Here is a 134,187-nt window from a genome sequence, read left to right as displayed (position 1 = left end):
TGGATTAAGTTCGCGGCCCGTTCCGGCGTGATCCCGCGGATCGGGATCGGAATTGAATATGCCCCTATGAGTCATGTGAAAAGTGATATCACTACTCACCAAATTATAAGCAATTGTGTTACAAGTTACTTTACATATATAACGTCTATAAATACTGTTCATTACTTTGAGTTTTTACATATCTTCTTATACCATGGAATCAAAAGGGATTTATTTGGGAATTCGAAATCTGGATCCCACCAGGGTGCACCAATAGGTGAATATAAAGGTATCCCCTGGATTAGTGGTCCGGGTGAAGAGAAGTAAAGTCTTTCGAAGTCCTAGCTTCCAAGAAATATAAAAAGGGAGTAGGCTTTCAGGTCCATAACACTGTAGCATGGTCCAACCACACCATAGGGAGTATCCTTACTTTCAAAGTGTTCTGGAAAACCCACTTATCTTAGAGAAAAGAATGAAAGAACAGAGGGAGCCGACTATGTGGAACATTGGCTGTGAAACTTGTGGGAAAATGATTATCTCTCAGGGTGGCCGTGGATCTCCTGGAGGGTGATGATGTCAACCTTGAGTTTGTAGAATAAAGCCAGGGCTAGCCCATATTTATTCTAGGAATTTAAACCCCAAACATTAAGGGAGAGAAACTTAACCATTTATTGGGGGGGGGGGGTGGGGAGGCACACCAATAGTGTAGACATAATAGGCAGAAGAAAACCATGGAAATAGCAGAAAACAAGCAGTATAGGGAGTGAAATTGAGTACTTATTGTGTTCCAGAAGGGTGGGACAAAAAAAAAAAAAAAAAAATGGAGGCAAGAATTTTTCTGGTGAAATAACCTCAAGTTCCAGGGGATTCCACCTTGGTAACATATGCCATGGATGGAACTACAGGGTGATTTCAAAAGTCGCAGTACACCCTTTTATTTCAAAAACTCTACAGAAATTGGGCCGATTGGCCGATTTCAAGATGGCGCCCATGTTTGGTACATACCATAAAAGATAGACCACGTCACCCATACCTTACTGGAGTATTCAGGTTTCCCAATTTCCTGTAGAGTTTTTGAAATAAAAGGGTGTACTGCGACTTTTGAATCACCCAGTACATCAAACAACTGTTATAGGTCAAATGCAACCACCAGCACATCTCCAAAATAAAGATATTTATCTTATTTTGATTATTTTTATTGTTTGGGGGAAATTCAATAGTGAAGAGAGTCCGACCTGAAATATCTGCTTATTTGTTTGCTTGCACAAAAAATAATTGACGATTTCAGTACCGTATTATTCACAAGTACACATAGGAGCATATCACACAATGCTCCCACTACAGTTCATGGTTAATTGAATTCCCCAACCCCACTGACTTTTATTAAAATATTTGTACTGCCATTAGCAAAATACTTATCAGTCAATTAAGGCTAATTTACTGACATTGCATTTCAGTGCAGTCTTCAATGAACCACAACAGCAACTAGCTTTTATATGTCTAATACAAGTATTACACATCTTATTGCAAGGATAATAAATGAGCCCTTATGTAATTTTCAGGACAAATTGTAGAACTGCAAATTTGCAATGGTGCAGTGTCCTTTAATAGATTGTAGGTTGGGCTACGTGTTTATCTAAGGGAAGCACTGGCTGACTGCAAAGCCTTTCCACAAGCAGCAACAAGCAAAGTAAGCACACACTCTACACGAGTGACGGTTTGTTGTAGCTATTACACTCATTTAAAAGGGCTGCTGATATGTTATTATAGATATCCGTCTCATTGACTAAATGTATTGTTTTAACTTATTACTGAGGTTAAGGATAATGTGTGGCCCTTTTGAAGGTTAGAGGGCCGCCACATGTGCACCCGAAGTGTATCAGGTTGTTCATCACTGGTCTAGACCAAACTAAAGCTTACAAGCTGAATTTATGACAATCAATACAGCAGACTACAAAATATTTTATCTTACTGGAAAGCAAAGGGGGGAATATGGTTCTATAAATGGAGTAAGTATGTTTTGGGCATGGCGAGTACAATAATTACATTGTTTTAATCATGTATAACCAGATGATAGATTAGAAATCACTAGCTGCTCTCGCGACCTGGAAAAGAAACCAATACTTTAAAACCAATTGTGGGTGTGTACTTTGCTATTCTTTGCAATTTAACTGTGACGGAAACAATCCAAATGTTCCATTATACATGACTGGTTGTTTAAGTATATTTAAAAAAAAAAAAAAAAAAAAGAAGACATGTTCTAGCAACCTAAACTGGTCATTTCATGGTATAGGTTGCCAAGGTTGTTACATCTCTTGCTGCTGTACTTTAAAGCAACACATAACCCAAAAAAAAACCTTGATGTCTGAAAAAAGAAAATGGTATTAATGCAATTTTGGTGTGGAGTTTGCAGTTTTGCTTCTCTAACCAACCTCTCTTCACATGAGCTACTTCTGAAAATACAAGTACTGTAAAATCTGCCAATTACATGCTATACTGTATACAAGGAATGATATACACAATTGTATTATTTAATTAGATGAATATTAAGTGAATAAACTAAAGCCTAACAGTGGGTTTTACTTTATCTTAAACCAAAGTTGCTTTGTGATGTAATGGTGCCTTTAAATAGGGATTTTAAAATAGATTTAACTTAAGAATTTCAATAATAATTAACTTGTTCAGTGCTAAGGATGACTGGGACTCATCCTCAGCATAGATTTTAAAGGTTCCAAAAAAAATTTTTTAATCATCATTCCACAGATTATTTCTTGGTAGCATTTAGAAAACTATAGACACGTTCCTTTATTTCAATTTTAAGAAAAAAAATGTTTGTTTTTTTTCTAACCATTTTGAGTTGATTTTCTTTGTGGGGACAGGTCTGTAATAAGCAAATTAATGGTATTTTCTGAAAATTCAAAGTCTTGTGGGAAAAAACGTATAATTTATGTTGGTACTGCATAAACAAATTACTGGTATAGATGATGGAATGTGACCAAACAGGAGTGATGAAAACAGCGAAGAGGTTAAACAAGTACCAACTACCCAGTTTCTTTTTTCCTTATTGCAATCAATTCTTTTCTAAGGCAAAGGCAGACTGAAACAAGCAGAACGCAGGGATATGTTCTTCTGAATATGGACATCACACCACTGATATCACAAAATTTTAGATAGTTGAGAAATTAATATCTTTTCGTGCAATGTTTTAGACTTTACAGCTAATTTCTAATACATGAATCTAGATGGTTCCAGAAGGTCCTCCTTTAAAAAAAAAAAAAAAAAATATTTACACTTGTTCTCTACCTTGTAGGAGCAGCCAATGTTCATGATAATGCATGTCCCATTCACCAGGAGCCAGTGACATCACTTAAGTGACTCCACCGGTTGTTGGGGAATTTTATCTACTGCATTGTCAAATTTTGCTGAAAAGAAAAACACAAATCTTTACAACAGGTACACATTGGCGAGTTTACTCCGCAGTTAATTCTTCCAAGAAGAATTTCACCCAGAAATAACATTTTACTGTCACACTACCCAGCCACTAACTAGTAGAATGGAAGCCAGTGTCTGAGACCCATGCCATTTGTGATATCCTTACCCCATGTGTCTGATCAATGGTGACTTGGAGTGGAGGCACGAGCATTTAGAAATTATAGCACCGATGTCACCTGTGTGATTTCTTGTGTTCACAGAATGGTGTGGATAGCAACAACAGTCCAATCGGAGAATGAGACAAGAAGTGTTGCATTACTGAAATATTAAAATTATCCAACCACTTCCACAAAATTTAACTGACCAGGTGCTGGCTGGCGAGTATATCATAACAGGACATGACCAGACCCTTTTCTAGTATGCAGAGAGATGCTATAGTATAATTTTAGCTCTGAGAACAGTTCTTCAGCATTCAATACTGTATGGGATTCTCACACATATTTTAGCAACCTGCACTATGGTTTTCTTTGTGAATTCAAGCACTGTCCTTCAATCCCCAGATGTAAAAATAAATAAATACTACAATTAAATAAATAATGGACAGGACTCATTTATTTAAATATCTTTATCAAGATTATTTTTGTTTTTGTCGTCTTCAGAATTCTGAAAACAATGTCTCAGTTTTTGTTAGAAAAACAAACATACCAAAACTGAATCTTGTTTAAATTAATCTGAATAATCAAAACACTGATCAATAAAGGTTTCTTTAAGAGCGTGTTAAACACCAAGGGTTGCCCCTTGTGGTGGCTGAAAGGTTAGTGTAACACAGACTTAGAAAGCATTTGGCTGTCTAGCGGTTACTGACCTACAACTCTCAGTAATATAGGGGCATGCTGGAATTTGTAGTCCATCATAACATAAGAGAGCTGGTAGGCACTGGTTGGTTTTTACAAAAAAAAAAAAAAAAAGAAAAAATAATAATTTGCAGAATAAAAACAAAGTGAATTTACTTATTTGTGATTCTAGCTAAAGAAAACATTAAAGATGTGTCAACACCCTGACAATTACATGGACTGGAATAGAAGGTGTTAACACAATGAAAATAATTTAGTGAATAAACAGATTTCCCAAATCTTCAGTGCATCCACCCTATTTACTTGTGGGGTGTCCTCCATAACCCACTACAGCCAAAGAATGAGAGAAGTGCAATACAAACTCATCTGATTTGTAAACTGGATCTCCACAATCCATTAACGTCATTTCATTTGGGAGACGTTTACCCTGCATGCCCAGCATGGGGTCAACTCAGAGTCCCCCAAATAAACAGGAAGCCCTGTCAGTCAGTTGAATAAAAAATAGTCTACTTGATTAGTGGCTCACTCTAGCCACTTGCAGCTTCCTCCACTATAAGGGTCATCTAGGACTGTACAGTGACCAATGTAGCAGGAAAAGTGCGCTAAAGATGAGCAATTTACAACTTTCTATAGCGAAAGGTATCAGAAACACTAGTATGACTTTTCAGTAGATACGGAGAATATTGAATGTGTTGTGTGGGATGGTCCTTCCTCCTGTTCAACAAAGAACTAGTGAGCAGAAAGCAGCTCCTGATCAGTGCTTTAGCCAGCGGCTGGGTGGCAGCGCAGTTTAGGACTCCAAACTGGAAAAGACTATGATGATCCACTGTAAACTTCACTGACTCTCTTGCGCAAGTGACTGCAGAACTCAAACATGGTGGCAGCCAGACTCTGGTGGATGAGGTAGCGAGGAAGCCGGCCCTGCACAGGGAGGGAAAAACAGAGAGCCTGTTAGAGCCCATTATTGTGGGGACATTATACAATAAAGAGGTAAACTACTACTATAAATAAGAGCAGCTTGCAGAAGAAATGAGGCGTAATCAAGTCGATTACAGGGAGTAAATTTGATATACCATATGCCTGATAATCTACATCTATGCCTATACAGCTGTGCTATGCCGACCATACCTCAACGTTTTCTTGCAGAACAGGACTCATTCATGGCAACAATAAAACACAGATAGTGAAGCTAATATGATGGTTAAGAAGCAGACAGGGATATCACAGAGATGTTCTCAATGTGTAAGGTTCCCAAGTCAGGCATGGGTGTAAGAAAACGTAACACTTATTTTATTTAGCCTTCAGATGGTTTAAAAAAGGCAGACAGGATAACCGTTTCTGAATGTAGTAAGAGCGCATGTATAGTCCTTTTACATCCTAACATCTTTCAGATCTATACTGCTTATTATTCAGCCTCTAAGATCTTTAAGACAAATCAGAACTGCATCCTATGCGATAAATACATCGTACAACTCACACAGGCATAATATGGCAGCCTTATGTAGGCCGCACCTACTGCAATATCAGATGTAGACCAACAGGCTCATTATGAGGCACATGCTATTTGACCAGTAATTTAGATCCCTGCTCCAAATTCACAAAATACACCAATGAAAGAGAAAATTCAAAGACCTTCAGCCCAAACATCATCTCCATAATTGAAGGGAATCTATTCGCCCTTACGGGCAAACTAGCTGCACAATAGACACAACAGTACTTGGTCCACAAAAACTAAAGAATATAAAACTCCACTTGGTAACAATAGTTATCTTGCTTAAAATGTAATCTAATGCTGACCCATACCATAATGCTAAACTATTTGTTCCTGCTAATAAAGCTTTATTTGAACAGTGTGGTATTGTAAGATACATCCACAAAGCTACAGAAGGGCGAGGCAAACATTCCTAAAACTGTATAATTAAATTAAATCCATTGACGTGCAATTATAGAAACAACTGCCACAAACGTAGTGGAATAAATAACAAAAACAACAGCGGTTTAACGCTAACACCATAATCACGGCAGCTCAAAGCTTCATTTCCATAATTCCTGTTATTTAATAAAGAGAGACAGTTTAGAATCTGGTATTTTGACCTTCTCATTTTTTGCATGGAGCCTTGGGGCCCAAGAGCACTAGGTGGAGGATTACTTATCCATATGATCTAAACTACTGTGTATGCTCTCTTAGCAACAAGGACACCATAGCACAGGTGCTGCTATTTATCCAAGCTGTGATGTTTAGGAACTTCAAGAAAGTGTAATTCCAGCCTAATTAGTCAGAGCGAAAGTCGCTCAGTCACATGGCTGAGGTAATAAGTCTATTAATTATAAAAGTCATTTATTTTTTTAATGGTCACTGTTGCCAAGCTCTCCAGCAAGCCGGCATGCTACTCAGAGGAAAACTTATTTGGGGTCTATGAAAACAAAGGTATAGTTTTATTTGTGGTATTGGGACAACCTGAGCACAAAATATTTACTAACTGGCGTCGTTCAGGGCAAGGCAAGTGAATGAATCCAGATTGTGTAGCAGGACACATACCTTTAAATCAGTGTTGAGGATCCATATAAATGTACAAACAGAAGGGTTCCGAGAGCTTTTTAACACAACAAAACCTCCTGGTCCATTCTCCCCCCTGACAAGAGAAACAGAGACACATTAACTCACACAACTTTTCAGCATCCGTGCACACTACGGGCCCGATTCATTAAGGAAAGTAAAGCAAAAAAAATGAGTAACTTTGAACCTTGGCAAAACCATGTTGTTTTGTAGGGGGGGGGGGTGGATTTAAAATGTGAGGACCGATTTATAATTGGGTTAGGGCATTTCCTAGATCAACTTTTAATGCCAGTGTAAAAAAAAGCTATTAAGTATGTGTGTGCTACATGAAAAAAGAGCCAGTATTTTCAAAGTCAATTTTCACCCCTTGCATTATAAGATTGTTTGTCCAGGTGCAAAGTTGCTCATTTTTGTTCCTTAATGGCCCTACAACTTCACAATATACTCTGTATGTAAACCCTCTAACAAATCCCCTTCTTGCATGTAACATTTCACAAATTTGCATTGAGACTGCATTTCTAATCAAGCATTGTAATTTGTCATAATAAATACTTTGTGTTTGAAAACTGAATTAACTGGAAAGTTGCCTCCCTACTGCACAAGGCCAGACAGAGATCATACTGGCCACAAGCCCCATTAAGCAACTTTATAATGGAAGTTCCCACATTTTATGTTTACTACTTGTACATGTAACACAGGGTGAATCACAGTATAGAGAGACAATCAATGCTATATGGCAATACATATTGTACACATTCAGTCTTTTTGCATGTTTGAGCACTGCACCACCTAGTGGCACATGAAAATATCTGAAACTCTGACAAGTCCTGCTCTTAGATGTAATACGTAAATGTTTACACGTCTTGTACTGCATGGAAAGTGCTGTTTATTCACAAAGCATATTAGCTTGCAATGGTCCTAACAATACAGTCTTCTCACCGGACGTATTTTGTAAGCGGAGGTCTGGCATGGTGTGTGCCGGCAATACCCGCTGATAAGTACCGGTCCTTTCTTCTCTCTATCCGTCGTATATTCACAAAGTCCCTGGTGTGCAAGATGGGTATTAGAGGTGGCGAGCCATAACTTATGACAAGTAATTAATACAAGGAAAACGACACTAACCTAGGAGACACCACACCACCTGCTGCTCCTGCCGACACGTCATAGGATACAAGAGTGTTATCATCCACACGCTGCAGGATCTGAGTAACAAATGACAGGGATTAGATTGTTTCTGCATCAGATCTCAACAGAAGGGAGAATGAAGCGTAGCGTGATGTGGAAGCACTCCTTTACTCACAAACATATCTCTGATCGCTCTCCTTAGCCATGGAGGGAAAAATTAAAGAGTTGGCCCTCTTTTAGGCAAACCTGCTATTTAACCAGGTCACTCCAGCAACTGCACTTGAGATTTTAAGTTCCACCTCTGTGGGCATGTACTGTATGCGGTAACTGATTGGACAGCAGCTCTACCCAAACCAATCAGCTACTGCATACCAAATATGCACTAGCATTAACTGTTTGAAAGCCACATGCAGGTAACCATGGTATTGCAGTGGAAAAATCCCCTACAAAAGGGTGTGACCTGTCTTAATAGCAGAAATTGCACAAAAGTTGACCCATTAAAAACTGTTGAAGGTACAAGGCCCTCATTGACTTTTAAAAATGTTTCTGTGCAGAATGAGACAAATGCTGACCTGACATACAGCTACTGTCCTGTTCCACAAGACCATTTTCTCAGGTTGCAAGATTACCTCTTGGTATACAGTCTCTGCAGGACACTGAATAAGAGCCTGAGAAGAGTGGACAGAGAATGATCAGGAAGTATATGTATATATAATAAATAAATTATAAATCAGAATCTAACTTTACCCTGTGATTTAACCTCTCAAATCCTCTTTTACCTTTAATATGAAAGTCTTTCCATGGAAGGGGATGTCTAGTGTGTACACAATGTCTCCAATTTCCTAAAATACAAGGAAAGAAATGAATTAAAATCAAATTCTAAACTGGTATTCCCTGTAGCCGCATAAGACAATGTGCAATTAGTTTGGGTGTCCAGTTAAAAAATGTTTTTAATTTTTTTTTACCAAAATAAAATAATCATACTGTTGTGGACAGCCTCACATATAACACATGGATATCATGTCTTCGCATTCCTTTCTCTGTCAAATGACAAAACAGTGACTGTACTTCTTGAAGTAGATAACTACCGAAAAAGATAAGTGGAAGGCAAGTGTCCTGGAGAATACAGGTCTTGAGAAGATATGGGATACTCACGTTATTCTTTTCAAACTTCCAGTTGACTTCCTGTCCCAATATCTGCTCTATAATTTCCATAGCCTCTTTTCCCTTCCTCACATAATCCCGTTCTTGAGAAGTGACAGCATTCCTCCCCAATGCTTCATCATCGTCATCAAACTCATTATCTGACCCTGTGTGGCAGAGGAGAGGAGTATTATTTATTCATCTTTCAATTAACCTTGGCGTATCCATGAGCCAAGAAATTGATGAAAGGAACAAAGTGGTGGGAGAAAATCAGTGACAAGTAGTAAATGTATTTACAGACATTTCAGACAGGGGCGAACGGCACTAACCTGCAAAAGACTCTGGTGGGGAGTAAAACTGTCCTTCAGAGGGAGCACCTGGGTACAGGAGAGGAGGACGAAGAGCAGCAGCCTGAGCAGCCAGATACCCTAGTGATACAGACAACATGGCAAACCGCTCAGCTGAGCACATGATTGTGAGCAAAACACCTGCTGCTCTCTGTCCCGTCATCTACAGCCCATACTGTAGCCTGAGTGTGTACTCACATCGATCTTCCTCTGCTTCTTGTGTCAAGACCTTGAAGTCCAGGAACCATGTCTCCAGCCACGCCAACACAAAAGACATAATGGGCAACAAGTACCCAAATGCCCCCTTAGACAGGAGCTGAGGGGAAAAAAATATCAGAGGCACAAGAATTAAGTCACATGGTGTGAAAGAAAGAAGAGAGGATTTATGTACTTATGTTAAATCCGTTTCTCTGATTCCGTCTGGGGGACACTGCTTACCATGTGTTGTGGAGGGGAGCTCGGGAGTTGGCACCTAGCTAGTTAACTTTAGCACTGTTGACAGACCCCTCCCCTCTACAATCCCCCTGCCTCTTCCTGTCAGTTAATTAAAAAGCCCCAAGGAGAAAGGTCAATCAACCAAGAGCAAACAGAGGAAAAGTAGAAAGGAGGGATCGCAGCGTCTCCCAGACGGAATCAGAGAAACGGATTTAACGTACATACATAAATCCTCTTTTCTCTTTCATCCAGTCTGTGGGACACTGCTTACCATGGGGACGTTCTAAAGCAGCCCCCTAAGGGTGGGACCGCTCTGAAAACCCCGCTCGTAGGGCACTACGAGCGAAATTTGCATCCGCGGATGCGAATACATTAAATTGATAGAATTTGGTAAATGTGTGGACAGAAGACCAGGTGGCTGCCCTGCAAAGCTGGTTGGCAGAAACCCCATTTCTCGCTGCCCATGACGCCCCTACCGATCTGGTGGAATGGGCCGTAAGTCTCTCTGGGACAGGACGGTTAACCCTTAAGTAAGCCTGCTTAATGTTTGCCGTAATCCATCTCGCAATGGACTGTTTTGAGGCTGGCCTGCCTCTTTTGTTAGAATCATAAAGAACAAACAGAGAATCGGTACGTCTAATCTGAGAAGTTCTTTTGACATAAATACGGAGAGCCCTAACCACATCTAACTTTTCCATAGAATGTTGATCAGAATAGGAAGTAGATGAAAAAACCGGAACTACAATTTCCTGGTTCAAATGGAAAGCCGACACTACTTTTGGAACAAAGGAAGGGAGTGTTCTCAATACAGCTCTGTCCTCGTGAAAAAACAGATATGGTTCCCGGCAAGACAGAGTTCCCAATTCCGACACCCTACGTGCCGATGCAATTGCCAAAAGAAAGACGACCTTCCAGGTCAAACACCTAAAATCTGCCACAAGTAAAGGCTCAAAGGGAGGCCCTTTAAGCATATCCAGTACCAGGTTAAGATCCCATGGTGCTGTAGGCTGAACATAGAGAGGCTGAATATGTAAGACTCCCTGAAGAAAAGTCCTGATATCTGGCAAATCCGCTAACTTCAGGTGAAAGAAAACTGAGAGTGCTGATACCTGAACTCTTAAGGAACCTAAACGGAGCCCTGCTTCCAGCCCATCCTGAAGAAAGACCAACAAGCGAGGGAGGCGAAAAGACGAAGTGTGACAGGACTTATTTTCGCACCATCTGATATAGGCTCGCCAAATACGATGATAGATGCGAGCCAAAACCGGCTTTCGAGCTCGCAGCATAGTGTTCACTACACTGGGGGAGAAACCCCTAGCCCCCCAGAGGCTGGCTTTAACAGCCATGCCGTTAAACTGAGCCGAGGTAAATTCTGGTGACGAAAGGGACCTTGAAGAACAAGGTCGTCTCGTGACGGAAGATGATATCCTTGTCCTTCCGCCATGGAGATTATGTCCGCGTACCACACTCAACGCGGCCATGAGGGAGCTATTAGAATTACCGGCAGACTGCCTTGCCTCACTCGCCTGAGCACGCGAGGAAGCATGGGAATCGGGGGAAACAGGTATCCCAACCTGAATTCCCATGACATGGTCATCATGTCCACCGCTACCGCTAAGGGGTCTCTTGCCCTTGTGCAAAACCTGTGAACTTTTTTGTTGCGTCTTGAGGCTATGGATCTATATCCGGAAGACCCCACCTCTGAACTAGAGACTGAAATACTTCCGAATGGAGGCACCACTCCCCCGGCATCATTGGATTTCGACTTAGGTAATCGGCCTCCCAATTCTTTATTCCCGGAATAAACACTGCCGAGATTGCTGGATCATACTGTTCCGCCCAAGCAAAAATCTGAGCTGCAATTCGCATTGCAGCTGCACTCCTGGTTCCTCCCTGCCTGTTGACATATGTCACAGCCGTGGCATTGTCGAACTGAACTCTGACTGGGTGGCCCTGAAGGAGGGTCTGGGCCCCCTGAAGAGCTAAAAGAATTGCCTTCAACTCCAACGTGTTGATTGATAAGGCTGATTCCTGAACAGACCAAAGTCCCTGGAGCCGGAGGTGCAGGATTACCGCCCTCCAACCTCTCAGGCTGGCGTCTGTTGTGGCTATGATCCATGACCATGGAGCGAAAGACCTGCCCACCGACATGTGATCCTGATTCAGCCACCACTGGAGTGATTCCCTCGCCCCCGGAGACAGCGAGATCTTCTGGAGATCCAAACATAGGTGGGATCCTGACCATTTTGTTTACAGATCCCACCGAAGGGGATCGTTTCGAAGGAGGCCACCATCTTCCCAAGCAGCTGCATGCACAAATGAATTGAGGGATTGGGAGAGGACAAGACCTGAGATGTTATAGTTCGGATTGAACTGATCTTCTCCATAGGCAGGAACACCTTCTGCTGACTGGTATCCATGATGAGTCCTAGGAAGACCATGCGTTGGCACGGAACCACCTGGGATTTCTTTAAGTTTATCAGCCACCCATGGCTCTCGAGAACGGCTATGGTGAGTGCTGACGTAAGCAAATCTCTGAGGAGGATTTGATGAGTAGATCGCCTAAATAAGGAACGACCTGAACTCCCTTTAGGTGAAGACACGCTGCCATCACCGACATGATCTTCGTGAAGACCCTTGGAGCTGTGGAGAGGCCGAAGGGAAGAGCCCGAAACAGATAGTGGGAGTTCTCCACTGTGAATCTCAGGAAAGACTGATGATTTCTCCAAATGGGAACGTGGATGTATGCGCCCTTTATGTCTATGGACGCCATAAACTGATACTTCTCTAGGCAGTTTATCACCGACCTCAGGGACTCCATACGAAATTTGTCCACTCGTAAGTGCACATTGAGGCACTTTAGGTTTAAAATGGGTCGAAAGGACCCGTCCGGCTTCCTGACCAGAAAAAGATTCTAATAAAATCCCTTCCTTTTCTGGTTGTCTGGGACCCTACAAATGACTCTTTGCGAAAGAAGAGAGGCGACATAGGCCTGCATTGCCTGTCTTCTTTGTGGATCTCGGGATAGCGGGGTTACAAAGAAGCGCTGTGGTATCGGCCCCATCAGATCTATCATGTACCCTCTTGAAATAATGCCCTTAATCCAAGGGTCTTGGGATGACGCTGCCCACTGTTCCTGAAAAAGAGACAGACGTCCCCCCACCGGCGCCATCCCTTGGAGAATAGAGTGGCAGTCAGGACACAGGCTTCTCCTGAGTCTTGGAGGCCTGGCGCCTAGCTGCAAACGAGGACCTGCCTCTGACAGACGAGCCTCGAGAATTCGGTTGTCTACCTTTTAACGACTGTCCCCGGGCAAGGAGGTTCCCCGAAAGGACTGACGAAAGAAGCTAAACCGTAGGGCTCGGCCTCTACCGGAGAGGACCGGCAAAGAGGTGCTTTTGCCCCCCGTTGCCTGGGAAATCATATTATCTAATTCCGGGCCGAACAGACCTGCTGCTGTAAAAGGAATGGATTCCATGGATTTCTTTGATTCTGAATCCCCTTCCCAGGATTTCAGCCATAACGTTCTTCTAGCTGAAACTGACGCAGCCTGAATAGAGGACACAGATGCTGTGCTCTGAGCCGCCTCATAAATGTACCCTGATGCCTCTTTTAAATGTAAAGCTAGGGTGATCAATTCTGAATCCTGTAAGGACTCAGCCAGTTGCTGTGACCATGCTTCCATGGCTTTAGCAACCCAAGCTGAAACAAAAGTGGGTCTAAAGGAAGAACCCGTTGCTACAAATATAGATTTTAATTGAGATTCCACTCTGCGGTCAGTGGTATCTTGCAGAGTTGCTGAGCCCGGGGCTGGAAGGAGAGTGTGTCGGGCCAAACGGGCTACTGGAGTATCTACTTTCGGAATTTCCTCCCAGCGAGCCACGTCCTCCTCCTGTAATGGATACAGGGAAGAGAACCTCTTTGGAACAGAGAACTTTTTATCAGGCTGTTTCCAGGCTCCTACAAAAGTGGAAGCTGCTCAAATCAATTTATAGGCCATAACAGGTGCTTGAAAGGGTGGGGTTATCCTGCAAGGAACAAACACACAACATTTTTTCCCCCAGCACACTGCTATAGCCAGCAACAGATCTGCCATTTCTACTGTAGATGTTTCCAGGCTCCCTCTGCAATATCTCCGAGTTCTACAGAAGAGGGAAATTGAATAACCTTCCTTTTGGCCTTCTTAAAGAGAATTCTGTCTCTAGGACTAGGATCCTCCATTTCTGGGAGGTCCAACGCCTGCCTCACCGCTAAAACCAAATCATCAATAAACTAATATAGTTCCCCCTCTGCAGCTTTCTGTCTCTCCTCTTTTTTTTTTTTTTAAAAAGGAACTTATCCTTATTTCTGGCAGAGTTATGGAGACCTCTTGAAGAGGTCTCCTGCAGCGTTGAATACCCCGATGCCCCCTCCTATTTTCCTGAGGGGGGATCTTGGTATGGCCCCCGACTCTCCTTCTGTGCACCTCCGCGGACCGATGACATCATCATGGCCGCCGGCGAGGTAATGCGATAAGCAGCGCTCTATGCCTATAATGGCAGCGCCGGTTATTGTTGGAGCCTCCATAAGTGACAGCGGTCCGGGAGACCGCTTGTCACTCTGTACTGTGACTGCTAATGCTCTGTCAGAGGGAGCAGACTGCTTTCAATGGCAGAGTCTGGTCACCGCTGCCCAGTTTCTGTGAGTGTGTTCTCTATATAGAGAACACACTCCCAGCTCTGCCCTAATCTAACTCTATGTCTAAAAATAAGAGAAAAATTAAAGTTATTAAAAATAAATTAAAATAAATCACTAGCTGTTTCTAAACAAGCCCAACTCCTTTGGGCACCTATAAAAAAACTGTCAGGAAGAGGAAGAGGCAGGGGGATTGTAGAGGGGAGGGGTCTGTCAACAGTGCTAAAGTTAACTAGCTAGGTGCCAACTCCCGAGCTCCCCTTCACAACCCATGGTAAGCAGTGTCTCCCAGACTGGACGAAAGAGAAATAAATGTTTTTGTGAGGTACTGAAGACATGTAAAAAGTTGTGAACGGCTGAATGACCAGCTCACAAGTGCTTCACCACACACCCCAGTTCTTCTGTTGTTCCCGAGAGCTGATCGGTCACACTTTTATCAAAGGACCATTAAGCTAACCAAACACACCGTAATACTGACAGCGATAATCAGGTAATTGACCTGATGTCACAGCATGTGCGGCCTCAAAATGAGCCCAACACACCAACTTATAATGACTGAAATCATCTGTATAATCATTGGACAACGTGTGGTCATCCTCTGACAGCAGTGAAGCTGGACGAGAGCAGCCTATGCATGAACAACTGGACCTGTCTTCAGATACCTATGTGTGATTTTATTCCACACCGATTCTGTTACAGAGCGGTAGGATTTCCCTGTGTGTGGCCAACAAGAAATACAAGTTTTAAAAAAGGTGCTACAAATAACATTCCAATGTTTGGCATTGTATTTACATTTGCTGTGTAGCAGAGTGTAAGCCATTTTTCTGTTGGCTTGTCATTTCAAACAATATGAGGCTAGCTGGAGTGTCCTTCAAAAGAATTACTGACAGTCTGCTGTGAACAGGAAAAACTCTTTCGAATATCTTCAGTCCTGATAAGCTCCGGATATCTTTACACAGATTTGTCAAAGTTATTAGCAGTCATTTTATATAAGCTAATCTGAATTTTAGTTTTGATGACCCATTTCAGCTTTGATGGGCAAAATGTGGATGTGTGCCCTGAAGCTTTACACAGAGGGAAGTACTCACCTGTGACATAATGACTTTGGCAATGAGAAATGCGCTGGTAACCAGGGTTGTGATCTGGGAGAAAGCAGGGTGAGCTGTTAGAATTCACTTAAAACCAGTGGTAAATGAGGAACTTGCAAAGCAAAGCTAATTACTATTTTGCTGTAAAGGGTTTCTGGAGAGGATGTGTGATTAAAGGGGTAATATGGAAGCCTCTACTTGTTTATAAAAGCATGCACATAATGTAGAACTGGTGCTCAGGTATTTGTGCAAAAGAGGTGCTGTAACCCATAACAACCCGATGACTACTTTCATTTTCTAAACTGTTAAAGAAAAGGACAGTTGGAATCTGGTTGCTATGAGTTACACAATCTTTTTTGCTGTAGTCAGTGCACCAAGATTCATTGATCACCCCAGTTATTCAACAGAATATTGTACCCCTTAATAAAACATTTCACTTTGGAAGGGAAAGATTTCAGTACCTAATAGACTCTCGGTTATAATAAGTACATGCTGAAAATGATTGTTTTTAAATCTGATTTTGTGATTTTCTTGCATTCACTTTGCAAGCCTGCATACGAAATATATTATTTGGCAATTGTTATGCAAAAAATTTGTTGCCAAATATACTCAAGAACAAGATAAAATAAGCTTTTACAGATAAGGTACATTAACATTTATATATAAAGGACAGCATACTAATGCAGCACTACATATTGGGAACACATTACTATATACAGCATGTATATTCTGCTCTAGTCTCTCATGTGGAAATATTAAAACAACTGGCATGAGAGCACTGGGCAACAACAGTCTATTACTTTTAATAATAATTGGCAACTCTTTAGGAAGCTTTTGAAATGGACGTACAATAATAGAACAGAACTGAGTAATTTTAATTTACAAAAGTAGTTTGGAAACAAGAGTTTTGACTTTATCGGTCTGTAACATCATTGTTATTGTAGGAGTGTCTGGATTAGAACAGAGCAGTGGCAGTTTGGCATTTGCAAACATGAAACATTCTAGAGATATAAGGATAGTCAAAGGTGTATGCAGTGAGTGTTCCGGACTCCTGGAAGAGCAGGCTTTCTCTTGAAACCAGTCTGAAGCAGGGCTTAATGCCGGGATCTCGTCATCCTGGCCTACCCTGTGCTATGTAACGTTGAGATTCACCGACGGGATGCGGAGGTACCTGCTCTCCCAGGAGTCGGGCAAGATTTTCCCTAGAATTCAGGAGCCTATAGGACATTTCAGGACAGTAGGCAAGCATAGGAATCCCTTCTCACTCTCCGACTGCACATTGTGGAAGAAACAAATGTGGACTGTCCAACTGCTTCTACAGACTAATGCCCTGGCCAGTGATCAGTTACCAAGTCTGTTTAATATACTTACCATGTACTTCATAAAAACCTATAGGAAAAAAACAAATCCCAGAATACTTACTGCTATAGCCCACCAGTGTCGTAGACGGAGGATTGCATAACCGATAAGGAGAACAGAAAACCTGAATACTGCCAAAAGCTGGAGAAAGAAAACAAATAAACTAATGTGATTAACAGGCTTAGTTTCCTATAAATAGCACACAATAGAAAATAAACAAATGAGAAATGCTGACTAGGTTTGAGCTGTCATAATATACAACAGTATCTGATTTTAAAAACCTTCTAAACCTTTATAGATTAGCAGAAAATGAAAAGATTAATTAAGCTAGAAATTAAATCCTAAAGCCCCTCTCCTCCCATGGTAAACAACGTACTCTAGCCCCTGCTTCACTGAAACACAGTAACTCTGCCCCAGGTAATGGTAAAGCATGTTGGGGTTAGGCCACTGCAGAACAAATCAGAAGAGTCCTTCAGCACTGCAGTTTAGCTTTGGTCAGTATAGAAGTTAGAAGGAATGTTCGGCAAACGTTCAACTGTACGACTGTTCAACTGAACAAGTCTGCAGAGTGTGGGGTAACAGTGTTTCTCAAGCAGGGCTACAATGGGCACATTATTTAACACAGTGTTTGTGTTTAATGGAAGTTTTTTCATATATTTGTATTTAATTATTTTAATAACGACAAATTAAGTATGGAATTATAAATAAACCATAATAATAATAATGTGTTGGTATTTGACAATTGTTTCATTAAAAAAAGGTTCATGATAACCCACACTAAAAAGGCATTGCAATCCATAGATTACCCCTGATCTGGACAAATCATTATTAAAGACCCACTAAATGCCACAATTTAAAGTAATCAGATATGAAGTGTTAATGTAAAAATATACATTGTTCACTATTAGCCTTACATTCCGCTGCAGCTTTGTTAAAAAGTATTACCTCCCCATCCCACTGCAGACAACTGCAACACATCACACATCTTTAGGACAGTGCAACTGGATTCAAGCCAAACAAAAACAGAATGAGTTGCTGTGACTATAATTGACCCTGCCCCGTGTATGAATTAACTAATCCACACTGTGCATTTCTGCCAAACAAGACTGAAAAGCTGTCATTTATTGTTTGCTCGGTTAGCACTATTAACATGGAAACCTGCTGTAGAATTGTGAAAGAGTAAAGGATGAGCACTAGTTATTACATGTATATTATTCAGCTCAGAAATAATATATAAATATACTGTATCAAATAGTGACTTTATTGCTTCTTAAAGCTTTAAAGACACCAGTATAGAAATGCATTTTAGTGAAAAATATTACTGAGTTTTAGGGAGGAATATGATGCATGAATATAATGATTTTAAGAAACAATTGAGTGCAACAGTAGGTGTATGCTATCTATAAGAATTGCCAGGACCTTCTATCCCGACCCCTCTCCACATTTTAAGCCCTCTATCTGCGCCAATTTTCAACCAAAGGGCTAATTTCAACACTACTACGAACTTGCTCCTTCCTCTTCAACCTCTAGGGCCTCTCACGAACTGGCTTGGGAGCGGGACCTTGGTGAGGAGCTCTTGGAGGAGGAATGGTCTGACATTTACGAAAATGCCGCTTCTAGTTCCATCTGCGTTAGAATCAAGGAGAACGCCTACAAAGTGCTATACCGATGGTACTATGTGCCTTCGCGTCTATGCAGAATCCTCCACGACTCATCTGATCGGTGCTGGCGAGGCTGCTCCCAAGAAGGCACATTTCTCCACATATGGTGGTCGTGCCCAAAATTATCAGGCTTCTGGGTTGAGATTAGAGGCCTGGTTAGTGCAATCCTCCAGGTGGACATTCCCCTGGAACACAAATTCTTTTTACTTCCTCTGGGGGCTCCCTCGGCATCCCGACATCAGAACAAACTGATTAGGCACATTGTTTCGGCAGCTACTTGCCAAATAGCGGCAGACTGGCGTTTGCAATCCCCTCCCTCCATGCAGTCTATAATCAATAGAGTCTGGCAGACTCAACAGATGGAGTATATGACCAGCATTATTTGGAACACTTCGAGAGCTTTCACCAAGGTTTGGGATCCATGGCTAGACTTCTTTCAGGCGTGCCCACCCTTTACATAACCCAGTCCTAATACCTCACTTTTTTCTTGGACTTCTCTCTTACAGTGGATCTAGTCACCTCTCACCTTTCTTCCTTTTCTCTCGCTCCTTTCTTTCTCTATACCCTTTCTTTCTCTCTCATTAAAAACTTTGGGTCACTGGCTACCACTACATTTAAAGGTTCGTTTGACTAAGTGTTTCGCTTGTTTTATGCTGATCATTGATTTGATTACTTTTTGACTACTTCTGTTATCAGTATTCTTTTTGTCAATCGTCTCTTATTGTTGTATTGACCTTGCAAAATAAAACTTTAAAAAAAAAAAAAAAAAAAAAAAAAAGAAGAATTGCCAGGACAGGGTTTATAAATACAGGAACACGCAGTCTACTCTGAACAATAGCACTGGATGGGAGAAGAGTAACACTTACAAATATGTCAAAGAATGAGGTACTAAATTTGTAATCGACAATCTCCTGTTTCAAGTTCTTCTCAATTCCATTATTAGTCTAAGAGAAAGAAACAAACCAGACAGGAGTCATTTGCTTGTATATAAAACACTCCAGGCATGCACATGACAGGTCTTAATCAGCAATATCACATCTTTTTTTTCCACTGTATTTTGTTATTGATATCACTATGTTTCACATTATGTAATCAATGTGGAAATGAACAGATCTGGTCTAATTAAAAGCAAGACTATAAATGTCAACAAGATAGCAAGTGGAACAATTATTCTACAGAGAGTGACATTTAAGAAAATGGATTAAAGAAAAAAAGAAAAACGGAATGAATTAGTTCTGTCCTACGTTTCCTGTAAAAAGGCTGATTCTATGTTCGATAACCCTGTGTGGGTGGAATTGTGTGTTGTATATTAATGTTTTGTGAATCTAAAAATATATTTTTTTTTTAATTAAATAAATACAAAATGGCTAATTATATCTAACATCCAATCATCAGTGGACTAAAACTGCTAAACTGAATGTGTTATTTTTGAACCCTGTCTGTGGGTTACAGGACATTTGGGTAGAAGTCCAAACATGGCAGACTGTAACAGGCACCCATCACTACCTGCAGTTTGAGAAAGAAAATAATAAAAACAGAAGAGGTGATGGGAGGATTTCATTATAAGAACAGCAAAACTATACTAAAAGTAACAAAATGGCAATGACCCCCAATGAGTGTATACTTCTGTCCTTTAAGTCATATCTTATAAATATTTATCATTTTCTCTCTGCACAGACTCCTATTTTTCCCCAAATAAAGGCTTATTTGTTGAAAGATTGAAAGTTGAAACCCATTACAAAAAGTTGTTAGCTTTTAAGAGTCTGACAACACTAGACTTCTTAGAGCTGAAATCTGATTGGTAGCTATGAGTTATAGCACAGGATTCCTTTTTTTTTTTTCCAATTAGTCAATAAGCGACTTCAATTTTATAGGTCTCTGTAAAGCTGCTGCCAGCTTACCACAGTCTATACAAACACATCCATATCTAATTCACCTTACTGGAATGTTCCTTTAGATATCACTTATATTTGGACTTTGGGAGAATTCTGTACTTTCCATTTGGAATGGAATAACCAAGACAATGGTTTGCAATAGACTGCAGTCAAGGCCTAGGTCACCCATGCAACAGTGTAAAACTGCTCAAAGACCTGGGGGTAAATGCATCATCCTCCGATTTTTTTCAACTCGCCGGAAATCGGCGACTTTGCAGGTAAAATTTTAAGCGGCAATGGCTTGTAAAGGCAAGTTAGCCTTTACAAGCCATTGCCGCTTTAAATTTTACCTGCAAAGTCGCCGATTTCCGGCGAGTTGAAAAAAAATCGGAGGACGATGCATTTACCCCCAGATCTGTAGACAATCTGTCCACAGACCTGGTCTGAAAAACTGGATTTTGAGAGGCGGAAAGATTCCTTCTGGCTGCATTAATCACTGGCGACAGGGTTTTCCTGCTCTGGCAGATTACAATTTCTTCAAACCCAGTAACCGTTTCATCAGATGGCCATACTGCTATTTCAGGCCAGAAATAAAACCAAATCAGCCAACAAAATAGTCCTAAGTCTGGTCAGCTTTACACTAATGTGCCATTCACGTGTCCATTACAACATTAAATGCACAGGTATCTTAAACTTCTCTGTCCATTTGTTCAAGTTTTCACTTTGCAGCCTCCTTCACAATCCTGTCTGCTGACAATGTGTCCGCAATCATTCATTTGCCTGCCTTGTCACCTGCTTCAAAATCTTTATGACTGATAGATACTTCCTCAACTTGCACTGGTATATCCTCAAACACTTACTGAGCCGAGCCCACACAGACATCACTTCTTTAAAGTACTGTAGCTGGATGTGCAATCAATACTTATACTGTTATCATTCCGAGTGATGAATGTGCCGTCTGCCAGCTGCCCACTTAATCCTAATTTTGTTGGTTTTTTTTGCTTCACACTGATAAATGACCTTATCTGAGAAAAGCCAGAAGCAGAAAGGAACAACTCATCTAAAACAATAACCTGTACAGGTTACATATATTGCAAGCTCCCAAGGGCAGAATCTAATCATCTTTTTACTAATCGATGCCAGCGGACCTTATTAAATTATACAAACAAAACACTGTAGGGTGCATTAAGAATACATCAACCATTGCATCATCATCATTTATTTATATAGCGCCACTAATTCTGCAGCGCTGTACAGAGAACTCATTCACATCAGTCCCTGCTCCATTGGAGCTTACAGTCTAAGTTCCCTAATATAGACACACATTCACACAAAGACAGACAGAGAGGGAGAGACTAGGGTCAATTTTGATAGCAGCCAATTAACCTACAAGTATGTTTTTGGAGTGTGGGAGGAAACCGGAGAACCCGGAGGAAACCCACGCAAACACGGGGAGAACATACATACTCCTCACAGATAAGGCCATGGTCGGGAATTGAACTCATGACCCCAGTGCTGTAAGGCAGAAGTGCTAACCACTACGCCACCGTGCTGTCCATTGCATGTCTCCAACATGAGCAACACATCATGTTTTTTCCTATAGAATTCAAGACATAAATCTCCATAAAACTTGATGCTTCCATGCAAATGCAGGTGTGTAACAAATGAGCCAAAGGTCATCGTAATTGGTCAACCTATTATTTCAACATATGATATGCTGCAGCTTTTTGCAACCAGTGATTTGCCACTAGAGATTGCAGAGCCACAAGGAAATATATTTTACTAAAGGTAGTCCAGAAACCTGTCATACAGGTATGAGGGGGAAAGAAAAGAAAAGAAAAAAAAAGAGTAAATAAATGTTGCTGTTTTCTAATGATGTCACAAACATAGACATATGTAGGCCCTGAGCATTTTCTCCTAAAGTTACTGAGGAGCATTGTTAAACAATTTAATGAAGAGGGGAATGCATCTGGCAACATTGGAAAAGAAAAATGACATTTGTGCCTTAATAAATTTTATACATGGTGCTCTAAATTAAAAGAAATGCCTGCCAGATATTATGTCTATATAAACCTTAAAAATTTAATTTTCACATAAGAATAACAAAGATAAAATACACTGGTCAATGTTAAGATAACTTTGCACTGTTTGCTAAAAAGCAAAGCATTACCTCAAGACTATACTAGATAACTGAAGTTCCAACCACAGTTCTCTCTATGAGGGAATTCGATTGGCCACGTTACTTTTTTTTGTGTGCACTATTTCCGCTATTACGGTAATCGTGCACTTAAATACCATTAAGGTAATTTCAACGCCGGCTTTTTGCTCGTTGCTCCCTGAGCCACGAGCAGAAAGCCTGGTTGAATTATTACCGTAATAATAATAATAATAATAATAATAATAGAGTTATCTTGGTGCTAATCTGGGGGGGAATTGAATTCCCCCCTATAAGACCAACAAAAAAATAAAAACGTGCAATATCATTGGCCCATGAGTATGAATCCACCAATACGCACAGGTGCAGAGTTGGACACGTGTTATAAAAAAAAAGTGCAAGTAACATTTGTGACACATGCTTGAGGTCAAAAGATCAGCAAATTGTCTTCGCTATATGAATCGGGAGAGTGGTATTCTACAAAATTTCAAAAGGTTGGAATACTGTAGATTGTGGGAAAATGCATGAATAAAACATTACAGGTATATTTACATTTAGTACTACAGTTTCAAGTACACTGGAATTATTTACAGGAGTTTATTACAGGTCTACAGCAGTACAAAGCAGGCTAACCACAACGTCATGCACTATCACATTGAAGGATACTATTAATGGTTAGTTTGTAAAACTGCATAAGGTTTACTCAATACTCACATTGAGCTCAATGATCCACAAAAGGGATATGAACAGCAGATCAAATGTGACAAAAAGGCAGAATGTTCGGCGTACATCAGAGATCACCCTGCGCTGTTCTGGGTGCAGGTAGTACTGTGGGGACAGGCTCTGGCTCAATGATGAATTGATAGAGGCGATAGCAGGAAGACTCCTCTCTAGATCAGACTGGAAATCTCCTGGGACTTTATTCATCTTGGCAAGTGAAGGGAACATTTAGGGTCAGGAAAAAGTGTCACCAGTCCATCTGTCAAGTGCAAAGTAGGGTAAAAGTCAATGTATAGACACAACATGTACTGACCACAACACTGCCATAAACCTCAACTAAACAAAGTGACAAAAAGTTGGCAAAACCAGCCCTTACACCAGTGGTTCCCAAACTGTGTGCCTAGACTCCCTGGGGTGCCTTGGAGATCTCACAAGGGTGGCTCGGCCAGGGCCAGTGGTAAGCAAGGCGGAGGACTACTTGGTAATTATTTTGGCTTAGGGGTGCCTTGAAAAAATTCTGGAGACCCTAAAGGTACCTTGAACTGAAAAAGTTTGGAATCCACTGCCTTACACAATTCTTTTCCTGATTATTCACACCTTTACATTCTCATTACCAAGAATTGCCTTTAATTCCCTATGTCCTTAAATCATACTATAACACTTCAAACTATTAAAGCAAACCTTCATTACAGTCCATACTATCTGAACACTCCTCCTGCCTCAGTCTATCTTATGCTGTTTATCGCCACAGATCTCCACACTGAAACAACTTAACCCCAGTTCAAAGCACCCCAAGTCACCATCAACTGAAATAATGAAACTCTTAATTGAACACCAATCATCATACTTTAACATTACTTTATCTCAGACCATATTTCCTTTTAAGCTCTCCCTGTACTGCTTAACCCTCTAATATCCATTTAAATATTACCTTCATCACTTAATGGTTTCCCCAGCTCTCCAAACATTTCCTGCAATATTTAACCCTGTAATCAGCCCAGGAACACACCACATAGCACAAAACTGACAACAGCCTGAACCATGAACACCTTTCCCACTTCACACTCTCCCAAACCCATATATACTCATTTTGCCCCATATGCCCATCACATCACCCCACAACACCACATGTGCCCCTCACATTGCCCCACAATCGCAGTCGAGCCCCTCACATGACCCCACTACACAACCTGTGCCCCTCACGTGACACCACAACCTGTGCCCCTCATGTCACCCCACAACGCAACTTGTGCTCCTCACAGCACAATCATTCACATCACCCTACAACACAACCTGTGCCCCTAACCCCATGCCACCATGCATCCCCCACACATCAAACTACAAAACAATCTGTGCCCCTCACGTCACCCCACGCCATCACCTGTGCCCCTCACCTCTCCCCACGCCATCACCTGTGCCCCTCACCTCTCCCCACGCCATCACCTGTGCCCCTCACCTCTCCCCACGCCATCACCTGTGCCCCTCACCTCTCCCCACGCCATCACCTGTGCCCCTCACCTCTCCCCACGCCATCACCTGTGCCCCTCACGTCACCCCACGCCATCACCTGTGCCCCTCACGTCACCCCACGCAATCACCTGTGCCAGAGCCGTAACTTAGAATTCTAGTGCCCTGGGCGAGAAAGACAAATGACGCCCCCCTAGCCCTCAATTTTAACCAAATTAACCTAAAATATTCCTAAATTGCGCCCCCCTTCAGCGTTGCGCCCTGGGCGGTCACCCCTGTCGAACAGCCCTAGTTAGGGCCTTGACCTGTGCCCCTCACGTCACCCCACAACACAACCTGTGCCCCTCACGTCACCCCACAACACAACCTGTGCCCCTCACGTCACCCCACAACACAACCTGTGCCCCTCACGTCACCCCACAACCTGTGCGCCTCACGTCACCCCACTCCATCACCTGTGCCCCTCACGTCACCCCACAACACAACCTGTGCCCCTCACGTCACCCCACGCCATCACCTGTGCCTCTCACGCACCGCCACAACACCCAATGCTTCTCCCCATTTTATCAGTTACATTATCCTGTTATCAGTGGATCTACCGTCTCTCCGGTAGGTGGGTGGGTGTCTCTCCCGGTACCACCTCCACCTCCCGCCGGTCAAACACAACAACCCGGATGTAGCGAGAAGCGGAAACTCCGGAGATATCACATGATCGGAGAGCAGCTGCGGGTGGGCGTGGTCTGTGCAGTGCGGGACAGGGTGGAGGCAGGGATTCCGGTACCGGAATGTGTCTGCAGCACAGTGACGTGTTATATGCTGGATGCAGTATGTAGTCCCTGCTGTCATTCAGTCTATTTGCTGTTTCTTCATGTATGGTGATATGTCACTGCTATTGGTAACTTGTTTCAGATTTTATCATATCAATGTAGCTTTAATAATAATATTAATAGTAGTAATAATAGAATATAGTCACTTGGATTGTGGTGTCTTCATGTTTCTGGGGAGTTATCTGCACGTCCTCCTAAATGGGGGATTATTTGAGTGGAAAGCTCCTAGGGCTATGTAGAAGCTGAAGTGAGAATCGTATTCACTTCTTATTCACGCTACAGGTTCTTATTGAGAAAACTTTATTTTTAAAGGATTAATTCAGGTTGGATCACTGATTTAACATTAGATTAGCTCTAAAGTGTGCCCATTACACATATTGCAATTGTATTTCACCTGGTCTAATATGAAATAGGGCATGAAATCAGGTGGCAAAGTGGGCACAATCACTATATTTTATCATTATGAGTAAGTAGCTGTAGTTTTGCAAGGGTTAAATACCATTGAGACACATATTTGATAGTGGGAATCTTGGTGGTCAGTTCAGTGGCGCACGCAGGGGGGGTTTCTGGGTCTCCAGAACCCCTGCTCCGCTAACTAAGTGCCTGCCATAGTGGCACTGTCCTATACAGCAGGCTGCTGTATAGGACAGCGCTGCCGAAACAGAGCTGCTACGCGGCCGCATGCGCAGCGGCTCTCGCGTTTTTTTGGGGGGGGGGGTCAGGGGGTTGACTTTTGCCTGGCCCAACAAGGTTACCCCATTCCATCACCTGTGCAAAGTGGGTACTATATTGATCAGTTTGAATAATAAGCTGTAGTTTTGCAAGGGATTTAAACCCTTGCAAAACTACAGCTAAATACAGGCTAAATACGATTGCAATTTGTGTATGGGACCCCCTTTAGTGTTATTCTAATGTTAAATCAGTGATCCAACTTGATTTAATCCTTTAAAAATAAAAAAATTCTGAATAAGAAGCTGGAACATGAATAAGAAGTGAATAGAAAGCTGCCTGAATATGAAGCTTACTTCAGCCTCGTTGGCTCTGTAAGGTGCATATATTGAGTCAAATAATATTGTTCTGCACCAGTTTGAAACATTTTCCAGAGCTAATTCTCTGCTGGGACCATGTGCTACAATTTCTATCATGACTGTACACAGTCATACCATTACCAACCCCGTTGCCCAATACCCATTGGTTATTATTAATCACTGCTTTATTCAGATATCATTATATGTGACAAGACATCCTGGAGTGTTAGATTGTGTGGCTTTCCCTTATCAACCACATGGCACATGGTTACAGTCAGATTTGGTATAATCCCTCCTCTGCTGATCACAAGAAATTAATGGTATCATGTTAAGATGTGACTGTTCAGTCTGGTTATAGAACAACTGGATCTTAGTGCAATTTGGCTGCACACAAGGGTGCCCAATTTAAACAGAAGTGATAATTTAGCAGTCAGGCTAAATGACCAGATCCTATACGGTCCTATTAATGTGGTATCTCGGTGACCTCAGCCACAAAGTGATCAATGTCATTGGCCAACTGCATTTTCAGAAAGGAATTAACAACATTTGTATGGATTTATATAATTTACGGACAGTACTGGTAATTGATGAATGTTTACACACACTGCAGCTTTGGACCAATTTGGTCTATATCAACCAAATTGGTAAGTAATATTGCTGTATGTGACCAACTTTTAGTCTCATCATGAAATGTGTTTTTAGGTCACGACACGAACATTCCTAAATAGGACTGATTATTGTCTGGAAAATGGTCATCTATGTAAAAACATTTTATCAGTGTATAAATATTTATTTAGTAGGTCACTATTGTGGGATGAATTAATTATCTAATGTTAGAAAGCACACCTTCTAGCCTGCTACAATAGGAAGATTATCAGGACATTTAAATAGACAACTATGTAACAAGTATGTAAAAACATCTTATTGCCTCTTTAGTGTGCGTGCACACAGGTGTTAATACTGCGTTTTCAACACACATTCTTGCTTCCCTTTGTTTTACATCAATTTCAATTTTGCCTACAGAAATAAAGCTTTGTACAAATATAATGTTCCACTGTATGCTACAGAGAAGCTTTGATAATGTGCTTCGAATGCTCTGTTAAAAGCAAGGAAAAAGTCTTATCATTGCTTTTAACAGGCGATGTTTTACAATGCCTGCGGGTACAGGACCTTAGGGTGCTAAGTGCAGAAAAGCCGTCATAGAGGTCTAGGCCACATATTGCAGTAGTCTAGATGCATCAGGATTTCTAGTAAAATAAACATTACAAATTAAAATCTGGGACTGTCATGGGTCACAGCACACAAAACATATGCCTCGTCTTTGTTTATTTTCTTCAAAATGCTTTTTATTGAACTGTCCAGTTAGAAAATAAAACATTATCAAACATGGGGTGAAAGGAGAGAAATAGGATTATCAGCAGGGAAACAATAAGGGGAAGTTGAAAGAACCATAAAGCAAACATTTAAATCATATCTGTGGCCACAGTTTGTTGTATGAATTATCTGAGATAGGACTGTTTGCAAATCTGAGATTGCAAGACTAATTACAGATCCTGGCTGGTTATTTATAGCCAGGGTTTGTACATTGTTTAGGAGCTAAAATATCCTCTGGTTCGGTGGGATAGAGGAGAATGGGATATAAGGAATATTAACAGAAAGGAGGAGTGGGGAAATGGAGTGGCGAGTCACTTACGAGTTTGTGCCTGGTTCATTAAGGCACACATACTGAACGTAATGTGCGGTTTCTTTGTTTTTCTTTAAAAAAAAGGCACGTAAATCGGGTATATGGAAGTCCAAATTCAAGAAGGAGCGGTTCTGAAGATACGTGTGGTGATGAATACTAGTATAGGTCTGCTCTGTTCTTCTAGACAGGACAATACAGGATAAGTCCAATGCCTATATGGAATATCACAGAAAAAAAAACTGTTGTACAATTAATATCACCTGTTAATGATAGAAGCATTAAAAATTAAAAAGTGGGTTGTTTTTTTTTTCATTAAATATATTTATTAGGATGTTATGAATGTCTACTGTACATAGAATCAATTTTTACAGTTGCTTCTGATCACAAACACATGTCCTAGCATACATGCTCAGCCGTCATCAATAGTGTTTGGTACTTAGACTAGACCTGTAGCTGGAGCAAGAGGTACAGCTGAAAAACAGGTACCTCAGAGATGACCAGAGCCTGAATGCTGCCTGCTCTTGCCAGGGCCGGATTTCCCGCTAGGCACCCTAGGCGACTGCCTAGGGCCCAGCGGTACCTAGAGGGCCCTGTCAGAGCCAACGGTGAGCGGGGCAGGCAAGGCAGAGGGGCGCTCCCCTCCGCCTGCCATCCCCCTCTGTCTGCCGGCATAATGCCGAAAAGAAAGGAGTGAAAAAAAAAAAAGAAGTCAGCTGACCGCTCGTCGGGAGTCTCCTCTCCTCTCTTACTGAAAATGACGTCGGGCGTGATGACGTCACTCCCGACGTGATTTTCAGTAAGAAGTGGCGAGGAGCACTGACTGAGCAGAGAGGAGGAGCAGCGGCAGCGCGCCATCGAACGGAGAAGTAAACAAGCAGAATAGAAGGTAAGTTAACTAAAGGAGGGGCAATGTCAGAGGTATTAAGGGAGTATATGAGGGGCATGATGGCAATAATATGTATATGGGGGCATGATGGCAATAATATGTATATGGGGGGCATGATGGCAATAATATGTATATGGTGGCATGATGGCAATGATATGTATATGAGGGGCATGATGTCAATAATCTGTATATGGGGGCATGATGGCAATAATATGTATATGGGGGCATGATGGCAATAATATGTATATGGGGGGCATGATGGCAATAATAATAAGTAGCAGAGGGGCATGATGGCAATAATTATAAGTAGCAGGTGGGCATGATGGCAATAATAATAAGTAGCAGAGGGGCATGATGGCAATAATAATAAGTATCAGAGGCGCATGAGGGGGCATGGTGGCAATAATAAGTATCAGAGGGGCATGATGGCAATAATAAGTATCAGAAGGGCATGAGGGGGCATGATGGCAAAAATATGTAGCAGAGGGGCACGATGACACAAATGTGGAAATAAACAAGGGGAGCAAAAATATGGAGGGCACAGTGTGATGATGAAGGGAGTACAGTGTACTAAAGGGGAAGTGTGAAGGAGGAGCAAAAGCAATAAAACCAGTATCTTGCCTAGGGCCCTATGAGGTCTAAATCCGGCTCTGGCTCTTGCACTTGGCACGCCCTTGCTGTACATTGACTACGGGCATATGCCCCTTCCCCACCTTGTTCACTTCCTGAAATCATAGGCTGTAGTAAGTATACTTTGTGCTTAAAGATACATTGAACGTTGCTACGTTCTATGCCATGTTCTCCAGTTCTGGGCATGCGTAATTGTGTGGATTATAATCACAATATCGCTGTTTACGTGTCTTAATGAATCAGGCCTTTGTGTTTACCTATATTTCTGAACGAGATAGAAGAGTTTCGTAGTATACAAGCGATATGCTCCATAGTGTGGGGTCTTTCCATTAAGTTGTCATTTAGCATTTGGTTGCATCAAGCATATGTCTGATAAACTTGGTGTTTGTTTACTGGTTACAGTGATTGGTTTCTGTAACAGAGCATAAGAAGGGTGATTTGGAATTGAGACCACAGTGACCCTGTTTGATAAGCTGTGTAAGTAACTCCCAAAATGAGGTAATTTTGGGACAGGACCACCAGACATGCAACAGTGTTCCTCTATGTGAACAGTTTCTCCAACATAATACTTGATTAAAGATCACATGAATCCTAGAGGGGAACAAGTACCAGCGAAAGTATATCTTCTATGCATTTTTCTTGAATTGCACACAAATGGAACTCTTTATAAGGTTCTGCCTGATTATAGACCATTGCTCTACCCCTACTGACTCTTCGATGTCCATTCTGCTCCTTGAAGTCTTAGTTGACAGAATTATTTCATGGATCAGTCTCCTAGAAATTGAGTGGATTAAGCAAAGGTACTCCAAAGGTATTATCTGACAGTAGGACCCTGTTAGGGTGGTGGACTGGTAAAAATGCCTTAGTTGAAGGCACTCGTAAAAGCACTGCCTAGAGTAAATTATATATTTTTTGAAGACCTTCAGAAGGGGTGAAGAATCTCAAAATATCCACTTTGTTGGGAAATATAATATTGTTATTAATCCATGATAGGAAGGCACTTGGTGTTGGATCTGGCTTAAAGTATGGATTCATCTACAAGAGGACCAACAGATATGATGCGGGTGAGTTTATATCATCCCAAATTGATAGTGAGAAGTAAGTGATTGGGAGGTCTTTTATGTTCCTAATTTTACTTGAACTAGGAAGCTACAAAGTGTGGCCAGATGTAGACCCCACAAGAGTAATTACAATATGAACCAGCAATTTAATGAAAGCAGTCAACTGCGACATAGTGCCTCTGACTCGAGTGTGTGGCCAAATAATACTCGTAGAAGTTTTGAACCCGGAATCCACCCCTTGTTGGTTTGTGCTGAGTTTTTAATTTTATCCTGATAAACTTGGATTACATCTGCTGCAGATTCTACAGCAAGCTTGTTGGAAATCTTAACAGGCTCATATATATATATGCAAAGATCTGACCCCTTCGATCAAAAAGATGTGAACAATTCCCTCAGAGGCTAAGGCTTCCGATTCTGATGTAGATGTCGAAGGCAACTCTGTACCTGACTCCAGAGATTTAGCATTGAGGGTTGTAAACATAAGATTCCTGCGAACATGTAGGCTAAGTTGGTTTATGGGCAGTGTAAGCAAGTTAAATTGTTAACATGATCTCTTTCTCTCAAGAAACCTCAATCTTCTGGCAATAACAGAAACATGGCTCATGCAATCGGACACTGCCTCACCTGCAGCACTTTCACATGGTGGCCTCCAACTCACCCACACCTCCAGACCTAAAGGCAGACAAGGAGGTGGGGTTGGACTACTTCTCTCCCCACAGTGCACGTTTACAGTTCTACCAAATGTCCCATCACTCACGTTCACATCTTTTGAAGTGCATGCTATTCGCATTTTTAATCCATTCTCTCTTCGTGTTGCGGTGATCCATCGTCCCCCTGGAGCACACCAACAATTTATTGAGGATTTCTCTGCATGGCTCCCTCACTTCTTATCTTCAGACATCCCCACCATCATCATGGGTGATGTCAACATCCCCATTGATAACCCACCTTCCAAACCTTCCAAACTACTCTCTCTAACCTCTTCACTTGACCTCTCCCAGTGGATTGAATCATCTACTCATAAGGATGGCCACTGCCTTGATCTTGTTTTCTCTAGACTATGCTCAGTTTCTAATTTTCTTAACACACCCTTCCCCCTCTCGGATCATTACCTTATCAGCTCCTCACTCACCCCCACTGCTTTAACCTCTCTACTGTCTAACTCTACCAAGCGTCCTCATACCCGCAGAAATCTGAATTCTATTAATCTTCAACAATTTTCCACCTCTCTCCAACACCTTCTCTCCCCTATCTCTACATTCTCATCCCCTGAAATGGCAGTACCTCATTTTCACCTAACCTTAGAAACGGCCCTTGATCAAGTGGCTCCAGCGACACTACATACTACACGTCGACTTCGATGTTAACCGTGGCACACTAAAGCAACACGCAATCTTCAAAAACTGTCCCATAAAGCAGAACGTCACTGGCGTAAATCTCGCACCTCTAATGACTTTTTCACATATACTTCTGTCTACCACTCCTATCGAAATGCTCTGGATACGGCAAAACAAACATACTTCCAATCTCTTATCTATGCTCAGGCTTCTAACCCCAAATGCCTTTTCAATACATTTAAACATCTTCTCAATCCTCCCACCCCGAACCCTCCATCTATTATCAGTGCTTAGGATCTTGCTTCCTACTTCAAGGAAAAGATTGATAAGATCAGACTAGAAATGGTATCCTATTCCTCGACAAGCAATCCGCTCAATTCCTTCCCACTACCTTCTGACACCCTCTTTTCATTTGACCCCACAAATGAAGAGTTAATTTCTACGCTCTTCTTATCTTCCTACTCTACCTCCTGTCCTCTTGATCCTATTCCCTCGCAAATTGGTAGATCCCTGTCTCCTGTGCTCATTTTACCTCTAACTCAAATCTGTAACCTCTCACTCTCTACTGGCATCTTTCCATCACTATACAAGCACGCAGATTACTCCTATTCTAAAAAAACAAAACTCCGACCCAAACTCTCTCTCAAATTACCGTCCCATCTCTCAGCTCCCTTGCCCCTCCAAGCTTCTAGAGAGACTTGCTTACACTCGCCTCACACGCTTTCTTTCCGCTAACAACCTGTTGGACCCTCTTCAGTCTGGCTTTCGTTCTCAACACTCCACAGAGACTGCGTTGACCAAGGCTGTCAATGATCTGATCAATGCTAAAACTGGACGCCATTACTCTCTCCTAATTCTCCTGGATCTCTCGGCTGCATTTGAGACTGTTGACCACTCTCTTCTCATACAAAGGCTGCAATCCCTAGGTCTTCAAGACACTGTTCTCTCCTGGTTCTCATCCTACCTCTCTAATCGCTCTTTCACTGTTAACTTCTCTGGAGCCACCTCTGCTCTGCTTCCCCTGTCAGTTGGAGTACCACAAGGCTCAGTGCTAGGTCCTCTATCTATACCGCTTCTCTTGGAAATCTAATAAGTTCCTTTGGCTTTCAGTATCATCTCTATGCGGATGATACCCAAATCTATCTATCCTCTCCTGATCTCTCGACATCTGTGTTGTCACGTGTAACTGACTGTCTTTCTGCCATATCATCTTGGATGTCCTCTCGCCAACTCAAACTTAATCTTTCTAAAACAGAGTTAATAATATTCCCACCCACCAACAAGAGCATACCTGACATTTCTATCTCTGTTGATAACCTGACCATAAATCCCACTCCACAAGCTCGGTGCCTAGGTGTAATCCTTGACTCACACCTATCCTTTGTTCCCCACGTTGACTCTATATCTAAATCATCCTACATACATCTAAAGAACATTTCCAGAATCCGCACATATCTCACGCAAGACACTGCAAAAACCTTAATCCATGCACTTATCATCTCCCGCATTGACTATTGCAATTCCCTTCTTACTGGTCTTCCCAAAAACAGACTCAAACCCCTACAATCTATTCTGCATGCTGCGGAAAAACTGATTTTCCTTGCAAATCGTTATTCCTCTGTTGAATCACTCTGTATGTCTCTACACTGGCTGCCTGTCTTCTAACGAATCCAATATAAAATACTTTTATTAACCTATAAGGCCATCAACAAACTATCAACAAAGCTGCACCAACATACATCTCCTCTCTTGTCTCAAAATATCTCCCAACTCGGCAACTCCATTCTCCACACGATCTGCGTCTTTCATCCACCCTCATTACATCCTCCCATTCCCGGTTACATGACTTTTTTAGGGCTGCACCCACTCTATGGAATTCTCTCCCTCGCACAATAAGACTCTCCTGTGGTCTACAAACTTTCAAGCGTTCTCTGAAAACCTACCTATTCAGACAAGCTTATAATATACCACCCTCTTAACCTCACCGCCTATAGCCTGTTACCGCCTGTTACATAATTTCACACAAGACAACCACCCCCTAACCAACATTGTTGTGTGACAGGATCATTTAGCTTATGAGTCACTTTTACCTTTGCAGTCTGGCTGGGCCAAAATGCAAAATGTAGACTTAACCTCATGTGTCAATCTCCCATTGTCCCATAGATTGTAAGCTTGCGACCAGGGCCTTCTCACCTCTTTGTCTGTTTTACCCAGTTTGTTTATTAGTTTATTATGTTTGTCCCCAATTGTAAAGCGCTACGGAATATGTTGGCGCTATATAAATAAATGATGATGATGATGATGATGTTTGAGCTTTTTAAGTGGGAAGCAATATAAAGTCCATACACCCAGCGATTACAGTATTGATATTCCAATGTTAAGATTCCAGGGGGTTACCCCTCATGGTTACAATTTTGAATTGCCTAGAAAGGATTATTAAAATAAATGTAATAATGGTTTAGCCTTTAGGCCATTGTGACTTGTATGTTTAACTGTCTAATTTTAACATGTCTGGTGTTAGTTATAACCCCAAAAATCCATTTGTAAATGAGTGTTACTTGTTGAATGTTAGCTCTCACAATTCAAGCCTTATTCTGTAAACTACGCTTTACTAGTATTCCCCCTCCCTGTTTAAATACTTTGTTTATGCTTTATCTTCACATAAGATGCACCACTCATCTCTAGCAAAAATTGGAAAAAAAGGGCCTGGATGGCTCCTTAATGCGTTGGCTTGATACTCCTCCCACCCCTCTGTGGATCCAACCTAGCAGGGTTTGGTGAATTTACTTTTTGTAATTAATTCTGTCTCAGACATTTTACATATGATTAGAGCTCTAATTAATTTTCTACCCTATTCCCTAGTAGGAGTTGCTGGATGGGCAAATCTACCTACTTTTACCCATTGACTTTCCATTCCTATTCCTGTCCTTCCACCCCCATCATTGAGGAACATGTATTAAACTATTTAACACTCTGCCTCCTTGGCCTGTTTCTCATAGGGTAGGTATATTTATTGAAAATACGCCCCAGCCACCATTTGATAATTTAACATGTCAATGGGTATTTTACGTGAGATGAGCTCAAGAGACAAGGTTGAAAAAAGACCCTGGAGAAAAGTTTCAACATTGTCTTGGGTGACAGATTCTGGGATATTCTGAGTTGTAGTGCCTCTCTCTATTCTCCAGGTCTTCATTTTTGTTTTTAAGTTCCTTCTATTTGTTATAGAAATGGTTCAGGTCTTTGTTCATCTCTGTGGAAGTGGTCTTGACGAAATTCAAGTTTAGTAGTCTGGGTATTAGAGTGACGACATATCAGCCGTGACAGAAGAGACTGCCTTCTCAAGTTGAGACTCAAGAGAGTGCTTAAATCAGTGATGAGTTTAGTTAAGGCGAGAATGTCCTCCTTAGTAAAAGGAATTGGGGAAGGAACAGCATCCTGCTCCTTAGAGGATGTGTGATGGCAACAAAGGGTCCATTTGCGAGGAAAGTCCTTGGCAAATATTGAGACAAATATAGGAGAATTAGTAAATAAGCACCAAAGTGCAGATGTAGTTAGTAATTAGATGTAGTTAGATGCAATTAGTAATGCGCCCATGAACAGTGGGTAGAAATTGCAGTAGGTGTGGGCAAAATGTGGTAAGTCCAGGGTACTGGCTATGGGTGTGGGAACAGGGTCTGGTCAGTTGGTGTTTGACCTACTCCAAGACTCAATACAGGAAGGATGTGCAGCAGGCCAGGTTACATGACCTGTTTCAGGGATAGGATGTGTTTCCTGGCCCCGACTCTGAGGCTTGGGAAAGGCATAAGATGCTCTGAGAGTCAGACAGAGAGTACATCCAGGAGAAGAATATTGGGAAAAATGTGCACCCAAAGCGCTAAAGCTGGGTACACACCTATGCAATATTACTGTCTTCAGATCTGTGATCTTCATCTCTCGTAACCATCTGCTGAAAAGATTGTGACTCCGTACACACTATACAGATGCCTACCCTGCCGCAATATGTAATCATAATTTAAATAATGGACTGAACCTCACCGCACACAAACACACACAACCATCCAGGAAGAGGAAATGGCATCGTCCCCAATCATTATAGTGCTGCTTTGTGTATAATGTGCATCTGGTTCACTCCCTGCAGAACTGTACACTAGGCTTAATTGTTTCAAATGAGTCTGCCCCGTAAAAAATTGCATGCAAACAATAAACAGGAGAAGCAAGAATCGTAGTTGTTGGGCCAAGAACTGGATACTGAGGAGACAGTCCTTTTCACTGGTACAGGACATACAGGAGAATAATCCTGCTGACTTCAGGAATTTCCAGTGTATGGATGACCCTACTTTCTAGGAGCTGCTGCAACTGGTCGACCCTACTCATAGAAAAGGAGGACACCTATTTTCTTCACATAGATATCATGGTCATTTTACTTGGAAGGAGAAAAGGAGAGGTCAAACATTCACTGGCTTCCGGTAATGTTACTAGCGTTGTAGCAAAGATGACAAGGCTACAAGAATATCTCAACGCATTGAGGGAAAACATTACTGATGTGAATTTTTTTTTGTTAAACTAGAAACACTTTTTGCTTTATATCACTTGTATGAGGAAATCCTGCTGGAATTCTCTATCCAGCTCAAATGTTAAGGTCACAAAATTGTAAAATTGATCATATTTTATTTTTGTGGATTCATAGACTCTTCTCGATTTAAATTCGCAACATCAATCGTGTCTATATAAGAAAGTACCAAAATATATATTGAGAAGGCATACTTATATGACCACAGTAGACAATACATGTACCCTATTTAAAGCATGTGTACTTGAAATGGTCATAGATGTATGCCTTTTGTTAAATTATTACATTTACAAGAAAAATAACCATATATGAATGCTGTATAGATATGATGATTGAGTCATTTATTGTAAACAGTTCATACATGTATATGTAGTTATATATCAATCATTGCATTCTGTATTGTCAAATAGATTCAACGACAAGTTAAATATTTTTCTATGTTGGAAAATAAGAGGATTTTGAAAGAAAATTCTGGTTTATTTGGCAGCATTCCTTGATAAGTCTGCAATAAAGGGTTAAACACTTGAAATTTGGTGTGGCACGGCTGCAGGGTATAAACAGGTGGACTGAACCTATGGACTTGTCCATACATTATATACTGGCCATAATAGGTAATAGGATATAGCTTCAGAGTGGAACTGTATAGTGTATTTGAATATACAACCAGCAACAGGGTCACGGGGACCCAACGCTCATTGATGCGCGTGGGGAGTGAAGGCTAGACTGTCTGGTCCATTCCCACAGAGGACCTACTGTAGCAAAATTTGATGAAAAAAGATAATGCTGACTATGACAGAAAGGTGCCAGAACACACAGTGCATCACAGCTTGTTGCATATGGGGCTGCGTAGCTGCAGACCAGTCAGAGTTCCCAGGCTGTGCACTGTCCACCGCCGAATGTGGCTACAATGGGCACGTGAGTGCCAGAACTGGACCACAAAGCAATGGAAGAACGTGGCCTAGTCTGATGAATCACATTTTCTTTTACATGAGGAGGATGGCCGGGTGCATGTGCGTCATTCTGGGGAAGAACTGGCACTAGGATGCACTATGGGAAGAAGGCAAGCCGACGGAGGCAGTGTGATGATCTGGGCAATGTTCTGCTTGTAATCCTTGGGTCCTGGAATTAATGTGGATGTTACTTTGACATGCGCCACCTACCTAAACATTGTTGCAGACCAAGTTCACCTCTTCATGGCAACTGTATGCCCCTATGGCCGCTTTCAGCAGAATAATGTGCCCTGCCACACTGCAAAAATTGTTCATGAATGGTTTAAGGAACATGACAAAGAGTTTAAGGTGTTGACTCGGTCTCCAAATTCTCCAGATCTCAATCCGACTGAGAATCTGTGGGATGTGCTGGAAAAACAATTCAGATTCATGGAGACCCACCTCTCAATTTACAGGACTTAAAGCATCTGCTGCTAACATGTTGGTGCCAGATATCACAGGAGACCTTAAGAGGTCTTGTGGAGTTCATGTCTTGATGGATCAGGGCTGTTTTGGCAGCATGATATACTCTATATTAAGCAGGTGGATTAAATGTTGTGTTGATCGGTGTATATATAATAATAAGCCCATAATAAGTAGCACAAGCAAAATAACCATACATACAAGTAGATAAAACAACATTTGAGAAATGTAGTCATACCACACAAGTAAATAAATGAGACTTACTTGAGTACTATTATGTATTTGTACATCCGTTAACATCTAATGGTCTATAAACTTGGATACAGGCAGGAACAAATAGATTACATGTATTACATGTCAACATTGTTTACTATTAATTTTCTATGAATAAAGTACTGCATTCCATGTGGTTATGTTGTTACATTTATATGAAAGAGCACATAGGATACAACATTATAGATTTAAATATGCACACCCACAAAGGTGGTGCTGTTGGAGGAACTATTGGCAGTATTGTTGGACAGACGGTCGTGAGTGCTTACCCACTTCAACATTTGTCCGACATCGTTCCATTTTTCTTCATGATTTTTAGAAAGTTTAGAAAACCAAATCAAACGATGTGATGTGCTTTGGTAAGATAAAACATGACCTTTAGAGCGTACACTCTCTTACAATATTATGAATCATATGATCTGCATGATAATTGCCTAGGTGTGTACCCAGCTTACGTATTTGATTAATGTGGCAATAAAGAGAATGCTTTTAATATTTATATTTGCCAGTGCCTGGTAGCCCAGGTCCTCCACACTATACACCCGAACACTACTGACTTCAAATTGTGGCAGAGTTCGATCCTACATATACATATGTTAGGCCTGTCCTAAAATTAGACAGTTTTGTAACTGAATTCAAAATGTCACAAAGTTAAACCTAGAGGCAGATCCACGTGTGCTTCTTTTCAACACATCAAATCCCTATGGACAAAGTGATATTACAACTTATTAATGCAGCCAGGTTCAAGCTACCCAAAATTTGGAAAATCTGTGACCGCCCTTCCATCACTGAGGTAACCAATAAAATCTGGCATATATTTTTGGTGGAATATATTACTAGTCTTCTGACCAACAAGCAAAAAATTCCATAAGGTATGGAAACCACTACCTGGTACATCCCACTCCTTGTTACATCCCACTACTTGTTACATCCCACTACTTGTTACATTCCACTACTTGTTACATCACACTACTTGGTACATCCCACTACTTGGTACATCCAACTACTTGTTACATTCCACTACTTGTTACATTCCACTACTTGTTACATACCACTACTTGTTACATCCCACTACTTGTTACATCCAACTACTTGTTACATCCCGCTACTTGGTACATCCCGCTACTTGGTACATTCCGCTACTTGTTACATCCCGCTACTTGTTACATCCCGCTACTTGGTACATCCCACTACTTGTTACATTCCACTACTTGTTACATTCCACTACTTGTTACATACCACTACTTGTTACATCCCACTACCAGAGGCATACTTCTTAAGCATTAGATGAACTATTGTTCAATTCCCCAACAAACCCCAATTCCTTTAATTCGCCCTTTCTTCTTTCTCTTACTCTTACAACCCTTTCCCTCCCCTTCTAATTTGCATCAAAATGTAAAATTAAGGCAGAGAGAGATATACAGTCTGATTCATCTTTGTACGTAAGTCCATTTGCATGACATATCTTGCTTGAAACTGCTTTCCGCATGCTTAGAAATGATCTTTACACCAGCAAACGCAATTGCATCCAATTCATGTCCAAACACAAATGACCCTTCTGACTGCGGACACAGGTAGGCAATGTACAGTAAGAGTGTGCCAAGGTCGAGGTGCACGCACATTCGTCTGATACATGCTTTGGCATCTCTCAGGTACATGTTTATAGCCGTATCCTTTGCACCAGCTACAGGGCAGGTGTAAGTGCAGATTGATAGTGACGTCCAACACATGTATGCAAGAACGTGTTTGTAAGTGAGAGAAACTATAAAAATGTATTTTATGTACAGTATACATAGAGACCATCTTGTTTTATGTATTTCATGTTAGAATACATTATACATAATTTTTACATATATTGTAAGAATGATTATAGTTTTAATAGTTGTACATTAATGTTATAGATAAAATGTTGTTGATGCGTTCTGATGAAATTGCATATTTGCATGTGCATATCCTGCAGCTTGTTCTGTCTGTCTGCATACTCAAGTGACGTATAGCCAGAGCGTATTTATACTTATGTTCATAATCTAATTTGAAACATTTTGTTGTATTAAACGTTTTTTTGTTTTTTTTCGGGGGAGGGGAGGGGGTCTCAGGCTTTCCAGGTACAGTCCCAGGTTTTAAAGATGTGTCTATAGAAATTCCTCCCTATGGTTTTCAATCTTCACCATCTGTACTTTATAATTCCTTTTATGGGGCCTGATTCATCAAGGAATGCAAAACGAACATATTGTGCGTTTTTGTTTTTAAATACATCGTGGAAGCCTACATTCGTATACAACAAGTGGCAGATCTGAAGATATGTCTGCTGATGAATAGTAGGTCCGCTCCGCTCTATAGACAAGACACTGCAGGGTACGTTCATACCAATGTGGAGTATAAAGTGACAAAAGAACACACAGAAACAAAAAAACTATTCAATTAATGTCACCTGTTAATATAGTCGTTAATGATATTTAAAAATATTTTTTTCCCCATAAAGCATGAGGTTATGAATGTCTATTGTACATAAAATTTCAAGTTGCTCCTGATTGCAAACGCCTGTTCTAGCAAGCATACACAACCGTCATCACTAGTAATCAGCACTTACTCCAGACCTATAGCTGGTGCCCAGTGATACAATAGAAAAATAACTTACCTTTGAGATGCCCAAAGCTTGAATCGGAAGCTGCTGTGAGCGTTTGAGCTTGGCACTCCCTTACAGTACATTGACTATGTGCATATGCCCATTCTGTCCCTGCAATCGTATCTGTAGTAAGGGTCCTTTGTGCTTGAAGATTAATTGGACCTTCCTGGGCATGTGCAGAGCGATTTCACGAGAAATACGGGACGTATTGGCCTTTACATGAATCAGGCTCATGGTGTATACTGGATGCAATACTCACTACCCATTCTTACTCTCTGGCCTTTAAAACTTAAAATAGAAAATGCAAATAAATTACATTATAACCAATATTAAATAGCATACCGTGATGATGTGATTGCGTCATCAAACCCCTGCTACTTGTGACAACTGTGACAAGTTGATAGTGCAATTGTTACAAACAACATATTTAAGCCCCATCCATCTCATTGTTTTCATTGCCTCCAGCAATTCTGTACAAATATTTAGATAAATACATTTCTTTATATGTCCCCTGAATTATATAGGAAACTTTTAAAATTGTGGCTAATGTACTCTAATATGGGAGGGGTACATGTTTCAATCTGGTATTAGTACATTTTTTGAACTAATTGTACATGTCAAGCAAAACCAGTTTTACTTTCTCTTGAATATGTAGATTCTAGATTTCAGTTACCGTATTTCCCCATGTATAAGACGCACCTTTTTCCCAAAAATTTGGGGTCTAAAACCTGGGTGCGTCTTATACAGGGGTAGCGGGGATGCAGGCAGGGGGCAGCGTTACAGTGGCAGCTGGGGGAGCGGGGCAGCGTTACAGTGGCAGCGGGGGGGATCGAGGGGGAGCGGGGCAGCATTACAGTGGCAGCGGGGCAGCGTTACAGTGACAACAGGGGGAATTGAGGGGGAGCGGGGCAGCATTACAGTGGCAGCGGGGGGGGGGAATCGTGGGGGAGCGGGGCAGCGTTACAGTGGCAGCGGGGATCCAGGAGGAGGGGGACAGAGGCACAGTGGCAGCAAGGATCCAGGAGGAGAGGGACAGAGGCACAGTGGCAGCGAGGATCCAGGAGGAGGGGGACAGGCACAGTGGGAGCGGGGAACCAGGAGGAGGGGGACAGAGGCACAGTGGCAGCGAGGATCCAGGAGGAGGACAGGCACAGTGGCAGTGGGGATCCAGGAGGAGGGGGACAGGCACAGTGGCAGCGGGGTCCAGGAGGAGGGGAACAGGCACAGTGGCAGCGGGGATCCAGGAAGAGGGGGACAGGCACATTGGCAGCGGGGATCCAGGAGGGGGACAGAGGTACAGTGGCAGCAGGGGGAGGGTGGGGGATTGCAGGGAGAGTGTGCTTCCCGGCTGCTCTGATCACAATCAGAGCAGCCATTACACTCTCTGCCTTTTTTGACAGCTACCGTAATATTTTTTTTTTCAAATTTCGGGGCCAAAATTAAGGTGCGTCTTATACATGAGAGCGCCTTATACATGGGGAAATACAGTATTGCTGTTTTCTCGTAGAACTCAAGCAGAAGATCTATTTTCTTGAGCAGTTGCGTATTCCTTCTGTGGCTGCCTTCCAGATATGCCAAAAGTTTTGGTTAAATATGAAAAGGTCTTCAATAACAATACCACCACTGACTTGACAAGGAAGTGGGAAGTGAAAATTTGCCCATTGTATGTTCAGCTGAAAATATTGTTGCATATACAGTATATTTGTGAAATGTAAAAATCTTCACTGAGAACCAATGTAAGTTTTAGTTACACTCTATTTTTTTTTTTTTAACAGAAATGGGCTATGATTACCTATTCAGCCATGTAAACCAGGGCATGCATGAAATACACATACAACATGGATTCAGGGGTGCCCAACACCTCACACACAATGAAGGTAGCACATCCATGAGAATGTGGAAAACCTTTTCACTAGGATGTAGATATACTGTATAACTGAGGCACATTGTATCTCATGTTTCAGTCATGTGACTAGTTCCTAGTGAGTCGACTGCATCTACTGTGTGTAGGTGACTGGTCCAACTGTTTGTGCATACGTATGCTTATAAATACTGTGAGGACACCGGGGTTAGAACCAAAGCTCACTAGATACCCTGTCCTCTAGGTTCACAGGTCACACAGGTAAGGAGACAGGAAAGAAATAATAATCCCTTTTATTAAACAAAGTGTACACACTTAGTAAAATACAACAGTGCTCCCCAAGGAGAAACTTGTTCCCCCACCAAATATATCAAGTGTCAGAAAATCACCAGTGCAAGTAAAAACTCCCCAACAAAGTCCCCAGCAGGTTACCTCCAAGCACAGAGTCCTAGCAGGCCCAAACTCCTGATAATAAAATGCACAGCTGACAATCCAAGTGGGCCACGGTTTCTGATCCTTAAGGTGGGTCTGTGTATCTTGCTGATCCCAGCCGCTCGGCCAACTCTCCACCAGCTTGGTGGGACCCTGGGTATAGTCTCCCTACCGATGTAGGCTCACCAATTCCCCAGAATCTGCGAGTGTCTCCCGATCGAGTGGTAACAGAATCAGTCCTAGAGGTACACTGTCCGATCTCTGTCAAGAAGCTCCTGCCTTAAGCATTCCTTTAAGGCCCTGCGAGAATACGGTTACTCTCCAACAGTCCAAGTCCTCACTGTCTCAAGATTCTCCAACAACTCCCTTTTGTCCCTTCCACAACCCCACACTCATTGTCCTCTTCTGATTGGTGGTGTGGAGAGTTTGGGTGGTAACAGGGGTGGAAATAGTGCATGACATCAGTGGTCTCCCCCCTGCGGTGATGGTGCCATTCGGACTGTGTTGCAGACTTGCTAGAACAATAGTTAGCAAACAGGGAGAGACCCCCTCCTGATTTTAGATAAGGTCCTGACCCTCCTCTTTTTAATCCGTTTCACTACTTTTTGATGTCACAGGGTCCACAGCTGATTCACACTTCCTGTGAGCTGCCTCTCCCCTCCCTCTCTGGACACCACAGCAATAACAGATCTGGCCACCGGGCGGCATTTAATAACAGAGTGGGCCATGGTTGTTCAGTTGGCCCACTGAGGACAGACCGGGTTGGCAGGATATTCTCAATATAAGGCCCGGTCTGTCACATACCTCCCCCTTATTAAATCAAGGGGACAGTTGGAGTCTGGTGGTCGGGCTCCAGATGTTCTCCTTGGCACGGTGGGTTCCTTAATGAAGGGTTCTCTTCCTCTCTTCTGGAGAGTCCGTCCGCATTTGAGTGGTCTTTCCCCTTTTTGTGCGAGATAGTAAAGTTATAACCTTGTAATGCTAAATTCCACCGTAATAACCTCCCATTTTCCCCAGAAGATCTTTGTAACCAGTAAAGGGGGTTGTGGTCTGTAATTACTGTGAACTCTTGCCCATAAATGTAGGGTTGTAATTTCTTTAGGGCCCACACTATGGCCAGGCATTCTTTTTCAATTGTGCCATAGGCTGCCTCTCTATCCACCAGCTTTCAGGATAAATAAACCACTGGGTGCTCATGCCCATCCTCCCCCACTTGGCTGAGCACAGCACCGAGTCCACACCCTGAAGCATCTTTCTGTACCAGAAATCGTTTCTTGAAGTCTGGGGACTGGGTCAATGCTGCCTTCAGAGCGTCAAAGGCTCCCTCGCACTCTGGGGTCCATTCTATATGTCTGGAGTATTTTTTCTTTGTCAAGTCAGTCAGGGGCCTGGCAACAGTGCTATACTGAGGCACAAATTTTCTGTAGTACCCTGCGATCCCGAGGAACGCTCGTACCTGCTTTTGGTTGGTGGGTCGGGGCCACTGAACAATGGCCTCTACTTTTGCCGGTTCAGGTCGTATGATTCCCCCACCAACACGGTGCCCCAAGTATTGCACTTCTGCCATGCCCATGAAGCATTTGTCTGGGCGAATGGTCAACCCTGCCTGCCTGATTCTCCTCAGGACCTCTGACACTTGCACTAAGTGATCCTCCCACGTCTGGCTGAAGATGGCAATGTCATCTAAGTAAGCCTGGGCAAATTCCTGACACCCCCCCAACAGGTCATCAATCATCTGTTGGAATGTGGCTGGAGCATTTTTCATCCCAAAGGGCATGGTCGTACATTCAAACAATCCCAGTGGGGTTATAAAGGCTGACCGCTCCTGAGCTTTGGGGGTGAGGGGAATTTGCCAATAGCCCTTGCTCAGATCCAAAGTGGACACAAACTTGGCTGCCCCTAGCCTGTCTAGTAGCTCATCTATTCGGGCCATGGGATAAGCATCAGTGGTGGTGACCTCATTTAGTTTACGGTAGTCCATGCAGAAGCGGGTGGTCCCATCCTTCTTCGGGACCAATACCACCCCTGCAGCCCATGGACTATTTGACTTCTTAATTACTCCTAAGGCCAGCATTTCCTCTATCTCCTTCCGTACTTGGGCCAGTACTGCGGGGGTCATGCGGTATGCTACCTGCCTTATGGGCTTCTCCTCCCCCGTGTCTACATGGTGGGTGGCTAGGTGGGTACGCCCGGGCTTACAGGTAAATTGGGCCTGCTCCTTCTCCAGCACCTCCCTCATTTCCTGCCTCTGTCCCTCTCCTAGCTGCGTCCACACTGTCACTGTCTCCACCCCCTTTTCCTCTCTCACCTCCCCTATCATCTCCAGTAGGGGGTCTACCTCTGTGGGACCCATGGGGGGACAACACACCACCATTGCTGCCATCTGCCGTTCCACATAACCTTTTAGTCGATTGATGTGGAAGGTTTTCAGCCAGGTTTCCTCATCATCCAGCGCTACTACATAGTTGACTGGCCCTACCTGCCTCACCACTTTGTATGGGCCATCCCAGGTGGCTTGAAGTTTATTCCGTCTCATTGGGACTAGCACCATCACCTTCTGTCCTGCGTTCAGCTTCCTATCCTGAGTGTGGGCATCGTACCACTCTTTCTGTCTTGCCTGGGCTCCTTTTAAATGGCCTTGCGCCAGCTGCGCTACCCTCTTCATCCTCTCCCTCATCTTCTCTACATATTTAAGGATAGGCTGCTCATTAGCCTGGAACGTTCCTTCCCAGCTCTCTCTAACCAGGTCTAGGGGCCTCGTACTCTCCGGCCATACAAAAGTTCGAAAGGAGAGTATCCGGTGGACTCCTGGGGCACTTCTCTGTATGCAAACAGGAGCTGCTGCAGGGCCCTGTCCCAGTCTCTCCCTTCAGACTGTACATATGCCTTCAGGAGGTGTTTCAGCGTTCCATTGAAACGCTCACATAACCCATTGGTCTGGGGATGGTACGGAGTGGTTCGCAGGGGCTTAATGCCCCACTTTTCCCATAGGGTCTGGACTAGGTCCCCTTGGAATTGGGTCCCCTGGTCAGTAACCACTTCCCTGGGATATCCTACCCGGCTGAAAATATCCACCAGAGCCTGGGCCACATGCTCTGCGTCTATGGACGACAGGGCTACTGCCTCTGGGTATCTGGTGGCAAAGTCCACCAGGGTGAGGATGAATCTTTTTCCGGTGTAACTGGGAATGGCTAATGGACCTACGATATCTATAGCCACCCGTGCAAAGGGCTCCTCAATTATAGGCAGGGATTGTAGTGGGACTTTCTTTGGGGCTCTCCCTATTCTCTGGCAGGTGTCACAGGAGGCTTTGTACCGTTTCACATCCTGGGTGACTTGAGGCCAGAAAAAAGTCTGCAACACCCGGGCCAACGTTTTTCTGGTGCCAAAGTGCCTCGCTGCTGGAATGTCATGGGCCAGCGCTAATTAATGGGTCCGGTAAGCCCAGGGTACTACCAACTGCTTCACTTCTGTCCCTGGGTCTTGATCTAGGGTGGGGGTGGGGTGACTACCCTATATAACAGCCCTTTGTCCCACACTACTTTACTGCCTGCCACTTCCCCTCCCCCAGCGTCTGCTGCACTCCTCAGTTTGGCTAGGGATGGGTCAGTCTGTTGGGCCTTCCTAAATTCCCTTCTGTCCTCCTCCCCCAAATCAATTTCTGGTACAACATCAGATCTTTTAGGGTTACTCACCAACGGTGCTGCCTCTGGCTCCTTGGTTCTGGTTTCTGGGGTTAGTCTTGGTGGTCTTGGCGTTGCGGCTTCTTGTGCAGCTGTGGCTTGCACTCGGCTCTGGCTGCGGGTCACAGCTTGCACAAAGTGAGTTACTAATCCCTGGCCCAAATCATTCCCCAAAATCACTTTTGCTGGTAGTCCATCCAGGATGCCCACCTCCACCATTCCAAATCCCGCCCCCCAATCCAAATGTACCCGGGCCACTTGAATATCTGCAAGATGGCCCCCCACCGTGGAAATCCGGACCTGCTGTCCCTCCATAACTTGGGATATTTTAATTATATCAGGCTCCACCAGGGTCAGGGATGCTCCTGAGTCTCTCAACCCCTGGACCTTGCAGACCCCCACCCACACGTCCTGTAGATGACCCTGCATATTCCTAGGGCTCTGCCTCCCCTCCCCCAAAATCAGGTTCACCACATACACCCCGTCCCTTGCCTCTGGCACATCAGGACAGGGTGGCTCGGCCTCAATGCCGATTTCAAAATCTCCTGGGGCATACTGTACAGCGGCCATTGGTGCAGCTCTGGCTCCTGGCATCGGACCTTTGGTACGGGGACAATCTCTCTGGAAGTGCCCCACCTGGTTGCACCGATAGCACCTCTTTGGATTCAGGTCCCAGGGTCTGGATCGGACTGGTTCATCTCTTGGATTCCGGGCAGAGTTCTCTCTAATAAAGGGGCCTCCAGATGTCTCTAGACTTGCTGGAATTGGTCGGCTCCCCCTCCCTGCAGCTGCTTGACTAGGCATACTAGGGGCTCTCCACCTGGGTCGACTCACCACATATTCCTCAGCTAGTCCTGCTGCCTCCTCCAGGGTCTCAAGTTTTCTGTCCACCAGCCATTCCCGGATCTCTGGGGCCATTTTTAGAGTCAGCTGGCTGGCAAATTCCTGGTGCGACTGTGACCCTCCTTTATTTAAAGTCCTGAACTTGTATCTGTAGGTCTCCGCATTTAACTGAATTTTACCATCAGCCCCTTTTTCACCGTACCATAATCCCCACATTCTTGAGGGCTTAGAGCCTGGTAAGCTTCCAGCGCTCTCCCAGTCAGGCTGGGTCCCAGATATTTGGACCACTCTTCCTCCTCAATCCCATGGACTCCCATCAAGTTTTCAAAAACCTGGAGATGGGTATCAATGTCTGCGTCTGCCTCTTTAAAAATTGGGACTCCACTATATCCCAGCTGAGGTCTCAACCGGGCCTCTCTCCGACCTTCTTCTCTCTGAATCTGGGGTACCTCAATTGCTACCCCCAACATTGCTTGGAGTACGGCTGCCCTTTCATGCAGGGTTGCCCTTTCCCCCAGTGCTGTCAGCCAATCTTGAAGCACTGCTGGAGTGCCGGACGGTGGTCTGGGTTGTGTCCCACTGGGGGGGTCTCTGTGGCTGGCCTTTGGCCTCCTCCTCCTCTGACTCTTCCATCTCCTCAGGGTGAGCCCTTTCCCATTCCATTAGTTTGGCCACTAGAACTTCACGCACGTCTGTGTCATCAAAGTCCACCCCTTTGGTTCTGCAGAACCCCTGCAAGTGTTGTTTCCTTGCTTTCATATAGAATCTCTCTGTGGCTTTTAACTGATCTGCTCTGCTTCTGTGGCCTTTCCTGCTGACTTCCCAGCTAGGTTCTTTTTTTACTAACACTGGTGCTGACAGACTGTTGCCTTGTGCCCTTACAGAGCCTGACCGTATCTGGATATGAGTCCCTGCGCTCTACCCAAACGTTGGGACTGTGTGACCCCACTGCTTGCCACCAAAATTGTGAGGACACCGGGGTTAGAACCAAAGCTCACTAGATACCCTGTCCTCTAGGTTCACAGGTCACACAGGTAAGGAGACAGGAAAGAAATAATAATCCCTTTTATTAAACAAAGTGTACACACTTAGTAAAATACAACAGTGCTCCCCAAGGAGAAACTTGTTCCCCCACCAAATATATCAAGTGTCAGAAAATCACCAGTGCAAGTAAAAACTCCCCAACAAAGTCCCCAGCAGTTTACCTCCAAGCACAGAGTCCTAGCAGGCCCAAACTCCTGATAATAAAATCCACAGCTGACAATCCAAGTGGGCCACGGTTTCTGATCCTTAAGGTGGGTCTGTGTATCTTGCTGATCCCAGCCGCTCGGCCAACTCTCCACCAGCTTGGTGGGACCCTGGGTATAGTCTCCCTACCGATGTAGGCTCACCAATTCCCCAGAATCTGCGAGTGTCTCCCAATGGAGTGGTAACAGAATCAGTCCTAGAGGTACACTGTCTGATCTCTGTCAAGAAGCTCCTGCCTTAAGCATTCCTTTAAGGCCCTGCGAGAATACGGTTACTCTCCAACAGTCCAAGTCCTCACTGTCTCAAGATTCTCCAACAACTCCCTTTTGTCCCTTTCACAACCCCCCACTCATTGTCCTCTTCTGATTGGTGGTGTGGAGAGTTTGGGTGGTAACAGGGGTGGAAATAGTGCATGACATCAGTGGTCTCCCCCCTGCGGTGATGGTGCCATTCGGACTGTGTTGCAGACTTGCTAGAACAATAGTTAGCAAACAGGGAGAGACCCCCTCCTGATTTTAGATAAGGTCCTGACCCTCCTCTTTTTAACCCGTTCCACTACTTTTTGATGTCACAGGGTCCACAGCTGATTCACACTTCCTGTGAGCTGCCTCTCCCCTCCCTCTCTGGACACCACAGCAATAACAGATCTGGCCACCGGGCGGCATTTAATAACAGAGTGGGCCATGGTTGTTCAGTTGGCCCACTGAGGACAGACCGGGTTGGCAGGATATTCTCAATATAAGGCCCGGGTCTGTCACAGTTACCATTATGCATGCATTCAGCATGCATGTGAGCTAACAGCAGTGCAACCTCTTCATATGGCTAACTTAGCAACATTAAATGTCACTGTACAAGTGATTTGTGTTAGTCACAAAGTGCAGTGTCAGGGCTGCATGTGCAATTCTCATTCCGTTTAATGTGCGAGAGATGTGTGAATGTCTACTAACAGAGCCCACAGCCTAAATAGTGTCACAAAAACATACAGTGTAATTTAGTACAATAGCACAGTGACATGTTCATGCATTCATTCATATGTGAGCACAGGTGATGTAGTTCCCTTTTCCATTTCCTTTTAATGGAGGGACTGATGTAAACAGCACTGTGTACTTTGTACTGTGGTCACCAACTAGATGCCAGAATAAACAGTCAGAACAGACATATCCAGTTTAACTGCCATATACCAATACCAGCTTATGGCACACAGCTTAGCATTCATACTGGCACAGGTCCATCCTATTTTAAATATTCATACACAGTGTAATGCCGTTATTACATCGCACCAACCTGCACACTTCCAAAAGTCAGACTGATGAAATTGTAATAGGTTTCAGGACATGTGGGAATAATACATTTTATTAGGCCTTAAAGTTCCTTTTTCAGGATAGCCTGTTTATTGATCTCATCTCACCTTCAGCAATCTTGATTGAAAAAGTTTAAAATTATCATAATTTTTCGGGGGACATTTTATTATTTTCAATTCATGCCATTAGATTTGTTTTTAATATATTTTGAGTATGATACTATTGGTCTTTAGCATGCTTACAGTTTGCATGTGTCACTGTTGCTATTGGTGTACATTATTATTATCAAAGATATCAAGGCGCCACAGGGCTCCGCAGCACCATACAGTATCAAAACAGGACATACATAAAAAAGAGATATACAAGGTAGACAAAATAAATGCAGTCATGAAATGATCCAGCTCATTAGAAAGTACATAATGCTCTACATGAACAGAAATAGTAACAGTAACATATACAAGGTGATAGTTTCAAATATATTAAATGTGGGTATCATAATACAGTATTGAACAGAAATAAAGCAGTCTTATTTTTTTCATCTAACGAAACTACAACATTAAACTTTTCGTCACATTAAGTAAGTGACACGGTACTTAGTAATATTTTGCGCAAACCCAAGTTAAATTGTTATCTCTTAGAAATATGTAAATTAATTGTGAATCAGGTATACTCAGCAAACACCAACGCCCGATTCGCTGGGGGTGCTTTTTGCGGTGGGGTGGAACCAGACTGGTCTGAATCTTTAGCCAACTCTTTTGCTGAGATTGCTCAACTGACCGATTCACATTAGAGAATGTCCCAGCTGAAGTTTTTTAAAAAATAGGTTAATTAATTTCTTATCACAGCCAAAATAAAAATTTTAGCATGTCCTATCCTGTTTTTTTTGTTTTTTTTCCTGCTTTCCGACCGCTGATTTTCTTATGACCCTCAACCTTATCTCCTATAATGTCAAGGGCCTCAAATCCCCTCAGAAACAAGCCATGCTTCACTCCTCTCTCCAGTCTCTTAAAGGAGACCTGATATTCCTAAAAGAAACACATTTTGTTAATCGCCTTCACTCTGAACTCCGATCCATAAAATTACCCCTGACGTATCATGCATGCGATCTTCGGCAGAAGAAGCGAGGTGTTGCAATCTTGTTTGCATGCCATCTAACCTTTGACCTTTTCGACTGCCATAAAGATAGGGAAGGTAGCTTCCTGATCCTCATAGGCTCTTTAAATAACCTCCCCTGCACCCTAGTGAATCTTTATTCACCTAACATTGATCAACATAAATTCTTTAAAAAATTGGGATCTCTGCTTGCACGTGTTCGCCAGGGCAAGCTTATTGTTGCTGGTGACTTCAATGCTGTCTTATCCCCGACTGTAGACCGCACCTCAGCTCCCCCCCTCCCCCTCAGGAGAGATGCCCACAATACTGGAGCTCTACAGGCTTTTCTGAAACTCCACAATTTATACGATTCATGGAGAGTATTAGATCCCTTGGCCAGGGACTACACCTTCTACTCCTTCCCCCATAATATTCCATTGATATGATTGATATGATCCTGCTGAGCCACGACTTCACTCTCAGACTTGGCTCCTCCCAAATTTCTTTTTACTTGGTCGGACCATGTCCCTGTTTCGACTGTGCTCACCTCCCTCGCCCAATGTCCTCCTAAAGCAAGACTTAACAAATCTCTCCTACATGACAAGGAAACCATTACCCATCTACATTCTCTCCTGTCTGAGTACTTTGAGACGAATGATACCCCTGATATTTCCCCTATGACCCTCTGGAACTCTCACAAGGCTGTAATTCAGGGTCATCTTATTGCCCTAGCCTCTCGGTCTAAACGATTCTGTGTGGCAAAAACTATTCAATTAACGGATTCGTTGAGAGCCTTAGAACAACGTCACAAGATTAATTCCCTCATGTTCTCCAGGAAATTAGCTCTGTCTGGGGTGAACTCAATCTTTTACTATCCCACCAGGTTGTCAATAAGCTGAAGTGGCTCAATCAGTGCTACTATGAGAAGGGTGACAAGGCCAATAGACTGCTGGCTACCAAACTTCGAGCCAAGATAGCGGCCTGGAATCTCCTGGTTTTCAGGGACACCAATGGAGTTTTACATTATGACCCCCAGCGGATTCGCTCTGCTTTCCAATCCTGCTATACTAAACTTTATATCCTCCCTCTACCTTCAGATCCCATGGTCATCCAACAGCACTCGCAGTTGATTGGTTCTTTTCTCTCTTCTGCTAAGCTCTCTAAACTCTCTCCGCAGGCTAGTGCTCTCCTGGGGACCGAGATTACGAGGGATGAGGTTGAACAGGTTGTAAAGTCCCAGAAGTCAGGTAAGGCCCTAGGGCCTGACGACTTGACGGGTGTCTACTACAAGAGGTTTGCTGGGCTCCTGGTTCCTCGTTTGCACACTCTTTTCAATTCTATCCTGACTGGAGATTGTTGGTCCAGGGACTTTTTGGAGGCTCGGATCTCAGTTGTTTATAAAGAGGGTAAAGATGTATATGACTGCACTAGTTACCGCCCTATTTCCCTGCTTAATACAGATGTCAAATTCTATGCAAAAATTTTTACAAATAGTTTAAATTTGGTGCTTCCCTCCCTTGTCCAATATGATCAGGTTGGCTTCATTCTGGGCCGCCAGGCCAGAGATAATACCAGGAGGACTGTTGATCAGATTCATGTCATTAATACCAGGAAGGCTCCCGCCATTATTCTCTCTCTTGACGCTGAAAAGACTTTCGACAGGATCTCCTGGAGCTTTATGTCCCGAGCCTTGTCAGCGTTTGGAATCTCTGGCAATCTCCTTACTGGTATCCAAGCCCTGTACTCCACCCTCTGTGAGAGTCATCATCAACAGTACTTCTTCTGACCTTATTACCATTTCCAATGGTACCCCCCTCTCCTCTCTTATCTTTGCCCTCGTTATAGAGCCTCTTGCTTCCATTCAAGCTAGTCCTGACATATAGAGTATGCGGACGGGGGACTTGGAGAGTAAGCTTTCTCTCTTCGTGGATGATGTCCTCTTGACTCTCTGGGAATGTCATTCCCTGGGCTCTTCAAAATCTACACCATTACGGGAACCTTTCTGGCTATAAGATTAACATTGTCACACGCCGGCCACCTGTGGTCAGTATTCGAGGAGCGGCGCGCCTACCCTCTACCTAATTCTTAGTTTTTCTCGCCAGCTGTCATGTCAGCGGTGGTCCTGTGCTTGGGCAGATCGTCTCACCTGTTCTACCTGCCCTGTTCTCCCATTGGTTGCACCTTCCTGACATCCCTTTATAAGGCTCCACTCCTCACCTATCAGTGCTGGTTCTTCGTGTCTACTTCTGGCCTGGAAGCAGCTCTCCTCTCCTCCGCATAGTGTTAGGCCTCTACCTGTCCAGTGTACTGCTGCTGATCTCCGCTTAACTGTTCCACTCGTTAGTGGTAATTGCTGTGGATCATCACCCGCTACCTATCCAGTGTACCCGCTACCTATCCAGTGTACTTCCTTGTCGCTTATGGAGTAATTCCTTTTAGGAATTCCTTTCAGGAATTACTCCATAGGCGACAAGGAACTTCTAGCCATAAAGCTAGTCTTGAGTGAATGGCGTTATCTTCTGGAAGGAGCCCGACACTTTGTCACTGTTTTCACGGATTATAAAAATCTTCTTTATCTCTAATCTGTCCAGTGCTTAAATCCTCGTCAAACTCCCTAGTCGCTCTTCTTTTCACGCTTCAATTTTCATGTCACCTTCAAACTTGGTCTGAAGAATAAAAAAGCTGATGCCTTATCCCGAGCCTTTAAGAACTCTGAACCCGAGGACTTCCTTGAACGTCCCATTCTGGATCCTAAGGGTGTCAATGCTGTCAAACTATCTACTCCCTCCACTCCTACCTCTGGGAAAACATTTGTTCCTTCCTACCTATGGAAGAGACTCTTGATCTGGTTCCACGCTTCACAATTTGCTGGACATCTGGGAGCCCGGAGCTAATTTCTCGCCAGTATTGTTGGCCCAAGTATCAGTCTGAAGTTAAGGACTTTGTAGCCATGTGTGCGGTTTGTGCTCAACACAAATCCCCTCGTCAACGTCCGCTGGGTCTTCTTCATCCTCTCCCGTTGCCCACCAAGCCTTGGACCCATATTTCTATGGACTTTATCACGGATGTACCTGCTAGCAAAAAATTTAATACCATCTGGGTTATTGTGGATCGTTTTTCCAAAATGGCACATTTTTTACGTTGATTGGGCTACCTTTCTCAGTGGTTTTGGCTCAACACTTCGTGAAGGAGATCTTCCACTTCCATGGCTGCCCTTCTGAAATCATCTCGGATTGCCAATTTGTCTCTAAGTTCTGGAGATCTCTTTGTCACCTTCTTGGTATTCGCCTAAAATTCTCCTCGTCTTACCATCCTCAAACCAATGGCCAAACAGAAAGAGTCAATCAGGATCTGGAGACTTTCCTCAGAATTTTCTCTTCGGCTAACCAGGACAATTGGGTCGATATGTTACCTTGGGCTGAATTTGTGCACAATAATGCCTGCAACCCATTTTTTATCGTGTATGTGTACACCCTCAAATTCCTGAATTTTCGGGGGTTACCGGCCACCCAGGTTCCTGCAGTTATTTCCCTACGGAAGGATTTCCTCTCCACGTGGGTTCAAGTTCGGAAGCTTTGAAGAAATCTTCTACTTGTTACAAATTATTTGCTGACAGGAAGTGCAGAGCCGTTCCTCCCCTGAGAGTTGGCTATCCACCAAAAATATCCGTCTCAGAGTGCCATGTATGAAATTTGCTCCTCGATACATTGGTCCCTACCAGATTGCTCGAGTCATCTCTCCTGTTTGTTTTAAATGCCAGCTTCCGTCGGCTCTCCAGACTCCAGATCGCTAATGCCTTCCACATTTCATTGTTAAAGCCTCTTGTCATTAATCGCTTCTCATCGCCCGTGGCCTCTTCTGCTCATCCTGAACTTCAACAATCTGAGAAATTCGAGATCAAGCAGATCCTGGACTCCAGGTACTTTAAAGGCAGAGTAAAATACATCGTGGATTTGAAAGGCTTTGGCCCCGAGGAACGTTCATGGGTGCGGGCATCCGATGTCAATGCGCCTCTTTTTCTAAAGAAGTTCCATGCTAAATTTCCCAGGGAACCTGGTCCTAGGTGTTCAGTGACCACCTTTAAGGGGGGGGGGGGTACTATCGCATGCTGGCCTCCCGTGGTCACCATTAGAGGACCGGCGCGCCCACCCGATTCCTGATTCTTCGCTTTTCTCGCCGGCTGTCATGTCGGCGGCTGTCATGTCGACGGCGGTCCTGCGCTTGCTCAGATCATCTCACCTGTTCTACCTGCCCTGATCTCCCATTGGTTGTACCTTCATGACATCCCTTTATAAGGCTCCTCCCCTCACCTATCAGTGCTGGTTCTTCGTGTCTACTTCTGGCCTGGAAGCAGCTCCCCTCTCCTCCGCATGGTGTGCGGCCTCTACCTGTCCAGTATACTGCCGCTGATCTCTGCTTACCTGTTTCACTTGTTAGTGGTAATTGCTGTGGATCATCATCTGCTACCTATCCAATGTACTGTCGCTGATCTCCGTTTCCCTGCTCCACTTGTTAGTGGTAACTGCAGTGGATCATTGTTCCCTTCTCTCTAGTGTGCTGCTGCAGATTGTCATTCATCTGCTCCACTTGTTAGTGGTAACTGCCGCAGATTCCTGCTCTCTACTTCTCCAAGTATAATGCCTCCCAGCATCATCTCATCCTGCCCCTAGTACTATAGTACTACTTGGGGATTACCCTCATCTCTCGTGCCAGTTCTCTATCATGTCTCACTGGGAACTTCCCTAGAGGGCCGCGACCTGCAGGGTGGAAGCTGAAAAGCCCAAATTCCCTTGCGGGAATCCCTGGTGAAAACCTTCCACTCTGTTAGACTTCGCGTCTCCTGGGCGAGTCTAGCCAATCCCAGTCGAGACCAGCAGGATCTCACTCATCCTAGCGGATTCCTGACATATTGCTAAATTGGAAGACCTTCTGCTTAATATCTCCAGCCGAGAAGGGCTAACCCTCACTTCCCGCTTTAACTTCAGATGGCAAAGAAAGAAAATTAAATACCTAGGAGTTTTTATCACCATCAGCCTCCCGTGGTCACCATTTGAGGACCGGCGCGCCTACCCTCCTCTTGATTCTTTGCTTTTCTCACCACCTGTCATGTCGGTGTCGGTCCTGCGCTTGTGCAGATCGTCACACCTGTTCTACCTACCCTGTTCTCCCATTGGTTGTACCTTGTCTAGTTGGAAACATCACTTGGTTGGCTTGAATACTAACCAGAAGTCTGTTTGTTCAGTTCATGTTGTGCGTGCCACAGTGAAACTCATAACAATTTTGTATATAAAATCTAATTATAAAATCTAACTATACTAATTTTGGAAGTGATGTTTCCAACTAGACAACTATTGTCTAGTTGGACAATATCCAACTATTGTTGGATGAAGATGACACATCACCTGTTGGTCCCACTAACAAAATGCATATAGTGAGACTCCGAACCAGAAATGCTTTCTTAGACTTCCTGCTATGCGTTCCACAGTGAAACGCATGACGGAATTAGAATTACTTGTATTAAAACATTTATAGCTAATAATTATAGCTGGAAATGGAGTCTGGAGAATGTGATATGTTCATTGGTGAAGTAATGGGAAATGATACTTACTGTGTACTTGTAGAATGTAGTATTTAGTAGTAGTTTATCAACAGGAGTCTGAAACCATGTGACCTTCATATGCGTTCCAGGGTGGAACACATATTGTTTGTAACACTGTGGGAGGTGGACACATACACTAGAATTGACAATTACCTGAAATGAGCTACAGCTGACAACCCTTTAGCACTGTATATAGTCAGTCACTTATAATGTTCTATTGTCTATGTTTGTCTTGTCTGCTGTTCAATGAAAATCTGACTTGAAAAAGGTCTGGATGTAAGACCAAAATGTCGACTATAATATAAAGGAACTGGATTGAAAATAAAGAATAATCTATCTGTTTTAAATGGTGAGTGCCCTCTCTATTTCTTGAATATGTACTAGCTACTATAGAAATGGAAGCTATTGTGGAGCACCCCAAAGAGGATTTACTTGAAGATGTGAGTGCAGTTTTTTCCAATATATATATATATATACTGCATATCTCACTAGTGTATTTTAGTTATATACACTGAACACATGTTTCAAATACAATGACTTCTGTTTCACCCAACTTTCTAGTGTTCAAAGGGTGTGGAAATGTACTTTAAAATGTTAGTACAGTTTTCTTTTTTAAATGTCAAGAAAATAATTTTACCAAATACCTTAATTTTATTTTGTAACCCCACCGCAAATCTTACAACTTTGAATTCCAGTTTAGTTTTTGGTTTATATTCCTCTCTCTCTCCACCTCAGTCTAAGCACAGGTCTTAAATTGTGGGGAAGTGTAGTTCATCTTTAAGGCCATCTCTTACATTATGTTCATCTTTAAACCCATCTATAATGTTGTGTGTTCAGTGCCATATCCCCATTTTTTCAGCCTCAAGCTGAAGGCTGAAGGTCCATCTAGACAAATCTACATTGAAGATCTATCTAGACAAAGCTACATCGAAGATCTATCTAGACAAAGCTACATCAAAGATCTATCTAGATAGAGCATCGAAGATCTATCTAGACAGAGCTATATTGAAGATATATCTAGACAGAGCATCGAAGATCTATCTAGACAGATCTACATTGAAGATCTTTCTAGCCAGAGCTGCATTGAAGGTCAATCTCGACAGAGCTACATCGAACATCTATCTAGACAGAGCTACATCGAAGATCTATCTAGACAGAGCTATATCGAAGATCTATCTAGACAGAGCTACACATTTACCCGAAGCCTCAATAACATGTCCACAGCCTTTGCCAGATATTAGAGGTGAAAATTGGGCACAAAATAGGTGTCTCTAATGATCACTTAAAGTAATTTTGTTCTAGCAAGGAACCTCACTAAAATATATTTAGCATATTCTTCTAGTATTTGTAATAATTTGCAGTGTTTATTGTAAGGATGGGTAGGTCTTGCTTCTAATATACAATTTTCTACCTTTGTAGTGACATAAGCCTGTATTTTGTATTATGTGATGTTAGTTTTGATAATAGCTTTTGGCTTATAATCTTTGTATTCAAATGGATCTGACTACACATTAAGGGTGTAAAACAGTTACAATTATGTTATGTATTTTGGCACTTATAAGCAGACACTTAGTCAAATAACATTTCATGTCCTCACCTTCACGTGCACACTTATGAAAGCATAGAGTAAAATGTAAGTTATACTGTTTATTGGTTAGCAAAAGCAAGTTATATAAATATACAGGATTGCCTGCTCTCCGGAGCAGGGTGAGGGAGTCTGAGATGGGTGGGTTCCTGCGAGCACTTGGTAAGGAGGAGGGGAGCACACTAACTTTGGGGGTACAGCAGTTTGGTTCCAGTTTGAAAAGAAGGTAATGCAGAATGTCATGGCTGCAACATGTAATTATCATGGATGTTCTACAAAGGCGAGTTGCTTGTCACACGCTGTACCTGTAACAGAAATGCAGCATCTGTCAGTTTTACAGTTCCCCTCTTTTTTTGACACAAAGCCCATTTATCCTGTTCTGCACCACACTTATGTCATTCTTACTTGAAACAGAGTTCTGTAATAGAACAAGCCACTGTTTATATTACCATTTTTATTAGTCAGACCCAGTGATAGACAAATCCTAGTTGCCAGGAGAAAGCCCCTTCCCCGTTTCTTGTGTTCCCCTCTTCTCCTGCACTGGAGACTGGCTATGTATGATGGTGCTATTCCCAATGCACCTGCCGTGAACCAGTAGAATCTGTTCCTGGCATTTGACCCATACATACATAGTGACTGATGCAATTGCTCCCCAAATCACAGGCGCAAATTGCTTTTCCCAAAAAGGCGGATTTGCAGGCACATGCAAAGCTATAGCAAGGTACGTCTGCAGCAGTATGAGCTCAGTTTATGCCACGCATATGTCATATACACTTATGCCCATGTTTATAACTGTTAGATTTTTTTTGCAAAATATATAGTTGCTATTAGGCATCAATAAAAGGTAAATAAATCGACATGAAAAACAAATCCACGGCCCGTGTCCCAGTCTGTATCTGTTTGCAATTGCGCAAATATTCCCTTACTGTACCTGGCCTCTGTTAGAATGCCCTTTCCCTCCCCTGGCCCGCCCCACCAGGCACAAGTGGCAGAATCACACAATTCTATATAGGTGCAAATTTATGCGCCAACTTTTATGGAGAGCGATTTCAGGCAAGATATGCTATGCAAACTGACGCAGTACTCGCTCTGCATCAGCCCTGTAACATTCAGTGCTATGCACTACTATTACTATTACACCTGTGTCTAGAGCTCTAGCAGTGCAATGGTTGTAGTGATGAGGGTGCACATTGCTGAATGTTATGTCTTTAACCTCCAAATGTTGAGATCTATTTTAACGCACTGGGTGCGGGGAAGTAATCAGGGTGATACAGGCTGCTCTAGAGCACAGCTAGGCCATACTTGCCAACTTTGGCAAGTTGTGATGCAGGAGATCACAGGAAGGGAGGTGTGGGTTCAGGACTCGGTGAATAGCGTCATCATGGCCCCGCCCCCTAACTTAACATAAACTTTCTAAGCCTATAACAGCAGGGGGCGGACCATGATGATGCTCAAGTCGCATCATGAGTCCCGCCCCCCACCACTCATTTAAAGTCATGGCCAGTAACTGGGTATTTTTGTTTGTTTGTTCTGAGAGGACTCCCAGGAATTCTGTAGTCTCCTGGACATTCCGGCAGAGTAGGCAACTATGAGCTAAACGTGTAGTGTTTATTGTGGAAGCTCAGGCTGGAGCATTTAGTCTTTTTCCCTGGGGACAGATACTGGGCTCATGCTTATTTGTCGGCCGAAAGTTGATGCGTAATACTTTCTTATGGTGCTACAGTTTGGTGCGTATTGCTTTTTTGTGGCTGCACAGGCTGTTGTGCAGTGCTTTTTCTGTGGGAACAGGTGACTGGAATCATTTTTGGGAGGCACATGGTGGCATGTAAAAGTTATGTGGTAGCACAGCCTGGCATGTTTTTGTGGCACAGCCTGGGCATTTGTTAGCTGCAGGCTAGTGTCGTGTGCTGAATGCAGCCACTGTTTAATATCGTGGGCTGTTCACACTGTCATTTTTCCTGCAGTTGTTTCCTGATCATTGTAAGTTATGATTCTGTAACCAGCCAATGTGCACCCCTAATAATTCCTGCATGGCTTACACATTTTTGGATAAATGTGTCAACACATATCTTTTATTCAGCCATGTCTTTTGTCCATTGAATATTGAGTCCTTGATAGAGAACAAGAGACACAGTTTTTATAGGCTAGCAATGTGCTTTCTTAAATTGGACTTGTCACCAAGAATTAACATGGTCTGATTCAAAAGTATGTAAAAATACATTTACTTCACATTTTGTTTCTTTCAGAAATGCTTATTTATGTCATTCCACTAACATACTAAACAAGTAAGACGGAGAACAGAGATTGGGCAGCTATCCTAGTAATTTAAGAGACCCACGCTGTTTTAGGATTTAAGGATTATAAACAAAAATTAAATCTTGTAAGATGTAAGCCAGCAGAAAAATGGAGGTAAATTGTACTGTATTATACCTTTCATGGCTAACCCCATAAAAATAGAAACATATTACATTGTAAGCTTTTTTCATCTTCTGAATAGCAGATCGGGGGCCATTCAATGCTGAGTTCACTCTCATGCAAAAATGAAATTTAGTTTTTGTGATACAAGATTATTTAAATGAGGTTTAAGGGTTAAAGAAGACACACTGAAGGGGAGTTCACTCTTCTGTGAGACCACACAGTATTAACCTCCTCGCAAAAGAAGGTTCCAGTTATAGGTAGTCTTTGTAGTGTTGTATGGACAGTTCGGGTATGGCAGAGGGGAATTTCATTTATTTAAGAAAACAATTATTGTAATTTTAAGCTGGGTCATGTCTATGCAACCCATCTTACGTCCCACCCCATCCACAGTGCAGGAGGACGTGCACAGTCACTTGTCTGTGTGATCACACCGTACATTTGTCTCACCGGCATTTCATCTACTCCCTCTGGAGCAACGTTCCTGCACAGGAATAAACACATGGCTCCTGCTGGCCGAGAGAGGCATAAAGGTTGGGAGTTCCTATATACACATCTTGCTTAAAAAGTAGAATATTTATTTGTTCATTTTTAAGTAATAACATTAAATGTTTGAAGTTGAGGTTCTCCACAGCCTTGTGGTCTTATAACTTGAACAAACTAGTATCAACTACCACTATTTCTGAGGGAGGAATGCAAAACTAGTTTCAAAGCTTCTTTTCTGTTTTAACATACAATCAACAAGATTGATGTCAACAAGGGGTTTTTTGAGAAACGTATTCCTTCCTTTATGGAACACTCATATTCCCTTCTTTAAAACCCTATGCTAAAAATACCTTTTTTTTCTGAACCCCCTAGTCATAATATCATAGTTGCCTACTCTCCCGGAATTTCCGGGAGGCTCCCGAAGTTCGGGAAGTCCTTCTGGACTCCAGGAAGAATAGGCAACCTCCTGGACATTTGTGGAACCATTAAGTCCCGCTATTCAGTGCCGCAAATTTCGTTTTTTTTCTATAATAGAGTGCGGGGCTATGGTGATGCTACAGTGTCACCACACCCCCCTACACTTGTCACATGGCCTGTCCTCCTGGGATCTCCCGGAGTACAGGTCTTAAAAGTTGGCAAGTATGCATGGTATACCTACCTGTTTCCCCTGTTCTTCAGGCCTTTAGTGATAAGCCCTGCTAGGTCAATATTGTTACCATATAGCAACAACAGGCCCATCTTCAGCTAGCCAAGCGTGCGAGTGCACATTCACCTGACCAACTTGGAATGTCTGCCCGCTATTTGGTTTTTATACCTGAAGGAGGTGGGGGGGCTATCGATGTGGTCGAAGTGGGCTAGTATACGGTGGTGTGCCATAGCGCCCCTTCTACTGCCTTCATTGTAAAACTATTAGATACCATTCACTTACATTTTCCATATGGACACTTATAAATTTCCAATGGCTGTAACATAATGACATCCTAACGCTAAGCACTCAGCGGTTACTGTATGGCCATCATTATATGCTGCAGATTTGCAGCAGAATAGCCCTGCTCTTTGCCTCCTCAAATCTGGTATAAAAACTGGAAGAGGGATGGTCATTTCAACCTAGTTAGCCAAGTGTGCACTTAAACCAGCTGAAAGTGGGTTGGTAACATAACTGGCCTAGCAGGACTTCTAATTGAAGCCTTGCACAGAGGAGAAGTGACAGGAAGGAAGGTTGCAGGAGTGGTGGGTATATTATACTGGGGTGGGATAAATGTATTATGTTAGAGCTTACTGTACCTTTAATTGAGTGGTGGATAAAAAAATAACTGTGTATAAATGCAGTAATAAATCTGCAGTAAAGAATATTGCACAATAAAATGACAAATGAAAAAAGAAACACCAACATTACGCAACTTGGAATATACTTTGGCAAGAAGAGAAAGTGATAACATTCACTCTGTTATTTCAACTGCCCTGAACTGCATGAATATCTCAGAATAAGGTCTATGTGTTACTTCAAAGGATAAGTGGCTTGTGGGGCTGATATTAACTATAATGTCATTCCTTGAGGCTGCACAAGTATCTGAGTCCTATATAAATAAACATTACTTTTTCTGAGATCACAACACATCTCTTCTGGCATGATTTACTTCTACAGACCTGTGTGTCTGCCTCTGATGTTGTGTATACTTTGTTATAGGGAAGGGCCTCGGTAACTTAACATGATTGTCATATGTTTTTGTTTGGAATAGTCCCCTTAAAGTGTAACTGTCATCTACACATATTGGGGGTAACCTTTTTGTGCCTGAACCAATACTATGCCTATCAATTGACTAGGATCTACAGGTACATTTATACATACTATAGATTGTACAGCTGTTTATCCTAGAGGTGCACATGACTAATATTCATCTTCTCACAAATATAAAACCATTCCAAGGTGTTTTTCAGAAGTTCAGCTTTGCATTTGTGTCTCTCTGGAACAGAGTTGCACATTTTGTTTTAAGTTATGATGCCATAAATACAAATAATAGTAAAAATATTTGTAACTAGTTTACACTTAATGTGCCTGCAGGGCATGATTAAGGGTTCAGGCTGTCCTAGGCTAATTCGCTCATAGCACCCCTTGCCTTACATACATACCAGACTAATACGCGGCAGGTAAAAATGAACCAGCCCTTAATTTAAAATCTGACATCCTTAGCCCCCCCAATGTTTGTGTTCCCATGTTTTTTGAAACTCAACTCCACTTGGCTTTTTAAAACAGTCATTGCAATCTTTGTCACTCCTCTCATTTCCATTAAAATCAGAATTTTATAGCTGAGAGACGTGGACGAACTGAGGTTGAAGATGTGAAGGTGGAAGGGCTGTCACACCTACGCCTGTTGCCATTCTCGTCTCTCTTACTCTCTTATTCTCAAGCACCCACCCAAGGATGACTCATTGTCTTTAGCCTCTACTATGGGAATACATCAGGATTAAAACCTTACTACATTTTTTTTTCATGTTTTCTTTTTACTTTAGAGAACAACACTTGGGTAGATTTGATGGGGTGGGTTGGGGTAAGAGAACTTCAGTACCATGCAGGAATCCCCAGATTGGCAGTCAAATGTTAAAATCCTTTTGGTCATTTAAGTTATAAGCAGATAAGACCTTTACAGCCGCTCTATGTAGACTCATGCAGCCGTCTTATAGGGTTGGGTACGGTATCCTGATGTATGGGATACCGACACCCAATACACCTACAAAACAAATTCGAAGGCTTAAAATCAACTACCTATTAAAATCTACACTTACCTTGTCACCGACCGAGGAAATGAGCGAAATAACTATGCGACTGGTGCAAAATGCGAAGCTGCTGGAGTCCGGCACTTCATTGTGATGTCACCAACGTTTGCTGCAGCCTAACCCTAACCCCTAACTCTTAATATTAACATACCTGTTTAAATGTAGATGTCGCTGTCTTCAGTGACGTCACAATGAAGCGCCGGTGTATTCGGTGTCAGTATCCCAAGCAATGGGATACCGATTACCACGGGGCTTATAGAGGTATGTAGCTGCAGACAAATCTGCGTCAGACAGTAGTGAAGGAGTTAACTTGTGGTAACATGTAGAGACAGCAATTATTTTATAAGTAATCCAATGCCAAAGTGGGAGTTAGGGCTGTTATCTCCTACACTATGTGTGAGACTACTAGTACCACATTATATCTACTGGCTATTCCTCTCATTCCCAACTTTCAATAACAGCACAAATTCTTAAGTATTTACTCATTTCAAATTATATCAAATTTTAGTTTCCAAATACAGACAGTGTGTAGGTGAGCTAGTGTACTGAAAAGAGAATGAAGAACTGGAGATAACTGGTGCCGGAAGATCGGGCATGCCCACTGGCCACTCCTAGCTATGCCTATTTATCACTCAATCATTTTTCATATTCCTCTTCCTATAGTCATATTAATTCATGTCATCCATCTGATGTAAATATCAAAATTGTTTGCAATATATTCTGGTGAGGCACACAAGAACACCTACTTGCTTTTAACTTGCTTTCATTGTCAGGATGGCAAAGTAATTGATAACATCAAGTTGCTCACACTTTCTTGACCCTACTGCTAAAGTAAGAGAGCCTGGCTCCCTAGTCACTGGTCACTGTATGGCATTAGTCACACTGTACAAAAGAAAAGACAGGTTTAAATAGTTTACACTCCTTTCACAACCCTAACTTGATGGACAGATGACACTCCCACCTTTCCTTTAAAAAGGAGTTCTCTGCAGGTGTTTTATTGATTACAGACACATCCTGTCCACTTGCTGCTAGCTGTGGAAAACATATGCTTTTGAACCACTTCAAAATATGCAAGTTAAATCAGACTCTTTATTATTATTTTGTCACACATATGTTCTCCACCTGTGTCTCTTTAACCTAGGTGCACTGCTGTACAAATATGCAACTCTGTTTGCAGCCTTGCTCTGCAAATTGCCAGCTAAATGCATAGCTCCTCTCTTGGAAGCCTGTGGAAAATTACTCCTTTTGTCACATATCCCTCCCCTTAGCATCACCAAATAGGAGGGGTGCGGACTTCGCAAGGAGCACACATTTTTGTAACAATGAATCTGCTTTTTTATGCAGAATCCGGGTATATGTTCTACTGTGTACCTGAAAGGTTGAAGTGCCAAGAACCAGTGGGTTACTTTGGCATTTACCTCATGGTTGTTCTGCATCCTTCACAATGGTGCATGATCCCTTATTAATGAGAATTCTCTGCTATGTGAATAATAGCTTAGAGCCCATTTTATGGCAAAACATTCCTTCTCCACGATTGCATATTTTTGTTCCCTCGGACATAACTTCTGACTCAGATACAGGACAGCAATTTCTATACCATTCTTCTCCTGTGATAAGCCTGAACCTAAGCCGACTCCAGAGGCATTGGTTTGGAGGAAGAACCTCCGGGTAAAGTCATATGTTTGTAGAACTGGAGAGGAACAGAGGACTTAGCAAAGATCTTATCAAGCTGAATCTGCAGAGTCAGACCAGGAAAACCTGTCTGGACAACTTCTCTTTTACATGTCTTTAAGTGGAGCAGCTTTAGTGGTGAAATGGCTTACAAATCACCTGTAGTAACCTACTGAGCCTAGGAAGGTTCATAACTGCAATTCCTTTTATTTTCCAATCTTGGCCAGTTTTTGACTGCTTTCACTATGTCTAGTTGGGATTTTACTTGCCCTCGCCCAAAAATGTAGCCCAAATATTTGGCTTTTCTCATAGGTATGGCACATCTTATCTGGATTAGCTGTTTATCCCGCAGACCTCAATGTAGCTAAAACCGCCTCGACTTTGGCCAGATGTGACAACCAGCTTGCAGTATAAATCCTTATGTCGTCGTCATCATCATCATCATCAACGCCATTTATTTATATAGCGCCACTGATTCAGCAGTGATTCAGCAGCGCTGTACAAAGAACTCATTCACATCTGTCATCTAAGTAAGCACCTACATAAGTTGTATGAGGTCATAGCAATTTATTTATGGCCATTTGGAAGGTGGCAGGTGCCCAATGCAACTCAAAGGGTAGGACTTTATATTGGAAGGGACCATCGGGTGGAAAATACGGCCTTTGGCTTGGCTAAGGAAGTTAGAGGAACCTGGCAATACCCCTTTGTTAGGTCAAGATTAGTCAAATAGTCATTGCTAGCTAGATTTTTTCTAGTTTGTTCACATGTGGCATCGGGTAGGCATGGAACTGGGATACGCTTTCAGCCGCCTAAAGTCGTTGCAAAACCTAATACTCCCAATGGGTTTTGGGACAAGCACAATAGGACTGTACCACACACTAGTGGATTCCTCAATCACATCCGGCTGGACCATCTACTCAGTATCCCTACTCATGTCAGCCTATCTGGCTTCTGCTTTACGACAACTCCCGGCAGAGTGACAACGTCGTGTTTAATTAAAGTAGTGCACCAAGGAATGGGAGAGAAGACATCCATGTTCCGACATATCATTTCCCCAGTCTGATGTTTCTGCCGAACATATAAAGCTGGCTCTATGGGAACTGGAGACTTTTCAATGACAGTACTCACTACCCAAGCAGAAGTGTCCTCATCGTACCAAGATTTAAGGAGATTGACATGGTCTATTTGCTTTTCCCTTCTCCTCCCCAACTGACGGACCCTGTAATTGACAGAACCGACATCCTGTAGGGCATCATACGGACCTTACCAATGTTTTCATGGGTTGTGATCAGGACTAAGACCTTGTCCCCAGGCTTGTATCACGCTTCTCATTGGTTTAGTTCCATTCTGTACATTGGTTTCCCTTGGTTACTGCTATCTGCAGTACAGCTTGGCGTTCCTCTATCCTAAGACGTCATTTTGCCAAGTATTCTGCACATGCGCAACCCCGGGAACCTTTAAAACCACTGCTCCGCAGTAATTGGATGATCACCAGCCAGTTCCCTTTATAAGGGTCTTCCTCCTTTACATGAGTGTCAGATCATCCGATCTCCCTACCTGATAGGAAGCATCACCTCTGACTCCAGTTTGTGCTTATACTTACCTTTGTTCCTGACTTTGTGGGTAAGGACGTTCATTCAACTGCTGCAGCTTCACTCGTCCTCAGTCCTGTTCCAGAGTTATAACACCTGTGTGGATCTCAGTGCTTCTGCTCTCTGCAGTTCATCGCTTCACAGTATTTCCTGTTCAGCTTATTCCACAGTCAAGACCTGTGACTTCACTACAGTACATTGCTCATCATTGGTCCTGTTCCAGAGTTATAACACCTGTGTGGATCTCAGTGCTTCTGCTCTCTGCAGCTCATCACTTCACAGTTACACCTGTTCAGCCTAATCCGCTGCTAAGACCTGTGACTATACTGCATTACTCAGCATCTGTCCTGTTCCTGAATTACTACACTTATGTATATCTCAGTCCTTCTGAGTCCTGCAGCTCATCACTTCGCAGTACTACCTGTTCAGCCTATTCTGATATAAGGCTTGTGGCTATACTGCTGATCATCACACAGCATCTGTCCAGTTCCTGAATTTCCATATACCTGGGGCTACATTCCATTCTGCCTTACAGCTACTTGGTGGTTCTCCAAATTATCTGCTCTGTGTCCTCTCGCCTCAGAATAAGTAGACACTGCAGCTTTGGTGCTATGGCAGCCAGCACCATAGCTGTTTGTTTTTTAAGTGTGACTGGCAGATGTGTTCTATCATATTCCTCAGTTGTCCCATGTATGCAGAGGGCCTTCACCTTGGGCAACCGACTTATGGTTTCGGGTAGGGCAGAGCTGGAAACCAATGTAAACTCACTCCCAGAGTCAACCAAAGCTAGGACAAGATTTTTGGTTGATCAGCACAGTCACTTGAAACAAACAATGACTTCCTGATGTGGTACTCATACTATAAGATCTTGGATAAGCAGGCCCAACATGTGCAACAGAACAGTCCATGGGTTCCGGTAGCTTAGGACACTCAGCCTGGAAGTGGCCTGGCTCACCACATTTGAAGCACTTCACATTAGACACCTTTGTAACTGGTCCTCTGTCAGTAGCAGTTTTACCATTGGACCCTATAGCAAGGATTGTCAAATCTGGCTTTTAACATGGCATCGCCTTTGGCATGAACGCAGGTGCTTTGTTCATTTTCTGTAGTGCACAAAACCTCTCTACCACTTTAGCAAGCTCTTCATAAGTCTGTGGGCCAATTGCAACGCCTACCTTTGCAGAATGCCATCCAGCCCCTGGATACAGTGATCTACACTTCAATAATCGGAGTAAGCGAATTTTCTGGTTGCAGCCATTTTTAAAAAATTTTGGAGAGCTCAGCCAATTGTGCTCTGACTGTTTTTTTCTTTGTCATAGTCCCACCTGTGATAACCCTGGGCTCAGCCTGGCCTGGAAACACCAGTGCGAGCCAATATCTCAGACTTTGGACACGGATAATCAGAGGTCCGGTCCTCATCCAGATCCATTTAAGCTCGCTGAGCTTCACCAGGTAGATATGATGCCAGCATCTCCGTCCAAACTTCAGGAGGCCAATTTGCCCTTTCTGCAGCTCTCTCAAAGGACACCAGATACGCTTCTTTGTCATCAGCTGGTGACATTTTCTGCAAAGCCAGACCAGGTGGTACATTTCTGTCACGTCTCACCTGGACTAACTTTTCCCTTAAGAGCTTGGTGCTTTCCTCCTGTGCCTCTGCAGCTCATAGCACCCGAGCTTGCTGCTCTTGCTATGCAGCGGCCACATTCATGAGGGCTCTCAAAACTTCCTCCATGTTAATGTCTATGTGGTTTGGGTGGCAGAAACTTGCTTCCCTATGTATCCACACTTCTAACACCACTTGTGACACAGGCACACTTCTGGTGATGCAGACAAGAACACGTTATTGCTTTTTACTTTGCCTTTATTGACAGGATGGCAAAGTAATTCATAATATCAAGATGCACACACTTTTTTGTGACCTTAATGCTAAAGTAAGACCAGCTCCCTAGACACCGGCCACTCTCTGTCATCAGTCACACTGTACAAAAGAAAAGGCAGCTTTAAATAGTCCCATAGCCCTAACTTGATGTACAGATGACACTCCCATCTTCCCTTTAAAAAGGAGTTATCTGCAGGTGTTCTGTTTGAGTGCAGACATACACTGTCAGCTTGCCACTAGTTGTGGAATAAATATGTTTTTAAACCACTTCAAAATATGTTAAATCAGACTTTTTGTTATTATTTTGTCACACATATGTTCTCCACCTGTGTCTCATTAACCTAGGTGCATTACTGTATAAATATGCAATTCTGTTTGTAGCCTTGCACTGCCGATTGCCAGCTAAATACATAACTCCTCCCTTAGAAGCCTGTGGCAAACCAATCCCTATGCCACAGTATATAGCTAGGTGGTACCATACTGTAGCCATTTGATTACAGCTGCTAACTTCATCTTCAGATGCCGTTAGTTATAGACTGCAAACTCCATAAAGGTAAGCTTGATAAATTGTTTCAGTTCACTGTTCCCATAGACATTAATGGGGATGGTGGTATTCAGCGTTAATTAGATATTTGCTATATCTTCTGCAATGGTTTCAGTATTATTCCGGTCCATTGGTAGTTTTAATCCACCACTGGGTTAATCTTCTTTCCAAAAGGAAAAATTCCTATGACACCAGAGAAAAGTAAAGCCACATACCCATATTCAATAACACCATTCACCCATCATTTTCCAGAATTGAAGTTTTACAGCAGAATAGTTGTTGAATGTGACATGTCACATTAATTTTTTCCTGGTTTACATACTGCATTCCTGGACTTTAATGTAGTTATTTTATACTTTTGACTATTGTGCCATTGATTTCAACATTACATTTGGTCATCCCAGGAACACACAAGCACAACTGCAGGGAAGTTGTATCAGGGAGTGTCAGTATAGCTGAGGTTTCCCAAATGTGTATTTGTGTGATTAGCTGCTATGTGCCAATCATAGAGTGGTAGCCGTGGGGTCTAACCAAACCAATGGTGTTCACATGGCTACACCAGCCTTAGACAAACTGCAGCTGTACAAGTATTCATCCACAGCTGGAGAGCAACAGGTTACAGATCTGTATGTTTCACATTCAGGAGCAAGAATAAGTTCCTCTTGCACTTATTTGACAGGTAGCAAAAAGGACCTAATTTAAAATCTGCACATAAGATATTAATAAAAGCAATTTTCTTAGTTGCATGAGATTGCAAAAATATTTTAAATAGTTTAAACCATGTACCTGTGTGTGTGTCACGTGTTTCCATAATCCCTGCTCTGTCCTCCAGCAAGGTGTGGGTCAGAAGGGTCTCCAGATTGCTACCGGGTGGGCCCTCATCACCTGGGAATAAATAGTAAAAATAATGGCTTTTAGGTGACTGACACAGTAATTAAAATGACAGAGATGCCAGAGGGGGTGCTTTTTTTTTACCTGTGTTGCATTTCACACCGCATTCCAGGCAATCCTCAGATGTGGGTCTTATATTGGGTTCTTCTATCCCGGTATCCTCTGTGCTTTCTTCAAGGTCATCATCATCATCATCATCATCATCATCATCACTGTCACCAAGAGAGGCAAGGGACTGCATATGAGACTGGATAATGCGCTGGACAGCTGCAAATCACAAAGTCAAATACAGCCTAATGACAATGAAAAAGACATACTGTAGGATTTCTATGGAAATACATACATCACCATGAAGTTTATACCTTTTTCACAGGGAATTGCCCAAAATTATATTTCATCTTTATATTTTTAGGATTGCGGTCTAGTAACTTCTGATTTTCATGCATTTTATATTTTTGTAATCACAACAACAGTTCATAGCTTATAGAAGGCTTAGCCTTCCTATCTTTGGTAACGGAAAATACATTTATCTCAAGGCGATGGATACAGACAATGGAATTTCCTGAATCTGGTCTCTTAGAAGCACCTACAAACTGATTTTGAAATTAAAAAACACATTCTAGATAGATAGAGATTGAGCAATGGCAGTTATTTTGCCAACATGGTGACTTTAACAAAAAACTGCAAAGTAACATTACTGCTACCTATTAAATCTTTTTCTGCAATGTTATAGGGGAACGGAGACTCATCACTCTTCTATAACCTCTACTTCCATGTGCCAGCGCTCTGCACATAAGGAGGGCCCTTTACCATTTTAGCTTATATTTCTACTTTAATTTTTACTTTATTTCCAGCTCTGCATAAAGGAAAGTCCAGCTGTCTCCTGGAGGATGGCAGGGTTGTGCCTGCTACCACCTACCATCCTGCTAAACCCAATGCAGGCTTCCCTCACCTCTACCTCTGTCCCCAACTGTAGCTGTGGCGAAAGAGACCCCTTCCTGGGAGGAAAGGTCATTACCTGTCCTAATGACTACAGCTGAAATGGATCAAACATGCAATCCCTGAGGGGTAATGGTATGACTATCCAGGGCACACTCCATGGAGACTTCCACTGGAGAGTACAGGGCCATATAGGTCATGCTAAGGTGGTAATGCTAGCCAATAGGAGTCCCCTTCAAGTTGCATGTCAGTATAGCAACAGTGTGGACCCTTCAGCAGCAGCCTATCACGTCAGCAGCTTGTCTGTCTTGCAGTGACTTGTCTGCTACTTTAGCCTGCCTTAGCAGCCTGTAGGCAAGAAGGACAGTATCACAAGCTGCCTGGCATTGATCCCTGCTTTCCACAGACCAGCTCCGTTTTTATTTATTAACATTCGTTTCCAGCTCTGTGTGTCTTCAAAATCCTAGTGAAGGCCTAATGCAGCGGGCTAGTGATCTAACATCTCAAACTTATCACCCAGACAATGGAAAGACATTGCTGGTCATGTTGACCTCCATGTTATTTCTGGTTCTCCTTTATGGTAAAGTGCTACTGAATATATTCCTTCCTTGGGAAAGATCCTCTGCCTCCAGGGTTAATGTGTCCCCTCCTGACCAGCTGCCACACAACCATTATGTAATGTATGTGGTCATGGAGTGGGTCTCTAGCACATTTTGACTTGCATCCAACTGTCTCCCAGGGTGCTGGCCTCCCCAAAATTGTGGGTGTATCCATCTGACCTGGTGGTGTGGTGAACCTTCCCTGATGATGGTCAGTATGGATGCCAAATTTCAGTGTCAGGGTGGTGTATACTCACCACTATGTCCAAGAGACATGGTCTCTCTTTATAAGTGCTACTTCCTAAGTCATTATGCAAGCAGCTTGAATCATATGATGGATGGAGTAATTTGTTACAGTTACCTTGCCAATCTACATTCCCGAGGATTTTTTTAAGTAGTCAGCACCTAGACCCTGGCAAGTGGTCACTTCATCAATGGTCTCTCAGGATCGTAGACATTTGTGGGTCTCCAAAGAGATTACTGGTATTGCTGCTCAATTAAAAACATCTTCTCTGTAGTGCCAGGACCCGGGGTCATATTTCAAGACATGCTGGCAGTCCCATGGCTATTCAGATTCATCCTCTTTATCTTAACCACTTTAGTACCCCAAAGTGGTTCAGATATTATCGTTGCCTCCCATTTCATCAGACTAAAGGTACAGGGGCATGGATTCCTGACCTAAGGTTTTCAACTCTGTCTACTGCCTCTATTCCTCCAGTGATAGTCTCAAGTCAGGAATGGTCTTGATCTCCCTCAATGGAAGTATTTCTTCTCCATCTGTGCTTTTCCAGTGTCACTTAGCTCGGTAAAGGTTTTCTTACAAAAAGTGTGTCACAATTAGGCACTTTAGAGCACCTGTGGAAGGAATTTCCTGGATCCTGCCATACACACAGCCGTGCAGAAGTCCTGGCTATATATGAGGGCTAAGAAACTAATAAATAGAACGAATGGTGGTTCGAGGGGAGGGTACTATTACTGGGAAGGGAGGGGATTTAGTACTATGGAACACTCTTTTCAACTTCACTGTAGACCTAAACATAAATTGCAGCTTGAACACAGAATGGCTTCTTGGTCTTCAGCCAGTCAATGGTGTATCACTTCACATAGAGAGCACATGTAATATGACATTTAAAAAGACAGCACTATATATTACACTTGTGTCTGTGTACGCTTAAGCAAACACACTAATTCATTGTTAAACACATGCACAGGCCTATAAAGTCTTAATTTATCTGTACTGTGTGAGCCTTAGGACCAACACACCTTGCACCACAATAAGGAGAAGGTTTACAATAGCATGACACATTAATAACAGTAATAAGCACAGTTCTTATTGGGCACAGCAGGGTCATTATTGCTATTGTCTTTATATATTCAGTGAAACAGGTATATAACTTTCTGTTTCTCAATAGTTATACAGTAAACCATTGTGATATCATTAGGACTGCAAACAGCAACATAGTAGATATTGCAGGAAACAAGCAAGATAGGACACCTCACCTTTAATTGATGGAGGGATGTAGGTACCTGGATTGGGTCTCTTTGTCGTTAGTGGTTGAGCATCGCCTGACAGCTTCTGAAAGAGACAAAGAAGTGTGGAGGACAAGTCAAACCTTGATTTCAACAAGAACATAGTCCCTAGTAGTCATCAATTTTGCAGCAGTCCAGTTCGGAGTGCAACTGAGTGGATCAGGGGCACGGGCAAATGTGTCACAATTATTTAAGTGCATAGAGAAATACAGAAGTACAATATAAGCACAGGACTATATTTTCTCTTGTGATATGACATTTCTTTACATTATTATATTGTGTACAAATAGGTTAATGCGACTTTACTGTTTTTGAGCGCTATGCATCATGGTGCATCAGACTCAACATTTATGACTCCAAAAATGTACTAGTAGGTTAATTGGCTGCTATTAAAATTGACCTTGGTCTCATGCGGTCTGTGTGTGTATGTTAGGGAATTCAGACTGTAAGCTCCAATGGGGCAGGGACTGATGTGAGTGAGTTCTCTGTACAGCGGAATTAGTGGCGATATATATAAATAGATGATGACAAATAAGTGCAGATTATGGTTTGGAAGACAGAATGCTCACAGGGCCAGAGACACGTGAATAGCATTTCAAACAGAGAGCATAATTTCTCTGTATCTTTGTAAGTAAACCATGCCATTCTGCATTCTGCTCCATAGACTTCTGTATAACAGTGCTCAAGTGCTGAAAATTATCAAGGCAATAGTTAAATACTTGTTTAGATTAAGTAGGTTACAATGTAAAGAAGATATTTTCGACATTTTACTAGCTTTATTTATTACAGCAAAACAGATTCAGCACAGAACATATAAAAATGTTTCAGTAGAATATTAATTTAAATAAATAATGTTTTTACAAGCTGTGAAGAGTTTCTGTGCTGTCTCAAAATCTAAGAACTTTCTTAAATAACATTACAATGATGCATCTCCGCTGACATCAATAGAATTGCTCAGCAGTGCTATTATGTTGTGCCTTTGACTCTTTGAAATAAAAACACTGGGGGACTTAGCTGTACCGCTGCTCTGGGTCAGTCCAGTGTAAAGTGGTGAACTCTTCTATTTGAAGACCACAGAGAGCCAGCAGTATTCCTTACTGCATAGAGGTTGGACTGATAAGAACAAGGGAAGAAAAGTGGCTGTACCCCTTAAAGGCAATTAAACTTTAAATGGGATTACTTTATATAAAAAAGCTACTTGTAATTTTCGCATATATGTGAATTTTTCATAGGAGATGTTGGAACATGTGATATTTAATATTTTAGTCCTTCTGACATTTCCCCATACAGACTAGGCTTCCTGTAAGTAACCATATATGAGGACAATGTAGAGAACCACTGTTGGCTTGAAATGGTTCATAATATAGGAGAACAGCTTGCAGTGAGTTTGATGAGAAGGTTACATGCAGGGTCAACCATTAACGCTAGGGGAAACTTTTATATACATCTGTCAATGCTTCAAAGGGTGAATGTCAATGTGGACCCATCACCTTTACAAAGTGGAGGCAGCCATTTTGTAGGCAGAGCCGATATTCATTTCTGTACCTCATGGCACAGTGATGTCACTAGCGTCGAGTGAATTGATAAGCTGCATTCTTATACATATTGATTTAGCCCGCAATATGACTGCCTCCATTCTGTGTAGCTGACAGGTCCTCTTTGGCTCTTTTAAATCTTATTTTACTTCACTTTTGTTTGTCCCTGTTGGAAAAAAAACGGTGAACCCCAATGCAACTGTATAAATAACATTGTTACTTCAGCCCAGGTAACTGCAATAGTAAACTAAGTGGGTAATTGGGTAGCAGAGCATGTTGTACCGTTTATTCCAGAATGGAGAAGGGGGAATGCCGTCTGCGCTATCTAGGTGCATTTGGTATGGGAAAGAGCATTAATAGGAGTACTTAAGCCAATGTCATTAAAACATTAAGATGTAATGATATGAAAGAAGTAAATACTGCACTGTAGTAACCTTACCCTCATGCTTTATTTAACTCATAGATGTATATTATTTTAGGAGGAAAAAAGTCGTAATTAATTAAAGGTTTGTCTAAAAGTAATAACGTTAACTTGTAACTTTTGCCAACATCTGCTTTCCTATGACATATAACTGCAGTCCCATATATAACTGTGCAGAGCATCTGCACATATGGCATATTCATGCCAAAATGCAAACTGGTTTTTGTACAGTTGCTAAACAGGCACAATTAGTGCAAAAATATGATTCCCCCCCCCCCCCCTGCATTTCTCTTATTCATAAATGAACTCACTGAATGTCACAACAGTGATAGAGAACACAGTGCACTATTGATGCTCTGTGTCCTCGCCCGCTGCCACCCCCACATGGCTCCTCAGGTGGCCTTGCTGTGTTCACTGTGATTTTGAGCAGAACATTCTTTACTTTAAATAAACCCTTTTGTTCAGTTCTCTGAATTACAACATCACCCCCCCTCCTTTGACACAAGTTCCATTACGTAGTTTGGCCACATGTGGTGGGGGAGGAAGGGCAGGAGTGCAGTCTGCGAAAAGGAAGGTGGGAGGGGGGGTGATATACCTGTTTAGTTGCTTGACCAGCCAAAGATAGCTAAACTAGATGCAACCCATTCACTGCCAGAGTCTATGACAAAAATATCGTACAATAAAGGACATATTGTAATTACTGGTGTACTGAGAGCAATGGATGTGCAGTAGGAGGGGACAGGGAGAGTGACTGGAAAAGTCAAAATAACAAAGACATTTATACTTGACCGGAGTGAATGATAAAACAGGGATGGAACACTGACCTGATATAATGTGGGGTCTTCATCTGAAAAACAATGGGACATAAAGATGTAAGAAAATAATGGAAAAGGAAGAATTGGGGAGAGAGAGGCACTTGGGAGCATTTGCGTGATACAGAAAAGAAACATGAGAAAGCAGTAGAGATTTACAAACTGAAGATTTCAGACCCACATCCAGACAACTTGCAGACATTGATGCCTATATGCCATTACTGTTCTATTCCTATCATCAGTAAGTCATGGTTAAATAATGAAGAGACATATAGGCATATATTTGATATTCATTCATTCAAGGCTGATTCAGATAAGTGTTTTCTCAGAATTAGCTTATGCTACCTTCCAGGAAGAACGGAACATGAACAAACCGCTCTGAAAACTGTGCCAGCATTGTTATAGACCATGGGTCACTGAGAAATGCATGTTCCTATTCTGTCTTTAAACTCTGCTCTAAGATTAGCAGACACCAGCAGAACCATGCAGGCACCAGGACAAATAAGTCTGATGCATGTATGATGTCAACAGTTTGCTCACGTTGCAACATAACCAAGTCTGACATAACACTGATAAGAATGCAACAGACAGTGAGGGATATTTACTAATATAGCATAAAGTGGCAAATGTGGGAACTAGATAATATAAGCAAAATTCTTATTGGTTTCTATGGGTTTCAGAGCAGATTTGAGCAATGTTAGTAAATAACCCTCAATAGTGGAGAATGTAATTTGTTTAATCCAAAGCAACAAATATAGTTTATTGGATTGTGAATTACACAAAGGTCATTCACCACATGCATTGCAAAACATCAAATGATAGCATGGTTTTCTATTCAATTAATTATGCCTTCTATTTTCCTAATGCATCCATATGTTCTTTTATTTTTATATCCTTTCTGTCCACCTCTGTTTTGCTCTCACCATTGCCTCACCTTTCTCCCTTCTGCTCTCCTCTGCTTTCTCCATCCCTTCTTCATCTCTGTGCTGTTCTCTCCATTCTCCTATCACTTATGTGCAGCTCTCTCCACTATGCTCAGCACTGCTTTCTATATACTTTCCTCACCTCTGTGCTGCTCTCCCCATTCTCTTCTTACCTTTGTGCTGCTCTCTTCATTTTTCGCTCAGCTCTGCACTGATTAATCTATTCTTTCCTCACCTCTGGCTGCTCTCTCCATTCTCCCCTCACCTCTGTTCTGCTCTCTATAATCTTTACTCACCTCTTCTCTCCCCATTGTCCCCTCACCTCTGCTCTCTTCATTCTTTCCTCAACTCTGGCCATTCTCTTCATTCTTCCCTCATCACTGCTCTGCTCTCTATAATCTTTCTTTACCTCTGCTCTCTCCATTGTCCCCTCACCTCTGCTCTCCTCATTCTTTCCTCAACTCTGGCCATTCTCTTCATTCTTCCCTCATCACTGCTCTGCTCTCTATAATCTTTCTTTACCTCTGCTCTCTCCATTGTTCCCTCACCTCTGCTCTCTTCATTCTTTCCTAGCCTCTGGCTGCTCTCTTCATTATTTCCTCACCTCTGGCTGCTCTCTCCATTCTCTCCTCATCTCTGCTCTGCTCTCTATAATCTTTACTCACCTCTTCTCTCCCCATTGTCCCCTCACCTCTGCTCTCTTCATTCTTCCCTCATCTCTACTCTGCTCTCTATAATCTTTCTTTACCTCTGCTCTCCATTGTCCCCTCACCTCTGCTCTCTTCATTCTCTCCTCACCTCTGCTCTGCTCTGCTCTCTATAATCTTTTCTCACCTCTTCTCTCCCCATTGTTTGTGCTGCTTTCTTCATTCTTTCATCGCCACTGGCTGCTCTCTCCATTCTTTCTTTACCTCTATTCTGCTCTCTATAATCTTTTCTCACCTCTTCTCTCCCCATTGTTTGTGCTGCTTTCTTCATTCTTTCCTCATCTCTGGCTGCTCTCTCCATTCTCTCCTCATCTCTGCTCTGCTCTCTATAATCTTTCCTCACTTCTGCTCTACCAATTGTCCCCTCACCTCTGCTCTCTTCATTCTTTCCTCATTTCTGTGCTACTCTTCCCATTGTCTCCTTACCTCTGCACTGCCCTCCCCATTCTCTTTTTAGCATTGCCTGATTTTTCTTGTGTTCTATTTTTACTTCTGGTTTGATCTCTTAATTATTTCTCTTAATTTTCTCTTCACCTGCACACTGTTTACATCATTCTCTGTTTTCCTTACTCTCATTTGTCCTGTTCTGTGTACACTGTCTTCGGCTCTGTCCGTTTCTCATTCTCTCTGCACCTTTGAACTTTTCTCCTGCTCTATTCACTGGTTATTATCTTCTCATTCTCTTTATTATTGTCATGTTGCCTGTAGGTCATCTGGATCTACATTACCTCTCCTTACACAATTGGATGTGGTAGATCCTCACCTGGGGACTGAGGTTCAGATACACGGAAAAGGGTGGCTGGGGTCGGTCTGCGTCTCCTGATCTAGAGAGAAAATAATAAAAAGTTACAGTGACATTGAGAGTCTAATAACCCATAGAGCTGACAATTATTTTACATGTTTTATCATATTAATTTCAACATTATCTTCTAGTAATGTTATTATATCAGGTCCATAATAAAAAAAGAGTAATTAAAAAAGTTTTCTTCAAAGAGTATTTTAATCTGTAGACTGTATTTACACACTAAAACACATATTGATTTTAAAAATTGAAATATGTTCCTTGTAAACATGATTTATCCACACCCAGGACTGAGAGAAAACACAACTGGCACCAAAACAGTTGAGGTAAACTTGCTACAGTGTTCCGCAAAACATTCCATGGAAAATAGGCAATGGCCCACAATGGGTTAAGCCTATCTGTATAAAGTCGTTTTCACATTATTATGTAAGTATACGCATGTTACACATTAAGTTTCCCATGTAAGGAAACACTAGGTCCATTTATATGGTACAAAGCACAGTGTTGTGCTTCTTATTATAGGTCTGAGTGACTCTAATTACAGCCGCACAGAGATGTAGCAACCTAATCACGCAGGACAGTAAAAAATTGAAACACAACAATATGCATTGCAACACAGTAATAAGCACACTGCAACTAAAAATATTCTCACATGACATGGTGAAAACCAGTCTGGTCAGTGCATGGTGCTGCCGCTGTGGAAGAGGGGGATCACTGAAGTACCCGGCGTTGCCTGGATTTAAATCTTCAAGTCATTAAGCTATCAATGAGTTGGATGCAACTGTCAACCTTTTGAAAATAATTAGCAGCTTAGCAGCTCTTCCAACACACCCATGAGGTGGCTGCCCAGTGTCGTTTTTGTTTTTATATTAAACGTCATCTAATTCCATCCAGTGGACACACCAACAGGAGCTCCAACCAGGACCCTAACCCCCCCTAAAACCTGGCCGGAATCCAATTGACCCACCTCACGTTGGTTTCATTCATTCATTCTAAAATATATATATGTATTTTGTATCACTATACATGTGTGTATATATATATATATATATATATATATATATATATATATAGTGATACAAAATGGGTCGTTCTGAAGAGCTCATTGACTTTAAGCGCGGTACCGTGATAGGTTGCAACCTTTGCAATAAGACAGTTTGTGAAATTTCATCCCTGATGGATAGTCCATGGTCAACTGTAAGTGATATTATTAGAAATTGGAAGCGTTTAGAAACAACGGCAAATCAGCCAAGAAGCAGAGGACGATGTAAAATCACAGAGCGGGGTCAATGACTGCTAAGGTGCATGGTGCTTAAAAGTTGCCAACGCTCTGCTGATTTAATAGCTGAAGGGTTCTCAGCTTACACTGGCAGTAATGGAATGGGTTTTCATTGCCGAACAGCTGCATGCAAGCCTCACCTCACCACGACCAAAGCCAAGTGTCGGAAGGAGTGGTGTAAAGCACACTGACACGTGGAGCAATGGAAACGTGTTCTGTGGAGTGATGAATCACTCTTCTCTGTTTAGCAGTCAGATGGACAAGTGGGTTTGGCGGATGCTGTGAGAACGCTACCTGCATGACTGCATTATGCCAACTGTAAAGTTTGGTGGAGGAGGGATAATGGTATGGAGCTGTTTTTCAGGGTTTGGGCTAGGCCCCTTATCTCCAGTGCTTCAGCATACCAAGTCATTTTGGACAATGCTATGCTTGAAATTTTGTGGCAACAGTTTGGGGAAGGCTCTTTTCTATGTCAACATGACCAAAGCAAGGATTACAAAAACATGGTTTGATGAGTTTGGTGTGGAAGAACTTGACCCGCACTGAGCCCTGATCTCAATCCCATCGAACACCTTTGGGATCAACTGGAACAGAAATTGCGATCCAGGCCTTCTCGTCCGACATCAGTGCCTGACCTCATAAAAGCTCTGCAGAATGAATGGGCACAAATTCCCACAGAACCACTCCAACATCTTTCGGAAAGCCTTCCAAGAAGAGTGGAAGCTGTTATCTCTGCAAAGGGGGACTAACTCCTTATTAAAGTATATGTATTTGAATACAATGTTATTACAGTCCCTGTTGGTGTGATGGTCAAGCGTCTGAATACTTTTGTCCAAATAGTGTATATGTTTTTGAATACAATGTCAATACAGTCCCTGTTGGTGTAATGGTCAAGCATCCGAATACTTTTTTCTATTTAGTGTCTGTGTATAACTATATATATATATATATATATATATATATATATAATTTGCTAGGGGCGGATCTGGTAGTGTTATTAGGGTGGGTGAGGCAGTGTAAATTTGATCTCTGCAAATGAGGTTAATGATGAATTAAAATGCACTGAGAGATCTAGATAATAGTGTAAATACGCACTCATATCCCTGTTTGTATCACATGATAATTTGTATTAAAATGCTAGAATAGAATTGTATTATTAGTTACACCATTCAGCCACAACATTAAAACCACTGATAACTGAAATTAATAATATTGATTATCTTGTTACAATGGCACCTGTCAAAGAGTAGGATATATTAGGCAGCAAGTGAACAGTCAGTTATTGAAATTGATGTGTTGAAAAGAGGCAAAATGGGCAAGCGGAAGGATCTGAGCAACTTTGACAAGGGCCAAATTGTGATGGCTAAACGACTGGGTCAGAGCATCTCCAAAATGGGAGGACTTGTGGGGTGTTGCTGGTATGCAGTGACTAGTACCTACCAAAAGTTGTCAAAGGAAGAACAATTGGTGAACTGATGACAGGGTCATGGGCGCCCAAGGTTGATTGATGCGGGTGAGGAGAGAATGCTACGTGTGGTCCAATTATTATTTCTTATTTATAAGGCGCCACAGTTTCCGTGGCGCCGGATACAGGAGCAAGTAACAAACAGATGAGATAATACACATAAGTAGCACAGACAAGTGTGACTAATGCTATGGGGACTCACACAGAGTGCAGCAAAAGTTGTGATGGGACGTATAAGGGAGTCAGTAGATAGACGTGGGACAATAGGTAAAGAGGACCCTGCCTGTGAGAACTTACATTCTAGAGAGAAGGGTGGTGAGAGACAGTAGGACCAACTGGGAGAAAATGGAGATGGCATGCGAGGAAGAGGAGGTGAAGGATAGAATGGTTAGGAGGTGGTAGGATAGGCGAGCTTAAAAAGATGAGTTTTGAGTGAGCGTTCAAAGGACTGAAGTTTGGGGGAGAGTCGAGTGAGACGGGGTAGGGCGTTCCAAAGCAGAAGTCTTGGAGGTGAACATGGGAGTGGTAATGAGAGTTGAATTGAGGTGGAGGTCAGAGGCAGAGCAGAGTGGCTGGGTAGGTATGTACCTCGAGACAAGGTCAGATATGTAAGGGGGAGAGGCATTGGTAAGGAATTTGTAAGTGAGTTTAAGGAGTTTGAATTGCATTCTGAAACGTATATGGAGCTTATGAAGATTTACGCAGAGGAGAAGCGGAAGAGGTGGGAGAAGAAGATGAGCCTACCCGCAACATTCTGTATGGTTTGAAGGTCAGAAATGTGAGAGTCAGGAAGGCCAGTGAGAAGAAGGTTGCAATAGTTGAGACGAGAAATGATGAGTGAATGGATTTTGTTTGCCTCCTGAGAGAGGAACAGAATTTTGTGAGGAGAAAGTGGCAGGATTTGGTGTGGGACTGGTGTGGGAGGGGTAAAACTGAGGGCTGAGTCAAGGTTGACTCCAAGGCAGCAGGCTTGGGTGACAGGAGAAAGAGTGATGTTGTCAACCAAGATATTTGAATTTAATCCCACAGAAGAGATACTGTAGCACAAATTGCTGAAAAAGTCAATGCTGGCTATGATAGAAAGGTATCAGAACACACAGTGCATTGTAGAAGCTTGCTGCATAGCCGTAGACCGGTCAGAGTACCCATGCTGACAACTGTCCACCGCCAAAAAGCACTTACAATGGGCATGTGAGCGTCATAACTGGACAAATGAGCAATGGGAGAAGGTGGCCTGGTCTGATGAATCACATTTTCTTTTACATCATGTAGACAGCTGGGTGCATATGTGTTGTTTACCTGGGGAAAAGATGGCACAAGGATGCACTATGAAAAGAAGGCAAGCCGGAGGAGGCAGTGTGATGCTCTGGGCAATGTTCTGTTGGGAAACCTTGGGTCCTGGTATTCATGTGGATGTTACTTTGACACATACCATCTACATAACAATTGTTGCAGACCAAGTACATTTCTTTATGGCAACAGTATACCCTGATAAGCAATGGACCCTTTCAGCAGGATCATCATCATCATTTATTTATATAGCGCCACTGATTCTGCAGTGCTGTACAGAGAACTCACTCACATCAGTCCCTGCCCCAGTGGAGCTTACAGTCTAAATTCCCTAACACACACACACAGACACAGACAGAGAGACTAGGGTCAAATTTTTTTTGATAGCTGCCAATTGACCTACTAGTATGTTTTTGGAGTGTGGGTGGAAACCGGAGCACCCGGAGAAAACCCACGCAAACACAGGGAGAACATACAAACTCCACACAGATAAGGCCATGGTCGGGAATTGAACTCATGACCCCAGCGCTGTGAGGCAGAAGTTCTAACCACTTCGCCACTATGCTGCCCAGGATAATGGCCAAGGTCCCACTGCAATAATTGTTCAGGAATGGTGATACGAACATGAAAAAGAGTTCAAGGTGTTGATTTGGTCTACACATTCCTTAGATCTCAGTCTGATCGAGCATCTGTGGGATATGCTGGAAAAACAAGTCTGAGCCATGGAGGTCCCATCTTGCACTTTAGAGGACTTAAAATGTCTGCTGCCAACGTGTTGGTGCCAGATGCCAGAGAAGACCTTCATAGGTCTTGTGGAGTCCATGCCTTGACAGGTCAGAGCTATTTTGGCAGCAAGAGGGGGACCTACACATCATTAAGCAGGTGGTATTAATGTTGTGACTGAGAGCAATAGGAATAAAAATAAATGAAATGTGTAAGTGAAAAAACAAAAAGAATGTATATATAGAATAAATATATATTACTAGATACTAATGTCAATCAAATGAGACATTCCATTTGTGTACACTCCGTAAAATTAAAATAAAAAGTATACTTATCTACTCTCCTGGAATTTCTGGGAGGCTCACAAATTTCGGGGAGTCCTCCTGGACTCCCGGAAGAGTAGGAAAACCACTCAGACCCTGTTAAATGCCGATATTCACAGCTTTGAATGGCAGAGGGCGGGGCTTAGTCGTGTCATTAAGCCCTGTCTCCCGCTATTCAATACCTTGAATTTCTGTATTTTATGGTAGGGACGGGGCTATAGTGACATAATGACATTGTCACGCCCCCTCCTACCATCTGTCACATGATATGTACTCCGATCTCCCCGAGTACAGATTTAATAAGTAGGCAAGTTTTCACTCTGCACCTGCTCAGAAAGTGAATGTACAAAACTACAGCTATTCAGGCCTGTTACATTCTGATTCTCCAAGTGCCAGCATGCTCGAGCGCAAGCAGCCATGTCCGAATCAAGCTGTGGGCATCTCAAAGTTACTTGTTTTTCTGCCGTATCTTTTGCACCAGCTAAAGGTCTAGTCTAAGTCCTGAGTCCTAGTTATGTCAGTCGCGTAAGTATGCTAAAACATGTCTGCAATCAGGAGCAACTGTAAAAATGTCAGTTATGTATAGTAGACATTAAGAACAGCCTAATAAATGTTTTTCCAAGAGAAAAGAAAAATGCTAAAAAAAATAATTTTTTTTTTACATTTTCATTTATAATCATAAATGACTATATTATTGACAGGTAAAATTAATTGCTTAATGATTTTTCTGTTCTTTCTTTTGAGATTTTATATTCCACATAGGTATTGTATGTATCCTGCAGTGTCTGATCTAGTAGAGCAGAGTAAACCTACACCCATAGTCAACACCACGCGTATCTTTACATCAGTTCCTTGTTGACTTCGGGAGTACGGAGAGCCGATTTAGGTTCGGTTTATAACAAACACATGAAACCCCAAAGTAAAACAGCTAAAATAAGTACCCCCACTCAGGAGCATTTGGTGTGGCCCCAATGATGCTAGTCCATCTGTTACAGAGGCCCCTGCGCATGCTTAGAAAAATAGAGCAGGGGCCTCCATAGCAGACGGGGCAGCGGCTCCGTGCCTCCCGCGCAGACGGCCTCTTTAGCAGCCGCAATGACTGATCTGGCGGTAGCTTCACCAGGGCCATCTTAACAACATTATGGGCCCCCGGGCAAAGCAGTGCACCGGGGCCCCTAGATATAGATATAGATATATAGATGTATACAGATACAGATATAGATATATAGAGATAGATAGATGTACTTGCTCAGTGACCCTTGAAGGTTATTTTTGCAGGTTTTTTTCTTTTGCAGGATTATTTATTCTCATTAAGAGCTGTGCATATGGGGCCCCCTTGCCCGTAGGGCCCCTGGGCAGCTGCCCATCGTGCCCAATGGAAAAGATGGCCCTGAGCTTCACCACTGCCCCTACGCTAAGCTACCCCCACAAGCTTTTATTAGCTGCAATTGCCTTGGGAAGAAAATGTTTTCTAGTGCTTCTATGATTATGGTCAGTTAAATGAAGATGTCTGGATCATTTAAAGATCATCCAGTGTCTTACTTAGCCCATGAAGTCTTTCATCTATTTAGTAGAAGCATTTATACGCATATAAGATTCCTTGCAGGTTAATGTCCGGACCACTACATGTGTAAGTACTCGTAAAGAGTCTTACTACCCAAACAGTGCCAATACATTCAGAGCTGAGATGTACAAACTCTTGAAAGGGCATTGCAAACAATGCAAAGAGTCATAGCACAGTAATTAGATCAACAAACACAGAATATCCTTGTCCATGTGCAGCAGAGCTTGCAGTCTAGTCTTCCATGCCCCATAGTGCAGAGTACACCACGCCCAGTGTTTATCTCTATAGTGCTCCCGTCATAAGCTGACCTCGCACTATCTGACAAGACTGAGGCTCAGTGCAGCCCCCAGTGCTGATAAGAAGTGGCTCGGCCTTCATGCAATCACATTCACTGCCCATCACCCCGATAAAGTGACGGTAATAACCCTTTATAGCATCAAACCACCCTCAAACCCTGTCAATTTTAGTTTCTTCTTTCTATCAAACATCAGTTAAATTTTTTCGGGAAAGTTTATGGGGGTTTCTCCCCTCGGTCACTACTGTAACTACATTCTTTTTACGACTTCCTTGTATTTATATCATCAAGAGATGTTATTTTGGTTGTCTTGGAATACACAAAGCTGTTCTGTTTGCATATGATACAGTTGCATGCAGAGAGCAGCTTAGGGTGGGATGCCCCCCAGGGTCGTCTCTTCCATTGGGCACAATGGGCAGGTGCCCACGGCCAGGGGGCCCGTCCGAGGCAGCGCTGGAAAAAAAAAATCCTGAAAAAAAAAAGAAAATACTTACCTTGCGGTCAGCTGGCAATCCGGCTCCCTCCCTGGTCTCCTCCTCCGTGTAGCGCTCGCAGTGCATGTCGGGTGTGACGTCATCACACCCGACATCCATTGTGGAGCGCAGCACGGAGGAGTCCCCCGCGCGAAAACAACTATAATCAGCAGGCAGCAGCAGTGACTCGGAAGAAAAGTGAAGAGGATCGCATCGGAGAATAAGCTGACTAAAAGGTAAGTTAAGGGTTTTGGTTTTTTTATTATTTCAATGGACGCTGACAGCTGACCAGTGCATAAAAAATGTGATATATATGTGTGTATATATATATATATATATATATATATATATATATATATAGGGGCCCCGGTGCACTGCTTTGCCCGGGGGCCCATAATGTTGTTAAGATGGCCCTGATGCCCCCCCCACACACACTGAAATTAAATACCTCAGATAGTAGAAATACATAGCTAAAAAGCATTACCAGGTAGGCACATTTTCTGTGCCTGTCACTTCTCAAGAACAAAATGATGGTATTGTGGGCTGCATATTTAAATGAGCAAAGCAGAGTTGGACAGACAGGGTGAAAAAGGCTGTGGACTTCTAGAAGCACAAATAAGCATATAATACTGATAATTTAATTTCCTTGAAGTACTCCATAACAAATGGGTTAACCCTTAGCTGTGTTGATAGCATTCAAGCTTATCAGAAAATTCAGCAAGAGGCAGGGAAAAGGTGACATCCCCGGAAGGTATATAGTTTGACTTTTACTACCTTTGTAGTCTTTGAGTGGCATCCCAAGCTGTCTCTGAAAACAAAAACAGATAACATAGGTGGAAATATTGGGGCTGCCATGGAGTATGTCAAGGAACTCAAATTAAGAGTGAGTATAATTTGCTTATTTCTTCTCTCATGACAGCCTTAATAAATTGGATGTACCCAAGCAATAGCACAGGGTGGGTCCAAAAACACTGCTCAATCCATGCATATTAAATATTTTATTGATCAACTGCTTGAAGAATTTTCTTTCCAAACTGAGCATCAGTCGAAGCTAAGCCATCCAGATGCTAATGTCTGGAGAAGGCATGAAGCGATGACCAGCCTGCTACTTTGCATAGATCATTTGCTGAAGCCTGAGCCCTGTGTGCCCAGGCGAATGTGCCCTCAGTATTTTTGGCACCTTATTTGTTTCCACTTATCATCATCACCATTTATTTATATAGCGCCACTAATTCTGCAGCATTGTACAGAGAAATCACTCACATCAGTCCCTGCCCCAGTGGAGCTTACAGTCTAAATTCCCTAACACACACACAGACTTGGGTCAATTTGTTAGCTGCCAATTAACCTACCAGTATGTTTTTGGAGTGTGGGAGGAAACCGGAGCACCCGGAGGAAACCCATGCAAACACGGGGAGAACATACAAACTTCTCACAGAAAAGGCCATGGTCGGGAATTAAACTCAAGACCCCAGTGCTGTGAGGCAGAAGTGCTAACCACTAAGCCACCGTGCTGCCCAGTTATAGACCTGTCTAATGACTTCTTAAATACGTCTTACAGCAATGTCTTTGGATGGATTTTGCCCTTGAAATGGACCTCCAGGAAGTACAATGAGATCCGTCTTTCTAAATTCCTTTGTTTTTGATAGATATACAGAAATTGCTCTGACCAGGTCTACAGTATATAATCTTTCCTCACTTTCATTAGTTGGCTTTGGACAAAATAACAGAAGTACAATTGCTTGATTAATACGACACAGGGAAACTTCCTTAGGCAAGAAGGCAGGATTTGTTCGTAGCACTACTTTATCGATGTACATGTTCAAAAAATGGCTCATCTATATTGCAACTTCTCCAATTGATCCCATTCCTTATCATTAACATTTATTTATGGGCATCACGGTGACTTCTGCCTCACAGCACTGGGGTCATGAGTTCAATTCCCGACCATGGCCTTATCTGTGTGGAGTTTGTATGTTCTCCCTGTGTTTGCGTGGGTTTCCTCTGGGTGCTCTGGTTTCCTCCCACACTCCAAAAACATACTGGTAGGTTAATTGGCTGCTATCAATATTGACCCTAGTCTCTGTCTCTGTGTGTATATTAGGGAATTTAGACTGTAAGCTCCAATGGGGCAGGGACTGATGTGAATGAGTTCTCTGTACAGCGCTGCGGAATCAGTGGCGCTATATATATAAATGGTGATGATGATGATATTTATATAGTGCCAACAAATTACATAGCGCTTTACAATTGGGAACAAATAAAAATAAAACAATATTGGGTAAGACAGACAGAGAGAACTTCTTTAACCACCTGGGGGTAAATGTATCAAGGTCCGATTTTGCCAGCGTGTTAAAATCGCGGCAAATCGCGGGTTAACAAGCAAGCAGCGTGTTGTATCTGGCGTGTTTGAAAGCAAACTCTCCTGAGTTTGCTTACTCGCAGCTTCATACATTTGAGACTTGTATAGTTGCAGTGGCAAACAGTCGGGAGTTTGATCTCTAGCGATTTTGCAAATAGCGATTTTAACAGAAGCACAACTCTGGCGATTTTGCATGAAATCTCAGCTTCAAACATCTGCGAGTTTCAACTCTCCCGAGAAAATCGCTGGATTTGCAAAATCGGACCTTGATACATTTACCCCCCTGGTGTATTATGAACACTCTACATTAGTGCTTCCTAGATCCAAAAATGGCATCCTGTAAGGTAGATGGGACCGGCATATCCTGTATTTCCATAGTCTTATTTAAAGTGCTTAGTTGGTACAACCACGCTGTGTGGTTAATTTTTCTGGGTTCCTCTTTAGTCTCCTCTTCTCACTATCAGATGAGTCTTTCCCCCAAAAATCTATAGATCCAAATGAAGAAAGTCCTTCTATACCATCCAAGCCTATACACTAGAAAATAGTGAAAGGAAAAAAGGGCGCTTCTTTAAATTAATGAAATGTGTACAAGTATATAAAATCATTTGAAACGGCAGCCAAGGACAAATAGGACCAATGTGCAAGTGCAAATAAAAGAAAAATGTTGTCCGGCGCTCAGAAACAAACAGAATTTAAAAATCACTGTGTCAGCATAAACATAAAGGAGAATTTTGTGCACAATATAGCTATATTGGGGTATAGCTATATTGGGACGTCCGGCAGGTGAGCTTAACCCCAATATAGCTATATTGTGCACAAAATTCTCCTTTATGTTTATGCTGACACAGTGATTTTTAAATTCTGTTTGTTTCTGAGCGCCGGACAACATTTTTCTTTTATTTGCACAAGCCTATACACAACTGAGACCTTGTCCTTTTAACCTCTTGACCTGCTGGAAGCTTTTCTTTTGATACAAAATATTTCATCATTCAGCTAATCAACCCTTTATATTGATCTGTGGGTTGCACTGGGTTTTCTCTATGAGGAATCATAAGGTAGGTCCTTATTACATGTTCCACAAATGTGATTATGAGTCTTGCAAGTCTTCTTCCCTTTTACAGGCTCTGAAAGATTACTGGGAGGGAAAGGTGAGTAAGAAACTAACTAATACAATATCCATGCAAAACATCCCTAGCTAGGGGTCTACATAGACTGGGTGTCTTTTGGCTTTTTCGGGGCCAGTTCTGGATCCATGCTTCAGGCTATGTACCTGGACTTAGCGATGCAAGCTGCAAGTACTGCAAGTCATTGCGTGAGCACTGACCCAGAAGTGATTTCAGCCGTTCAGGTCATGCTACCTGCTGCATTTGCTACCTAGAACCCTGTCCTGGTGACCGATACTGGGACCTTCTGGAAATTCACTAGGAACCATAGATAAGGCCACATGCAGAAAAAAGCAAAAGCACCTCACTGAAGGGACAGGAAAAGACAATGAAAGAAGGAGTAGTCACACTATATACCTTCCAAAGGTGTCAACTATTTTGTCTCTATTCCACTGACTAAAACTGGGTACACACTACAGAAAATTGCTTCAGATGCAATTTCTGTAACGATTCCAATAACAACTGAAAGTCCCGATGAGCATGCAGATTTATGTCTACATACCTACCCGATTTACCTTCAGATCTGTGCTCTTCATCTCTCATAGCTATCTATTGTGGCTATGTACGCTCTACAGATATTTGCCTACGCTGCTGGTTGTGAGTATATAGACACTTCCACAGTTGCCCAACATCGTTCCATCGTTGATTGTGATGTTTAGGTAGTTTAGAAAACCAAGCCATCTCCAAGGAATGCCATGGGTCCTTGCCTCCTGCTGTAGATGTGTTTCTTGCTATTGTTGATTTGACTGACCTCATTGTAATGCCTGTCTTGATATACGTGAGAAGTAAAATTATTTTGCATACATGTACCCATTAAGAAGCAATACAATGAAACACTTCTAATGTGACAAACAAGATAGATTTATGGTGCACAGCTGTTTTGTCCCCTCAGCTGTATCAGTATATTTATAATATGAGAGTTGAATGACATTTATATGAATTTTATATTAATTTTATTTTAATGACAGGATGGGCCAGAGAAATACAGGTAGACAGTGCCTAAACATGAATGTGCACCAGCAGTGTATTAGCATCTATAATCCAATCCACATTAGTAAAGACAATGCATATCAGACATGTGTGTATCTGTGTACATATGTGCACCTGTGTTTAGGTGATAGGTATTTATGATCAACAGGGAATCTTCCGGTAGTTTGTGCAACCCCTGGCAATGGAAAGGATCACTTGTGTCATGCCTCAGTGATGTCACTAGTTCCCAGTGAATTGATAGGCTGAATACTGGTTCAGCCCACAAAGTGGTTGTTTCCAGGTACATCAGGAGTATGAATTTTAGAAAATGAATCATTTTGTATTATAGATTTACAGTGGGAAAGCTAAATATATATGAAGTGAATTCACAATGAAATAACAATCATGCTCCCCGTACAAGCAAAGTACTGGGCAGGACATGGTTAAACTATGTCTGGTTAAACAGGGCGTCTCGGGAATCTGCTAATGAGATTAGGGATCTGAAAGGAAAGCCAAACAGAGATTTTCTTGTCTTTCCTCAACTGCCTTTACCTTCTCTTGTATATTTCCTTCTCTGTCCCAAGTTTCTTTCCTCCACTTATCAAGTCTCTCCGTCCAAACTCTTATATACACTACCTCAGTGACACTGTACAGCACCTATGGAGAGCTTATCGTGACTGCTGCAATGCATAACATTTTTACACAGAAAACAGTCTGTAATCTGTGCTGAACACTCATGTATTAATTGAGCTGAAAACCACATATGACAAAACTGATGGACTAGTTATTATGGGATAAACATCACTACTGTTGACATTTTAACACATAATACTTTAATATGTTGTTGTAGATATTAATGTGTGCTGTCTTACCTGCTTTAGAAAGTGTAGACCATAACATTTAAAGTTACTCACTGAATGTACCAGTCCAGGCCAGTGACATTCAAGGTCTTCAAACCTAATCAGCCTGAAGCAGTGACATGTTTATGTACTTGGCCCCAATAGGAAATATGGACCCAAACAGCGCAGAGAAAGGGGTGTCTGGGAGAAACTCCTATAGTACTGGTAAGGGTGAGCAGGGGTATTGGTGGATAACTCATTGAAATATTCATAGTAACCAGGGGCAGGCTGGGCTGGGGGTCAGGGGGGCATATGCCCCCCAGGCCGGTCCCATAGTGTTTTACCTTGGGCTGGGTCACTGGGCCACCTGCATTTTTTGCCCTTTAAAATAGGCTGCTGAGTCAAGCTTTGCCCCCCAGGGTGAAATTTGCCAGCCCTCCCCTGATAGTAACATAGTTGATGAGGATGAAAAAAGACACCAGTCCATCAAATTCAACCTATTTTGGATCTCCTGCGATCCCTCTCTTATATTTGAAATTGATTCAGATGAAGCAGCCGCCAATCTATTTCAATCAGGTAAAATCTCTCCTGGCCCAATATTGCTGTCCTATTTCTCCCTGGATCCACTACTGTCCTTCATTTTAATTAACAGACGTAACCCTGGATACTTTGGCCGCTAAAAATCTGTCTAACCCTTTAAACATATAAATTGAATCTGCCATACCAACCTTCCCTGGCAGTGAATTCCATATCTTGACTGCCCTTACTGTAAAGAACCCCTTCCTTTTCTGGTTGTAAAACTTCCTTTCCTCTAACCTTATGGGGTGAACGCGTGTCCTGTGTATAGTCCCTGGGGTAAAAAGTTCCCATGATAGTTCTCTGTATTGACCCTTAATGTATTTGTACATAGTAATCATATCCCCTCTTAGACGCCTCTTTTCTAAAGTAAACATGCCTAAACTGGCTAACCTTTCCTCATAACTTAATGACTCCATATTCTTTATCAATTTTTGTCGCCATTCTCTGAATCCTTTCTAGTTCCAAAATGTCTTTTTTATAGAGTGGTGCCCAGAACTGTACTCTGTATTCAAGATGAGGTCTAATCAATGATTTATATAGTGGCAAAATTACACTGTCTTCAATTGCATCTATGCCTCTCTTTATGCATACCAATACTTTATTGGCCTTTGCAGCTGCTGCTTGACATTGAGCACTATTGGTACGTCTACTGTCTACGAGCACTCCCAAAACCTTTTCCTTTATAGATTCCCCTAATATGATTGCATTTAATTTATAGATTGTATGCTTGTTTTTGATCCCTAAGTGTATAACCTTACATTTATCCATATTAAACTTCATCTTCCATTTGGCTGCCCAATCCTTCAGTTTATTCAAATCCCGCTGCAGAGAAACTAAATCTTACTCTGATTTTATTATTTTGCAAAGTTTGGTGTCATCTGAAAAAATGGAAACTTTGCTCTCTAAACCATCACCAAGGACATTAATAACTATATTAAAAAGTAGTGGCCCCTTCCGATTTGCTGGCGATCTTTTGGACCAAGGAGGACTTATGACTTTTGACGCTCTTCGCTCCAAATATCCCGAACTAAACCCGCCATTCTATCAATACCTACAAATCAGGCATTATGTCCTCTCTCTCCTGTCGGGCGATTCACCACCACTGATCTCCTCCTTTTAAACCCTCTGTCTCTCCTCACCGCTTCGGAGAGGCATGATTTCTTCAATCTATGACTTACTTCTAGACAAAATGTTGGTCGCTGGGAATGGCCACGAGAGAGAGTGGAAGAGAGACTTGCCCCTCCCCCCTCCCGCCCCGGAGGAGGACTGCTGGGAGACCATCAGAACGAATGTATCCTCTAGTTCTATCTCCACATTAATTAAAAAAAATGCATGCAAGATTTTCTACAGATGGTATCTTACGCCTGATAGACTAGCTAAAATATACCCAACTGCCTCCCCTGCCTGTTGGCGGGAATGCGGTCATAAGGGCACCCTCTTTCATATCTGGTGGTCTAGCCCTGTCATCTCCTACTTCTGGGATAAAGTAACTACCCTCCTTTCCTCCCTTCTTCAATACCCTATTCAGAAGGATCCTTGGTCCTTCCTCCTCTGCTACCCTATACAAGATGCTGATGTCCACTCTGCAAAACTGGCTTTGCATGTACTGGCGGCCGCTAGGTGCCTGATAGCCAGGTCCTGGAAAACCGCAGCGCTTCCCTGCGTCTCTTCTCTAAAGTCCTATGTCTGGTTTATTGCTAGCATGGAACAAATCACCTTCCACCTCCGTGATAAAGAAGATAAGTTTTATCAAATCTGGGCCCTCTGGTTACACTAGTAATGCCCAAACACTCCCCCTCCTATAGATTGCCTCTTCCGTGCCAGATATTTCTGCTTATAATATTCCTGCAGGCAAAGTTATTTCCTCTGATATCTGAGATACCGACTTGACTTATCTCACAATGGCAGAAGACCAGAAGGTTTTGGATCTGTATTTTTTTTAAATTGCTAAAATATGATAAAATCACATAATGTTGCTCTTTTTTTATCCTACATTATTATTAACCTCACTAACACTAATTTCAAGTCATTTCAAATCAATTTTGAACACTTCACAAGTCACATTATTATTTTCATACACTCTTGGACAAATACTGCAGCAACCTGGCTGGATGCTAAGCGACAGAGCAATGACACATACACACGGCAGTTCCTAGCACATCTAGGACATATTGGCAAACAGCAGTGGCAGAAAATAAAAGTGGTGCAAGATGGAATTGTCCTTGGGCCCTCCCACCCACCCTTATGTTGGATCTTAAAAAGGACACGCACACACAAACCAAGTACTTCAGCCACAAAAGTGCCACTCCTTGTGGCTGGAGTGCTTGGTTTGTGGCAAACAACCTATTGGATCCTCTTCAGTCAGGCTTTCGCTCTCAACACTCCACAGAGACTGCACTGACCAAGGTTGTCAATGATCTGATCACAGCAAAAAATAATAACCATTACTCTCTTCTAATTCTCCTGGATCTCTCTGCTGCATTTGACACTGTTGACCACTCTCTCCTCATACAAACGCTACAATTCCTAGGTCTTGAAGGCACTGTCCTATCCTGGTTCTCATCCTACCTATCTAATCGCTCTTTCAGTGTTAATTTTTCTGGTTCCACCTCTGCTCCACTTCCTTTATCAGTTGGAGTACCACAAGGCTCAGTCCTAGGTCTGCTATTCTCTATCTACACCACTTCTCTTGGAAAACTAATAAGCTCCTTTAGATTTCAGTATCATCTCTATGCGGATGATACACAAATCTATCTATCCTCTCCTGATCTTTCACCATCTGTGTTGTCTCGCGTTACTGACTGTTTTTCTGCCATTTCATCTTGGATGTCTTCTCGCCGACTCAAACTCAATCTTTCAAAAACTGAATTAATAATATTCCCACCCAAAAACAGAAGCTTCCTGCCTGACATTTCTATTTCTGTTGATAACATGACCATAAATCCCACCCCGCAAGCTCGTTGCCTAGGTGTAATCCTTGATTCACAACTGTCGTTTATTCCCCACATCAACTCTAAATCATGTTACATACACCTAAAGAACATTTCCAGAATACGCACATATCTGACACAGGACACTGCAAAAACATTAATTTGTGCACTCATCATCTCCTGCATCGACTATTGCAATTCCCTCCTTACTGGTCTTCCCAAAGTCAGACTTGAACCCCTACAATCTATTTTGCACGCAGCGGCTAGATTGATTTTCCTTACTAACCGTTATTCCTCTGCTGAGCCACTCTGTCAGTCTCTACATTGGCTGCCTGTATTTCAACGAATCCAATATAAAGTTCTTCTACTAACATCAACAAAATTGCACCGACATACATTTCCTCATTTGTCTCAAAATATCTCCCAAATCGACACCTCCGTTCTGCGTCTCTCTTCCACTCTCATCACATCCTCTCACTCTCGGTTACAGGACTTTTTTTCGGACTGCACCCACTTTGTGGAATTCCCTCCCTCGCACAGTAAGACTTTCCTCTAGTCTTCAAACCTTCAAGCGTTCACTAAAAACCCACCTCTTCAGACAAGGTTATGATATTCCTCAACCACCATCTTAATTTCCCTAGATTACCCTATTACCATCCTCTACACTGCTAATGCAAGACAACAACCCTCTGACCAACATTGCAACACACACAGCCCACTCAATACTATTACCTTTGTGTTCTAGCTGGTCCATTGTGCAATATGATGTAGCACATGCCCTTGTGTTTCTAACTCCCATTGTCCTATAGATTGTAAGCTTGCGAGCAGGGTTCTCTTACCTCTCAATCTGTATGTATTACCCAGTATTGTCTTATCAATGTTTGTTCCCAATTGTAAAGTGCTACGGAATTTGCTGGCACTATATAAATAAATGATGATGATGATGATGTTTGGGCCCCCACAAAAAACAATGGCCATAAGCCACCTAAGGTAACAGTGGTGTTAATGAACTCTACTGTGGCAAGATGTTGTTGTCATCATCCTCAGCCTCATCCTCACCCTCATCAGTTTGTACATCATCATCTTACATTATTAATTCATCACCGCTGGAATCCATCATTACAGAAGTCTCTGCATTTTGATGTAATTGGCAGGAAATGCCGTCCTTGTGGAAATTGTAGTTAATTTTTATGAACTTCATCTTTTCAAAATTTTGAGGACGTAGCCTCTTACGCCGATCGCTGACAGTGTTCCCGGTTGTGCTGGATACTCTTTCCAAGTACACAATGGAGGGTGGGCAGCTTTGGCAGTGCAAAGCGGGTTGGTACATGGGTCTCCAAATTCCCTTTTTTTCCTCCCAGTATGTAAAGGGACTGTCTGATGTGTCTATTTCTATGCTGTCGTGAAAATAATCCTACACCATCCTTTGGATGTTGATAGTAGGATCAGGTGGAGTTACGGTAGAGGTTTCACATTTTTTGGTCAATTCTTTTAGACCAGACCAGATGTGATTTGGTGCTGAGTCATCTGCATCATCCCTGGGTCTCTTGGGCAAGGTAAGAATTTTCCTAGCAGCAGTTGAGTGAGAAACTGAAGGAGGAGACGCCGTCCTGTCACGTAACACTTGAGCTGTCATCTTGCTCACCAGGAGCTCCTTACATCTCTTCAGATTTGGGTCAGTTGGAAACAAAGAGAAGACATAGCTCTTAAACCGAGGATCAAGCACAATCGCCAAAATGTAGTAATCCGATTTCAAGATTTTGATAACTCTTGGATACTGGCGAAGCGAATAAAGTGCTTGATCTACAAGTCCGACATACTTAGCGTAATTGCTTTGTTTAATCTCCTCCTTCAGTTGCATTTCCAAAAGTCTAATTAAGGGAATCACTTGACTCAAGCTAGCAGTGTCTGAACTCACTTCACAGGTGACTACTTCAAATGGTTTCAGGACCTTGCACAACACAGAAAGCATTCTCCACTGCGCTTGTCTAAAATACATCCCCCTCCATTCCCACTATCATGGCTTGTGGAGTAAGCATGGATGGCTTTTTGCTGTTTTTCCATCTGCAGAAGCATATACAGGGTGGAATTCCACCTTGTCACCACCTCTTGCTTCAGTTGGTGGCAGGGCAAATTAAATTTCTCTTGTGGCAGCTGCAATCTCCTACATGCTGTTGCCGAATGTCGGAAATGTCCAGATATTTTACTGGCCACAGATAGCATCTCCTGCATGTCCCTGTTATTTTTTGAAAAGCTCTGCACCACCAAGTTTATTGTGTGAGCAAAACCTCCTGTAGTGCTCTCACAATATTGGTGGCGTTATCAGAAATAACATATCCTGAGGAGAGTCCAAGTGGGATAAGCCATGTTGCAATGACATCCCTTAGTAATTGTAACAGATTGTCAGCTGTATGCCTCTTAGTGAAGCCGGTGATACACAGAGTAGCCTGCCTCTGACAAATGTGACGAATTTGGGTACATTCTGCTGCTGTTCCTGCTGGTGAAGGCAAATCACCAACCCAGTGGGCTGTCACAGTCATATAATCTTTAGTTTGCCCAGTTCCACGTGTCCACATATCTGTGGTTAAGTGTACAGTGGGTAGAATGTCATTTTGCAGCCCAATAATAACATTTTTACGAACCTTCTGGTAGAGGTGAGGCATAGCTTTTCTACTTAAAAGGTGTCGTGATAGAATTTCGTAACGGGGACACAAGACCTCAAGTAGCTTCTAAAACCAGCTGCATTAATAGTGGATATTGGATGCAGATCTAATACTAGCATAGTCGCCATGGCGTCTGTGATTCGCTTTGCGACTGGGTGACTGCTGTTATACTTGCTTCCTCTTGCAAAGGATTGTTTAACAATCAATTGTTGTAAACTACTAGTAGTTTTCTTCTTGGTCTGCTTCTAGAATGCAGACCCCCAGCAGCATCAGCAGCAGTGGGACTAACGCTCAAGAATTATTCTGAGGAATCCAGGATAGTGGAGGAGTCATCTAGCCTTAGCAACTTGGATTCAGGACTAACTCCGATCGCTATTGAGGATATTGACGAGGACGTGTTGTGGGTGTAGATTGCAGGTGATGTAGGTGAGAGAACGGTCCTAGCTGATGATGGACTGCTTGTTGTTATTTTTTTAGCATAACTTTAAGCTTTTCCCAACAGCTTGCCATGAACTCGCGTCAAATGGCGTAACATTGATGAGGTTCTTAGATGATTAAGGTCCCTCCCTCGACTGACTGTGGCTTTACATACATTACAAATGACTAGACAACTGTTGGCAGGATTTGGGTAAAAATAGTTCCACACATAAGAAGTGGATTTTTTGGTCTTATGTCCAGACATGACAATGGCCTTCTTCATATCACGGGCCATCATCATCATCATTTATTTATATAGCGCTACTAATTCTGCAGCGCTGTACAGAGAACTCATTCACGTCAGTCCCTGCCCCATTGGAGCTTACAGTCTAAATTCCCTAATATAGACACACACTCACACACAGACACAGACAGACAGAGAGGAAGACAGACAGACAGATAGGGAGAGACTAGGGTCAATTTTGATAGCAGCCAATTAACCTACCAGTATGTTTTTGGAGTGTGGTAGGAAACCCGGAGCACCTGCAGGAAACCCACGCAAACACAGGGAGAACATACAAACTTCACACAAATAAGGCCATGGTCGGGAATCGAACTCCTGACCCCAGTGCTGTGAGGCAGAAGTGCTGCCCGAACTGCTTCCACCCCGGACTTACACAAACAACATCATCTTCATCAACATCCTCATTAGTGTCCTCGTCGGCTACACAAATATCCCCCTCATCCTGTTGCAATTCCAAAGTGGCATCCTCAATTGGTGTATCAGCGGCTACACACGGGCTGTTCAGGCACACATCAGCAGAAATGATGAAAGGGGCCTTCTTTATAGGTACACTATCAGAATAGTCACGATTACACATAGCACTCGTGCATGGACTCTCCTCAGGGATTGGTGTCATTTCTGAATCTGAACATACATTTTCCTCTAATGCCTTACTGTTTTTTTCCAGCTCGGCTTTTACACGTAAAACTATTTGTGCACCACTTTTGGAGTCCAAATTACTTGCGGCGGCACCGAAAAAGGCGTGACCACATTGTGTTGTGGGTGTGGCCAACATGGGGCAATGATACATACATTAAAATAAAACATTACATTTATCACGCCATCCCCCGAGGCACATTATGACACCCCCAGCCCACTGTACTTATCTATGCTTCTGGTGCTGATGACATCCATCAGGGTGGGAACTTCCTGTAGAGTGAGCAGGGAAGCTCTTAATCTCACGAGATTACCAAATCTTGTGAGACTTAGAGCTCCTCGGCTTGCTCTGCAGGCTGTGTCCTATCCAGAGACTTGGAGCAGCTAAAAAATCCATTAAGGTAATTTTTGCATTGAAACTCAGACTAAAGTTGGACATTTTACAATGACATTGAATTCAAAATACAGAAAACGGCAATGTATTAAGAGTCATGTTCGTTATATTTGCATCCATAATCAGATTAATCGGACAAAGGTGGTTCTGATAAACCGCATGCTTTTTGAGCAATCTGCCTGTAGAAAGTAAGCTGTGCAGGAAATGTAAAAAGTATTTTTCTAACAGCTGAAGAGCCACAGGTTGTTTGTTTTGTAGGGGTAACTTGTGGCTCTCCAGCTACTGTTGAACTGCAAATCTCATACATGGGGGAAATCACCTTCCCTAGCAACACACTACACACTTGTGACTGTCGGCCGAGAGGCAGATAGAGGATTCTGCCCGGTTGCTCTTATTATGTTTTAAATACATTTGGAGCAGCCGGGTGTCATCCTCTGCTTAGTTCTCAACCGCCAGGTTCTATCAAAACGAAGGATGGGGCTGGGCCAACCAAACACAGTGAAGGAGGGGTAGGGCTATGCTAAACCCCTCACCCCCCAAAAACAATAAGTCTAGATCTGCTTCTGCTGGGAGGTGTGGCTCTTAAACAGAGGAGCTAAGGAAATTAGTATTCAAGTTAAAAATAACAAAATAACATTTTACTGATGCTATCCAAACAGTTTGCCCTGGGGATTTCTTCTCTAGGCAATCTGTTTGGGTGGAATCAAAATAAATGTTGTTAGATAAATGGTGCTCCCTCTTAAAATCAAAATAATAGCCCCAGTCTAAGTACTATACAGCCTGGGGTGGTTAACATTAAACAGGTGGATGACAATGGGGTTGTTGACTGGTTGAGAAAGGCTTTTCTTATTTGTTTGTAGATATCCTTACTTTGACCTTTTCAGCTGTTTTTTTGCATTGGACAAACAAAAAAAAACAAACCACCTAGGCGCTAGCTTTAAAAAGAAAGAAAAAAAGCGAGAGTCAGCTCCTTATGGATGGAGGTGCCAACTCCTTCCAATATTATTTAACCTAAAAAAAAACACAATAAGGAGCGCCAGTCACTTTGGTTATATCAAATAACAGTTAAACAGATATGGTAGAATACACTCAAATTCCTGATAATCATTAAAAAGCATTTATTTAACATAAAATCAAAAAAATAAATTATGTATATAACTATATCATTATTAGCTACAAACTTATCTATCATTCATATCACATATAAAATATGTACACAAATGTATTTGATGATGGTGTTGTCCAAGATGGTAAGAACAATAAGTACCAGATTATTAAATCTAATGTAAAAATCCCATATATATTATATATACTAATATCAAGTCCTATCTGGACATTGTTAGTAATTCAAACAGTACCTGGAGGGGTCAAATTTCCAGCTCACCCCCCTTTCTATCTAAATCACTCATTATGACAGGTAAGTGTGAAGGGGGTAAGGGGGGGGGGAGGCGCTGATAGCAGTACTGTGTGTATGTGATGACAAGGGAGCGTGTGGCAATGTAATGTGGGTGTGAGGTAGGTGGTGGCTAATAGGTGCTATTTTGTTTGTGGGGTGATGGTGGGGTAATGTAATTTAATAGTGGGGTCTATTAATTTAAGATGGGGTGGTTTGGGTGCTATTAATTGAATGTGGGGGTGTGTTTGGGGACAATGAGGTCTATTTATTAAATTTGAATATGGATTATTTAATGGCATTGATGGTTGCGGGAAATAGGTATATTTTTTATACGTAAATGCTATTCATTTATTGCTGGGTGGGGGACGGTCTCTTCTGTAATTTGGGTGGGATGTAAGCTATTAATTTAAAGATGGACTGCGGGTTGGAACTAATTTTTTAATGGTAGATGCTATTAATTTATTTGTGGGGTGATGATGGGGCTATTTAATTTAATAATGGGGCCTAATAATTTAAGTTGAGGTGATAGGACCTTTTATTTAATAGTAGTGTGGTTTGGGGCTATTAATTGAATGTGGGGATGAGTTTGGGAAGGAGGGCTATTTACTAAAGGTGAATATGAATTATTTAATGCCAGGATAGTTGTGGGAAATGGTTATATTTATTAAATGTAAATGCTATTAATTTATTGCTGGGGCTCTTGGGGGGAGGTTTATTTATTCAATGTGAATGCTAGTATTTTGATGTTGGGGTTGGAGAGAGGCCTTATCATTATATGTGGGTTATTTTGATTTAACACCAGAGCTCGTTAGAGTTTTCTAAATTTCATGTACCCATTTTCTTTTCCAGATAGGGCCCCCAGCATTTCAGGATCCAGACAAGCGGCAAACTGAGCAAGAGACACCAGAAACCACAGGTAGGGAAAGCAGGAAGAACAGGTAGGAGAGAGCAGGACAGTCTGCTAACTGTATTTTTCTATATTGGCAGTTCATTTGCACCATGTTATTAAAAAAACATGAATATGTACAGTCATGGCCAAATGTTTTGAGAATGACACAAGTATTGGTTTTCACAAAGTTTTAGACCTTTTTGTCAGATGTTGCTATGATATACTGAAGTAAAATTACAAGCATTTCATAAGTGTCAAAGGCTTTCATTGACCATTACATTAACTTTATGCAAAGAGTCAATATTTGCAGTGTTGACCCTACTTTTTGAAGATATCTGCAATTTGCCCTGTCATACTGTCAAACAACTTCTGGGCCACATACTGACTGATAGCCGCCCATTCTTGCCTAATCAATGCTTGGAGTTTGTCAGAATTTGTGTGTACTGTAATCAGTACAGTGTAATGAGATAAAGGTGTGGAGAGGATGCAATTTTAGAGGTATTTCAGCCATTTCCATTTCACAAATGTATTTCAGTTTTGCATCAGATCAGAGCTGACAAACATTTATTTAAAGATAAATATGAACAAAGTGACTGCTTGCTTCTTTATTTATTTATTTAAAATAACATTTTATTAATAGCATTTTGAAAAGATACACATGTAATAACCAGTGCAAACTGTGAATATATATATTTTGAAAAGGATAAAAAGTACACAGGGTATTTCATTTTGCTATACATCAACACTACACAGAAAATATAGAAATCTACAAGGTTCTAAGTTAAGCACAAAACAGTAAGGCGGTGAGATTCAGATGCCTAGGTATTTAATTAAACATGAAAAGAAAGAGTGTGGAGCAGAACCAAGGGGAAGGGGTTAGTCCTCTCGGGCATTGAAGTAGAGTTGGAGGTTGAGAAGACCAATTTTAGAGTCTGATTGGGATGAGAGTGGTATTAAAGCATTGGGGAGGAGATATTGTCAAATTGAGACCAAGGGACCCATATATATATATATATATATGGAATTTATGGTGGTTCTTATCTCTGTTGTCAAATTCTATGTTTCTACAACATATATATATATATATATATATATATATATATATATATATATATATACAAGTTAACCCGTGCATGATACTCATGCATTCTAGTCAAATCAAGCTACTTAAGGTGTTAAAAAGGTTCTTGTCATGCATTTGGGCCATGGCCCAGGCCTCAACCACCAACCACTCCCCACTGTCACCCCCGGCAACCACCAACCACTCCCAACTGTCACTTCTCCTTCAAGAAATATATATATATTTTTTTAAAATCTTTATAAACACTTTTAACAATTAACAAATTAAATTAAGAAATTAAAAACATCTTAGTATACCAAATTTCAGCCCTTTCTGAATTTTTTTCCCACACACACTAAGAATTTAGTAGGTCAGTGTATAACTCCGCCCAGCAGGTGGCGCTGCAGCTTGGTTTTATATTTTACACACACACACAGACAGACTAACACACGCCACTAGACATTTATATTATAGATGTATCTACATATATAGATAAGAACCACTTGACCCACCTAGTCTGCCCATTTTTTTAACCTAAGGCAACCTCCAACCCTATTTAATCATTGCTTCATTTTAAGGATATATATATATATATATATATATATATATATATATATATATAGTGGGCAGGGAAGTAATATTTAGAGTATAGAGGGCTGTTGTCTACATCAACTAGAGAGTGTGAGCATACAGTGAAAATCTTTGAAGAATTAGACAGTTAATCATCATCTATTTATATAGCGCAACTAATTTCACAGCTCTGTCCAGAGAACTCACTCACATCAGTCCCTGTCCCATTGGAGCTTACAGTCTAAATTTCTTAACATACACACAGACCAAGAGAGACTAGGGTCAATTTGTTAGCAGCGAATTAACCTACCAGTATGTTTTTGTAGTCTGGGAGGGAACCGGAGCACCTAGAGGAAACTCATACAAATAGGGGAAGAACATATAAACTCCACACAGACAAGGCCATGGTCAGGAATCAAACTTATGACCCCAGTGCTGTGAGGCGGAATTGCTAACCACTAAGCCACCATGCTGCCCACAGTTCCACCAAATATGTAAAAAGAAACCAGCATCTTAAAAGCCTCTCTAACAGAGGGGGAAGGATTTAGAGTAGATCTTCTGTAGCTTGGTTGGAACTTGGTTGATACCATCAGTATAACAATTTAAATGCATTTTCCTTGACACATTGATATAGGATTTTGTTACCCTTAACTGGATGTCTGACCAGTCTTCCTTGTCCAGCTCTCCACCAAGACCGTTTGCCTAATTCTTCTTAGACCTTCACTTCACTGATGTGCTTTTAGTTAGTGCTGTGTGGTATAGGGTTGGGATGAGGACCCTGCATGAAGAACTGCTCAGACAAAGCCATTCAAATGTGGATAGTGATCTTACAAAGATCCTGGCCAAGGAGTATTGGACAAAATGTTCAATTTATAAGTATTGATGGAAGGCATAGGTAGGGAGGTCAAATGCCTTTTGGGGATGTTTGAATGTAAGGAATATTCCTCTTTTTGGTAAATCAAGTAGTCGAAGTGGGAATTTAAAAGTGGTGGTATGGCATACCCCTGTATACCAGCCCACTTCGACCACTGGGTAAATCATTACTGAATCTAACATTTGACCTCACCCTAGGTGTAAGGGATAAAGCTTGGAGGAAGTTGGGGCTGTCCCAAAGTGGAATGTGAGTAAATGGCTAAGGGACTATAGCATAGAACATGTTGTATAGCGTTAGCATAGGGTAGACATACACATGTATGGAGGATAATCCAGGTGCATCAGTGTAATACCATGCATTTGCGCTATATACTGGATGTAAAACAATTTTCAGTGAAAGTGCCTTATTGGTTGCTATGGCTTAGTGCAGCGGTTCCCAAAGTGTGCGCTGCGGCTCCCTGGGGTGCTGCAGCGCTGTCACAGGGGTGCCGCGGCCGCCACTTGCAAAAGAAGAAGAGCGAAAAAAAAACATACAAATCCAGCACGGGATTCTCCTCCTCACTGTTCTCACTGACTGCCGGGCGTGATGTCATCAAGTCCGACAGTGTCAGTGAGGAGCAGCAGCAGAGAGGACATCAGGAAAGAAGACAGCAGAAAATGAGGAAAGAAATTAAGCAAAGGAAAGGAGAGTCAAGGGGGACAGAGAGAGAGATGATGAAGGGGGGGGGGGTACAGAGAGAGATGCTGAAGGGGGGCAGAGAGAGATGCTGAAGGGGGGACAGAGTGAGATGCTGAAGGGGGGGAACGAGTGAGATGCTGAAGGGGGGGACAGAGTGAGATGCTGAAGGGGGGACAGAGTGAGATGCTGAAGGGGGGACAATGTGAGATACTGAAGGGGGGACAGAGTGAGATGCTGAAGGGGGAGACAGAGTGAGATGCTGAAGAGGGGGACAGAGTGAGATGCTGAAGGGGGGACAGTGTGAGATGCTGAAGGGGGGGACAGAGTGAGATGCTGAAGGGAGGGACAGAGTGAGATGCTGATGAAGAGGGTTCCAGAGTGAGAGCTGATGAAGAAGGGGACAAAGTGAGAGCTGATGAAGAGGGGGAAAGAGTGAGAGCTGATGAAGAGGGGGAAAGAGTGAGAAGCTGATGAAGAGGCGGACAGAGTGTAAGCTGATGAAGAAGGGGACACAGAGTGTGAGATGGCGAAGAGGGGGACACAGAGGGTGAGATGGCGAAGCGGACACAGAGTGATATGGTGAAGGGACGCAGTGATATGATGAAAGGGCACAATATGATGGTGAAGGGGCCTAAATACATCTTACTTTATTTTGACCCAACTACTTACGAAACGGTACTACTCAGTAATTATTTTGGTATAAGGGTGCCTTGGAAAAATTATGGTGACCCTAAGGGTGCCTCGAAACTGAGAAAGTTTGGGAACCACTGGCTTAGCGCAAATTTTACGCCTAAATGCATTGTCAGTAAATGATCTCCATTTGTTGGAATACACAGACAAATGTATTTTCCCATGCAGAGTAATATTCAAGTCTCTTTACATTGAGAAAAATGGTCTGCAACTCCAGCCCCTGCACTTCATTTAAATTATCTGGATTTGTCATGATTTTGTATAACTAGCTGTATTAATGCTAACACTTAGCAAGGATCACCTATTTTCAGATAAAATTGTTACACTCCCACCAGGACTGCCAAGAGGAATTCAGGGCCCCGGTACAACAACTTCATGTGGCCCAAAATTAATAGTGGGTGTTGTCATACAATTGGGGCGTGGCTATGCATCATTGGGGCGTTGCTCGAAGGTCAAAATCTCTAGGCCCTGAATTAGCCGGAGCGTGACATATGTCCAAGCACTTCTGACTTTCAGGACATCTAGCACCACAGTGTAGTATAGAAAGAATGCAGTGTGCACAGAAAGAGTTCACAGTCTTGGTCTGCACCTTACATTGGGCAGAACACTCACCAAAAATTGGCATTGTCCCACTAGAATCACAACATTTCAAACACTCTCCTGCTCTCTTCTACCTGTTCTTGTCACTTTCATCACCTGTGGCTGCAGGTTTCTTTAGTTGTGGTTTGTCTGGATCCTGGAATGTTGGGGGCCTTATTTGAAAAAAATAATGGGTACATTTAGAAAATTCCAAAGAGCCCCGGCGTTAAATCAATACCAGCCACAATTATTAATTAGGCCTTCCTCCAGCTTCAACATTAAAATAATAGTATTCCCGTTTAATAAATAATTCTTCCCTACAAACAGCCCCAGCAATGAATTAATAGTATTTACATTTCATAAATATACCTATTTCCCACAACCATCACTGCCATTAAATAATTCATAGTCACATTTAATAAAGAGACCTCATTCTTCCCAAACTCACCCCACATTCAGTAGTCCCTAAACCACCCCATCTTAAATTATTAGTTCCCACTAATACATTGCCCCATCACCTCAAAAACAAAATAGCACCCATTAATTAGCCACCACCTACCTCACACACACTACATTGCCAAAAGCTCCCTGTGCCGTCACACACACATTACTGCGCCCCTTCATCATCACCATGCTGTGCCTCCTTATGATCACACTGTGCCCATTCATCACAACCACACTATGCCCCCGTATGAGCACACAGCACCCTCCATGCTACTTCCCCCCCACTTCACCTGGCCCCCCTTCATCACACTGTGCCATGCTGCTTTTCCTCCCCCCTTCTCCAGGCACCCCTTCACCCTGTGCCTTTCTCTCTCTACCCCCTCTTCTTTACCATGCTGTGCCTCCCCCCCCTCTTCTTCATCACCACACTCCACACTGTGCCTTTCTCTCTCTCTCCTCCCTCTTCTTCATCACCACACTGTCCCTTTCTCTCTCTCCCCCCCCTCTTCTTCATCACCACACTGTGCCTTTCTCACTCTCCCCCCCCCTCTTCTTCATCACCACAATGTGCCTTTCTCTCTCTCTCCCCCCCTCTTCTTCTTCTTCACCACACTGTCCCTTCCACCCTCTTCATCACCACACTGTGCCTGTCTCCCCCCCCTCTTCTTCATCCCCACACTGTACCTTTCCCCCCCATCACGCTGTGCCTTTCCTCCGTTCTTTTAATTACCTTTGTATTGGCTTCTGTCATCTCTTTTCTTTTCTCTTCTACTGTCTCCTGTCGTCTCTCTGCTGTGCGTCTCTCCTCACTGTCATGCATGACATTCAGTGCAAACGGAGGGAAGCCGCCTGTGCCGCGGTCATGTGAATATTTGTATACTCACATGATCGCAGCGCTGAAAACACCCCCCCCCCCCCGCAAAAAGAAGGGATAACAGATTAAAAAAAAAAGTTAAAAAAAAACAAACAGTCCGTCGGTAGAGACGGCCTGGGCCGGGCCCCGTAACATGCCAGGGCATGGTTAATTAGTACCCGTCCCCACCTCTCGCTGGCCCGGACTCCCACAGGTGCTCCTTTTAAGCAACATTCACAGTCCTCTGTTAATTTTGCTGATGAAATTCGTATGAGCCACAGTAAAAAACATTTCTGGGGCTTCATACAGCTCTAGTCCTCTTTCTCTACTATGTTCACTTATTTAACCTCTCATTATCTGTTATTTTGTACTCGCCTCTCTCATAATACCATTTAATTCTCAGTATACTCTGTTATACATGGAGAAAAGTTCAACACAGAGGGACTGATTCAGTGACGGATGTAAATGGAGATTTGGTGCGTGTGCATGCCCAGAACTGCACCATACGCCACAGAACGCAGCATCGTTCAATTCATCTTCGAGCGCAAAGGACACCTACTTCCAGGGCTGCCATTAGAAACTGAGGGTCCCAGTACTAATTAATCTGACAGGCCCCCCCTTCTCCTGTTCATGCTCCACTCAAACCCCTCATCAGAGTACATGCTCTGCTCCCCCTCCCTCATCACAGTACATGCTCCCCACCCCTTCATCACAGTTAATGCTCTGCTCCCCCATTACAGTACATGCTTTGTTCCCCCCTTCCCATCACAGTACATGCCTCCCCACCTCCCTCATCACAGTGCATGCTCCGCTCCCCCTCCCTCATCACAGTACATGCTCTGCTCCCCCATCACAGTACATGCTTTGTTCCCCCCTTTCAATCACAGTACATGCCTCCCCCCCACCTCATCACAGTACATGCCTTCCCCCTCATCACAGTGCATGCTCCGCTCCCCCTCCCTCATCACAGTACCTGCTCTTCTTTCTACCTCTCATCACTGTGCATGCTCCACTACTTCCCTTCCTCATCACAGTACATGCTCCACTCCCAGTCTCATCACAATACATGCTCCGCCCCTCATCGCAGTAAATGCTCTGCTCCCCTCTCCCTCATCACAGTGGATGCTCTGTTCCCCCCTCCCCCATCACAGTACATGCCTCCTCCCTTATCACAGTACATGCTCTGCTACCTCCCTCTCTCATCACAGTACATGCTCCACTCCCCCCATCACAGTAAATACCCCCAATTTACTTACCTTGTGTCAACATGGTACGGTGGTTCCCAGCCATTGAATGCCACAGCGCAGTATTGGTGTCACCACACAGCACGCTCCCAGCCTATCAGTGAGTTGGAGCCGTCGCATCACGAGGGAGAGGGGTCAGCCAGTAAGACTAGGGGGCCTGGACAGACAGAGGGGTCTGTTGGGACGGCTATGTATCTATGTATCTATACGGCTGTGTATACATGCTAGGACATGTGTTTGCAATCAGAAGCAACTGTAAAAAACATTTTTATGTACAGTAGACATTCATAACATCCTAATGAAAGTATTTCATGGGGGGAAAAAAAATAATATTTTTAAAATGTTTTATCATTAATGCCTATATTATTAAGAGGTGACATAATTTTTTTTTGCACATGTAAAATAGTTTTTGGTGTGATTTTATATTACATATATGTATTGGACGTATCCTGCAGTGTATTGTCTAGTAGAGCAGAGCAAACATACACCTGTATTCATCACCGCATATATTTTCAGATCCGCTCCTTGTTGAATTCGGGCTTGCGAATATCCTATTTAGATGCGTTTTTAAAAAAACACAAATTGTGCTCAATATGTGTCCCTTAATGAATTAGACACAGAGTGAGCAGACTGTGCAGTGCACATGTCCTCCATTCAGGATTCAATTAAAGACCGCACACACTAATAGACTGATATTCTCAAAGCTGCTGCGTGTGCCACTGATTAATCCTCAGAATTCTTGTGACCCAGCAGGACTTTTCCCAAATTAATATGATGCAAGATCACTTATTGCCCAAGTCATATAGAACATAAATCTGGTCTTCTCCAGTTTGTACATAGACTCAAAAAATGAAAAAGACACAAATACAGTTTGGAAAATACGTCATGTATTTCGTAACCTGCACTGGTGTTCTGTTTCTGTTTATGCCAAAGAAAGGTTTTAAAATGTACTGCTTGTGAAAAGAACTGAATCTCTGTAATATGACACGCCTGATGAATGCTAAAGCTACTTTAATGTAAAAGACAAACATGAGGTTTTGAATGCACTGCACAGGTGACACAGAGCATTAGGAAGTAAATAATGTACTGCATTGAGAAGCTGAGAGCACTGCACAAGTGTAAAAAAAATCTCAAGTCTAATTTTTACTAACAGCCTCGTTTCCTCCAGGATAAGGACCCACTTATTTCACCCCAGCAACCACTGTAACAACGTTTCCTCCCAGACTTCACAACTAGAAACAGTTTAAACATGCTGGGCCCAAGTCATTAAGGCAAGATCATTATGCGCAGGCATAGAACAAGCTATTTTTTTTTGTTAAAAAAAGGCTTACTACAGCCTACATTTTAGGGGAGTGAATGAGGTGGCTGAACGTAAGCAATGTACAGTAAGGGCGTTTCATTGCAAGGAACATCCAAGTGTGCTGATTTCACCTGTATCTCCTGCACCAGCAGGGAGTCTAGTCTAAATGCTTGCATCGGGACTGGCGGCATTACAACCACTGGACCCAGCAGCACTAGACAGTTGTAAAAGATAGATGAAAAAAAAAAGCGCAGACTCCCCCTCTCCAAATGATATAAACCCTCCTTCTGCCAGCCTAATGCTGGTCAGTTGTGAGGGGGAACGTGGGGTTCCCCCCCCCCCCACACACACACACGATTTTGCTCCAACCAGCACTAGGCAAGCCAGCTGGGGTTGTTGGTACTATAGCAGGGGAACCCGCAGCGTGGAATAATTCATTATGCAGTGGTTCTCGTCGTCTGTGAGGGTTTATTTTTTTGCCAAACTGGATCCAGTGGATTATTTGGGGTTCTTCAAGATTCAAGAAAAGAAGATTTTGTTTTCGTTCACCAGTGGAATATTTTTGGTGGATTTATTTTTATGGACAACTCCAGGACCTTGAATGTGATATTTTTGGACACTTTCAGGATCACAAGCATATTGGATTAAAAGCTTACGAGATTGGATCCTTTGCACATGAAGAACACAGATGTTAGTAAGTATATCCTTTTTTTGTTTTTAAAAAAATAATGAAATTATGTGGTATGCACGAGGAGTGTGGTTTCTTTAAATTTTATTTTGTGGCCCAACATGGCTCAGCGGGCCCTGTGAGTCAGAGCATGCTGGCCATTGTGGTTCTCCATGTGCCAGCATGCCTTGGGTATGCTGACGCTTGTAGTTCTACAAGCGCCAACATGCTCAAATTGTTAATGGCAGACTGGGCTTGTTGGTAACTGTAGTTCCACAAACTAAAATAGTGTTTACACTTAAATTATTCACTTTATTACCACACACACAACACCCAGGGATGTGGGAAGAGCCCAAGTGCCTTCACTAGGGCACACTTTTTTTTTGCAGGCTCCAACTCCCTAGAGAATCTAGCCTCAGGATGACAAGCCTGGGCTGGTTTATCATTATGACAGGGGAACCCATACTTCGGGTTCCCCTGCTATAGTGCCAACAGCCCCGCCTGGCTTGCCTAGTGCTGGTTAGAGTAAAATCTGGGGGAGCCCACGCACAGCACAAGGGTTAGTATCGTTGGGAGGGGGGGTCACGCTTTTTTTCATTATTATTATTTACTATTACACTGTATTGAGCTGACGAGTCCAGCCAGCGGCTGTAATGCTGCTAGACCTGCTGGCTGCTGCAGAGGCTGACAGGTACGTAAGTATCCTACAGCTTCCTGTGTATTAGTGCAGAGAGGGGTAGTCAACAAGAAACGTATCTTGAGATCAGTTCCTTGTCGACTATGGTTGTAAGCAGAGCCTATTTGCATGGAGTTTTACTACTCCCTACAGATACGTGCTTTAATGATTCAGGTCCGCTGTGTCAGTTTCTAACATAGGCCCTGCTTCCACAGAACTATGGTTCTGTGCAGTCCAGTCCTCTATTATAGACTGTTTAAGGGGCCTCGTTATTAATTAACAGGGTTTTGCCCCGGTAATTATCTGTCATCGCAACAATGACAGGTGATTTTTCAAAACCATTTATTCAATCCCGGGACAGCACGTCCTATAGGAGGCTATCCAGCAATGACTTCACTTACCTTAAACCTTGGGTTGTCACTCCTCTCCAGTTACTATAGCAAAGTGGCTTTGCGATAGGAACCGGAGGGAAGAGCATGAAGACTGTGGTCAAGGATCCAAAGTTCCCTCTACTACTCTCCCCATCATCATCATCATTTATTTATATAGTGCCACTAATTCCGCAGCGCTGTACAGAGAACTCATTCACATCAGTCCCTGCCCCAATGGAGCTTACAGTCTAAATCCCCTAACACACACACACAGACACACACACATAGACAGAGACTAGGATCAATTTGTTAGCAGCCAATTAACCTTCCAGTATGTTTTTGGAGTGTGGGGGGAAACCACAGCACCAGGGGGAAACCCACACAAACACGTGGAGAACATACAAACTCCACACAGATAAGGCCATGGTCAGGAAATGAACTCATGACCTCAGTGCTGTGAGGCAGAAGTGCTAACCACTGAGCCACCGTGCTCCCCATAGGGTAGAATGGCTAATGTCATCTTCAGATGCCGTTAGCCAATGGGCTCAGGCTCCGAATAGTTAGGCTTTTTGGAGCTTGTTAAATAGCCCCAGACCACAGTCCCCATTGAAAATTAAGGGGACTGCGGTATTATGCGAAACTTAGCCTAATGCAGGAGATATCTATGATTTCTCCTGTGTTAGGCTTTTCTTACATAGTAATGTTTCTGCATGGTTTATGGCTTAATAAATAAGCCCCTAAGTGCTGTTTCAACCTTTCCTGCTGCTCGTTGTCCGGGTGGAATTGTCCACTGCTGCATGGGTTGCTGGTATAGGACCTATGTCCTTGGTTCAGCTAGTTGGGGATGTGAGGTTAAACTATCTTTTTATATGGAGTTATCTTTGAAGAATTCTCAGCAAATTAAAAAATGGAGGCATGTGAGATGCTTAAATACTATGTGCATGTGAAAATGAGATTTAAAAAATAACTGAAGAAGAGACTTGAGAGTTTTAGAATTCAGCACATGCAGATCTACCAACATTTTAACATAACTTCCGCGGACACTTTGCAGCTTAGCAGGATCATCACAGTGTAAGTGTACGTTGGTGCTCTACACCTACCATTATGCTGTTGTCACTAAGCATCCTCATAATGTAAGTGTTTGTAAATGTTACTATATAATGAAAACTTGCTTAAAGACCAGAGAACAAGCATAGATCATGAACATATCATTTTATATCAAGAAATAGATAAATTATGTTGTGCGGATGGTCAGTATTGTAAAATAGGGATATTTCCAGGAGCAAAGACTTAATATCTGGAACTGAAATTAGGGACAGTGGACTGTTGGCAGCTATGCACACGTGAAGAAGATACTTTTAAGGATTAGAATGCACTGTACAAGAGGTAGGGTTAGAATGTGAAGAATTTATTTATTTTTAAAACTTACTCCTGTCAGCTAAAGGGTTAGTCAAACAGTCATATTGATGAACTTTATGGTGCAGCCATAGGTACTCACCATCTCCACTGCTCGGGGGTCTAGTTGGCTGGGAGGCACAGACACTGAAAACTGGATCTTCTTTCTTCCCTTGGGCTCCATTTGTGGGTTTGTCTGAGAGAGACTGGAGTGCAATCCTTGTGGAGTCCCAGAACTCATCCTGACTGCCCTTCACTACTCAGGAATCTGCTTTCTGTGTCCTTCTGTCTCTCACCATGAGCTGTTTACCTCCTGTGGTTCTGCTCACTCCTCCTTGTTATCGCCCCCCTCTCTGATGCTCTGTATGTTATTCCTTTACTCTACTCTCTCACACTTTTTGACCCCCCCTTTCCTCTCACTTTTTTGTGACCTTGGTACCTCCCTCTGCCCTAGACTAGTTTGCCTTCTCTCACCCTCACATATAACCAGTCTGTGCAGAAAGTGTATGTTCCGATCTTTCCTCTGTTAACTCACTGCTGGAGTTGCCAGGTTGGATCCCACCTCTCCTCTGGCATATGCCTTCTCTGCACACAGCACCTTTGTCTACACTTCCCCTTGGCTTCTCCCTGTCTGTCTTTTCCCCTGTTTAGCCTTTCTGTCCCGTTCTCTTTAATGACACATGCCTTTCTCTCTCTCCTTGGCACGACTTGTGTTATAGACCTGTGACTTAAGTAAATATTAAGCTCCTGTTGGATAATTACATAAAGCAGGCTTAGAAAACCTGTGGTTCTCCTTATGGGATGGAACTAAAAGGCCCAGCATGCCCTCTCAGTTACTGTTGCATGCAACAAAGTGGTGGCAGCCGGTTTGTGGGCTAAACCTCTTTTCATGAGAATGCATACTATTCACTAGGAACTGACATCAGTGAGTCATGAGGCACCTCACCATTACTAACTACAGCTCACCACATACACCATATGCTCTCACATGTATTTCATGAACGCCACTGACTATATGCTTCAAGTGCAAATGAACAAGTGCAAAAATGTTTCAAGTGCAAATGAACCACTAGCATTACTCTACATATGAAATCATATACTCCTATATTACTCTACAAATGCTACTGTATACTCCTATATTACTCCACAAATGCAACTATATACTACTATATTACTCCACAAATACTACTGTATACTCCAATATTACTCCACATATGACTCCTATATTACTCCACAAATGCAACTATATACTCCTATATTACTCCAGAAATGCCACTGTATACTCCAATATTACTCCACATATGACTCCACAAATTACTCCTATATTACACCACAAATGCAACTATATACTCCTATTTTACCACAAACTCCATTGTTACTACATGTATATCATGAACGCAATACAGTCTCCATATATCTTCATATATCACACACTCACATTTACAGTCTCCATATAAACCTCTTATGTATATCTCTAGAGTCTCACAACATCACTATGTGTGTATTACAGCACAGTTTGAACTACAATATAAACCATATCCTCTCACATATATCTCACAATCCATATGCTGCTATATGTATATACATATATCTCACAATCCATATGCTGCTATATGTATATACATATATCTCACCTATATCTCACAATCCATATGCTGCTATATGTATATACATATATCTCACAATCCCTATGCTGCTATATGTATATACATATATCTCACATATATCTCAAAATCCCTATTCTTCTATATGTATATCTCACAATCCATATGCTGCTATATGTATATACATATATCCAGGGCTGGACTGGCCATCTGGCACTTCTGGCAAATGCCAGAAGGGCCAATGGGCCAGTCCACATGTCTGCCGAGCAGCAGCACTCTGTGCGCTGCTCGGTGGACGGAGAGTCAGTGACTGCTGCCTATGCAAGTAATCACATAGGACGGCACCACGTGACAGGTGCTGTCCCATGTGATTGCTCGCATAGGCGGCAGTCACTGATTCTCCATTCGCTGACCAGCGCGCAGAGTGCTGCTGCTGGATGTAAATAGGTAAGTGTCTGTGTGTGTAAGTAATAGTGTGGCAAACAGTGGGGAAAACAAACAGTGGGACAAACGGTGTGGCTAACAGTGGGGCAAGCAAACAGTGTGGCTAACAGTGTGGCTAACAGTGGGGCTAATAGTGTGTGTGGCTAATTTTGTGCATGTGTGGCCCCATGTTGCTATAGTGTCCGTGTGTGTTTGGCCATGTTCATATAGTGTGTGTATGTGTGTGCGCGCGCAGTATTTTAATATAATATGTGAGGGAAGAGAGGATCTTATTATAGTGTGGGAGGTAGGCTCTTTAATGGTGGAGTGTAGGTGAAGGTGTATTTAAGGTGAGGTGAAGGAACCTTTAATTTAATGCTGGGGTGGTTTAGAGCTATCAATTGAATATGGGGCTGATTTTGGGGAGGAGGGCTATTTATTAAATGTGAATATGAATTATTTGTTGTCGGGGATGGTTGTGGAAAATGGCTATATTTATTAAACTTTAATGCTATTTAATTTATTGCTGGGACTGTTTGGAGGGAGGGAAGTATGTTTTGAGTAAATGGGTATACTATTAATTTAATGTTGGGGCTGGTTGGAGGGAAATAGGTCTACTTATTAAATGTGAATATTATTACTGTGGGGCCTGGAGGGAGGCGTAATTATAAAACGTAAGTGCTATTGTTTTAACACCAGGGCTGGTTGGAGTTTTCTAAGTCTCATGTACCCATTTTTTTTTCAAAATAAGGCATCCAATATTCCAGGATCAAGACAAGAATGAACTCAGCTAAAGAAACCAGCTGCTACAAGTGGTGAAAGTGACCAAGACAGGTAGGAGAGAGCAGGACAGTGTGCCAACTGTCCTGAATCTGGTGGGGCAGTCCTGAATTTGGGTGACTGTCTCACTTAGTCAGAATTGGATCCAACTGCAAGGACAGTTGGGAGGTATGTCCCGCTTCACAACATACTACTTGTGAAGGCAGAGCTGTGTGCTTCTAACAGTAGTGCCTGTGTATTTGTCTAAAATGATAACCATGTTAGGGGCCCTGCTGTACTAAATACCTTGTGCCTTAATCCACCTCTGGTTAGGGGAAGGGAACTGATAACTGCTCCCAGTTCCCGGACAGGAAACAGACTGCAGAGCAAGCCGAGGAGCTCTAAGTATCACAAGATTTGGTAATCTCATGAGACACAGAGCTTTCCTGCTCACTCTACAGGAAGTTCCCACCTTTATGGATGTCAGCAGCACCAGAAGCATAGATAAATACAGTGGACTGGGGGTGTCATAATGTGCCTGGGGGGATGGTGTGATGTGGCTGGAGGGCGTGGTAAATGTAATGTATTATTATAATGTATGTATCAATGCCCCATGTTGGCCACACCCACAACACAATGAGGTCACGCCCTGTTCGGCACCGCCACTGTGCGGCGGCACATATTTTCTTTTCTGCTGGAACTGAGGTGGGCCTGTGTACTTTAAATGCCAGGGATGATTTTTAGTCCCAGTCCGGCCCTGCATATATCTCACAATCTCTATGCTGCTATATGTATATACATATATCTCACATATATCTCACAATCCCTATGCTGCTATATGTATATACATATATCTCACAATCCCTATGCTGCTATATGTATATACATATATCTCACAATTCATATGCTGCTATATGTATATACATATATCTCAAAATCCCTATGCTGCTATATGTATATACATATATCTCACATACATCTCACAATCCCTATGCTGCTATATGTATATACATATATCTCACACATATCTCACAATCCATATGCTGCTATATGCATATACATATATCTCACATATATCTCACAATCCCTATGCTGATATATGTATATACATATATCTCACAATTCATATGCTGCTATATGTATATACATATATCTCACAATCCATATACTGCTATATGTTTATACATATATCTCACAATTCATATGCTGCTATATGTATATACATATATCTCACAATCCATATGCTGCAGTATGTATATATATATATATATATATCTCACACATATCTCACAATCGATATGCTGCTATATGTATATACATATATCTCACATATATCTCACAAGCCATATGCTGCTATATGTATATACACAGGGCCGGTGCTAGGGTCCATGGCGCCCTAGGCATTTTGAAAAAATCGGCGCCCCCCCCCCCCCCCCCCCGCAAAAGTCGGCGCCGCCACCCGCAAAAATCGGCGCCCTCCTCCCCCCTCACCCCGTCTTACCTTACCTTGTCACACCACCGCCGCCTCTCTGCTCCGTCTCCTCCCCTCCACTCACTGACACTAGTGAGTGGAGGGGAGGAGACGGAGTAGAGAGGCGGCGGTGGTGAGCAATAGCCTCTCCCACCTCCCCCGTGCATCTGAATGCTGTGCGGCGGCCGTGACAGGTATGGTCAGCGGTCGCCGCACAGTTTTAAAGTAATTTACATTCTTGTGGCGCCCTCCAGGCGCCTTCCAGAGCCCGGCGCCCTAGGCAAGTGCCTAACCTTGCCTAATGGGAGCGCCGGGCCTGTATATACATATATCTCACATATATCTCACAATCCATATGCTGCTATATGAATATACATATATCTCACAATCCCTATGCTGCGGTAAGTATATACATATATCTCACATATATCTCACAATCCCTATGCTGCTATATGTATATATATATATATATATATATATATATATCTCACATATATCTCACAATCCCTATGCTGCTATATGTATATACATATATCTCACATATATCTCACAATCCCTATGCTGCTATATGTATATATGTATATATATCTCACATATATCTCACAATCCCTATGCTGCTATATGTATATACATATATCTCACACATATCTCACAATCCCTATGCTGCTATATGTATATATGTATATATATCTCACATATATCTCACAATCCCTATGCTGCTATATGTATATACATATATCTCACACATATCTCACAATCCCTATGCTGCTATATGTATATACATATATCTCACAATCCATATACTGCTATATGTTTATACATATATCTCACAATTCATATGCTGCTATATGTATATACATATATCTCACAATCCATATGCTGCAGTATGTATATATATATATATATATATCTCACACATATCTCACAATCGATATGCTGCTATATGTATATACATATATCTCACACATATCTCACAATCCCTATGCTGCTATATGTATATACATATATCTCACAATTCATATGCTGCTATATGTATATACATATATCTCAAAATCCCTATGCTGCTATTTGTATATACATATATCTCACATACATCTCACAATCCCTATGCTGCTATATGTATATACATATATCTCACACATATCTCACAATCCATATGCTGCTATATGCATATACATATATCTCACATATATCTCACAATCCCTATGCTGATATATTTATATACATATATCTCACAATTCATATGCTGCTATATGTATATACATATATCTCAAAATCCCTATGCTGCTATATGTATATATATATATATATATATATATATATATCACACATATCTCACAATCCATATGCTGCTATATGTATATACATATATCTCACAATCCATATACTGCTATATGTACATACATATATCTCACAATTCATATGCTGCTATATGTATATACATATATCTCACAATCCATATACTGCTATATGTATATACATATATCTCACAATCGATATGCTGCTATATGTATATACATATATCTCACATATATCTCACAATCCATATGCTGCTATATGTATATACATATATCTCACAATCCCTATGCTGCGGTAAGTATATACATATATCTCACATATATCTCACAATCCATATGCTGCTATATGTATATACATATATCTCACAATCCCTATGCTGCGGTAAGTATATACATATAGCTCACATATATCTCACAATCCCTATGCTGCTATATGTATATATATATATATATATATATATATATATATATATATATATATATATATATATATCACAAACAATGTGTCCCAGCATTAACCAGATAATGTCCCAGAGTGTTCCCATATGCTGTATGCTCTCAATATGTCACATTGTGGTCCCATATAGACTGCCCCATGCCATACTACTGCGTTTTCTACTTGCACAACAATGATACAAAATAGATGATACAATACCTATGAGTTTCCAGGCCCAAGGAGTTTTACTAGGACCTAATAGAGTAGCGTATTTGTATATTGTGTTTATGTTTGTCTCCCTGTACTGTGTGGATCAGAGTTCTTGTGCAGGAAATGGTCATCGATCCTTTGATGTGTAATTTAGGTCTAAATAGGCCTAACTAGTTTCTTGCCATGTGAGATGCGGTAGATGAGATGTGAATGGAGGGCAAGGTTCCTCAAAATATACCTTCTAGAAGTGTCCGTGTAGACAAAAGTCATAGTTACGCCTGAGGGAGATCAGCTGACCATGAATAGGACCTGCATTTAAAGGGTAAATCAAATATCAAATTGCACGTCCAATAATACTGAATGCGACTTTTTGAGGGCTCCCCTTCCCTTCAATTCTGGTGGTCTTCCAATAGCTGTAGCGGTCCAGTCTATGATCCTCTCTCCTACTGAGGCTGGCCTTTCACAAAGTAATAGTGCTTTTATCAATGTGCCTCCCCTACGAGCTACCCATTCCAATAAATGGGAAGTTCATGGGGCAAAGGTATCAACAATACTGCTGCTTGTTTGGAACAGGCAAACAATATTATGAGAAAGGATCATAATGGTGGTCAGGGGACCGGGCAAATTGCAGTGTACAATATACTGACTTTCACCCAAAAGTTACTATTTTAGGTGAAATTTTTTTACCTTCATGGCTGCTACAACACTATATTGTAGTTTGATAAGAGACCATCAACGAAAGAGGTGTGAATGGTACTGCACAAGTCTTACTGGGGTAATAGAAGCTGCCTACAGTCCTCACAGTTACCTGGCACTTTCTCTACTTGTGGATTGAGGTTACTGGTCAACTGCTGCCCTTTCTTATTCTGTCTCACTAGGTCAGAGTTTGATGCCCTCTCTTAACCCCAGCTAAGGGGTGAGGCTGTGTAGAGTGTTATCCTAAGACAGTTACTTTGAGTATGGAATGTGGTAGGTGTAATATATGATGGGCTTATAAACGGGAAGAGGGCAGCTTTCAGTGTGAGAGGGGAATGAGGGAGATCTGCTTGTCATACAGGCAGTGAAGCGGGTGTCTGGAAGGAAAAGTCTCCTGCTCTCTCCTGCTGTCTATCTGGAAATTGAGCATGCATTATTAAATCCCTGCAGGCAGGGGGTGTACAGTGTTAACTAATGAGTTCAGGATGAAGAGATGGGGGTCTCGGAGGAAAAAAAGATCACACCACACGACAACAACCCAATGTGCAAAGTGTATGATATGTGCTTAATGTGCGTGAGACTGTGCTCATCTTATAGGTTACACACCTTGTCAACTGTTACTAGCAAGGTTATTTAAGAATGCTGTGGGGGTCATTCAAGAGCTGTTTCTTCTTTTGGAACATCTTGCATTTTTTGCATATATGGACACACTCTGTGACTTGTATGATACCCCTACAATCACACAAGCCGTCATTTTGTGTAACTCACATGATAGTGCTGCCAGCTTGCATTGATTATAGGAAGAGCAGATGTTTGCTCTTTGACGTAACGACTGACATAGGCTGCTTGGGCGCTCCATGCTGAATGTGGACAAGCTGCGGTAGAGATTCTACTGATTTCATAACACGGAGACTGAACATAGTTGGAGCCGTCTCTATTATAACTGATGTCCACAGCAAAGTCTATTTACGAAGTTAAGAAAATACCTATCTGTGGCATTTTTGGCAGACATAGGGATTCTCCCTATGGGGCACATTTATCAATCATCGGCAAAAATGAAAAATAGTTATCAATCCTTATCGCATGGATAAGGATTGAACTATTTCTCAAATTTATTAAAAACGGATCACAGAAACAGCAGTTCCGAAAAACTGCTGTTTCTGTGCTAAAAAAATAAATCACACTTACCCCCCTCTTCAGGACGCGTTGTCTCAGGATCTCCTCCAGGTGTTCTTCGTTCCTCTTCATCCTTCAATTGCGCATGTGCATTTCAAAGAACTGCACATGCGCACAAAGATCCCTGCTCTGTCTCTGCAACTATTGTTGCAGAGAGACAGCGGTGAGTGACTGAAGATTAAGTTTACCACCTATGCGTTCTAAATTTCTAACCCCACGGTTAAAATTTTTGAATGTGGAGTGACCTACTTCTCATGTGTTAATGCATGCAATAGATTGTATTGGTAAAAATGTGACACATCAAAAGCACATGGAAAACATATTAAAAATGCATCATGAAAAAATGACAAAATCATGCGTTTGTGTTTTAAAATATCAACTGGAGAGGAGAGGGATCTAGGAATCCTTATTACAGGGAGCAAACAATGGCAACAGGGAATGACAGTGAGATGCTAAATTGCATGGGGAATTAGTATCAGAAACAGAGAGATGAAGCTCATTTCTGGAGGCCCGCATTCTCCTGGGTATCCTTCCATGTTAGCCATATTGTTCGTCTTTCCTTGATGTTAAAGTCATGGGGACTGATTCACGTAAATCTGGATACGCACCTCAGCATTCAAGTAGTAGTGGATCTGAAGGTTCGTCTTGTTGCTGAATACGGGCCTAGGTGCGCTCTGCTGTAACAGACACACTACACTGCAGGATACGTCCAATACATATGTGGAATATAAAGTCCCAAAAGAACAGAGAAAAAAAAAAATAATGTCACCTGATAATAATATAGTCACTAATGACAAAACAATACAAAAAAGTTTTTCTTTTTCATCCCACCCTCATAAAATACATTTATTAAGATGTTATGAATGTCTGGTGTACATAAAATGTATTTTTACAGTTGCAAACACATGTTCTAGCATCCATATGTGACAGTCGTCACTAGTAATCAGCACTTACACCTGCTCTGTAGTTGGTGTAATTGATACGACAAACACGTACCTGAGAGATGCCCAAAGGTTGAATCACATGATGCCGCGTGTGCTCAAGCTTGGCACGCCCTTGCAGTACGGTGACTATGTGATACTTCCAGTCCCCTCCCCGTTTGGCCCCTGAAGTCATAGGCTGTAGTAAGGGTTTTTTGCACTTGAAGATGATGTGGATGTTGCTGCGTTCACTGGCATATCATCTCGTTCTGGGTATGCACAAAATAAGGGCATTTACATTCCTTAATTAATCAGACTCTTGGAAATAACATTTACCATGTTAATAGAGGCATTTAGACGTCTGGATGTAGTTTTTGGGTACTTTGCAATTTCTTTTTCTGATATATCCACTCCTGGGGGTAAATGTATCAAACTGCGAGTTTCCGGCGGGTTTGAAAGTGGACATGTCTATAGCAACCAATCAGATGCTAGCTATCATTTTGTGGAATGTACTAAATAAATGATAACTAAGGATCTTAACTTAAGAAAATTCTTATTTCAACTTTAAATTTCAGTGTACAAATAAGTTAAATACTGACTGTTTTTTCATGTAGCACACAAATACTTGATAGCTTATGTGCAAAACAGAAAACTAGTTTGCACCCCTTGCATTGTAACATGGTTTTGTCCAGGAGACTGAAATAAGAAGTTTCTTAAGTTAAGATCCTTAATGAATCAGGCCCTAGAATCTAATTGGTTGCTATAGGCAACATCTCCACTTTTCAAACCCACCGCAAACTCTCAGCTTGATACATTTTTCCCCTGAAATGACTACTAACTTAGGGGGAGATTCAATTGCTGGTGATATGCCACACAGGCATCACCACAATGTACGGCTGTGCACATTGCCAGCCATTACCGTAGGAATCTTCATTTTTCTGCTCATCTTTATAGGGTGAGAGGAAAAATGAGCGTAGATTCCAGCCATAATATAGGCACGATGTGCCTTTGTGGACGTTCCAGAGATACATCGCGATGAATTGTATCTCCCCCTCTATTTGTAAATTATTTTTCTCATTGTAAAATGATAGATTTCCAATTGTTTGGAAATGGCCGTATAACTGTTTCCAGACTGATATGTAGCTTATGCTTCTCTGCTATCGTTGCAGATATTTTTGTTTGTTTGTTTCTTCTCCTTGGTATGGGGCAAACACAAACCTGAATGCCCCAGACTGAACTGGCAACATTTCTTCATTGATATAGATCTGGGAGCTCTTCCTGCTGATCAAATAATGACGTACACTTGGCTTGTAACACCTGTTCAAATTACCTTCTTATTGATATGGAAGCAGTAACGGTGTACTTACTTTTCACTTATGGGTTCTTCATGTTGCTGAATAAATAGTGACAAAGTAAAATCTGTGATGGGATATTTGTCACGTTAGTAGGGGCTGATAGATAGAGACAGACAGATATACGGTGGGGGAGTGAGGGGGAAAGGGTAGAAATAAGTGACTGAGTGAGTCAGTGGCAGTGCAGCACAGCTCAACGCAGTTCCAGGGGGCGTCCCGTGGTTCAGGTTGAGTGGCCCAGTCCTCAGTTCTGTGCAGGTTCCCTGGCGGTTCCGGAGTGGGATACGTGTTCGATATCTGGGTGCAGGCAGTCGGGCGGTTCAGTTTCGATCGGCTGTTCCGGGCGGCAGTCTGTACGGTAGTCTGTACGCAGGTTAGTGTGCTGTTCCAGTGAGCCTCAGTCGGGCCTGGGTGACCCCATAGCAAGAAGGCAGCTTCTTGGTACGGCCTGGGTGAGGAGGTTAGGAACCGCCCTCTGGTTTAGTTCGTGAACACCGGCTGGTGTTCCCCGTAGCGTGTAGTGAGCAGTTCCGTTAGTGCACCACACCTAGTTAGTCATAGTTGTTTGACTTAGTTGCGTTGCCGACCATTAGAGCGTTGTTAGGGTCGGGTCGCTGTTGTAGTCAGTTTAGTTTTGTGGGTGCCCATCTTAGTCTCACTGAGAGCGCAGAGGGAGGCTGTGTGTTCCTTGGGAGGTGCAGGAGAACCATATCGTAAGTGGGAGTGTCCCGGTGAGTATCACGCTCGATTCCCCCTTTCGGTTAGGCCCTCACCGGGTGGTGTGCGAGGTTCTTGAGGCGGGACTAGTCCTGGTCTCAAGTGCCTGTAGTCACCCGTGCCTTGGCAAGAGCAAAGTGAGGAGGCGGCAAGGGGGCTTGGACTGAGAGTGTCCTTGTTCATTGCCATATTCTCGGACAGCCCTTACCTGGTAGGCACGGCCGTAATCTTTGTCTCTTCTTAGAGGGACGTGGTTGGAGGTGACAAGGGTTGCGGCTGCGGATCTGCTGGGATCGGGTCGCAGCTGGGATATCGGAGGCGGACTGGAGGTGACCATCGTTTACAAGGTAAGTTCTTTTGTGTTGCATCTGTCCTGTTCGCCGCAGGCGCTACAGTTGAATAGTACAAATGGTGGGCGGCTGTGGATATATATATATATATATATATATATATATATATATATATATATATATATATATATATATATATGCAAACTGCCAGAGTCACCCGGCCTGAAAAAAGGGCCACGTGGGTTATATAATTTTTTCTGTAAGAAAGAAAGGAAAAAGGACATAAAGGCAAAATGTCAGGATACATTGGCACAATAGCTGCTTTTGATAGCGCTATAGAGGACTGGATCACACATATTGAAAGAGCGGAACTATACTGTGATGCTAATGCATACTTGCCTACTCTCCCGTAATTTTCGGGAGGCTCCAACATTTCTACTGGACTCCCGGGAGAGTAGGCAACCTCCCTGACACTCGCGGAGGCAGGGCTTCATGACACAATCATTAAGCCCCACCCTCACAATTAAATGCCATGAATTTCGGCTTTTTAAATAGTTGGGGTTGTGGCTATGGTGATGCGACAGTGTTACCCTGCCACCCCCGGGAGAGCAGGCAATTGTCCTGCAGCCTGCCTACTTCCTAGTGAAGTGGGCAGGATGGGGCCCTCAATGATATTATTTTGGCCCCGCACCTCATGACAAAATAACTATTTTTTTGTGGGGGCAGGGCCAAAATGATGTGCTTGACAGCATCCCGCCCCCTTTAACCCTCTCACCACTCTCCTCCCCCATTGGGATCTCCCGGAGCACAAATATTAAAAGTTGGTGGCAAGTTTGAGTTTATTAGCACCTAAAACGCCAGCCAGCAAATAGACATAGTGGACATTTTACAAAAACATTTAAATCCCAAACCATTAGTGATTGCTGAGAGATTTCGATTTCACTTTAGAAACCAAGCTAAAAGACAAAGTGTGACAGGATATATTGCTGAACTGAGAAAGTTATCTGTACACTGTAAATTTGGAGCAGGGTTTTCATCTTTATGAGTCTTGATCCTTCTTTAGCAGAGAATTTTCAGACAGCTTTATAGTGAACCATTCCTAACATTCCATTGCAGCTCTGATAAAAAGTAAATTATTACATCCCCATTCAACTACAGACAGCACACGCTCCTCCCACATCTATGACAGAGTTCTGATGGGATCTCATGCAGACCAAAACTATAGGAATGCAGTCAACTAAGTAACTGTGACTTCTATGGTCCTGCCCCTCTGTGTATGATTCCACCAAGCCACACATCATCATCATCATTTATTTATATAGCGCCACTAATTCCGCAGCGCTGTACAGAGAACTCACTCACATCAGTCCCTGCCCCACTGGGGCTTACAGTCTAAATTCCCTAACACACACACACACACACACACACAGACAGACTAGGGTCAATTTGTTAGCAGCCAATTAACCTACCAGTATATTTTTGGAGTGTGGGAGGAAACCGGAGCACCCGGAGGTAAACCCACGCAAACACGGGAAGAACATACAAACTCCTCACAGATAAGGCCATGATCGGGAATTGAACTCATGACCCCAGGGCTGTAAGGCAGAAGTGCTAACCACTATGCCACCGTGCTGCCCAATGAATTTCTGCATACACGCTGTCACTCACAGCAGTCTGACTTTGCTGCACAAATTTCTTATAGGTGCAGTGCTGCATTTTCACCACCAGTGACCGCTATGGATATCATGTGTCCTAGAAGAAGCTGAGCTGCCTCCCTCAGCTGTAGCAGGTAATGCTAATCTCATTTTTAATAAAAAGTCAATAAAATGGCGCTTGTATACAGTAAGAAGCCTCTGCAAGATTTGGTTTATTGACTTAATGGTAAGCATTTACTCTCTTGCTACTAGCTGCTTAATAAATTGTATCACTTTGAATGCACTATGAAGTTCTCCTTTTTTAGGGCATCTGGAGGATTCACCTTCGTTAAGAAGAGGTTCTAGTAGCTGAATTATTGTAATAATATATATATATATATATATATATATATATATATATATATTATGGTCTTTACGTTCTCTTTAAATCCAGTCCTATTAATTAAAACTCACTGTTTCTGTTTTGTTTTTACTGTAGCCTCCTATATCTGGCACACTGTGTCATTCCTGGATTAGCACATTCTCCTGGCTGCAGTGTCCTGAATTGACACTTCCTGTGTAAAAGTACAGAAAGACCAAGTACATTTAAAGGCATTTGCAGAGAGCTAGAAGAGGTTGAGACGTTTAAACCAAAGCCTCCTCCACATGCCAATTATCTATGGTATCAGGAAACTTGATTTTACCAAAGATGTTAGCAAAGCTTATTCATAGCTCCAATGTATGTTAGACTGCATATACAGAAAAGAGATGAAAAAAAAGTAACATACAAAATAGAGCGGAGGAACCTGACCTGAGTGTGCCATCTACAGGCGTGTATATGAGAAATACACTGTACAAATGGTAGCGTGTAGGAGGAAGGATTTGCAATTATGTATAGAGATACCCAGCAAAATTGAAAGAAGACAACAAAGCTTAATGGTAAAAGTGGTAAATTAGAGCCTCTCATTTAGCACATTAAACGGTGATTTATGTTGTCAACAGAACATTGGCTTCAAAGTGTTTTAAAGGAAGCTGAATAAAATGGAAAGAATAACAAAAAGTGCATAAAATATATCCAAAGTAAGCAACACAAAGTACAAAACTCTGTGCTATATTTTCTTTTCTTGACCTTGTTCTTGTCCCAAGTTTGTCCTCGGTAAAAGCAACATGAAATTCCAGCAAAGGAAGTCATTAATCACAAGTGCTCCTGGATCTTACCTTCCCAGAGGCGGGCTGGGCTGGGGGGCATCTGCCCCCTGGACCATTCCCATAGTGGGCTACCTTGGGCTGGGTCACTGGGCCACCTGCATTTGTCTTCCTTTATAATGTTCCTACTTGGCTACTGAGTCGAATCTTGCCCCTGCCTAAAATTTGCCAGCCCTCCCCTGTACCTTCCCCTTCCTCTTTTTGTCTTTAGTGGTACGCCACATCGCCTCCTGATTTCTCCTCTTACTGCCTATCTTACATCCTTTTTATTATTTTAAATAGATTAATAGGTCCATTTTGGACAACAGTTTAGTGTGTCTATACTGGCCTGTGCAAATAAGACTATTTTTTTCTTGTTTGCTTGTTTATTTATTTATTTATGATCTGCTGTAAAATTATGCTATGCTAATACCTACTGATCTGCTCTCCTTTTCAAAATCTCTCTGGAGTTTTCAAAATATGATTGCCAGTTACAAAGGCACAGGTCTCACATCTCCCAAAATGTCATATATAGGTAGAGGGGGCAGGAGAATGGGGAGGATCTTACATTACTCAGAGCAAACAGAGCACAGAGGGGAGTTTCAAAGCCTCGCTGCCTAGGACATCATGTGCCATGTGACTGTGTTTGCCATCACACATGTGCAGAATTGTATATAATTAATATCAGCCTGAAGAAACAAACCAAGGAAAATGGTAAATGCAAACATTAATCTTATAGCCTGCCACAGTGATTTATGTTACAAAAGCACACTTCATTTTTTTCATGGGATCACTGCTTTAAGATGCTTTATTCAAAATATCACATCTATCATCTGCACCTCAGATTGGATTGTCACGGTGTTCTGTGAAGTCTTTTATCTTAATCTTCTGGTCAACTCATGTGTCCGAGGTAATAGGTCACAAGTGATGAGGACCTTGGCCACAGAATCTTGTCTCACAAACATACTTCTTAGTTTCGGAAAGTTTGATAAAGCTAAGAAAAGAAAAAAAATAGTTATACACTAAAAATGTTGGCCAAATCATCATCACCATTTATTTATATAGTGCCACTAACTCCACAGCGCTGTACAGAAAACTCATTCACATCAGTCCCTGCCCCATTGGAGCTTACAGTCTATATTCTCTAACACACAAACAGAGAGAGAGAGACTAGGGTCAATTTGATACCAACCAATTAACCTACTATTATGTTTTTGGAGTGTGGGAGGAAACCAGAGTACCCGGAGGAAACCCAAGCAACATAACAACAACATTGGTTCTATTCATGGAATGGCTGTCTCCACTGTTTCTATAATGTGTTTCAGTTATATCATTGGTATCTAGTGACTAGATAGGCTGCATTCTAGAATTTTTGCAAATTGCCTGCCTCCACTGTGTGTAAAGAATGAGTACACTTCAATAAAATACGTCTTAAAAAAAATAAGTTTGTTGATCAAAGTGAATAATCCAATTAATTATTTCCTTGTGCTGTAGTCAAACATATATAGTCATAAAACATTTTGAAGACAAATATCACCTGGAAATATAGCTTCACATACATGCATCCTATGGTTCTATTACCCCAGTGGTTAGGGAACAGGGGTAAATTACCCCAAATGGGGTAAAAATGAAAATCCTGGGGGTAATGCTGCCGATTCACATGCTGTCAGTTGGATTGTAGACCCCTTCAGGGGCGCACGGAGGATTGTCGGGGGGGAAGGGGGTTTCTCCCCGCCGACCCAAAAAAAAACCCCAAAAAAAACCTGAGACCGTGTCGCCAGCGCTGTCCTAAACAGCAGCCACGGCGCTGTCTAAGAAGCGTCTGCGGCGGTGCTGTATACAATACAGCACCGCCGCGGACGCTTCTTTGACAGCGCCGCGGCTGCTGTATAGGACAATGGCCACTTAGTTAGTGCCGGGGGGGGTTTCTAGAGACTCAGAAACCCCCCCTGCGTGCGCCACTAGCCTTTAAATGTTAAATTGCTGTACGAGAAGAGCCTGAAGGGTTGGCAGAGGCACTTCTTGAGCTTCGATGCAATAATGAAGCACGCAGATCTGTCATTTTTGGATGTCAACAGCTGCAAAGGTATTCAAAACTGCCCATGAGGAGGCAGTCAAAAAGTTGCTGCCTTTTGCAACAACCTACCTTTGCGAACAAGGATTTTCCACTCTAATGAACATAAAAACAAAGTAGAGAAATCGATTGGACGCTGAAGACTGTATCCAAATTGCTCTGATATCAAAATGCCCCAATATTGATGCTCTTGTATAAAAAATGAAGCAGCATAAATTCTCCAAAACCTGAAGTTTTGAAGTTGAAGCTTTCAAAGAAATTTTGAATAGATTCAATAAAATGTTGAATTCCAATAATTAATAATCTATGATTTCCCTCCTTTCAAATCAAGGGGGTAACATTGGCGTATCTAAATATATTTGGGGGTAAAAGGTAAAAAGTTCCCTGACCCCTGTATTACACCATTCTATTTTACTCATTGAAGGTTACATCTCTCCTGTACTTTTTCAGCTGGCCAGAAGATGGCAGCAAATGACTTTAACATCATCCTCTTGTTGCTTGCTTGGCATAAGACATTGTATCAATGACCTGGCACAGACCAGATGTGTGGCTGATACAAATACCTCAACCCATGCCAGACTCTGAACTCTGTGTTAGCCCCGGGTACTAAGCCTGGCACTATATGCTGCAATGTTATGGCTCCTATCAATTTAAAGAGAAATCCTGGGATGCTGGAGCTTGTTCACTCTGCTAAAGCTCTATATATAGTGCCAACATATTCCGCAGCACTGTACAATGAGGGAGATCAATAGAATATACAGTGATAACAATACAGGGGAATACGTTGGAACAGGTAGTGAGAGGATTTTGGTCATTATAGTTTAATTGTTCATGCATTTGTGACTATTCTGCTTTCTATAAGTCACAATGAAATCTGCCCATCAACCAAAAATAAATAAATAAATAATGGTCTTTGCAAAAGTCTCCATCTTTCCAGACGCATCTATGCTCGTCAGTATAAAAACAAATGCAACAAACGCAGAACAGAAGATTTCTATAACATATTGCTGTTACAGGGCTCTCTACCAGTACCATCAGTTAGTAAATGACCTCCAGTGTGTTAAAGGTAAAAATCTGCAGGTAAATCTTAACCAATCAGCAATCCACATGTAGGTGTTTAGTGCAGGTTAGACAAATGTCTGATGAATTGCTATGGTTTTAATGCAGATTTGCACATTTGAACAATGTTCGTAAATAATCATTGATTGAAAGTACTAATTAAATATCATGCACTATTTTTTTCACGATGAAGGGAGGTTCAGAGATAAAAGATAAAAACAGGGCAGTCTTAAAACCATACCAAAGTTTGCAATGGTAGGTGCCCCTGAATGCTCCAAACCTCTCCTAAAGGCAGATTGTTTTCAAACTAATAACAGTGTTGACATTGCGCCCCCATCCTCCCACATGAGATTTTAACATTTATTTGTCAAGGCGCGGCATAGACAAAACCACTGTCAGCCTGGTAAGTGATCTTAAGAGAGAGGATCACTGCAGCATTGTACCTAGGTAAAACCAGACCAATTAAATCTTTCTGTTTTCTATTATCTTAGTGAACTCTGCTCAAAGCTTCACTTTTAGTTTTAGGTATAATTCTTAATAAGCGGAAGATCAAGATGTGAAAAGAGGCTTCCACCCCAAACCCAGAAGTTACAGACTTTTAGGTGTAATAGGTACAAAAGTTTACTGAGCAAATCATTCAATATATTGCCTTGAGGGGCATGACCAAAGAGGCACAAGCATGCAAATCCAGGTTCAAATAGCAAAATGAGAAGCAACAATTATTTTTGTACCATCCAGGTTTGGAAACACATCCACTATGTCTGTTTTTTCAATTTTCTTTGACCTAATAAATAATATTAAACTGAAACTCAAATATGTTAACAAATCGGGTGCACTGACTGCAATTATTTATCAATCTTCCTAATAAACATTTATTTAAAAGAAAAATAACCTAGGCCTGTACTCTGTACAGCTCGGCGTTCACTGCACTGTAATCCCAGCTTGGACACCTATAAAAATAGGTATTATTGATTGCTTTAGTAATCATAGTGTCAGTAGACTGAAAAATTCTGAACATGTTACGTACTATGAACACTTCTTGTTCTATTTTTGGGCTGCCAATAGTGTGAAAAAATGTATTGTAATCAATGGTCCTTATTTTTACAGGTGTCCAAGTTGTGTTTAGCATGCAGTAAGGGAAGACTGTAGGAACACAGGGCAGAAGCCTAGCTCTACGCTCTGTTCTTAAATTTAAGTTGTGCCTGCACAGTTTTATAAAGTATGCACTTCTCTAGATTCTCACGCACACTTTCATTACTGTGCTTACATCAGAAATTCAGGCCAGTATCAGCACATGTGTGGGACCAAAATGATTGTCATGCCCGAGATGGACCCCTTATATATCAGACCATACCAGAGAATCCAATTTTTTGAAGACCACTGTTGGCCTCTGTGTGTGCAGTCATCTGCCAACTGCAATAAGTGAACCCATGAGCTCTAGTTGCTTAGCATCTATCGGCATGGTCTAGCTAATTTCCCCACTCGAGTGTGGCCAGGTTGGACACTGATTTGACCAGCATAAAAGAATACGTAAATTGTAAAGTAAGGGTAACAGTGATGACTGGGAATGTATGCAAAATGCATACACCAGTAAATGGGCAGGCTGTGTTGGTTTTATCCTCCAGAAAAACATACAGATTTTTATTTATGTAAATATGGTAATAAAATGTTATACCATTGGGTGAGATTCAAGCTAATTTTACTTCTAACCACAGTCATTTTTTAACTACTTTATAATAATATCCCTAATCATTTCATGTCATTTTTTCCCCTTGATCCAACTTGTGGAGTGTTTGCTCAGAAAGCCCCAACACAGCAATGCTGCAGGGCACCGTGACCTGACTATGTCAGCATTCCATCCTTTGAAGGACAGGCAGGCAGATAATCAGCTGGCTACATATATAGCAAAGCCACACTAATCTAACTTCCATCAATGTAGTTTGGGGAAAAAAATCCTTCTGTTTGCCCCCCTCCATGTTGCCCCACTGCCACCCCTGTAATGACACTGCCTTAGTCTCTATGTACAACTGTCTCAAGTGAAGTACATAGTTTGATTGATAGATTTAATAGGGATTACCAGCCACGGACACTATATACTAGCTTTATGTATATACAGCTCTCAGGGGAGGGATGGCAAACTTTAGACCGGAGGGCAAGACTTGACTCAGCAGCCTTTTAGGAACATTTTAAAGGAAAAAAAAATGCAGATGGCCCAGTGACTCAGCCCAAGGTAGCCCAGTATGGGAGGGGCCCAGGGGTCAAATGCCCCCCTGCCCTTGACAGCTCTGTTTTTGCTGCTAAGCGAGCTACAACGTGACACAAACAGTTAAAAACAGAACATTTCTTTTGATGTTGCAATAACAAGTGGCTATTTATTATATTGTACCACAGAATGTTTACATGAGTTTTGCAACTTTTAATTATGTTTAATATAAATAATTTCTATAACTTGTGATAAATTTGTGTAATGATAAGGTCTGGCATCCTTTTTTTTTTTAGAACAGCTGATAAGCAGTTTTAGTTTTATTTCTAAATATTTTCATTGTATATTATGTTTTATTTGTGAATTGATAAGATCCAGCTATATAGATGGCATTGGAGCGCCTGAATATATCTTCTCTCTTGCCCAGCCTGTAGCAGTTGAGATGGGGCATAATTCAGGTTCTCCTCTGGCACCCCTAAAGAAGGAATGGTGAGAAGAACCTCTACCTCTCACCCCTGCAGGAGCGAGCACTACATTCCAAGACCAGTTTGCTGTTTCGGCTCCCTGAAGAAAGAATAAAGTTAAAACATCTGTTAATTTATAAACCAATTTAACCATGACTTGTTAATAAATGGCTAACATCTGCTGAGACTGGTGTGGATCTGTGCTGGGGACGCCACTCTGGGACCAGGAAAGGAACAGATTGATCTGGGGAAGGCCGCGTTGGCTTCTGGCCGTGCAAGGCTTTATTAGGACACTTATTTTCAGGATAAACATTTATTAAAATTTGCCTGCTGCGAAAAGGAGTTTAAAAACTAAAATATTAAAACCAGGAAAGGAGGTGGCTTACTGTTTAGCTATCCGAAATCAAGTTATGATTTGAAAACAGCTATCACATATGAAAATTAACCTTTTGACGGGTGTGTTTATCTTCTTTCAGGTGTGAACAAGAGATCT

General features: G+C 42.3%; 2 protein-coding genes across 2 annotated transcripts; both read right to left on the bottom strand.

Annotated features, from left to right (window-relative positions):
• Positions 1-4,018: 4,018 nt before the first annotated feature.
• STARD3 (StAR related lipid transfer domain containing 3) lies at positions 4,019-25,478 on the bottom strand. Its single transcript, XM_075177071.1, has 14 exons — positions 25,445-25,478; positions 23,398-23,662; positions 19,521-19,598; positions 17,057-17,134; positions 15,635-15,688; positions 9,636-9,753; positions 9,420-9,518; positions 9,103-9,257; positions 8,727-8,789; positions 8,520-8,615; positions 7,945-8,024; positions 7,762-7,866; positions 6,805-6,898; positions 4,019-5,186 (listed from the first exon to the last, which is right to left on the bottom strand). Exons 2-14 carry the CDS (start codon positions 23,629-23,631, stop codon positions 5,079-5,081), a joined length of 1,362 nt encoding a protein of 453 aa, XP_075033172.1. The 5' UTR covers positions 23,632-23,662; positions 25,445-25,478; the 3' UTR covers positions 4,019-5,078.
• Positions 25,479-58,897: 33,419 nt separating this feature from the next.
• PPP1R1B (protein phosphatase 1 regulatory inhibitor subunit 1B) lies at positions 58,898-114,327 on the bottom strand. Its single transcript, XM_075177070.1, has 7 exons — positions 113,827-114,327; positions 79,331-79,391; positions 76,950-76,972; positions 74,140-74,215; positions 71,186-71,368; positions 70,997-71,095; positions 58,898-59,153 (listed from the first exon to the last, which is right to left on the bottom strand). Exons 1-7 carry the CDS (start codon positions 113,962-113,964, stop codon positions 59,110-59,112), a joined length of 624 nt encoding a protein of 207 aa, XP_075033171.1. The 5' UTR covers positions 113,965-114,327; the 3' UTR covers positions 58,898-59,109.
• Positions 114,328-134,187: the final 19,860 nt, after the last annotated feature.

This window comes from Mixophyes fleayi, chromosome 6, assembly GCF_038048845.1.
Source record: "Mixophyes fleayi isolate aMixFle1 chromosome 6, aMixFle1.hap1, whole genome shotgun sequence".
Classification (NCBI taxonomy): Eukaryota; Metazoa; Chordata; class Amphibia; order Anura; family Limnodynastidae; genus Mixophyes; species Mixophyes fleayi.
Note: the sequence above shows the minus strand (reverse complement) of the source record. Positions and strands in the feature narration are given on the sequence as shown.

Excerpts from the sequence above, each read along its gene's own strand:
- STARD3 (XM_075177071.1), bottom strand. The coding sequence starts at position 23,631 with ATGTTCCCTTCACTTGCCAAGATGAATAAAGTCCCAGGAGATTTCCAG. Across the intron at positions 19,599-23,397 it reads TGTGGATCATTGAGCTCAAT|ACTAATAATGGAATTGAGAA; the intron begins GTGAGTATTGAG and ends TCTTTCTCTTAG. Across the intron at positions 8,616-8,726 it reads GAAAGACTTTCATATTAAAG|GCTCTTATTCAGTGTCCTGC; the intron begins GTAAAAGAGGAT and ends CACTCTTCTCAG.
- PPP1R1B (XM_075177070.1), bottom strand. The coding sequence starts at position 113,964 with ATGAGTTCTGGGACTCCACAAGGATTGCACTCCAGTCTCTCTCAGACA. Across the intron at positions 74,216-76,949 it reads AAGACCCCACATTATATCAG|AAGCTGTCAGGCGATGCTCA; the intron begins GTCAGTGTTCCA and ends TGTCTCTTTCAG. Across the intron at positions 71,096-71,185 it reads CGGTGTGAAATGCAACACAG|GTGATGAGGGCCCACCCGGT; the intron begins GTAAAAAAAAAG and ends ATTTATTCCCAG.